Raw genomic sequence first — 144,179 nt, 5'->3', positions numbered from 1 at the left:
CCCTTTCTATTCTCTCGTTACGTTACTATAATTTGTTTACAGAAAGTCCTTTTAACTAAGGCAATATTGAACTCATTTAGGAGTTTATTTATTTTCTATCTCCTATAATCGCCTGAAGTCAACATTCCTAAGAGACTATAAGTTGACAATTCACAATTGAACCATATATTTGGTTTCGGCATGCTCGCAACTCATCAATTTAAGATCGGCTCTAGCCAGCCAATTTTAGGGTTAACATTTTTGGCACGCCCGGTGTAATACCCCTAATTTTAAAAGGACAGCCCTGGAATTTAATTTAATTATTTATTGTATTTTTATTAAATTAATTGATTATTTGCTAGTTTTAATTAATTAATTATTTGCTTATTTTATTTATTTTATTTTTAATTCAATTAATTGTGTTTTTCTTTCATTAATGGTTTTGAATTGTGTTTTCTTTAATTAATTGCTTAAATTGTATTTTGGTTTGTTTCATTAATTTAAATGTATTTCTCAAGTTTAATTAATTACATGCTTATGTAAATTCACTGTTTTGGTAATTAGGGTTTCATGTTTTACATCGTGTCTAGGATTGGAGCCAACATATAATTGGTTTAGGATTTATTTTAGGGTTCGATTTAGGATTTAAATTAGGATTTCAATTAAAACCTATAAATACATAAGTATAGGTCTGCCAAGGGTTTTGTTAACCCTATTCACGTACATAGAATACAAAGAGAACCTTAAGAGATTAAATGAGGGATTCAAGGAGGAGTTCTGGATTTAACTAAGAACGGCAGAGGTTGATAGCAACAATTGACGTTGCCGGAGTTACTAGAGATGACAGTTTTAGATTTCCAATCATAAATCAGAGGCAAGTCTTTGTTCTTCTATTTCCCTTTAATTCGTGTTCTGTGCATGCCTAGTTAAACTCCAGGAATTTAGTAAAGGCTAAAACGGATTTAAATAAATGTAATATCATGTTTTCTATTCATATATGAATTAATTTGATCTCGTTGAATTGACTGGTGCATGAACCTGTGGTTTCTGTAAATTGTTCCTCTTGTTGTTTACATTAAGTTTTGATTAAGTTGAGATCATGAACAAGTATTGATGACTTGTAATTAATTTGGGACTAAAATTTAACCCTAGAACAAGTATTAAAAATAGAGTTTGAGTTCCCTGAATTAATCTGTTTTGAAATTGTTTAAAAATTTCTAACTGGACCTTCTGTTGTCGTTGTTTTAAACAATGTGTTCAATTCATGTCGTGGTTGTATACCAATGATTTAGGGATAATTTGGAACATTAATTTAACCTTAGAATAAGTATTAAAGGATTTACAGAGGCCTGAGTATCACCAGATGCGAGGAAAACGAAGTAGAAAACAGCATAATGCACCGGAAAGGAGGAGAGCAGGCTCTCAAAATGAGAGAGCCAGCTCTCTCATGCAAAGAGCCGGCTCCATGCTGCAAAGAGCAGGCTCCCTAAGTTAGGGAGCCAGCTCCAACATTAAAAGAGCAGGCTCTAAATTTGTATGGAGCCTGCTCTCACCCAAATGCACACAGGTTGGTATTTTGGCATTGTTTGGACTGTTTAGATGATTAACGCTTCATATAAACTATTTATTTGATATGTTGGGACTATAATAGGCTTAATATATTATGGGAAATATTAATCCATGATTGAGCATAGGAATGGAGCAAAATAAATCTAAGGAAAAACGGTAGATTGCAAACTAAATTTCTATTGTTGTTGGTTTCAAATATTGTGTTCAATACATGATATGGTTGGATGTTAGAGGTTTAAGATGTATCTAGGATTAAGATTAAACCTAGAACAAGGATTCAAAACATCATAGAGGGTCTGGGGAAAACACCGGAGTTAAAAAAGATGAAGCTGGAACGGACAACGGCATGCAAGAGAGCAAGAGCAGGCTCCAAAAATGGAAAGAGCCAGCTCTAATATTTTTAGAGCAAGCTCTTGGCTGTTTAGAGTAGGCTCTTAGATTCATAGAGCCAGCTCAATCCATAAAAGAGCAGGCTCAAATTTTTTAGAGCCTTCTCTTTCCCAGAAATTGCATACTGTATGATTTTTATGCGTTAATTGGACTGTACAATGCATTAGGACTTCATCTAACTCTTTTTAAATGTTGTATGGGCTGTTATAGACCTATAATAACATGGGAAAATAATAACTCAAAAATGGATTAAAGGATGGACTGTATAAGTTAAGAAAACTTAGGGGTTGCACATTGTTGAACAAGTTTTATTGGTACTGAAACTTAACAAGGACTGTGTATATAATTTAATTATAAAAATAAATCATATTTCCATAGTATTATAAGTATAGTGAATTAACTAAAACTTCCCTATGCTTACCTTGGGTTTAATTGATACTCAAATTTCTATTAACTGTATCAATTCGTGAACTTTATTGGAGGATTTGCTAGGTTTATATACCTGAGCTTGGCAAGGTTGTTGTGTATGATTTAAATATATATATAAATCATAATTCCATAGTATTTAAAGTATAGGGAATTAACTGAATTTTCCTATGCTTAACTTGGGTGTAATTGATACTTAAAATTCTATTAACGGTATCAATTCCTGGACTGTGTTGGTGAATGTGATTGCTTAAATTTATTGTAGCAGTTTACATTATTGGATTTAGATTTTGGGCTCTATAATGAATGCCTAATATTTATGTACATGCATTAAATTTATTTTATGCATATTCTGGAGTGTGGTTGATGACTTTTTTTAATATTGTTTTGTCAACTATGTTCACTGGAAGATTGTATGTACCGGTATGGGACGGTAACATACTAGGTATGGACTAGTTCAAATACTAAGTTCTACCTAATTTGGATTAAGGTATGGATTAATCATAAAAGTTAAGTCCATCACCTACATGTGTCATATCAATTGTAAATTGAAAGACTTACTACGGTTTCAGGATAGAGTGTTTACATATATCAGACCACTACATAGATGGCTGATATTTTGTATTAGGAGTACGGACTTTATATATTTATTTTATGTGCCATGGTATGAGCCTGAGTCTCAGGACCATGGTTAGGGTGCGTATATCGCCTAGGATGGATAACTGGACATATGTGTTGTTCCCTAGTAGGTCTAGGTACTCATGCCCACCTTAGGGTGCGTATTTGCATGTTGCCTTCTATTCAGGCTGAGACAGACCTACTGGACTAGCGAGCGTCCTATAGTGTGTATTTTATACATATATGGACTACTCTAGATATTGTTGAGTCTTCCTAGGATGTATCTACGTATCGGATTACTGTTTGGATTGTAGTAAATCAGGACTTGCATGTGGGTCAGGCCCACTCCTTTATTTTTCAGGTGTTCGTCAATTCCAGGGTTCGAGCTTGGACATGTAGAGCAGATACAGATATTCATTCCTCCGACTACGTAGGAATCTTCTCTATATTAGCTTTAGACTTTATTTCAGTCATTTTAGTTTTGGATTGAGAATATTAATAAGGGGTCCACTGGATGGATTCCCGAGTTGTAAACTTATGGAGTTTTGGATTATCAGATTTGAATAATTTTATTTCAAGGTTTATTAATTTAGTTTCTTCTAGCTATTTAATTTTATTTCTTATTTCACTTTGTATTCTGTGTTCGATTTAAAATACTTTAATTGTTTGATATCCCTCGGGTTTGCGCTCGGTCCTGATCAACCCGCGTCTCGGATCCGAGGGGTATCACACCCGGTGGGACCTCATCTTATAGTAAAGATGCCTCCAAAGCTAAAAGGTTCAAAAGGTGTGAATACAGGAGATAATACTGACGAAGAAAATCCACAGATTGGCGTAGGCGATGATGCCGACTCTTCTATTCCATCCGACGTTCCTTTGGGTCGGGTACTGGAATCGATTATACAAAAATTCGATGCCCAGCAAACACAGATCAATGAGGTGAGATCTCAAATGGGAGAATCAAATCAGCTTTTGGTTTCTCAAATTCATGAGATGAGATTGATGACAGGGGAGTTAAACCAAATGATGTACGCCCAGTTGGAGAAGATGAATCAAAAACTTGAAACCAATATATCGGCTAATCAAAGCCGACATGATCAAACCGAAGCATCTCATGTCAATGAGTCCATATTTCAACGTATGACGGTGCCATTGGTACATATATCCCAAGGACCACGAACAAGCACCGTACTGCCAAGTGTAGGACTTGGTGTTACGATCAGCAACGTGCCGAATCATAAACTTGGCATGCCAATGGGAAATCCACCAATCTTATCAAATCCGTTGGTGATGAATCCTGTGCCGGTGTTCCAGCCATTAATGAATGATCAGCCTGTGCAGCGTTCCAATGAGCAACCGATTCCACCAGTGAGAAATCAGCAAGAAGGTGTCGGCCATCTAAACCAAGGTAGGGTCAATCATTTGATACCTCCAGCGGCTACTGGGGGGCAAGTGAATGCCGATCCATAAAGGGAGTGGGTTAATCCATTCATTCAGCGGCACCCAAATGATCCTCCAGGAAGAATACAGGGAATGATAGGGCTCAGATTTTTGCTTTAATACAGGCCGAAGTAGCACAAGGTCGCAGACGTGCTCGGCCGGTATACAGAAAGCCCTATCCTGATCACGTTGATGCCCATGAGTTGCCTAGAAATTATCGGTATCCCAATTTTTCTATGTACAGTGGTAAAGAAAATTTCTCTACAGTATAACATATTGCAAGGTTCACTGCACAATGTGGAGAAGCTGGTCCTAGCCCTTGGTTAAGGATGAGGTTATTTTCTAGCTCTCTTGCGGGGGCAGCTTTTGAATGGTACAGCAACTTACCGGCTAATTCTATTCAGACTTGGGATGAGATGGAATAAGCGTTCCATACCTAATTCTACCGAACAGAGACAGAAGCTACACTGGCAGACATACCTCGATTATCTCAGTTGCCGAGTGAATCGGTTGAGACTTTTGTTACCAGGTTCAGAAAGGTTAAACTCAAATGCCGAGTAAGTTTGCCAGAACCATAATACATCAAGTTGGCATTAAATGGTTTAGACATTGAACATCGCAAGAGGTTTGATGGGGTTGAGTTTCAAGATCTCTTTGATTTGGCAGACAGGGCTTCTCGGTATGAGGAAATACTAAAAGAAGAGAAAGAAAAAATTCTTCTAAGGGTACTTAGTACAAGGACCCTAATTATGAAGTATTCTTGGCAGAAGTTGGAGATGAATTAGAAGTTGACGTCGCAGAGGTTAATATCAAAAAGCCATACGTTTATGAGGCGTTGGTTAAACCTAAACCGACCACGAGGGGCAATTCATCAACGTCAGCATCAGCAGCAAGGAAAAGTCCTGCCGATACCGGGAAAAGTTATTCTTTCGACTTGTCAAAACAGATCAAATTTTTGATCACTTGATGGCCGATAAAATGATATCTTTGCCTAAAGGGCATAGGATTCCATCTGCAAGTGACTTGAATGGAAAAGAGTATTGTAAGTATCATAACTCTTAGAACCATGCTACTAATGATTGTACTATTCTACGAGGTGTATTGCAGAAAGTTATTGACGAAGGCACTTTAAAGTTCCCGAAGAAAACTCCAGAGACCATGAAGGTGGATACTAATCCGTTTCCAACAATCACATCTACAAATGTAATAAGCTTAGCCAAGCGAGAAAATCGGCAAGAGGCAGAGAAGTTATCTGGTGAGTTCCTTTCATCAACTGTGACACCTGAAAAGATGGCAGAATTGTAGAAGCAATTAAGGGAGGCTCAATTAGCCTTGATTGATAATGGTTGTTGCCCAAATTGCAAAGGAAAGCAACAACCAAAGAAAAATGTGCCAATAGAGGTTCAACCAAAGAAGAAAGGAATTCTTGAGAGGCTTATTTTCCCGTTGAAGCTTGGAGAGGAGCTTCGGCAAGGTGATTCCAGCAACAGCCATTTGAAAGCAGGAAGGCCAACTCGGCAAGGTGATATATCTAGCCGATTTCATTCCCAAAATCAGCATCCCAGTTTTAAGAGGTAGGCACTGGTTCAATCAGAGATTTGGGTACAGAAAGAAGCTAATTCATATAGAGTACGAACTGTGAAACCAAGGACAGACTCGATTGAAGATAGATGGACTCGAGTTAATCATCCAAAGTTCCCTAAAGCTCAACAATCACAGAATGGGGGCCTAACTCGATCTCAGAAGCGTAAAGAACAAAGGAGAAAGGCTGAGGAAAAAAGAAAAGCTGAAGGAGGAAGTAAAGTAGTGCAAGCCGAGGTTATCGGCATTCCAGATAAAGATAACCCGGATGAAGAGCATCAGCCGACGTAGCCTAGACGTAACAATGAATTCAGAATTCAGTTTGGCAGTTTCCTAGACGAGATGTCATGTAACATGGCATTTGTATTACCAGCAATGTTCCAGGCTCTATTGGCATCAAATGCAAATACTGAGAAGAATGAGAAGGAAACTCAGCCGATTCAGAATTTATCAATTCTTTCCTCAGAATCGGCAGAGAATGTGGTTTTTGAAAAACCTCTATTAGCAATGACTCAACAGCTCAGGCCTTTATATGTTAAGGTGTGGGTAGAAGGTCAACCTATTAATCGAGTCGTGGTAGACAATGGCTCGGTTTTGAATGTTATTCCAGCAAACACATTGAAGAAACTCGGCAAGAGTATGGAAGATGTTATTCCTACTGATGTAGCAATTTGTGGTTTCAACGGAGGTTCTACCAGCACTAAAGGGATCCTTCCTTTAGAAGTAGAGGTTGGGGGTAGGACGTCTTATGCAGCATTTTTTATTATTGAATCCACGGCTTCCTATAATTTGTTATTAGGCTGTGATTGGATTCATCCCAATATGTGCATCCCATCATCATTACATCAGATGCTGATTTTTTGGGATGGAGATAAAGTGAAAATAGTAAATGCCGATGATAAGCCATTTGTGGCAAAAGTGTATTTGGCATATGCTGTTTTATATGACGAAAAATGTGTTGGAAAACCAACCTCGGCAACCATGAGAAGAAGTCTTGCCGATCGTGAAATAGGTGAATTGCAGCAGGAGAATTCTAGGTCGAAGGTAGAATTCCCTCGGCTTGCTATAATTGAAGAAGTTATTGATGAAAACGAAACTTGAAAGGGAAGCTGCTCGGCAGCGGGACTTTAGGGCCGCTTGCATCAGGCTTCAAGCGTACATAGCCGAAAAACGGCTAGAGAAAGAAGCAATAATAGAGTCAGGACCATCGGTCAATCTTACTGAGATCGATCGGTTCAGTAATGAAAAGTTGGATGCAATTCAGTTGGAAGACTTGGAGTTAGCACCAGCAAAGCTCGATGATCTTAAAGCAGACACTTAGGATCCTTTAAAGGAGGTGAATTTAGGCACTGACACAGAGCCTAGACCTACTTATATTAGTGTACTGTTAGAACCAGAATTACAAGCCGATAACTTCGGCATGTTGAAACAATACAGTGACTGTTTTGCTTGAAACTATAAAGAAATGCCGGGTTTATCCAGAGATTTGGTGGAACATCGGTTGCCCATTAAAGATGGCTACAAGCCATATAAACAGCCACCTCGTCGAATGTCTTAAGAAGTAGTAGACAAAGTTAAGATAGAAATCGAACGATTGTTGGACGCTGGCTTCATTCGAACTACAAGGTATGTTGAATGGTTATCAAATGTTGTCCATGTTATCAAGAAAAATGGAAAATTACGTATATGTGCTGATTTCTGAAACATAAATTTGGCAACTCCAAAAGATGAATATCCAATGCTGATAGCCGATCAGCTGATTGATGCGGCTGCAAAGCACCAAATTATGTCTTTTATGGATGGACACTTAGGCTATAATCAGATTTATATAGCCGAGGAGGACATCCCAAAGACAGCTTTTAGGTGTCCCGGATCGATCGGAACTTTTGAATGGGTGGTGATGCCTTTTGGGTTGAAGAATGCTGGGGCCACATATCAACGAGCCATGAATTCTATTTTTCATGGTATGCTCGGCAAGTTTATGGAGTTGTACATTAATGATGTGGTGGTGAAATCAGCAACAAGAAAAGAGCATCTAATCCACCTCAAAACATCTTTTGAGAAGATGAGGGCTCATAATGTAACGACCCACTCCACCACATGGTATGATATTGTCCGCTTTGGGCCTGAGCCCGCACGGTTTTGCTCTTGGGCTTCACCCCAAAAGGCCTCATACCAATTGGAGATGACACACTTACAAATAAGCACTTCACCTTTCCTCTACCCAGGCGATGTGGGACTGTGCACCGTACCCGTAGCTCGCCAGTGTGGTAGCCTGACAGTGTCTCTCGCACCCGCCCACGGCACACCCGCCCACAAGGTCATCACAATCCACCCCCCTTGGAGGCCCGACGTCCCCGTCGGCACACTTCCGGCTGGGTCAGGCTCTGATACCATTTGTAACGACCCACTCCACCACGTGGTATGATATTGTCCGCTTTGGGCCTGAGTCCGCACGGTTTTGCTCTTGGGCTTCACCCCAAAAGGCCTCATACCAATTAGAGGTGACACACTTACATATAAGCACTTCACCTTTCCTCTACCCAGGCGATGTGGGACTGTGCACCGCACCCGTAGCTCGCCAGTGTGGTAGCCTGACAGTGTCTCTCGCACCAGCCCACGGCACACCCGCCCACAAGGTCATCACACATAAGGTAAAAATGAATCCAATAAAGTGTGCCTTTAGAGTATCGGCAGGAAACTTTTTGGGTTTCTTGGTTCATCAAAGGGGTATAAAGATAGATAGGAATAAAGCTAAGGTGATTATTGATGCTAGTGCACCGAGAAACAAGAAACAGTTGCAGAGGTTACTTGGACAAGTGAATTATCTTAGGAGATTTATTGCTAATACAGTTAGGAAGTTACATGTGTTTTCCCCGCTACTTAAGTTGAAGCCGATGGAAGAATTCAGATGGGATGATATTCATCAAATGGCATTTGACCAGATTAAGCAATACTTATCGAGTCCTCATGTCATGATGCCACCAAGAAAGAAATGGCCGATGAAATTATACTTATCGGCTGCTGAAGAATCCATTGGAGCTATGTTAGCACAAAAGAATGAAGCAGGAAGTGAACAAGCAGTATATTACCTTAGTTGAGTTTTAACTCCAGTCGAGTGTAGATATACACCGATTGAGAAATTATGTTTGGCCTTGTACTTTGTAGTAATGAAATTAAAAGTCTATATGTTGCCTGTTTTGGTTTATATTATTTGCCAAACCGATCTTATAAAGTATATGCTATCAAGGCCATTAATCACAGGCCGGATTGGCAAGTGGGCTTTGGCACTAATGGAATTCAACTTTGCATATGTTCCACAAAAGGCAATTAAGGGAAGAGCATTGGCAGATTTTCTTGCTGATCATCCCTCGCCTGAAATTGAGTCACAAGTATTTAATGAGCTTGACTCAACATCTATATTCATGACTCCATGGACTTTAATGTTCGATGGGTCAAGTACCAATGAAGGCTCGGGTGCTGGTATAGTGATAATATCCCCAACAGGGAATCAAATCTCGTTTTCTTTTTTTTTGGATTTCACGTGTTCAAATAATCAAGCCGAGTATGAAGCATTAATTATCGGCTTGGAAATTCTGTTGGAAATGGCAGTCAAAGATGTCCACATTGTGGGAGATTCAAGTTTAGTGATTAATCAAATCTCAGAAGACTTTAGATGTTTAAATTGGCAATTAAGACATTCCATTCATTGGCAACCCAATTGGTTAACCAATTTCACAACGTGACTTTGGAATATAGACCAAAGGCCATAAATAAACTAGCTAATGATTTAGCACAGACAGCTTCAGGAGTAAGGGTGCCGAGTGGAATGAAGGAAAGAGTAATAAAGATTACACGTCGATCTCTTCCATCAGCTGAAACAAGAAATCAAATTATGGAAGAAGTCTTTGCCACTGATCTTGCCGAATTGGATGATGATGATTGGCGAATTCCTTACATCTTGTTCTTGCAACATCCAACTCTTGAAGCCGATCGAAGAATTAGAAAGAGTGCAGTCGATTGTGTGCTTCTGGATGGAGATCTTTATAGAAGATCGGCTGATGATGGTTTGTTATTTCAGTGCATTAGCAAGTTTGAAGGTTTGAAGATCATGGCTGAGGTACATGAAGGGATATGTGGAGCTCACCAAGCTGGTATAAAAATGAGGTGCTTGATACGCCGATATGGATATTATTGGCCAGGAATGAGAAAATATTGTATGATTTATGCAAAAGGCTGTATAGACTATCAAAAACATGGTCCAATGCAGTGGGTCCTAGCAATAGAAATGCAATTACTAGTTAAACCATGGCCTTTCGGAGGTTGGGTTATGAATCTAATCGGCAAGATTAATCCTCTTTCATCAAAGGGTCATCATTGGATTATTCTCGCTACTGATTATTTTACTAAACGGGTAGAAGCCGAGGAATATGTATCGGTGACTCATAATACTGTTATACAGTTTTTGGAGCGACATATCTTTCATCGATTTGGATTACCGAAAACAATTGTTGCCGATAATGGGTCTGTTTTCCGAGCGAATGAAGTGTTACAGCTCGGCATTGATATGCAAGTAAAAATGGTTACCTCAACACCCTATTATGCTCAAGGGAATGGCTAGGCAGAAGCATCAAATAAAGTTGTGATTGAAATTATTGAAAAGATGATAAAAAAAACAAGCCGATGCGTTAGCATGAAGCCCTTTCAGAAGCCTTATGGGCCTATAGAAACTCAAAAAGGACAAGTACCAGGACAATTCCATATCGGCTAACGTTTGGTCATGATGCAGTGTTGCTGATGGAGTTAAACGTAAAATGGGCAAGGGTTGCCTTGCAACATAATCTCATTACTGCCGATTATAACGAAGCTAAGCTTGCCGAGTTGGAAGACTTAGATGAAGTCTAGAAACTTGTTTTGGATCACCTTATGATGCATAAAGCAAAAGTCATGAGGGCTTACATGAAGTTCAAGTCATTTGCAGAGGGCGATATGGTTTGGCAGACAGTTCTTCCACCTGGAAAGATGGATAGGGTCTATGGCAAGTGGTCACCTACTTGGAAGGGTCCGTACTTAATTCACCAAGTATTGCATGGAGGAGCTTATAAGTTAAAAAATCTAGATGGTGAAGTGCATGAAAGGCCAATAAATGGAAGGTACCTTAAAAAATATAAGCCAACTATTTTTGAGCTTATGGAAGAAAAGAAGTTTCCAGTTAAGTCAAAATAGTTTGGATTGTATTTTTGTCTTTTTGTTTGAATGAATAGTGACTAAGTATGGTTATGTAGTAAATAGAAGCTTAGTATATTTTAAAAGCAAAAATATCATAATGAGACCATTCAACACATCACAAAATGCAAATTGTTCAAAACATATTACAGACCCATGAATGTTCAAATTCTGGTGAAATTATAGTGAAATTCTTCAAATTTGGCTTTAAAGTCTGCCCACAAAGCTCGAGATTGATTAAGGGATGTTTCTGCCACCTTCTTGTTTTGTTCCAACTTCAGCATCTGTGCTTGCAAAGATTTGAATTTGAGAGCTGCGGTCTCCGCTTGAACCTTTAGATTAGCCACCTTACTACCAAGCTTTGTCTTGTCCAACTGAAGTTGAGCAAGTTCGGCTTGAAGCTTTTTCTCCTTAGCAGCCAGCTCGGCAGCCTCTTTCTTTAAGGATAGATGCAGTTCTTTTCTTTTCTTTAAAGTTTGAGAAAGTTTTTCTTTCTCATGATACTGGGAAGAGTAATGATCAATAGTATGGATTGATTCAGCATAAGCAGTTGTCAAAGAAGGCACTCGAAGCTGGAAATTTTTGAAGAAGGTTTGATCATTCAGGGAGAATCCAGGATAACTACCGAGGAAAGAAAGTGTCTCGGCCAGTTCATTTTTGAATAAAGGAGTAAGAGACAAATCCTGTTGTACTATTTGGGACAATATCTGGATGGCTTTTATTACTTCTGGGGCTATGTCAGATGATGGTTCAGTTGGAATTTCAGGAGGATTAAGATCAGGTGAGTCAAAGACAGAATCAAATAAAGAGTCAAGGGTGTCAAAGGGAGAGCTTGGGTTGGTACTGACAGGATTGGTTGGATTAGCTGAGCCATGTTGTACCTGAAACATGCCATAGCCATAATAAGTTTACAAGAACAGGACATAAAAGAAATGTATATATATAGAAATATGTCGTTACTCACTTCATCAGGATCTCCAATTTGTTCACCAATTGAAGTTGTAGCCAGGTTTAGGGAAGATACTGGAGACCTTGATTTTTGTCATACTGACACTTCAATTTTGTCTTCATCTTCGACATGATCAGTAGAGATTTCCTGAATTGATTTTTGATCTGAGGAGACTTGAGTTTTCTACAAATAATGCCGATTTAATTATATTCAAGGAGTAATATATATATAAAAGATCAAGCAGAAAGAAATTACATTAGGAGATTCGGTAGCAGACTTCTTCTTCTTGGAGATGACTTCATCATCATCAATCAAATCAAAATGTCTCTTGGCTCTTGATTTTTTGGGTTTCTTTCCTATGGTCTTCTTTCTTGTAGCTTTCTGGAGAAGAAGTTTAAGTAAGGGAATGGTATGTATCAAAAATGATATATATGATTCGGTTAGGAGTATTACCTGAGTAGCCGAGGATGGGGGAATACTTTGCAAAGGAACATAGAAATCAATGTAAGTTTCTTCAGATTTGGTACCAGATTTCTCTGGTGCATTGGAATATGTGCCTGGAATTACATTATCCATTGATAAGTATCATATAAACCAAATAGAAGTATTAATGGAAAGAAGATGATAGAAAACTTACTTTGCCAAGAGCGTGATCTGGTCCTATCTGCACGAGCTGCTGGAGGAGGACGAGTTGGTGCAATATTTGTTATATTCTCCGGCTCAAGAGCGGTAGTAAGATCAACGAGTTCGAGGGAATCAACACCTTGAAAATTGAGGGATATGAATTTGTAGGAGCCAAGGAAGGTGGACACAAGTTGACTAGAATCTACAGTCCTGGTAAAATTAATAGATGACACCCACCAGGTTTCGAAGCTTGGATCTGTATGCGGTTCTTATAGAAAGGATTTGTACTGATATTCTTGAAAACGTTGGGTAAACCGATTGGTAACATCTTGAATCTATTCACTGTTTGAAAGCTTAACCCACTTGTGATAGTTCTTGTTGTAAGAAAAATGGGGAGGCACTGGGATCATTTGCGTCAATCCAAATTGCCGAGCTAATTGCGTTGGGTTGTAAAACTCAACCACAGTTCGGCTCTTGGGCAAATTGGGAGCAACGGTATTGCAAGGTATGTCTCTTGCGATCAAGAAGTGGCCCCATGAAGTGATATAACGGTCAATCTGTTCAGGAGAAGACTCGGCAGTACGGGGAAACAACCAAGATGGAGCTAGTTGACATTTGGAAAAGGGAAGGAATTGGGATTGGGTTCTGATTTTGCACTGATGATAGAATAATTGAAAACAGTCATTAAAGGAATGGTCTTTGGGTTTGACTCTAGCATACTCGAATGACAGCAAAGGATCGTTTGGAGCAAGCCAAATAGGAAGAGCAAGTTCAGGAAAATATGCATGCAACCAGAATTGGTAAAGCCAAAATGGTCCTTCAGACCTTGAAAAGTTGGACGTAATGAGGTCAGACAAGCCTCTGTATAAAGAGGCTAAGAGAAACGGAGCTAATGCCATAGGTTTTCCTTTCAATAGGGCAATGGCCAGTTGAGTAAGGTCCTTGGTGATCTGAATGGCAGGGGCACACAACAAATATCTGCACAACCACAATAGTAAAAACCCTATATGCTCTTGTTCATCTACATTGGTCCCTTCTTCCCCTAACATTTCTTTTAAGAAAGGACCATGTGATTGCACAAAGGGTTTAGCCCTTTTTTGTTCTGGAAAATAAAAAGAGATCTCTTCATCTTGAAGGAGATAATTGATTTCGTCTCCCCCAGGCTTTAATCCTGTTAAAAAACAGACATCCCTCAAGGTAGGAGCCATCATACCACAGTGCAAGTGTAGAGAATTGGTTGTGGGGGACCAAAAGTGTAAAGAAGCAAAAAACAAGGCTCGGTTAAAAATAAAAGGGATCTTACTGAGTTGAATGAGGTCGTAAATTCCCATCATTTTCCATTGCTCTCCTTTTGCTGCTGATACACGATCCACCCAATCGTTCCATTGGAGCATTAGTGGATGCCAATTTCTGACAGAGAGGGTGGGTCTATCCCCTTCCGCTGTCAGATAAAGAGGTTTTGAGAAAGGAAGTTGTTGCTCAGCCTGGGGATAAATTGAGGATAATGAAGGAAGGAATCGATTAAGAAACGCTGGGCCAAGTCCCTTAGCGTTCTCTGTGATATCGATCAAGATAGTAGTATTCAAGTCGGCCGGAACTAGGGTTTTGATTACCGATTTCGTCATTTGGGTGTGCGATGTTGCTTCGGGAGAAGGATTCTCTAAAGTCAAATCACTTTGCTTCTATGATTTTGAAGCCATAGTTGCAAGAAGAATTTGATTGCAGCAAGAGTTTAGGAAGAGAAGAAGGGTTTGCAGAGAGTTTTGTTCAAATGAGAGAAGAGACGTGTTTTTTGTGGAAAAAGAGAGGATTATCACAATGTCATTAATGATAAGATGGATTAGTGTGATCGGCATTTTTGGGAAATCTACTCCTGATATAACTCAAGAGATTATATGATATGTATGCTAAGTCCCAATGCAATGGGTGTATTCAAATTTTGGAAGCCGAAGGATTAAAACGGCTACCAAAATTAGGGGGCATTGTTGACACCCATTTTGGTAATTGGGTTTAGGTTTTAATTGGACTTGATGATCAATGATATAGTAATATGGGCCAAGAACATAAAGCCTGGTCTGTGATGATGTGCTAAGAGTTTGGGCCGAGAAGGATATCTGGGTTATGGAAGGTGATTGGATTGAAGGTGGTTTGAAATAGCATCTTAGTTAGAATAAAATCCATTAGTGATATGCATGAACAGTGACATGGCAGTTCTCATACAAAATAACACTATATGCAAGGATATTACAGGGATATAATGTTTTTGAACTTTATGTTAGATAGGATTTATGTGTTTACTTAATTTTTGAATTAGTATTTAGTTAGGATTAGTTTAATTTGAATAATTATGTGGTTGTATTAGAATATAACTAGGATGCTTGTATTTAGGAATTTGTTTTACCATTTATTCTATAAATAAACAGAGAGCATCCTTGCTATTTCTTCTTCATCTCTATCTCTCTATCTCAATCTCTCTCTCTCTCTCTCTTTTTCTCTCCTCATTCTTTCCTTTTCTTTTCTTGCTATATCCATTATCTCCTCCTTTCTATTCTCTCGTTACGTTACTATAATTTGTTTACAGAAAGTCCTTATAACTAAGGCAATATTGAACTCATTTAGGAGTTTATTTGTTCTCTATCTCCTGTAATCGCCTGAAGTCAACATTCCCTAAGAGACTATAAGTTGACAATTCACAATTGAACCATATATTTGGTTCTGGCACGCCCGCAACTCATCAATTTAAGATTGGCTCTAGCCAACCGATTTTAGGATCAACACAAACATAAAGTTGAGTAAGGATGTGCCTGAACAAACCTTGATTTTAGGTAAGAGAACCCCATAAGATTTATATTGGAAACCTATTCAACAATGAAAAAACAGAGAATAATAAGAGCATAAAAGTGGAAGTAATAATAAACAGAGAGATGGTATAGAAGATTGATATCAATAAAGCTATCTGATTGATGTGAGTATGTTAATCAAGACACATCTGCTTCTACAACAGCCAAATCCAGGAAGAGGGCAAAAGAGAATGAAAGAAGTTTTTTTTTTTTTTTTTTTTTAAATCAGATTTTTGAAACTCAAATTCAATGTGGAGAGAGAGAGACAGACGATGTAGTACTGTAAGAAAAAGCTAATTTTGCAGAGAAAAAAATAAAAAGTTGATGTTGGGTGAGTTTGGCTCCTACTGCCACTGCCGAAGTGTAATCTTCCCTGACATGGTTTTTTATGACTGGTTCGAATCATACATGTGGTGGCCTTGGACCACCTAATAATTTCTCATGAACAAAAAAAACTCTGGAAGCCGCCACGTCATTAATAACTAGGCCCTTTATGGAATTTCAAGACCCGAACCTCTCCGGACCTTTTCTATATCTCGTGCATCATCTCTCTCCGTATCTGAACCATAACCCGACCGATTTTGCCGTCACCAAGCCGAGACAGGCCTCTCTGCCGCCGCCGAGCGCGAGAACTTCGACTATGAGGTTGTCACCGTTGTCTGTGGGATTCATTCACCGGAATACCACCAAGTCACCGTCTCCTATGGGGTTTTGGTGGCGGTGGTTTTGGGGGTGGGAATGGTGGTGGTGGCCCCACAAGTTGTGGTGGTGGTGGTGGCGGTGGCGCCACAAGTTATGGCTGTGGTTCATTCGCCAGAATAATGTTAGGAAACCAATTAGCGGACGATCGTGGTGGTTGTACATGGGCCTGACATTATAAATTGACTAAAATAACCCTTAATGGGGGGAACAAGCTTATTAACTAAAAATTAAAAATAACATCACATCTGTGTTTCGTGGGTATATGTTCATATATGTTTTGTGTGGTCTGGTCTATTGAAAAGAATAGTAATAGTTTACATGAAAATTTATTGAAAAAGGAAAAAAGATTAGCTGATATTTAAATTTACTTCAAAATAAAATGAAAAGATATATGTGATCAGTCTAATGGGGTAACTCTTAGATTCTAGACACAGACGAAATCATATGATAAAAAATAGAGACACACCATTCTTCAAACTGGCAAAAAATAAATAAAAATAAAAAAGTATGACTGTGATGATGGACAAATTTCTCAATGTCTCCCCTAGTATTATATAAGGAGAATACAAATCTATTTTTTTCTAGTATTTTCCTCAAAATGTTCATTTCCCCAACAAAACTTCAGGATTTCTTCCTTTCAGTGCCAAATTAATATTCAGTGAACTCTGAACATGGAATAAATTAAAGATCCACTTCTGAAAATATCAAACAAGATTAGCATTAGTGCACTTCAATATTTGGGAACTTAAAAAGAGTTTTCACTAATTACACAGGAGACTAATCAAGTTTAGCAGTTGATCCAAGTGGTGCAAAGGTTTTTTTGTGAAAATTAAGCATACATATAATAGATCCAAATTAATTTCTACAACATAGGTGTGATGTGAATGCATCACCAGCATTATCCCCCAACTCACTGATACAAACCTCCGACTGGTCCCCAACCCACGCAGACCTGACAAGATACAATGGCTTCCATTTTCATCAGGTGAGAGCATTTGCCCTGCTGCTTTTTTTTCGTTTTTTTTTTTATGCAACATTTGCAAAATACCATATAGTTCGACTTTAATGCCATTATATTTATAATGTACAGTAGTTGCAAATGATTTTTTTTATGTCACGTTTTGCAATCTAGTTGGATGCTTTGATGATATATGAATATTGTTCAAGTCACGTGTGATGTGAATGCATTGAATTGTCGGCTGTTAGATTAGCTAGCCAGTTATATCGTCAAATGACCATGATTTAATCCCACATAAAGTTGACTAAATGTGAGTTACATATAGACGCGGGTGTAATAGTCAATCTATCATGACCCCACCACCTCTCGCCAGATTGGTGAGTTGACAAAGTAGATGAAGAATTGCACCTTAAGATTGAAACGGTTCCAAAAATTGGCAACCCCAGCTATTCTTAGTTATTCTATTATCATATTATAGTAGTATGAAAGCATCATGTATAAACTGTCCGTAAAATTTATTTGATGTGGCAGTAGCCACTTCTACTTTGACAATTACAACACCCTAGTTATATATTATTAAACTTGTTTATATCACATAAATTTTTCTTAAATGTAATGCTCTCTCCATTTTGTCTTTCATTCTTGCATCTTACAAGTTGCAAAGTATAAAGGGAAAGCAAGATCAGTAGGAAGAGGGTGGGGGGGTTGAGCTTATGTCTTTTTCTTAAATGGTTAGGGAATATCACAGATTATTATTTAGTAAATAAATCCGGAATTATAATCTGTGTGTGTATTCTTGAATTAGCAAGTCATATGCAGCAAAATTTGGTCATGGCAAAGGAACATATGTAGAATGTGTGTGATTAAACACAGTGACAAGCTTTAAAAATAATTATAATATATATATATATATACTGGCCAAAAAAATGCATCAACAAGGACTATAAATATATGACATGTACGGAAAGGTAAGGAATATTAAATGATGATCACTTGGAATACACTTATGTTCTATTCATTTTATCAGAAAAGGAGATACACGAAATTAATACTATGAAAGCATTTGCATTTACTGTCCTGTTCCCAAAAGATTTGCTTAACGATAGGTGTACTAATTGAACCACGTAAAGTACAAAATGATAGCAGATGAAACTATACATAGTACATATATATTAACGCACCATGCCCAACCTGATTAAAAACACTAGAACATAAGAATGATGTACAATTAATTCGATCACTAAAAACGTGCTATGTGAAGGATTTCAACAACTACAATCGAATAGATCGCACCCATACATCTGAATCCAAATTTATGTTACAACATTCCCACCGTAACTTCCCAATTCAATCCTTCCATATATCCTGGATTTCTCTGTATTATAAATTTCCCTTTCAAATCCCATCAAATTCCATTCCCTTTTGTCGTTTTTGGAACAAATAACAACATTAAAATGGATATGCTAGTTAAACAATACAGCTCTGCCTCTAGCTAAATTTAACCTAAGAATGTTGGGCATTTATGTAATTTCGATGACTTAACCACAATTGGGCATTTATGTAATGTTTCCTCCGCGCTCTATCCTAAATCCGAACCATAAGCAGGCCGCCAACCCAAGTTGCCGTGGGAAAGCAGTGGTGGTGGTGATGCGTCGCCGCCAATTTTGCTGCTGCTGATTTCTGTTGTAGAGATTGTGGTGGTGCCACCACCGGTTGTGGTATCGTGCGTGGTGTGGCCGTGAAGCCTGTGATAGTGAAAAGAAACACATTGGCCTGACTCACACATTGGTGGATGGACTAAAATAACCCTTTGTATCAAGGTCGGACATTATAAATTGACTAAAATACCCCCAATATAAGAGGATTATAACTAATGCATTAAGGCCATATTTATCTCTAAAAAAATTGGGACAAGCTTGCTTCGCCTCTCCCACACAAACGACAATAAAAGAAATTCACTGGCTTATCAAAACTCGATCGATCAGGATTCAGGAGAATTTCACAGCGTTGGGACAACATGATAAGCTAGTACACCGCAAAATATTGATAACTTGTTACACATTTATCAGAAACATTACACCACTTTGTCGACAAGCACAACTATATTAGCTTCATGTTGTTGGCATTGACAATCATTCTGAGTCCTGGTTTATATAAAGAAAATTGAACACAGAAAAACACTTCATTCTGGAATCACCAAAAACTAGTATCCAAATACTTACAAGAAAAACAAATTAGTTCATATAATGGTGCCCTATCAACCATGTATTTCACGATCAGGCCAACACCATGTGGATTCCAGTTTCCCCCTTATATAACCAGGTCCTCAATGGCTCAAACTTTCCTCTATCTGACCAGTACTTCATAGCGAAAACAATCTCAAGATCACATTGGCCACAGAGAGGGAGAGAGAGAGAGAGAGAGCCAATCAGTGAGAGACGCTGATAAATTCGTCCGAGATGGTGGTGGCATCACTACTACTGCTAGTAGTACTTTTTTCAATTTTTATTGTTGGTTGAGGACTCTCTGGGATTGAGATGGAGAGGTTGGTGTTCAAGTTCATATGATTATCTGCTTTTTTGGGTATACCAAGAGGACAGGGTGGTTGCGCACTGCCAGTGATAGGAGCAGCAGCTACAGACACTTGGTGATGATCTACAACAAGCTTTTTTGTACCTCTATTTACGTGCCTCCCACAATACTTATGATCAGGAACAACATCCCTGTTACACCGCCATTTCTTACCATCCGTTCTTCTGCATCTCTGTGGTTCAGGTTCTTCGGCCTTTCTATGATTGAAACATGGGTTGCTGCAACCTGCAACTGAAACAGCAGGGAAAAGCAAAAAAAACCCACAGTTCACCTTTCTTAAGATAATCAACAAAACGAAGTAAAATCAATCAAACAAAATGTACCAACAAGCACCAACTCCTATTCAAAAGACCCTCATTTCTAAAAGGTTAAGGAAACGAAAAAGAAGTAAATTTGACTAGTACAACACTTCCAAGACCAAATAGTCAAAAGATTCTACCATATTTCCTCCTCCTCCAATAAATTAAAGGAATGGAACTGGAATATGGATGGAAATTGACAAATCTCAAAAGAAGCATATTATCACTCATTGTATCAAATAAATTTATAATATTGGAATGGGTAAAACCAATGTCATTGATATATTTCCTCTTCTTCATCAACCCTATATAACAAAGCAACAGGAAATTTAGTAGTCTACTGACACTACTTAGAACGCAATACTGGATGAAATAATGCGCTGCGCAATTGGTTAAACAAAAAAATTTGGACCAGTGGTCCCCGACCAAAGAAATACATAACAAATCGACCGAAGCACAATGTTGCACACATGCATGTAGTGTCACAACATTCATGAGGATATATTAGAAGTGCGCAAAGTTGGAAGCAAAGATTTTCTTCTGTAAGTTGGAAGCAAGCTTTACCATGCATACTGCTGCGCACATATGTTACAAAGCCTAATGTCGTACACATGCACAAGTGTCAGAAAATGTATGAGAATATATTAGAAGTGCACAAAGTTGGGAAAAGGTTTGCCAGATATTGGTGATAAAAAAGAAAAAATGACATTGGTCACCAAGTCATACTGGTTGGTATTAGTAAAGAATCAAATCAAGTCTTCAAAAAACATATAGATGTGAGAGACGAAGAAAAAGAAATCAAGAAGTCCCCATTAATAGCAATATTCAAAGCCACTAACCAACAGCAACGAACACATATAATAAGTAGTGTGAAATACCCTGACTATGGGGGAACATCATTTGACACACACACAAAATATAGACAGTATTTAGGGTTTTGAGAAAATATATAAAATTTTCCCACACATACTCAAAGTTTAAGATGACAGAATGGCATCCATGCCAACCCAAAGTTGTTCTTGATCACTGTTAAATGGTGGTGGTATTGAGTTTCAACTTCAACCCAGTCCACTTACAGAACAAGTCGACTAAACCTTGATTTAAATACACTATTCTCAATCATCAAGGCGACTTGATTAAGCCCCCACACTACGAGCTATCCCCTCAATCAAAACTCAACCAATATAGGGGGCTAAATTGGTCGCCTAAAAGCAAAGAAACCAAACTAAACTCTTGCATTTCCCAATATTTTCCTATTTTCTTATGCTATGAAAGATACAGTCTGATCTTTTTATCTTCTGCAAATATAAATATGTCAGTATCTGTGTAGCAATAAGTATAATATGCCTCTAAACAAACAATTAAACCTGATAATTTCAATTAGTTATAAAATGCCAATACGGAGAAGCTTTTTAGTTAAAAGAGATCAAACCTAAACCTGTTACATCTTGCATAGACCCTAAACAAACTGTAACGATAACCAAACATCATCATCAAACAGAGATCAGCAAATATAAACAATCACAAATTTTAAAAGCTTCTGGCCTGCAGCAAATCATCAATCACAAAAACCTTCCCAATGGTAACTATGTGACCAACAACAAACTCAATTTAATTTTCCATATTACGCCACAACATAAGAACGACTATTCTTACAAAAGCAATGGTTTTAGAGAGACAACTCCACTGAAGATCCAGACACAGGTAAGTATGCTTTAGTGAATTCACAATATTGGACATTCATGTTCAACATAACTGATCTCTTGAGTATGTTTTCGCAACATAGTAAGTAATTAGTATAACAAGGGATGGAAAGACAAGTGCCCAGCCAAGATCCTATTAAAATTTAAACCTCTGTACTAAAAGTTTGTAACAAGTCAAGACAAATCCAGTTTACTCAAACAGGCCGTAAACCATAGGCAGAAACCCTGACAGTTTTGAGAGGTCAGATCAAAAATATCAGTAGACCTGCTGGTAACATACCTTCATGGCTCGTAGTTTGGTCTCAGCCCCAAAAAAGAACTGTTATATCTAAGGTCCAATTGCTACTTGAACTCCAAACAGGGGGTTTAGCACCCCAATTTAGATGTAAATTGACTAAAAAAACACATAGTTATAAATTTAGTGGACTGCTGGGGTCCCCACTTCCCAATGACAATTTCTTACAAAATTGTAATTGTGGTTGAGCAGTTGGGAAGAGATTTTTGTCTTTTTTGAGGAAATAGTTGTTAAAAGTTAGGTGCACCATATCCCTTTCGTCCTATCTTTAGTTGGCTTTTATGCATTTTATCTGCAATCCATTTTGTCATTACTCCTGAAACACACGTCATTGCTCATAGGATCAGTTTGACTAATAGGACAAGCAAATCAGCATTTGTCCCAAACTCCAAATTCAGGATAACACAGGCAAAACAATAAAAATAAATGAACCAGTACCTAAAAATGTTGGAAAATGAACTTCAACAGTGAACTATTAGAACATAATTGGCACAGATTTCAGTTTATATAATTTTATATGAGAAATCATCACTCTTACTAAATGAAAGAAAATAAAAGAAACCAGAATAAAGGACTAAATTAGTAAAATAGTAGAGCTCATTACTTTAATCCAACAAACCAAAGACACAAAGAACAGTCCTAAAAGCAACTCAAAACTTCAACTACTGTTCTGATCAAACATAATGATAGAAGATAGAACATGAATTCAAATCAGATAAAAGGGGTTTCAGTCATATTCGTACCACCTTGAAGAACACTCCTTGGGGAGAAGCCAAATCCAATAGACTTGCTGCCGTAAATGCCACCATTGCTTCCGAAGTTGCTACTTCTGTGGATGTTGTTGTCATTGATGTGGTCACAGAAGCCACCCTTAATACTAATGCAGTCATTACTATTCCCATTGTTGTTGCTGCCAAAAGTAGCATTGATGGTAGTTGTGGTGGTGGTGATGGGCTCTTTTTTCACACCAACATTGCTTTTGCTTCCATTGCTAACAGTGCAGGTGGTGATAGCGGTGGGTGGGGGAGTTGAACCTTTATTAACATCAAAAGTGTAGTTGTTTCTGCTGAAGCTACTGATAGAGCTAGTGGTGGCAATAACAGTGGTCGGCGCGCTGCGGCTGATATCAGAAGAGGGGGTCTTTAATTGAAGGTTTAAAGGGACTGTGGTGGAGTGTTTGGCATTTGTTTTATAAGTGCTACTAGAACCGAGAGTTGAGACGGTTGTACTAAAATTGATGGCTGTGCTTGCATCTGATTCTGAAGCAATCTCAGAAGCTTCCACAAGCTTTCTTGAACGATTACGACCTCTGTGCATATGCCGCTCGCAGTATTTCTGATCCGGAACCACATCCTTACTGCACCTCCATTTCTTTCCATCAGTTCTTCTACACCTTCCAGGTTCAGGATCCATCACGCTCCTGTAATCCAATCCCTGATAACTGAATCCTATGACTGGAACCAATCACAGAAACAGAAACCAGATCAAAATTTCTCACTGAAACCCAATAAACAAAGCAAATTCAATCCAACTTCTATAAATTTAGTTCAAATTTCAAGTCTGAGAAACACAAAACCCATTCTCGAAAAACCTAAAGTCAAATCAGTGAAAGCAATTAGAAAAACAAAAACCCATCTCCAATTCACTTAAGAATTATTATAAATGCACTTCAATGAGAAAAACCCATATGGGCCATATCCAAATTCCCTATCAGAACCAGAGATATTATGTTAATTTCTTCTGGGTATAACCGTATAATACACCCATATCATATTTCAGGTCCAATAAGCATAAACTTAGATCAGAAAACAACACTGGGGTCAGAATTTACCAAATAAATTCACAGAAACATAAAGAAATCTTCACATCTCAAATTCAAGTATGACAAAAAGAAAGCCGTCTGTACTCGAACAACCCCCAACCCCAACCCTAACCCAACGAAACACTGAACAAAAAACAAAAATAAGGAAAAAATAAAATCAAATAAATCCCTGAGAACAATTGTGCTAAAAGAAGCTATTCCGAATTTCAAATATAATACATAGAAATCCATCTCTAACACTGGAATCACAGTTGAAATTTCTCAAGCAAACAAAATCTTAAACTCTAAGCCTGATATACCTTAACCCACCTCAAGAAGCAAAACTCAGATCAAAATTTCCAACATAAATCAACAGTACCAAAACAAACAAACAAACAAAACAGTCTAATCAACATAACCCATCTCAAACTTTAAATATAAAACCCCAACACAAGAGAAACCCAATTTTATAAAGAAACCAATTTAAAATGAAAATAAAATTCACTTACAGCTTGGAAACTGGTTATAGATTCCACCATTAGCAGAGCCAAAATGGGCTTCAACACTCTTCCGGATGGGAAGCAGAAGGTGGAAAGGTACAGGAAGACCAGCTACTATGTACTTGAATATGAGGGCTTGTAGGTTGAGCTCATGCAATTGAACAGGCGTGAACCCAGATTGGATCAAATGGCTCGGTCCTCCAGAGCATACACCAATCCCTAGACCAAACTTGATCGACGGTGATCCTTCTCTCACTAGACCCTCCCCTTTACTACTCATCACCGGCCATGCCTTGTCCCAGTGATTCCTGCCTCCAACACCACCTTTTCCTTCATCACATAAATATTCATAATTAATCGTACGTTTATACACAAACAATATATATATTATATATATAGTGAGAGAAGGGTAGAGAGAGTGAACCAGAGTTAGCAGGAAGGATGCTACGAAGTGTTTGGTGCTCCATTTTTGCATTTGCTGCGAGTGGGGAAGTTTGAAAAGAGAGGACAGAGAGTCCGAACTGCAGAGACCGCAACAACAGTAGAGTATTCAGTGATAAAAGATCCGCGTGTCTCTGCGTTTCTCAGTGAGACTGTGTGTGAGAGAGAGTACTAAATAAGGGTTGTTTTTACTTTAGAGGCGATGTATACAAAACCAAAACTGCCTATATTTAACATCACGCCACATAACGACTCACTGGCATGCAGCTAACCCATTCACCATTTTAGAGAGAGAAAGTTGGAGAGAGAGAGGGCGGGGAAAAGAAAGAGCGAGAAAGAGATGAGAGATTAAAAGTAGTGTCAGACTTGATTCTGACAGTATTCAGTTCAGCCTTATACAGACTGCAGGTAAATTTCAAAAGATATTCCAATTAATGTGTTGCACAGAGACCCTTTGAAATATAGAATTTACATATTGCTTTTGTATTATTTTATTTAAGAAACTAGAGATACTAAAAAATCTGCTTAGAACCCCATCTGCAAGAGCAAAAATAAATGTGTAAATTTATTATCTAGATAACAAAAAATAATAATAATAAATCGTTAAAAATAAAACTTGTATTGCAATTTCTTTAAATTACTCTCTTAATTCAATGAATTCTAAAAATTCTAAAACGGAAATAAATAACATAAATTTAATTCAATTGTAATCGAAGTAACTTGACATGACTCAAACATGTTACAAAAATAAGTAAATTTGAGTTTAGTTTAATCATACTTTTATAAATTTTAACTGAATTCTAAAACGTAAATAAATAAACATATATTTAGTCCAATGATAATGCGAAGTGGCAATACCTGAAGTGATTCAAACATGATTCCAAATAAATAAATTTGAGTTTAGTTTAATCATCCACTCAGAAATTTTACTTAATTTCTAAAACCTAAATAAATATAGATTTAGTCCAATAGTAATGGGAGATGGCAAAACCTGATATATGTGTTAACATGACTCAGGCATGATACAGAATAAGTAGGTTTAAGTTTAGTTTAATTATACATTCATAAATTTTACCTAAAACTAAAATAAATATAAATTTAAAGTGACAATACGTGACATGACATACATATTAACATGACTTAAACATGATACAAATTAAATAAGTTGATTTAAGTTTAGTTTAATCGTTTTTTAATTGTATTATCAACATAAATTAATAGGTTAATTAAATATATCATGATCATGTTTGAATTGTCAAATCTTATTTAATTAAACATCTTGACACATTCATGTTATAAAACTAGTCAATTAATTGAATGTGCCAAATAAACTTATTGTGTTTGTGATAAAAAATTATCTTAATATTTTGAAATTTAATTAAGAACTAACACGACATTATATATAAATTAAGGTAAGCCTTGTCGTGTTACATAATATGATAATCATGTCTGTCAAGACATAAACATCAATTATCACTCCAAGGATAAGGTTACAAATTTCTCTTGCTTACAATTTTTTGTGCCCTATATTAATTTTAATGATTTACTCCTTCAGTGTAAAACACAGGTATCAACCTTTTTACTTTTATTCGTTCCAAAGTAAGTGTCTTATTTAAAAGTTAATGTGCTATTTTTTTTGTAATATTATCAATTTAATCTTCTTACATTGTCGCACTGAATTCCTAAAATTACATGTTAATTAATTAAATGTCTTGAGACATTTAAAATATAAATTTATAAGACAAAAATGTTCTTTTAACACTTTTTTTCCCTCCCATCTGTCTATATATATATATAAACACCTACTTTCTTTCTTTCTTTCTTTCTTTCTTTTCTCCTCTCACAACATAAATTTATAGGACAAAAGTACATTTTTAACACTTTTCTCTCCCCTCGATTTATATATATATAAACATCTACTCTCTTTTTTTCTCCTGTCACAAGTATCTATATATACAAACATGTCCTCCCATCATTTAATCTTTGCTATTATTATTAAAAAAAATTAAAGACAAGCAGGGTTAGGGATGACAACAGGGGTAGGTGTACCCTCTCCCACTCCGTAACCGTCTAAAAACCCGGCTCTCGTCCCTGCCCAAAATAGCAAAAACAGAGGGACTTTTCATCTCATTCCCACAACCGTTTAACATTTTTATCCCGCGGGTACCCGTTCCGCCCCGCCTCATTTAGGACCATAATTTATTTATTGTTGAAATAGATTTTTTTTTTTTTTTTTTTTTCTTTTCCCCTCTCATCTTCAGTTCTTTACCATTGCAACTTTCTTCTAATCAAATTCGTTTGTTACTTTAATATTGTTATATCTATATTGGGAAATATATATACTCATGAAATAAGAATACTTAAGTAATTTGTCTATCTAAATGGGCATAGGGTAACCTCCCCCCGCCCTTGCACCATACCCGCATGAGTTTTTATTACATCAAACCATCTCAGCCCAAATAAGCTAAATAATTTCCCAAAATCGTTAGAAACGGGGCGAGGTGGGGCAGGTAACCGCGGGGCCGGGTCAAATTGCCATCCCTAAGCAAGGTTAAAAATTAAATTAATAGATGAAGATGAAACCTTACCAACACACTAAGCTATCGAGGCATCTACAAACATTTTATATCTCTATTATGAATTCATATATATATATATATATATATATATATATATATATATATATGCACTCCGACTGAAGGGAGAGAAAAATGTTACAAGGGCACTTTTGTCCTAGAAATTTATATTTTAAACCCTTTTTTTGTGATTTTTAATTATCTTTCTATATATATATATATATTTATCATCTAATATTTGCTAATCAAACCGTCTTATCTCTCTATTATGAATTCATACACACTATATAAAATTATATATACACTATATATATAGAAAGGTAATTAAAAGAAGAATCCATCCCCAACAGACAATTTTTTTTAAAAGAAAAAAAGAAAATAATCATAATTCATTATGGTAATGTTATTGATATATATATACACATTAGTGTTTATATATATATATAAATCAATTTATGAAAGAATAAATAATTAAAAGGGCACTTTTGTCCTATAATTTATATTTTAATTGTCCCATAATAGCAGAAGACGTTAAATTAATTAGTCTGTAATTTTAAGATAACCAATTATGCGACTGTACAAAGACAATCGTTTGGACAACTCTAATTACAACTTTTCAAAAAATAAACTATCACATCACTTGGCACTTATGAATAAATTTGATCATTCATTCACAATTAATATAATAAAAAAATAATAAAAATCGTTCTCTTAAAAGTTTCAATACAAAAAAATAAAAAAATAAATGGTGATTACGTGCAAATTTGTTTTGGTTGGTCTTTTGCAATTAATTCACATTTATGTATACACAAATTGCATGCAATAATTATAAGTCCCAATCCATTGCACGACGCGTGAACAACATTACACAGGTCAATGAAATTATAAATAAATGCCCTACAACTGGATTAAGATGCTGAGTCAGCGTGAAATTGAAATACACTCAACACGCGCCTTTGTCAGAGTTTCTGTGGGCCCACACTGTGTATCGGCAAGTAGTCTCACTCAAATGCTGCTTGCCAGGGACCAGTGGGGTTTTTGCAGTGTAGTTTTGTGAGGGCTGTCCTTTTTCCTTGGGCTGGGCTTTATAGATGGTCCAAGCCCTACTCCTTGCCAAATCCAATTCACATCAAATTAGTAGGCTTGTCCAACTCACATTTCTACGACATGGTCAACCACAGGCTTGACCCAATAATGTGGGTGTAATTTTTGTTTTTGTTTTTTTGTCAATGTGCTCATTGTCTCTTTTTTGTTACCCCATAATTTCTCTCTTTTTGCTTTTGTGACAGGCGTAAACATCACATTTTGTTTATGCCGTTAAAGCATAAAAGACCTCATAAGTTTTATGCTGCAAAACCAAAGAAGAAAGAACCTTTTTTTTTCCTAATAGAAAAAAAGGGGAAGAAGAACCTTGTGATTAAATTTTTTTGAGTGACAATTTTTATTCAGTAAATAATGATACACAAAATACAATGTATACTCCAAACATAGTTATTAAGTTAATTAGAATTACTAGTTTCCATGTATAAGGTGTCCTTGGGCCAAACTCAAATTCCAAACGCAAGCTATATAACATGTAATTGGTTTCACTTTATTTTTAATATGAGACACCCACTTATCATATTTTACATATCTTTAAAAATATCTTACTTTGGAGCTAATTTATCTTTCACACAAAAATAAATTTGAAAAAGTAAATATACCACGTTCATTTCCTTATGGAGAGGAACGCGTTCAACTATAAATTTATAAGAAATTCTTAGTGGGACCTATTCAAAATTTTGCCCAAAGCTTATGTTTTCCATGCTATGTTTCCAACAATTAAAAAAAAAAAAAGAGTCTGCCGGATTTGCATGGTATGAAAAAAAATAAAAAAACAAACATGGTGCTTTCTCTTTCTCCCCACAAAAAGGAAACTAAAAACTTTCCAAAATTGGATATATACAACACTTTTTCTCAAGGTCACCTTTTGTAAAATTACTCTCGACCTCTCATTTTTCTCTGCAAGACAAATATATTTTGTAGAACTTTAACATGATGAATAAATTATAGATTAAAAATTCTTTAAAAATTTTAAAACAATAAATATTTAGTTTGTACAGAGTATAGATAATACTATATTTGTATAGTTTTATAAATTTTTACTTTATAAATTTAAATTTATAGAACTTGGAACAGGAATAAGTAATTTCTGACCCGGCCCATCAATTGCACAAAACAATTTATGTAATTCAATTCCTTTTCACTCGAGCAATATGTAGGATAAAAAATATTGCAAATTTTATTAATTGGGTTGTTTCAATTCTTGAAAGTCTGAAATTTTCATACATTTAACACTAAAAATTGTGACCAAGTTATACTTCTTATCTTTCAAACTAAAAAGTGGAACATTTAAGTCTCTACAAGATAATATTGATGTATGAATTTTTTTGCTAACATAAAAAAACAAGGAAAATAAGATCTACCTCATATATCTTATGCGCTTAAATACATCTAAAATGTAATATAATAACGTAAAATTTCCAATTTTGAGATCTAAAACTAGTAATTCACCATGTATTTACAATTACTTTTTTTTTGGGTTAGCGATCAATTCACAGAGAGTAGTTCTTTAGGCATGGTTTCTCTCCAGCTTATATCTTGTAAGAAAGTACCATAAAATTAATTATTATACCATATGTGATTTATAGTTAATATAAGTTAGTCTAAAGACTGAGTTTGACTATGTTAAGACTCGTACACGTAATTCAATTGCGGTCCCATGTCCCATATTAAGAACCGTTATGGATTAAGAACCGTTATGGATTAAGAACCGTTACGACCTGATTATTACAAGTAAGAAGGTGGTGGGGACATATCTGTCATTTCAGGAAAAAAGTTTCTATTATATAATGCCAACAATTTTAGATATCCAGCTGTGTGACCAAAAGATGAACAACACTCTTCTGTCTCACACATGGCATCCAATATGTTAACTATAGTTAAACCACACTCCCTTATCCCTGGTTAAAACTCCTTAACCCTAGTTAACTTCAAACCTCAACCTCCCTTCTCACAATTAATACCCTTCTCTCTCTCCCCTACTCTTACCTCTCTCTCTCTCTCTCTCTCTTCCAGTGCTGTCCTGTGCTAACATTCGCCATGGGTGCACTACACGTCCTTCTTCTCACCCTCTCACTCATTGCCATTTCCAGTACCAGAGCTCACAACATCACAGATATGCTCTTACCTTTCCCAGAATACAGCCTCTTCAACAGCTACCTCACCCAAACAAAGCTCGCTGACGAGATCAACAGTCGCGACACAATCACCGTCCTCGTTATCAACAACGGAGCCATGTCCGCCCTCGCAGCCAAACACCCCCTCTCCGTCATCAAGAACGAGCTCGCCCTCCACATCCTCTTGGACTACTTCGACAACCAAAAGCTCCACCAGATCCCTAAAGGCACAACTCTCTCCACTACATTGTACCAGACCACCGGAAATGCCCCTGGAAACCTAGGGTTTGTCAACATCACCGACCTCAAAGGTGGCAAGGTCGGCTTCGGCTCCGCTGTTCCCGGCTCGCCTATCGACTCCAGCTACACCAAGTCCGTCAAACAAGTGCCGTACAATATCTCGGTCATGGAAATCAGCCAGCCGATCATTGCGCAGGCGATTCTGACTGCTCCGGCGCCGTCGGCTTCCGATGCGAATATCACCGGTTTGCTGGAGAAGGCTGGGTGTAAGACGTTTGCGTCGTTGATTTTGTCGACCGGTGTGCTCAAAGTGTATCAGACGGCGGCTGAAAAAGGTTTGACTCTGTTTGCGCCGTCGGATAAGGCGTTTAAGGCTGCGGGAATGCCAGATCTGAGCAAGCTCACGAATGCTGAGGTGGTCTCGCTCCTACAGTATCACGCCTTGGCGAGTTACACGCCGATTGGGTCGTTGAAGACGACAAAAACTCCGATCAGTACGTTGGCGACTAACGGCGCCGGGAAGTTCGATTTGACCGTCGCGACTGCCGGGGACGAGGTCACTCTCCACTCGGGAGTTGACTCGTCGCGTATCGCCGGGACCGTCATTGACTCGACGCCGCTCTGCATTTTCACTGTCGACAGTGTTCTTCTTCCGACCGAGTTGTTCGGTACAGCTCCGTCTCCGGCACCGGCGATGGAGCCTGTGGCTTCGCCTGCCCCGGCCGTTAGTCCGGCCCCTGAATCTGCGGAGGTTCCGACACCCGCATTGTCGCCTCCGGCACCGCCGATGTCCACTCCGGAAGGAGCTCCCTCGGAAGGTCCAGCGGCTGAGTCGGAGAACAGCACGACAGATAATGCCGCCGGCGACGTGAAATCCCCGGCATTGTTGAAATCCCTAATCATACCGTCTGTGTCGGTAATTATCTCAATTTTCTTGTCTTAAGTCGTAGTTCCACCAGGTTTGTTAATTAATTTTTTGTTCTTAATTTCTACATTTTATTTTTGGAGTGTTTGTGTTGCTATCAGTTACCAAGAGAGGTTTTAGTTTATTTTTTTATATTTTGATTAATTGGAATTTGGAGGGTTCAATTAAACAGCTGCGCATTTTAGCAGTAGTGGTGGTCTGTGGTACCAAGAACACTCTGGTGGTGGTGGATTATGCTCTGTTTTTCAATTCTCTATTAGTGTTTTTTTTTTTTTTCTTTTCAATCTGTGATTTGTTTTGTGTTGGTGATGGTGGCGGAATCAGAGCGCATGGGATAATGGGATGGGGGGGTTTGTTTTCTAGGATGTGTGCGAGTGAGAGAGAGAGAGCGAGGAGATAAGGTTTGGGCCCACCTTTTAATGGTGGTTTTGCCTCTTGCCTCTTGGTTTTATACACAGATCTTTCCAGAATTTGGATATGTTTTCTGGTTGGCGAATGGTTTTGGTGAGACCATGAGAGCAACCCCTCTCTCTCTCTCTCTCTCTATAGTAGTATATAATATTATTATGATCATCACACACACACACGAGATGGTTCAGAAAGTGGTAGTCTAGCTGGTTTTTTTAGAGTAGTCTTATTTTGATGAGCAAAGGAATAGAATAAAGGTTGTCAATGGACAGCAATTTATACACCACATTCATCTTTCGGGGTAAGTGATATAAAGGAGGATTTGCTTGATATGGTTTTGGAACATTTATTATTATGTGCTTGTTCATTGACAATTTTAGATTCAGCTAATTATAGTGGGATTAATTTGGAATGGACCCTTTTCAAAATAGAATTAAATTAACATTGTAGGGTAACATGGAACTTTATATATTATATATATACACACACATTAATAATAGGTATTATATATATATATATTTTTTCCTAGTTGATATTCAATAACGTCTCAGGAGGCTTCAACCCTTAAGCTTCATATGACTAGGCCGCCCGTTGGTACATGTACTGTATAATGTACTCCTATGTAGTAACTATGTATTGCTTAATGCACACATTACAATAAAGTTTATACACCAATTATTGCGGTTAAGGGAAATTGAATCTTCACATCAACTTAGGTTTAGAAGCACAACCTCTTTTTACCCTTTTGTTGAGAAGTTATTTGTATGAATATTTCTCAATAACTTCTAATTCCTGAATTTTTCCTTTTCCTTTTTTAAATACTAGGTGTTCCGCATTCAACCCAAAAATTTTGAGTGTTCAAAATAATTTTGATATCGTAAAATTTTTTTATGTTTCTGCACTTGTGATGGGAGACAGGATATATGCATGTGGGTGGTGGTGTTAAATACCACTTGAGGAAGGGACTCTCAAAGTATGGAAATATTAAGAGTCGTCCAAACAGTTAATTCAGTTGGGAACATGAAATTGTAGTTGCAGGAATGGAAAGACATGTATGGAAAAACACATGGAACACCGTATATATACACACACAAGCTATTCCAGAGGGTGATTCTTATTAAAATTTTCTAATAATTGTCCGACGCATGTGAAATGGGATTATATGTGCCTCCTTGTGAATTATAGGGCGATTTAAGTGGCTCCAAAAATCTCAATAGTCAACAAAAAAAAATCCTTCTCTCTATTCATTTGGAAGCCACCAACAATATTTCCCATGAATTGTATGATACACGAATGATAAAATTGATACAAAGTGTTTATCCCGTATGTGCCTTTAATTGACGATATTAGGCCATTCGCAGTGGGTTAGCTAAAGCCCTTCTTTAGTGATTTGAGAGCCCAAGCAGTGGGCTAGCTTAATTGGGCGGGGTTCACTTCGGCTCATGGCCCGTCTAGCAGTATTTCGCGGGCTCGTGATTTGAGAGCCCAAGCAGTGGGCTAGCTTAATTGGGCGGGGTTCACTTTGGCTCATGGGCTGTCTAGCAGTATTTCGCAAGCCAGCCCGCGATCGCCTTTTATTTTTCAAACGGTTAAGGCACTGTAGAATTTTTTTTTTATTTTTTAAAAAAAAAACCCAAAAATAGGTTACTTTTAAATAAAAAAAAATTATTAAATAAAAAAAATATATTGTTTAGGCACTGTTTGTCCAAAAAACAAAATTATTTGGGCCAAAAATAAATTAAAAACCTTTTATTTTTTGTTTTTTTTTTCCCTTAAAATTTGTTTTTTTTTAAAAAAAAAAAATTTCTTTAAATTTTAAATGTGTACCACAAATAATGTATTTGGTCGTTAAGGCATTGTTTGGCTGATACAAACAGTGTCTTAATGGCTATAATTTTTTTTTTAAAAAAAAAAGGTTTAAAATTTCAAAAAATTCTAACTTTATTCAAAAAAAATTAATTAAAAATTTTAAAATCACTTTTCTTCTTTAAATACTGCAACTCCTACATTAATCCTTGGTCTATTTATTTTCTTATTCTAATTTAAGATATTGTATTGTTTAAGATTTTTTTAATTGTTTTTTTTTTTTTTAATCCATAATGGATAATGTATTGTTTCAAGTTATAATATCAATCCTAGTTTTTTTAATAATTTGCAAAAATATTTTTTTATTGAAAAATATTGCCGTTAAGAAAATATAGTCGTTACAAATATAACTATTAGGAATATTGCGATTAAAAAAATAGCCGTTAGGAAATTTTTTAAAAAAATAATAATTTTATGTATATATTTTTTTAGAGAGCGAAAATTCGGAGAGTCTGATGAAGTGCATGTTTCTAGAGAGCGAAAACTGTTAACATGACTCTTGGAATTGCTGATATGGCTCTTGGAAAAAGCTGAAGTAACATTTTTTTAGAGCCAAAATCCGAAGAGGCTGATGCTGATGACCTTAAGTGGGGTATATTGAATGTAGACTTAATTTTTGGCACTTTTTTTTTAATTTAATTTAATTATTATTATAAAGTGGCCCCTCTTAGGATTCAAACCTGTGTTAGAGCATCTCCAATGAGGCTGCCAGTTCAAAATATAGCAGGTGGGTTAAAATTGAGTTTTCCAATGGGCTGCTATATGGCCTGCCAAAATTTGTCTTTCCCATTTTTGATGCCAAATCTAACAAAACAAATAGCAATAACTATTTGACTTATTTTGTTGCTCTGTCTTCCCTCTCTCTCTCTCGCTCTCATCCATTTGTAACGACCGTCTCTCTCTCTATCATCCATCTGCAACGGCCGGCCATTATGGACGGCGACCGGCGCTTAAAGGCGACAAACACCACCTCCTGCTTCTGTTGTTTGATTTTTGTATTTTCTCTTCCCCTACAAACTTGGATTAGCAGTTGCAGAAAGGGAGGGGGGGCAAGCTTGAGGTTGAGAGACAGCGGCTAAAGCTTGCGAACGGCGAACCCGAACTGGAATAGCGGGTGATGGAAACTGAAAGATATGGATTTTGATTTTTTGAACAAGCTGAAGTGATACGCCGATATGGGTTTTGATATAGGTAATAGGTTTTGAACTTTTGATTCTTGCAGACAGATAGAAAAACTGAAATATATGGGTTTTAAACTTCTGATTCTTGTAAATTTTGTAGTTTGCAGTTGCAGAGAGAGAGAGAGAGAGAGAGGGCAAGTTCTCATAGTTGAGAACGAGAATAGAGATGGAGGTGAGAGGCTGAAATGATTTGCCCTATATATATATATATAATCAAATATATATAATATACATATATATATAATATATATAAATTTTCGAAAAAAAAAATTTATATACAAAAATTAATTCACAAATAGTGGTAAAAAAATTATAAAAAATTTGTTTTTTTTTTAGTCATTTTTTGACCAGATATTTTAGATTTTTGCTTCTTTTCAATTAGGTTTAATTTTAGTTTCCTTCTAATGTCTACAACTTCACTTAGAATGTGCCTAATATTAATATTACTGGTGCAAATATGAATGGTGGGAATGATAGTTGAAAAAGAATGGTGGTTGTGTCAAAAAATAACATTTTGTATGAAATGCACCATTAAAGCAGAATTGCTAAAATGTAACATTTTGACATGGTAGCACTTGTCAAAATATAGATTTGATATGCGAAAATAGCTTTTAGCATTGGAGATGGCCTTATGCATAGTATCAATTTTTTTCCCTAGCCATCCAAATGTTCCAAAAAGAAAAGTTCATATTGTCTTCTGATTGGCTCGAGAATCAAGATTAATCGATAGGAATATTACATTTAAAGCTGATAAATTCATATTTCACACACGGAAATGTCTTCGTAAGTAGTAATAATAGGGATTGCAGGAGATATTTTACATGGCATTTTCTATTTGGAAGTTTACATTTTGTGCATACATGTTAACAATAGCATTTTCAAGTTTTGCTTGTATTTTCAGTTTTCCAGTAATCCAAATATGTTGAGTTTGGGAGCAATTCGCATCTTTGAATTTAAAATTAGAAAAAATTTAATAATAGTTTTTATTTTATAAAATACATACAATTACTGATTTACGATGTAAGAAATATACCATTAATGTTGCATCTTTAACACGGAGGGAAATTAACAGTACTAAAAATGAATATCTGAATTGCCATTAATCTTTAACTAAAGCAATACCATCAACGAAAGATTGAACCTTTATGATGTGTAAGGGACTTTCTGGATTCGATCAACCATTTGATATGCAAGAATGGAATAGAATGAAATGTTCATTTCAACCATTTTTTTATTTGGTATACAATTTAAAGTGAAAATGACTATTCCATTGGAATAAAAATTCATTTCACAACTAAGCCTATGAAATGGTCATTTCATTCCCAAGTAAATTTCTTTTAAAAATCAACTTTCTAAAAAAATCTCATATTCCAAATCCAAAAACCACCACTGCCTTCCACCACAACCACCACCACCACCGACTTCCACTATAATCACTGCCGCCACCAAATTTCACCACTTCTCACAACTTTCCACCACCGCCTTCTTTTGCCACAATTACCACCGCGACTGCCTTTCACTATCGCCACAGCCTTTCACCACAGCCACCACCGCCACAGCCTTTCTCACCGCCACCATCTTCCGCCGCCACCATCTTCCACCGCCGCTGCCTTCCACAACCACCACTGCCACCGCCTTTCACTACTACCACCGCCACCGCCTTCTACCACCACCACCACTGCCACCGCCTTCTACCACCACCACCACCACTGCCATCGCCTTCTACAACCACCACCTTCCACCACCACCATCGTTTTCTACAACCACCACTGCCATCACCTTCTACAACCACCACCATTACTTTTCACCACCACTGCCGCCATCGTCTTCCACCACCACCACCGCCATCGCTTTCCGCCAACGTTTCCACCTTTCACCACCGTCACCATTGCCACCGCTTTTCATCACCACCATCGTTACCGCCTTTTACTATTGTTGTCACAGCCTTCCACCACCACCTCTAATGCCTTCCACCATCTCCACTGCCTTCCACCACAACAATCAACTCCATTAGATTCCACCACCGCCACTACACCGCTATCTCTTTCCATCACCACCACCACGCTACTGCCACTGCCTTCCACCAACACTATTGCCTCAATCGCCGCCTTCCCACCCTACCACCTACACCACTACCGTTTTTCACCTACACCACTACCGTTTTTCACCTCCACCACCATCATCATCACCATCCACCACCGCCACTGCCTTCATTTATTTTTAAAAATTTATAGAAGAATGTCATTTTATTAATTTAATTTATTTGTTACTAAGAGTGATATTTTGGAGAACTCAATTTGAAATTTATTACATTCTAAATTTTAAATTACTCCAACCAAACATTAGAATTGTTATTATCATTTCATTGCTACACATTTCATATTTACAACCAAACAATTCCATTCTCATTCTCACTTGCATTTCATTCCATTTCTGCACACCAAACACAACATTAAGTCTCTCATCATACCATGGTCTAATTGTGTTCTACTACTCTTACCATATAAAGTTATAAAATTTGAATATATATATTTAAAAAGATGTAACTAAGTTTTGAAGAAATTAGATGTTCAAAGAATAATCTATAAGAATAAAAATTCAAGATTTAAGTATAAAGAATTAGAAAAAGAAAAAGGTTTTTCTGTTTTTTTTCCTCCAAGCAGTAAACCTTAAGCAGAAGAGGAAATATCCTCATTAAGTACAGAAAGAAGCCATGACAGCCAAACTTGCCAATGCAAGTCTCCCTCCCCTTGATGAAGCGCCCACTTACCACTTTATGAGCAACTTTGTTACAAAATCTAGGACACCATAATAGCTCAAACCCCAGATTTTTAAGCAACAGAGACCCAATATCCTGAGTAATAGCTATACAAAGAGAGTTGGATGGCTGCAAAAGAAAGAGGTTGATAACGATTACAATTATATAAATATGTATAGATTCAGGTGGGCCGATCCTATCAGCCCAACTCGCTGAAAGTTTGGGTTGGGTTTGAATTAGTCACCTAGACTTCAATGTAAAGAATGACTCTGTGAAAGTTTGGGCTGGGTTAAAATTAGCCCGTCCAAGTTGCAATCGCTGGATCATCAAAGACACAGAAATCTGTGTCCTCCTCAATCCTCTATAATAATATATATATATATATAGTTAAATCAAACACACACAAAGATGATCATATGCAAGTTTCAAACACCCAATCCCAGTTTAAATGTAATAGTAGTTGCATCCAAAATAAAATCAAGCTAGATGCAACACTAGATGGGTATAGAGTATAAACTTTTTCTGGACACATTTGTGTGATTTATGTTCATGATCTGAAAATATATATTCATGATTTAACCTATCACCAGACCCCAATTTTGCTGACTTATAAAATTAAAAAATTTCTTCATTTTATTATTTATACTAATACTAATGTTATTGAGTCAAATGTATTCATGAATTGTTTTTTCATTTGACAATGAAAATATAAAACAAGAATGTCCAAACATATGTTCACTATATTTGGTAAGTTAGTCCTCCAAGTTAATGATGTACGTTAGAAAAATATTGTGATATTAGGCTTATATTTCAATATTTTCCCAACATGTATCATACCTGCTTTTGCTTTTTTTTTTTTTAGTAGTTGCAATCTTATCTTTTATATGTGTGTGTGTATCTCTCTCTCTCTCTCTCTCTCTCTATATATATATATATATATCGATCTAGTGTGCCTTGATAAATTTCATGACCTAAGAATCTTATTTTTGTATGACAAAATTTAAAAATTGGTTTGGAAAGAACTAAACCAGTCTTTTGAATGATCTGGTAAAAAGGTTTTAGTCTTTTAGATGCTTGAAATGTTGATCTATAGGTGATGAAAATATTAAAACATCATCAATATAAACTGTTGAAAAATTTGTATTGGAATTGAAAATTTCATTAAGCCCTTTATGCAATGAAAAATGCAGAAATAGAAAAATGAATGCCAAGGGTGGTAATAAATTACAAACCTCTTAATACAACTCTACGATAGATTAGATATCCTTTTCCGAATAAAATTAAAAAAAAATACTATATTAGCAAGGTTAATCAATGCAAAAGTACTATATATATATATATATATATATATATATATATATATATATATATATATATAATTTGCTCTTAATTAATGTTCCATGAGGTTGCGCGCCTACTTCATAAATTTTCCTTTCCATCAAGCTTATACAAAAGCCATGCAAATATTCGTATATGTTATGATGGTAGGATTCAGAAGTGTGATGATGATCATGCATGAGGGCGTGTACTAATCTTACAGGCAATCGATTGCCCTATATAATAAATATCATTGAGTAGCAGAAAACCCTAGATTTCTATTTTGAATTGCAGGTGATGGTGAAATGGACCGCATAGTTGACGGTGAGACGACCATGATTGATGACTTACTTTACCATGCCAATGCATGTGAAACTAATGCGTACCTCATCGATCATGTCATTAAACGAAAAATAATAATAATATCAAATATTCAAAATATCTTAAAAGTAAAATTATATTAGTAAGTCAAACCACAAATGTGACAGTTTAATTTAGAAAAAAAAAAAAAATTCAATTGACATCTGACAATTGAAATCTTTTACTAATCTTTTCCTTCCACTCCTTGGCATAATACACTTCTTATTTAAATGAATTGTTTGTATGGTTGACGTGTGAATACATCCTTCAAAGCTACAACTAAATTAGCAGATATTTAGGCACAATCCCAATTAAAATGTTTCATAATTTTTATACTCTCTCTATATATTTTCTTGTCCGACATTAAATAGCCTTTATACATACAGTAATATATGTTTGTATTACCCACTAAAATTATTTGGTAGGGTACAGTGTTATAAACACTGAAATATCCTAAGAATGTGTTTGGCAACATGAAATTAAAGTTTTGGAATTGAAATTGGTAAAATTAGAGAAAATTTTGGTTTAGTTTTCTTAGTTGTTTTTTATCAATTTCACCGATTTCAATTCCAAAGTTCCAATTTCATGCCTACCAAACATAACCTAATGACTTTTTATTTATTTATTTATAAAGGACTTGCAATTTCAGATGACTTTTTTGTTTTTTTTAAAAAGGACTTGCAATTTCAGATGATTTTTTTGTTTTTTATTTTATTTTTTAAAAGGACTTAGCAATTTCAGCACAAAACCATGATGTTAATACAGTTGGTAAATTGAAATAGTCAAATATGTGGGAGAGCACAAACAGAAATCCATCAACACAAAATTCAACAGGTATACATGTCCATACATAGGGCAATTAAAACATTTTTGAATATAGGGGGTATTTCATTTCTTTATTGACTACCCCTCATCTCTACTCTGGTTGCATTGTGAATATACAAGCAGTAAGTGAAGATTAATGGTCTCAGTCCTTATCAATTGGCTCCGCACAAAGTCCATAAGGGTATGATGAGGAAGTGAAGTCCCCCAACCCATGTATGCATTCATTCATATGCATACATGGGTTGGGGGACTTCACTTCCTCATCATACCCTTATGGACTTTGTGCGGAGCCAATTGATAAGGACTGAGACCATACATGGGTTGGGGGACTTCACTTCCTCATCATACCCTTATGGTTATATATATGTGATTGTGTATGCACTGAAGTCCCCCAACCCATGTATGCTTTCAAATATACATATCTATTATATATATATAAATATATATATATATAATATGTATGTGATTGTGTATGCACTGTGTACACACTTCCACGACTATATATATATATGTAATATTTTCTTTTTTTATATAAAATATATTCTTTTATTTTTATTTTTTGATGTTTAGTAAAAATCTAGATCAAGGTTAAAATCAAGTCCATCAGATGGAGCGTGTAAAATAAACTCTTAAAAATTGACGAATAAGTTCTTTTTTTAGGTTTAAAATTTTTTTTTTCGTAAATATTTTACGACAATCAAACACCAGAAAATACATAAAAATATATATATTTTACATCGGAGCCGAAATGAAGCCATTTTTTCCACACAAGTGTCATCTAATTGTATAAATAATAGTGGCATTTTTTAAAGAAATGATTGGGACAAGCATTTTCTCTACCATTTTCTACAGTACGCCCAGTGGCATTTCAATTACATAAAAAGCCCTGGTGCTAGATTCAATATAATACCATAGTCCCTGATGAGCATTGGATCCAAGACAACTGGCCAATTTAGAGACCATGTGAAGTGGCACAGATGAAGGTGGACAGATATATAAATATCACCATCTTACCTTCTTCATCACCATCATCATCCCATTTGTAGGATGTGTGTGTGTGTGTAATGATGATGATGATGGAGAAGAAGATGAAGCCAAAATAAGGGTTCAATTTCCAAATCAATGAGCAAAGCTTTGGTACTCAATTACATGTAGAACAGGGCGAAAGAAGGAACAGCTCGCATTAAATACACTTGTGTGGTGGCACCTGATTTGCACATGCAAACCGTGTGAAATTTTCTCTTGTTTTTTTTTAAGAAAATAAAAGGTTATGGGAAGTAATTTATAGTTTTGCTTAACTGAGTATGAAACATTAAATAAAGTCCATCCATGTTTGATATTGTGATGATCAGATTAGTTGCTCATTTGTCTCAATATAGATGCATGTTTAGGAGAAATTAGTAAAGATAATATCCCAGACATTTGGTCCTTTCTGTACCATAGTTACCAGTTTGGGAAGCATGTAGGGTTCTCAGTAAACCATACTTCCAAACATCACTGCAAATGAGAATCTACAGCAATCAAAGCAAGAGAACAAAAACATGAGACTCCTAACACAAAAATGAATTTGAGTAACATCAACTGGTATATATGAATTAAACCAAACTAGGAGATTGAAACATGAAACTATAAAAGAATACGATACAATGCATCCAAGGAATAGAAATTCGTTCTATTAGCATTCTAGCTTATGAGTTTTAGGTTTAAGAATCATTCTTCTTACCTTACCTTAGACCTGATGAGCCAACCCCCTGGGGTTATTAGCCTAGTTCAAAGATTACATCAAGTTGTTCTCTACATGATGATACCATTTATTTGATTACTACACGTGACAATAGTTCCATTTTAGCATAACAATGGTAACATTTAAGACCACAGACTGTCAAGAAAACAAAAGGAGAAGGTTCTAAGATTCAAAAAGCAACATCATAAAGTTGTGGGGCGCTTGGTCCTTTTCTGTGTGCCCACCCAAGAGTCTTAGACATAAATTTTGTAATAAAAAAAAGGCCAAAAAAGGACCTGAAAAAACTCTCCTCCTTCACCACCTTCTTTAGATGGGGTTGCTCCTTGCTGGCCAATGTAACAAGTCTTCATGCCATTATTGCTATCAAAAGCCTCTCTCTCTCTCTCTCTCTCTCTCTCTTGCAAACACAATACCCTGCTGTATATATAATTCATCCTTTTCTCACTTTCTACTCATTCAGCTCTTACCCATAACCTAAAAACTCTATTTCTCTTTCTATTATCCATCTCTCTCTCTCTATCTCCCCCCAACTGAGTTCTAGTTGAAAAAAATGTGTGTGAATACATCAGAATTGAATCCATATCATCTGCTAGATTTCACTGTCCACCAGCAACATCAATGGAAGAGACCTAAAGTTCGAATTCACCGGCTGAATAGGTCTATTGTCTGCAACCTCTCTCTCTCTCTCTCTCTCTCTCTTTCTCATAATATATAGTTTATAATGTAACAGGAGGAGGTGGTCGCCAAAAGAAGCAAAAGTAAAGGCAAGGGCGTGGAAAAGAGAGATGCAAATGAAGAACTTGAAGCTGTACATAAAGAACAAAAGCATTGTTGAGGAGAATGAGAAGCTGAGAAAGAAAGCTCTTTTTCTTCACCAAGAGAACAGAGCCTTGATATCCCAACTCCAAAAGGTCTCTGGCTCCTACAACCACTTGCCTCACAACAACAAGCACTAACATCAGTGCATATTAGTATAATCTAGAACAAGAAGAAGAAGATATGAATATATAAGGATTATGTTCTTTATCTTCTTGATAACAAAGTCTTGGTTTTTTTTAACCTTTTGTTTTAAATAAGTATGTCTTAATAATATGGTAGAGAACAAATAAAGAGAAATGAGTTTTATGCTCATTTTGATTAGAAGTTGAGTGAGAGATAGTATTTGGTGGGGTTAAATATACCAGAATCATGTATTTGCTCCTGATTTTTATGCTTAGTTGAGCTGAAGCTGCTGAAGTGCTTGGTTGGAAAATGCCTTGAGCATGATGAGTGTGAATCCGAAAACTACGATGTACGGAGAAAAAATAGGACTGGTGGAACAGAATTGATTAGAAAAAAAAAAAAAAAAAAATTGCTTGTACATAAATTTAGAGAAATTTATTATCATTCCCCATGGTATGACACAGTCAAAATTGAACAATTCAATCATATTTCGTGAAGCACTCGATCTAATTAGAAACAAAAGGAAGCTTTTAAGATCCTGCCTATTCTTTTATGAAACTTGAAAATGTTAGTGCTGTTTTTAAAAAGTTATTAAACTATAAAGGAGAACTCTAGGCCTGTCTTTTTTCTTTTTCTTTTTTTTTTCTCTCTCAATTCTCCAGAAAACAATTTTCAACAACTTACAAAGCAGAAAACAGTTTTAAGAGAAATTTACAAGTGTTATATTAACTAAGTTTTGAAATAACTTTTAAATAAACTCATTTTACCTTCAGAATTTCATCAGTGAACCAAATGGCCCTACCTATCCAGGCCCCAAGTCATATATAGCTGTAACAGGCACAGTTGAGTGAAGGGTCTGTTCTTTGGGAGTCCTACATAAAACACAATCTAAAACTGAGGAAGTTAATCCAGAAAGACAATTATAAGTAATTATAATAACTTGCACAAGACCAAAAAACAGCTATGCTGAAAGGAACCCACTAGAAATGCTACAAAACTCATTGTAAACACTACTGCCAGCTCAAATAGGCAATTATATGTATGTGCCGATTCCACATGCACAAGGGATTTACAAGACTGAAATTTTTTAATGAGGACAATTCAGTGTGTGAAATCACTTTATCATACTTATCAATCTATATTCTTGTTTAATTACCTTGAGACTTGCCTGAAAACCTACAGGTATTCTTTCTTGTATACCACATGCATCAAGCACAGAATCTCCAACTCATAGAAACTTCCTTTTACACATTATTTTCCACTTCACTAAGCTCTCCTTTGCATACCCTTTTCATAATTCTACATTTTTATTATTGTACTCGTTTTTATATTATATACAATAATATTCACGCATCAACATTAAAGACCAAAGCTACATTATTTTCTCGTTCATAAAGGCAACGGTCACTGCCCACCAAAACTTACATTTCAGAACCAAGGAGAAGGATTTAACACTAATTGTCCAACTGCTTTATTAGAAGAACACAAGCCGAGTCGGCTTGTATATCATTTTTCTTACAAGAGTAGTTATAAACTTTAACCACAATAACCATAAAAAATAAAAATAAAAATAAAAACATTACAATGAAGATCATATTTTACACACACACACACACAAAAAATAAAAATAAATAAATAAATAAAAATTACGACTATAAAAAAATAAAGAAAGCTGTGGAAAGAAAATTTATGATCACATGTTGTACAACAGCATGCAGAAATGATAAATTCATGGACTTCATACATGATACAATCAAAAACCTTTCAATTATTCGGCTAGGGAGCGACTATGATTGGAGCTTCAACCTGCATTTTCAGACAATTGAACTCCAAAGCTAGAATTGGCTTCGATAACATCACAGATATGCTGAGATTTCTTTCTTTTTCTCCGACCTCTCTGGTTGTAGGATCCATGAAATCAGAATTTTGCCATTCAGAAGACTGTTCTGCGTCATTTTTTGGTATTAGAGACGGCCCCAACACCTTTGCTGGATGCACTGGTCTCATCCTAAAGGAGAAATTAAGCACAAGATTAACAATTTGATGGCCGGCATTTGATGTCAAAACATTGAAGATGCTGAAACTTATTGTAGCAAGAACTAAGCTTAAAGTTCGATTTAGCTGGAAAAGGGAGCTCATTTAAGACTGAATATCCTTGATCTTCGTTTCAAGATTCAGTCGGTTTAACCATTCTATTTTTTCTCCTACCTCACCCCTCTAGGATGTATCAACAAAAAGGAAAAAAAAAAAAAAGAAAGAGAGAGAGAGAGAAATGCCATTTTATAACATAAATGTTTCCTATGTAACCGAATCATCCCAGAACACAAAAAATATAGATCATGGACAAGTACCTCGCTATAAATGCTCTATTAATTAGTAATGGATTTATTCCATTTTCGGCAGTGTTCATTTTTGCATGTAGTTTATTTCAAATAATCATAAATTAAGCACTGGCCAACTATGGTTGGAGTGGTTCCAAGTTCAACCTGTAAATCCCTTTCAGAAACAGCTAAGATATTGTATCAACATAGCATTGTGACACCTGTTAGTTCTCAGGGCACAAGCATCAATCACTGGGCTTTGCTTTTAACCCCAGGTGTACCTTAGCATTTCCTTTGGGGAGATCTAGCAGTTAATGTTTACAAAGTGTTAACAACCCATCTACTCTAACAGCTTATGTTGTTAGCGAGGGTGTAACTTTAATATTTATATCCTTCAACTCGCCTCACGTGTTGCCTTCTTTTGGTCCAACACATGTTTCAGTTTTTAATTATCAGGGTGATGGTGAGGTTTGAACTCTAGACCTTTGGCTCTGATACCAAGATAACAACCCATCTACTTTAAAAGCTTAAGTTGGTAGAGAGGGTGTAACTTTAATATTTATATCCTTCAACACAAAGATTGAGAACCATAAAGCAAAAATTTAGAGGAAGAAACCTGCATTCAATCTGGCAAGAGTACTTAAGAAGGTTTGAATTATACTCTGTTCGGCCGCTGAAGTTTCACAGAAGAAGAACAATTAGTCTTCTGGTACAACACATTCAGGGGGCAAAAAAAAAAATCTAAGTAGGATATGAGTATATGCAAATAATTGCATAGATTACCTAAAGCTTGGAAGTGACATCTTGATGACTGGCCCCAGGAACTTGTTGGGATTTTGCTCAGGCACTGCCATCACCAAGCACGAAGCAGAAAAATTATCACAAAAACCTTTTGAATGCATAAATAAGAAGTTATAATTCTTCTCTACTTTAGGCATCAAAATTATTCAACAGAAAGTATGACTATAGAGCTGAACTGAACTGAGTAATCGTGTTAGAGGGTTGGCTATTGTAATTGTAAAGTTTATGTTCTTAAGTGTGGTGACTTATCCATCATAAATGGAGGAACGTCAAAAAAAAAAAAAAAAAAAATTATGGAGTTATATACCAAAAGAAGATGTAGATCTAACTCAAATCTGCTGTGAAAAAGCATTTACCAGATCTTACTGTCTTAGATAGCATCTTTTAGGGCCTGTTTGCTAATGCTTACACTTTCTTATTTTTACTTTCTGTAAAAGTAAAATCATACTTTTCATTCCTTAAGTCGAAATAGAAAGTAAAATGATGTTTAATAAGAAGATTTTATTTTTAATATTTTAAAAGCAAAAAACAGAAAGTAAGTTTAATAATTTTGATTTTAATTTTATTTTCCCTGCTCTCTCTCTCTCTCTCTCTCTTTTTTCTTTTCTTTTTTTTTATCTGGGTTTGATTATGATGAGTGCAGATTTTAGCATAATGATAAATTAGAACATCAGAAAAATGGTTGTGAACCAACCAATTGGCAGATTCATTACTCTGGTTGATTCAGTGGGACTAGAGACCATGAAACTACCACCTCTGCATCAACTTTCACACCCATTTCGTCAAAGAGTTCCTCAAATCAAGATTCATTTACGGTCTCTTACCTCATAAATTCATGCGGGTTGTCTCCAGAAACTAGTATTTCTGCTTCTGAGAAAATACACTTTGAAACCCCAGAAAAACCGGACTCAGTCATTAGGCTACTCAGAAACCATGGATTCTCAAATACCCAGATGGCCCTTCTTGTGAGGAAACATCCACTGCTGCTTTTAGCCGATCCTGATAAAACCCTTTTGCCTAAACTTGAGTTTTTTCAGTCTATTGGGGTTTCAAGATCTGACCTCGCAAAACTTATTTGTGCAACCCCAAACCTCTTGGCAATAAGCTTAGAGAATCAGATTGTACCCAAGTATAATTTCCTCAAGAGTGTGCTTCAATTCAGACTAAATCCAAGGAAATATGTGAACAAAGGGAAGATAAAGAGAAATTGCTACTGGAGAGGAAAAACAAACAAAAGGAAAAAAAGAAAGGCCGCCTTAGCTTCTGAGATTGGCGCTTGCTCTTGTCCTGATTCGGATTGTTTTTAGCTTTTTTTCTTTGATTACCAATTCTTCTTGGGCTGTGACAGTGGTTGAACAACAGTGAGCTTCACGAATTCAATGGGAAAGGACGTGAAAACACAGCTTGTCGCCGATGATGGAGAGTCGACTTCGCCTTCTCCGATTCGTCTTTATGTGACTGGTTCAAGTTGATTTGGGTATATTATTGATGGGTATGAGAGAGGAGAGAGATGGTTGTGGCAGTGGCTATGGTGGGGAGGAGGTGGGTGGAGGTGATGGTGGCGGCGGTAGGCCGGTGGCCATGGTCGGGGGAGGCAATGTGGAGCGATTGGTGATAATAATTTTTGAGTTTTTTTTTTGATAAATAATGCTACAGTAGATGAAGTACTTCTTGTAAACAATGTAAGAAGTAGAGAAAGTAACAAATCCTCACTTTCTCTTTCCTTCATTAAATCTGAAAGTACTTTCTAAAAGGTAAAAAGTTAAATTATATTACTAAACATAATTTTCACTTTTACTTCACAATTTTAGGAATTGACAGTAAAATCAAAAAGTAAAAACGTTACTAAACAGGCCCTTAGTTAGTGCGTGAATGCATACACATGAAAACCAACTCATAGAAGGAAATAGTCCATCACAAGATTAGATAACAATATGAATGTAATATGTTAAACCAACTCACCAGCAATACCAAGGTTGATGGCACAGATATCTGTTGCAACAGGACCCTTGATTTCAGAAACTTGAACATTTTTACAATTCTTTGGACTAGAAACAGTAGAACCCAGACCAATCATGTTCAGGAGACCATTGATTTTACTATTTGATTGCCTTGGTATTTCTGTAATTCTCTGCCACAGAAAGAACCAAGTTACATAAAACATTTGAATTCTTGTTTTAAGATAGTGAACAAATTTGGCTGCTAATATGGATGACAGTGGCTTGTTCACAATTCTTTTATAGCAGAAAAAAGCATCTCTAACACACCTTAGGTAGCCCTATAATGGCACACCTGGATCCATGTGCCTAATTTGTGGAGATAGGATGAGCCTAGCCGATGTGATAGAAAAGAACCCTTGTTTGAGAAAAGATGACCATTTCAAAGAATCATGTATATCAAGCAATTAGGAAAACCACATGTTTGAACATTGATATATAATTCTAATTAAGAAAATCAGATGTTTAGATTTCAAAATATCATCACAACAACAACGTATTACTTAGCTTAAAACCTACCTTTGAAAACTTGGCCACTTGACTTGGAAGTCCTACGTCCTGCAAGTATGAATTCAAGCAAGATAATGTTGATAATGTAGAAATACTATGTTCTTATCAAATAACATCAAGCAAACACATTCCCAATTTGCAGTCAGCAATCCAAAAAATTTCCCTCTGATCACTTTTTCCTTTTAGAAAATGCCAGAAAATATGGGTAAAATTTTGCAAGTGTCAAAAAGTAAGGAGAAATCATCATTCACATTCTTCATCAAGTTTCTATTAGAGTGAAATATAGAAAATCAGAATTCACATTTAATGTTTTTTAGCTTTCCACCTTTCGCCCGTGGAAGCATGCCTCATCACTGTTTACAAGCACCCTAGCAGCCCATCTGTTGACAAAAATAACTGAGAATAATCATTGTAGAAAAGAAATACCTTTAAGTAATAGTTCCATGCCGTGCCGATTTGTTTTCTGACTCAAATGAATCGAACCAGCCTTGCAAGGCTGGGGCAAGCATGCATTAGGTTAAATGCTCTACTTGGTTCCTGTTTCTGATTATAAAAGATAGTACGCTCATATTGGGTTGTATAATGCTTTGTGTCTTATTAGTTATATTTTTACTTCTTAATTTAATCAAATAAGTTAACAAACAAAACCATATATCCTAGTTACAGAGTTGACTGATCAAACATGAGTTTCTAATAGTTGAATGAACTAATCTGGACTCTTGCAGTTGCCTCGATAGCTCACTGGATTAATGCCTCCCGTGGACCTTGGAGTGCCAGGTTTCGACTCTCTACATCTACTAATCTAACATCTAACACTTCTTGCCTTGAAAATAATAAATAAATAAATAAATAATCTTGACTCTTGAATGGTGGATCTCCACTTGATTTGCAGAACCAAATGCATTTTGGCATGTAGGCATCAAAATGATATGCCAATGAGCCCATACATACAGTCCCGACTTGTAAAATGTTGTAAAAGGTATGCCTGACTTATAAAGTTTTCAAACAGGCTACCTTTACTAGCACAGAAATCAATCGTACCTATCTCTTTAAGACAATCTTTTGCTATTCCATTAACATGAACCAGAAGAGAGTGGTGGAAACTTACCCACAAGATGTAGGTGGGTTCCATACAATTCCTGCCATCACCACAAGCTAAACAAATAAAATAAAATAACCGAGTTACTACACTGGCTGACAATTAAATAAGCTTAAAGCACTATGTTTTTCATTATCTGGTTCCCTGACAAAACAAATATATATATATATATATATATATATATACAAGAAGGCTCTCATGCAGTCCAAAAGAACGGATTTTTCAGCGGACCAATAGTCAAATGGTCAATTACACGTTATTACTTTATCAGACCTAACCATAGTTAATATTTATTACCTTAATAGTCAATTTACCATAGTTACCTTAATAGTCAATTTATCATAGTTTTCACGCATTACAATTTCTTTTAAATTTTATGCACAAATACAATTAAATATCCAATCTCATCATCCCAATTTTGGAAATATTTTATGGTATCAGAAAATCCACGTTCAAAATTTTAAAATATCTCAAAAACTATTTCTATTACTCAACTTCTTTTTTACTTTTTTCAGTCGTTGAAAATAATCATGCAGAAACATTTTGGCAAAGCCATGTCAAGTGCACATAACACACACACACCCCATTTACCACTTCACAGTTTCTCCAATTTAGATCGTTATTAACAAGAACTTTAATACCACATGTCTAGCAATTCATGGTATTACTTGCACAGGTATATCAAACTAAACCTTATTTATCAATTTGCAATGTAAATTGGAAACCCCTTCTCATGCCATTAATCTATCATATGCTTCCAATATAACAATTGGTTCCTGTACTCTAGATATATGTGGGACAATTCTTAAATTAGTTTCCGAATGATGCTCAATTTCTAATCGAAAATAACTAAGATCGCATTGCTGGGTTAAAAGAACAAATTGAGAACGCAGTGTGGAATAATTACTGAATAAGCTTTTTTCATGGGTTCAAAGGATACCAATTTTTTAGGGTTCGTGAATAAGCTTTTTTAATTTTTTTGCTCTTTTAATTTTTTTTCTTTTCAATTTAGGGGGATTTTTTCATAAGCAATGATTACAAATTTATAAACAAATTGACTGTTAGAGATTGTAAGGAAAATGGAAGAGATTAAGGGGAGAAATATTAAATAAAGGTATTGACTAAATATAGTAAATTGACTATTAAGGTAGCAAATATTAACTATGGTTAGGTCTGATAAAGTATCATGTGTAATTGACTATTTGACTATTGATCCACTAAAAATTCCGTTCTTTTGGACCGCATAAGAGCCTGCCTGTATATATATATATTTCAAAATATTGATAAATTAATACACTTGCAAATTCAGATGTTTCAACTTAATCAAATTTCTAACAATAGCAGCGCCTCATTTAGTGAACTCCTGGGAGCTAAGAAAGCACAACTCAATCCAAAGAAATCAATTTGAAATTAGGATATACAACCTCTTCAAAGCTTCCAGCAGGACTGTCATCATAACTGGCAAGAAAGAAGCCGCCAAGAGTATATCTGCCAAGTAAAAACTCACGTTAGTTAATGAGAAAATAAATTCTTTGAACTCTATAATCACCTGTAAACCCTTTGGCCATTATTATAATAACAGTAATAGAAACAGCAGTTATAACATGAATACCCAAAAGCTTCAACTAATCTGAACTCTTTCGGAATGAAAGCTCGAGCAGTTTCCGATTTCACAAGATGTAGCTGGTACAGGGCACTGAAAACAGAAAACAGATAGTTTTATAGAACTGAGGAAAAGAAACAGTTAACTAAAAGAATGAGAATCAAAAGCAATTAATCCAAGAATGAAAGAGCACTTGCCTTCCTTTAAATACCCATGGAGGTTTCTCATATCCTGAACAAGATTTTGTCTCCTTAACTTCCGTGGTTGTTTCCTTAACTTCCATGGATTTCAGTTAACACTAGAGAATTTAGATTCTCAAATGGCAAGGAACTGCAAAATAATGGAGAGTCCAAACTGAAAAGGTTTGAGCTCCATCAGTGCAATGCCTATATAATTAAAACAAACAAACAAACAATAAACAGAACAAAATCCATGCTTTTGTAGAAAGAAGAAGTTTATATAACACCAACATAACGTCGTCGTTGGACTAAAATCCCCATAATGTCATTGTTATCAATCACAAAAAGCTCAACAATAAAACCAATAGTCCAGACAAACAGAAATTGTACAATAATTCTAACATGCATCACAAGGAAGTGATGATAGGAAGAGTGGAGCTTGATAATACTATACACCTTAGCCCAACTTTGCGAATCAAACTTTTGGGGGATATTGTATTTTCACACCTGTAATGTAGCCATAATTGTATAGGAGTATAGTGGGGGGCGGTGGTTCATTCTAAACTTCGTAATTTTCGTTGCTCTTCATCATAGTGAAAGCCCTGCAACTCTATGAATGTAGCAAGGTTTTGGGTGAATCACATAAATATATATGTTCTTGTTTCTTTTTTTTCTTTTCTTTTTTCTTCTCTGTTAATTTTTGCAACAAGTGACTCAATGCCTTCATAGCACATAAATGGCAATTTCAAGCTGTAGTATCTACTACATATATGAAGGAACCATTGATAGGGTGTTCTCAGTCACTAGTTAAAATGCTTAGGGCCACTATTATCTACCCCCAGTACAAGAGTTTCAAATGAATTTAAAATTTGTGAGGAAAAAGAACAAATGGCCTGGGTTCAGCAAATTGAAACCCCTTCCCTTCATATTTACAATAAGGATATGACATCTAAGTTGACATTTCAAAGGCTCCGAGGGCTTAGCAAGAAAACCAAATGATTATTTCCATAATTATCAGATATTGGAAACACTATATACACCAAAGAAGTAAAAGAAAAAACAAAATTAATAAAACCCACTTGGGACAATATTGTATAATTCCCACTTCAGAGACAAGATTGGTTCTTTACTTGAATAGTTACTACAAAGACACAGTATGAGAGAGAGAGAAGAATAATGGTATTGAGATTTAAAGATGGAAGAAAAATAACTTACATAGATTGAAGCTACTGGCTGTAATTCCAGAAACTGTAGATGGGAAACCCAGAAAGCGTTGGTTAGTTACTTGTGAGGGTGTGAGTGAGTGGATCGAATATTGTTGAAGAGAATGAGAGAAGCTGAGAAACATACCTTTTTTTTCCCTTCTCCAAGAGAACAGAGAAGATCAGTCTATGCATATTTTATTATTCAGAACAAGAACAAGAAGATATGAAGATGTAAGAATATTTCTGATCTTTATCTTCTTTTTTCTTTTCTTTTCTTTCTTTATTTATTTTTTATTTATTTTTTTATTTTAGGTCTGTTCTTTATCTTCCTGATAAAAGAGTCCTCTGGTCATTTTATTATTATTTTTCTTTCTATTTTTCACTTGAACAAATAAGGATAAATAGATTTTATGCTTGGTGAGGGTACTGGATGTACTAGAATTAGATGACTACTAGAATCATTTACTCCATATGCTTTTATTCATATGCTTCGCTTAAAAGTGGTTGATTGGGAAATGAAAATTACGGGGAAATGGAAAAGGACTTGGAACAGAATTGATTGATTGAAACAAAAAAAAAGTTAGAATATGTTTCCTTTGAATCTTACTCTTGAGTGACATAGATTTGGGATTAGAAAAATATTCCTTCCATTCTACGTAGTAAATTTAAAACACGTGCTCAGTAATCTTAAGGGCACAGTAATTTTGTTGACATCTAATTGATTCGATAGTATTTTAAGTAGGTGACAAATCTAATTGATTCAATAATAAGAGGAATCATCATTTTTACACAAAAATAAATAAATAAATAATTAAATTAAATTAATTAAATAAATAAATAAAGGACAAGACCACCACGAAGAAGTACATTGAAAATAAAACACTAGAATGCTAGAAGCCATTTGTGCGACTTGCAAGAGAGAAAAAATTTCTCTGATCCTATTTTAGTTGATCTTAGTAGCAAACAGTAGCTCTAACATTGCTGCAATACTCAACCACAAAAGCCTGTATACATCAACTTGCAGGTAGATTAATTTATGGGAAGCTACATAGCCATAAATTTCAAATGTCCAAAAAACAACACAGTATATTATACAGAGGTTTTTGCCTCCAAAGTTTCAGTAATAAACAAAATTCATTATTAAGGAAAAGGGTAAAACCCAAACTGGCAATAAAAAACAAAGCTCTCTGGCATGAACTAGAACTACCACCTTAATATCGACCCACCAAAATGAACTCATCGTCATCCATGACCTTAACATCTTTTTCTCCTACAAAATTCTCCCGCCCAATTTGCTTCACTAAATTAACAAATTCTACTCTCTTTGCCCGAGGGAGTGGTACATAAGGTAGCCGGAAAACAGGCCTCACAACCCCGAGCTGTGCTAAAGCTGTGTTTACGGCAATGGGATTTGGCTCGTCAAAAAGCCACTCAACCAAAGGCACGAGCTTTGTGTTCAGAGAGGGGTTCTTCCCCCCAAACATGAGTTTTCGCATTAAACCTGGTACCAAATTGCTCGTCACTGATATCACTCCAGTGGCACCATGTCCCCACCTTGCATCGTGACACTGATCATCGTTCCCACTCCACACCACAATCCCACTGTTTGTGTACTGTTCGACCCGGTCATTTCCAACGCACTCCTTTACACCGGCCAAATTAGGGCTCTGTGCTATGGTGTGAATCACACGTGGAGGAATATCTTGACCGGTTCGTGTGGGCACATTATAGATTATAGTAGGGCCCATTGGAAGTACACTTTCAAAGTGAAAAACAAGGCCCTCCAAAGAGGTTTTGCCATAGTAAGGATTGATGTGAAGGGCAGCATGCATTCCAACAGCAAAGCCTTGTTCAGTGGCATGAATTGCTTCCCTTGTTGAGTTACTTCCGGTGTTCCCAATTACCTTGATTGATCCACCAAAACAGTTAACCGTGTGACCAATAAGCATTATGTGTTCATCCCAGCTCATCAATTGGCCTTCACCAGTTGTTCCGCCTACAATCACACCTTCAGCCCCATCATCAATCTGCATGTTCACCAAGGCATCATATGCTTCAAGGTCAAATCTGCCATCTGGTAGATATGGTGTTTTAATGGCAGTAATCAATCTAAGACATTTTATATCCTCTGCCGATGTCCTGCATCCAAAACACACTAATCTATTTCACCAACACTTGTAAAGAGAAAAATTATATCAAAGCACTTCTTTTTCTTTTCTTTTCTTTTTTATACTTGCACCAACTCTTCTCAAATGGAAATTAAACAAATTCAAATAAATCTCATCCTCTTTCTAATAAAGAAGTCAGATTTGAGACACTTCTGTGTATGCATAGACACAAAATGCATGAAAGCATGCATGCATAGACGCAAATTGTTTCTTACCAACCACTGTTATTGTAAAGTCTCAAAGCACGGTCATCAAAACTAATTCAAATAAATCTCATCCTCTTTCTAATAAAGAAGTCAGATTTGAGACACTTCTGTGCATGCATAGACACAAAATGCATGAATGCATGCATGCATAGACGCGAATTGTTTCTTACCAACCACTGTTATTGTAAAGTCTCAAAGCACGGTCATCAAAACTTGATCGGAATACACTGCTCAAACAACTGAATGACAAATTCAACAGCATTTAAAATAATTTTTTATGTAACAAAGCATCAGAAAAATGTTACTGCTTTTACATAAAGCATGAAAAAGGAGTAGTTTGATTATTTATGTTTCAAGTAGGTTGCTCTTAGGAGACATTTCAATGTCCTATATTTCAATGTAATGATTCCCCATGATATGCAGTCATAAGTACTGTATCTGACATGGAAATCATTGGACATGGAATTTCCATGACATTTATTCACCAGGCATGACTATTTTTTCGCCTGAAATTTTCATGTGGATATAGAAGAAGCACATAAAGTGGTCTTTGCGAATCCACTTTATGTGCTTCTTCTATATCCTTAAATAACTATTTGAACAGGAAAAAAACAGTATATTTGGACTTTTCTAGAGGTCCTTAAATAAAACAAACTTAAAGATGTCTTAATTGTTCAAATAGGTCACAGACACAGGTGGACACAAGCGTCATTACCACAAATGAATCACAAACACATGGTTGTGAGGCAGAATTTTTTTTAAACTATCTTAATGCAGCTTTTGATAGCATATGAGCACACAAATCAATCCCCTATAATTGTGCATATAACAAAAGGTTGTAAGCAACCACGTAATTTTATAAAAATGATTCTCCATACAAAGTGAATCGACATGGCCTTGAAATATGAAAATAAATTAGATACTTCTTGTTACACGCACCTATATTATGAACTGTATTGTGTTTGCAACTTTCTTCAGGTTCCTTGGAGAAACTTTATTATTTCTTTTATTAACAGTACAAAATTTTCAAATTAAACGCAGTCAGTATCCAGCTTCATTATCGATCTTAGAAAGCACGCCGTTAGTGACTCCAAAAGGCCACACACTCCTTTACTGACTCGTTAAATATTCTCAGAAAACAACAGTATGAAAACTCATTTGGTTGACATATTATAGAAAACTGTTTTATGAAAACTGAGTTAAGAAAAGGTTTGTTCTAATAGAGTTCTCTGAAGATTGCTTTCTGTTTCAAAGTTTCTTGAAAACTATTATCAGAGAATTGAACCAAACAGACCCTTAATCTCTCTCACCAAAGTAATATTTCAAAAATTGGAAGTCCTAAAACAAACATGAACAAGTATACCACAAAGGATTACCTGTTTTTAACTTCAAAACTACGCATTGGGAGGTGAAAGTTAGGAATTATGGCCGCTTGAGGGCACCTCAATTTTGCATTCCTCCTGCTTGTTAGCAATAGAAAGGGATATTAGTATAGCAAACAATAGCCAGCATATAGGTAGTTTTGACTTTTGAAGAGGTCTGAAATTCATTCAGAACATCCAAAATAATGCACAACAAATAAACGACTTGCAATCCAGAAAATAATAAGAAAAACAAGAACAGAGAAGGAAAAAAGGAAAAATAGTTTGCATCTGCTCAAGTGATCATATTTTAACTGAGATGAATTTGAATAGCTGTCCAGAACTGAGGACTAAAACTAGATTGTAAAATCCAGATTCTCATTCTATTTTAAGCATCATCAATACATCAAGACACAAATCATTGAAAATGGTGGAGATACAAATAATGTCAACGTACAATATACTACGTATTATCAAGCAACAAAACTGAACAGTTTGGTTAACAAGCAACAATGCTTTTGATTATTAAGCAATAAGATATCATGTCAAGACTATATTGTTTCGCAGCTGCAACATACAACTTTTGTCAGCGTGAGATTAAAAGGCAGATGTTACAAAATAATTGTGCCACATAGAATAATCAAGAGAAGCAAACACTGGGTAATGTCCCTCTGGTCCTCTGCATATCATTCACACAAAGAAAAGTTGAAACTTAACGAGATCACATAACATTGTCTGCATGTTCTGACATCCAATATTGTTATTGAAAAACAAAATCTTTTCAAAAAACACCCAACTTTCCTACAATTGTCATGTGACAGCATACACACATTGAGAAAATCAGCATTAAATATTCAATATCTTTTACTGAACCAACACACAAAATTCAAATGTGAAAATAATTCGCTAATTTTTTTGGTAACTACTAAAAAAAGTTTTTAGTAGCACGGACATAAAAAAAACTATACTAATCTGAGTACTTCTGCATCCAATACTCTAATGAAGGAATTAGAGCTGCAAAACAAACCAAACTACCGGAGCTCGACTTCTTAGTGGCTTGATTAGAAGCTTGTTTGAGATCCACTTGTGGAACAAATAAGCCAAGCTTGATAAAAACAAGTTATTTGAGCTCTGTTCTTGATCAACTGGACTAGAGTTGTGCTCAACCCCAGAAGGGATGCCTCTTAAAAACTTTATTTGTAATATTGTTCAGATTAGAGGCCCAAAGGGCTAGCTAACATGTAAAAATAGGCAGGATACGTAACAAGTGACAACAGTATCAGTATGCTACAAAAACAACAGAAATTCAGACAGTGAAGAATGCAGTTTTGCCTAATCACTAACAGGGAGTTTCGAACAATGACATGACAAAAATCTTGAACCAAAAGACTTGAAATGGGCACAGGGCAGAGAATGAGCGAGAGTATTAATCATGATATTCTTCAAATAGATCAAAATCAAAGCAGTCCTTGTAACACCAATCAAGTGACCAGCTCAACCGGGAGATGAAATAAAAGAGGGAAAGATATAATGGGAAAAATTATATAAGTCCCTTGTTCCTGTTAGCCACCTCCCCAGTAAGATGAATCTTATTTTGGTGAACTGAAGTTGGTCATAAGTGTAATAAGTCTCCCAGTTATTTAACGTTATAGTATGTGATAGTATGTAGGTATGCTGAGGTGCATAGCAACCTAGTCGAAACAAAATATAATTTTTGGATGACATCAATATTCTTCAAATGTTGGGACTTAATATACATTTTGGATTTAACAAAAAGAATTATGTATTCACATTTCAAATAAATTCCAGCCTAAAACAACTTCAATAAGGAGGAGGAAAGAAAATAAAACACAAATATTGACCACCTCTTCATGCAGAAACCTTCCCACTTCTCAATTTCTCATACACCAACCAATAAAATCCAACTTTCTAATCAACCCTTGCATTAACTTCCACAAAAATCAAACTTCACATCAGAAATTTCAGATTCTAAGTAAAACACATTTAACAATTAGAAAAGATGACCATTCTTGCAGTTTTTGTCTATCCACATTATATCTTCAATTACATGATTCATTATTGTCTTTATTAGTTCAAATAGGGTATATAAGGCGTGAAGATCATGATCTACTAAAGACGAAGATGGCGCAGCTGACTTAGCTCTGAGATGATAAATATAAGGACCAAATCAGGAGTTCTAAAAAATAACTACCAAGTTAGACTCAGAGTCTGATAAATCAAAAACCTTTTTGCTCTGAATCAGAAAAGCATGATGAGGCATGTGCTTAAAAATTCGCCCTTTGATAGAAAAGGAACATTTAAATGCATAAATGAGCCAATGCAATGAAATAACATTAAACGAAGGTAGTGTTTGTTTCCACTTTCCTCACCTTCTCTCAGCAACCAAACAGAGCAATTGAAAACAAAAACAATAAGTCAAAACTAAGATCAACGTCAGATTATATTAACTAATCAGTTAATCGAATATTATATTTGCATATATATATAATGGGACTAACCGCGTGCAATTATCGGTAGGGTTGGGACGCGGAAACTGGATGGCTGAGTCCCTCAAACACGCACTATAGCTCTTGAACGCCGACATTTGTTGAGACACAAGCGACATATTTATATCCAACACGCAGTGAAACTGATCCGAAACAAAGAATTGAGATAACGATATTATAGTTTCAAAAGTTTGAGGCTTTCAGAGAAAAGTACGGAGATAAACGTTGTTTCAGCAAATTGTGATAGTATTAATCGTTGGAATAGTGAGAGTCGTCGTGAAGGTCGTGGTCAGGTGGCGGAAGTGATCGACATAACGGGAGGCGTAGGCAGCGATGTAGCTCATGGTGTCAGATTCCGGCGAGGATGAGCAGGTGGTGGTGGTGGTGGTGCAAAAGGTAGAGGGATAGGGACGATAAAAAAGAGTAGGCGGTCCTTTAGGGTTTTGTGGCGATGATATGGTGACTTGAAGTTGTATACTTCCCCTATGCTGATTGTTTCATCTCGTGACAAGTGTTGTTTAAATTATAATTCCGAAGCCAAAAAAGAATTTAAAATGGGATTGAATTTTATGGGATTTAAAATTCTAAACTATATATCTTCCTCAAGTCTATGAAAAATGGTGGACTAGTTTTAGGTTTGTAATTTTATCAAATTGACCTTCTTTTCAGCTAAGCATGGGATTGAAATTCAAATTAATAAAAATAAAACAAATACACAAACATAATTTTATTTCAAATTGAATTCCATTCTTTTTCCTTTTTTAATTCCTAAAAGAATTTGGCTCTAAAGAAAGTGTCAGTCAACCGTTGCCGATTACTAGTTGAGTAACATCATACAACTATGTCGTGGGATCCATTGTGAGTGGTCTCACCAGATGACCTTTGAACTTTCCGCGAAAGTTTATTAATTGGACCTATACGTGTATTTCTACCGCCCGCATTTTTCTATTTCAACGGTGAGCTGTGCGGCAGCTTCGGCGCAAGAGCGCTCGATCATTAAGCACTCTTTTTAGGGGCGCGAATCTTCTTAAGTAAATTCACATGCGATCTCCTGTCGCGAGCTCTTAAGTGGTCTGGTTATGTCTTTCTTTATTTAACAGCTTTTGAGATCATATTTTGAAATTATACTATTATTTATAAATAACATTTTATTATTATTAATAAATAATATCATATGAGTCTAAAAAGTAACATCACTATTTGTATGAGGGTAAATTACTACTTAAAAAGTAAAAATTGTTGACAGCCAAATACTTCGTAATCCCTTTCAAAAAAATTTTTAAATTAACGTATGACTATTTTTTTAGATATTCTATTTTTATGAAAAAATTTAATTTAAAAAATATATAAATAATATGTTAAATTAAGTTAAATTTATGTGTGACTATTAATTTTTTAACATTATGTGGATATCATTTTTTTGTGTTGCAATTAATATTAAATTTTGCCAAATTTTTTCTTTTGATGGTAAAAGTGGAGATTGTAGCAATTAATATTAAACATTGCCAAATTTTTTTCAAAGATTTGTTAAATAATTTATACCTACGTGTATGTTTTTAATATTTGGAAGAAATTTAAAATAAATAAAAAATAAAAAAGATGTGACTCTTTTCATTATTTTTGAAAACATCAAGTGTTTTGTTTGTTGTCTAAAGTTAATCCAAGTGCCTTAATTTTGGTTTAAATTCTTTAAATTAACATGTTAAAGTATTTTTTAAATAGTTTAATTTCAAATAATAACATAAATGATATGTCGAATTGAGTTACGTTTATATGTGATATTACTTAGTCTATACTATGTGTATACTTTATTTTGAGGGTGAAGATGATTTTCACTTTTTTTTAATTGTTGCATCCAAACGTTGTCTCAGTGTCTGTTAAATGAAGAAAGACGTGGCCAAATATAGGCTACTTAAAACTTACTACAGGGGACCGTATGGAAATCTCACTTCAGAGGATTCGCGCCCCTTTTTTTTAGATGCGACTGTTTTTAGGCAAACCTCCGATGTCTTTGCACCCCTACCTCCTTTATCATTGAGCCGTTATTTAAAAAGCCTTAGCTGGTAATTGGAACTGAACTTATCCACTTCGAGGTATAAATGAGTGGGTTTTCAACACTACCCATACTTTTAAGTGAGAAGGCATGTGCCCGATGCGTTACAATTATCATCAAAGTCAAACTCAATCATTCATCTAGTGTCACGCCAAGCACCTAGTGTTCAAATCTATCACTTCAGGTAGACTGAATAGCCCGATCGCAACAAAGCGTTGCAAATTCAGCTGAAAGAGAATATTAAAAATGTCCCAAGTTATATCGAGACACATCAAATTTAAACTCTTTTTAACACGAGAGGAAGTGTTTAAATTTCCGTTCGAATAATGATACGGGTTGGACTTGAGCGAACTAAAGGGTTAGTCGACATTAAATCCAAATTTCTGTCACTTTAAGCTGAAGTTCTAATAAATATATACATTTAACGTCAAATAAAATCACCTATGTTGCTTGATAAGTAGTTTTTTTGTTTAATTTTAGATTTTGAGTGATTAAGACTTGTGGGACTTTATAATATTCATTCTTACTAGAATTTGAGAAGGAAAAAAAAAAAAAAAAAAAACACTCAATATCTTATATTTTTATTATTATATTTATTTAACTAAAATTAATTATTTTAAAATTTTAAAGCAACCACGTCAAAATTAGGTTAATATATATGATACTATAAAACATCTAATTTTTAATTTATTTTAAATAAACAATGCACAGGAAAAATATAAAGATTGTAGACTTTTCTTATAAATATTATAAAATTTTCTTATATTTTTGGGTTCTTTATTGTTAGAAATAAAGGAATTGGAAAATATTATATTGTAATATATTGAATTGAATACACGAAAATGAAGTTCCAATATAGGAGAAGATTTGGGGGTGGGTGAGTGATGATGAAGTTATTTATACATGGTAACTACATACGTGGAGGTATATATGGTAACTGGGTAGGTGGAGGTGTAGATGTGTAAACCCTAATTTGTAGGTAAGGAATATTAAAGTACTTATATAATTTAACAGTCCCTCAAACTCACGGTGAGTATGAAACCAGCTTAAGTTTGGAAACGAGATCATTGGAGATGAGATCATAAAAGTGGTGGTGGAGCGTGAAGACCACTTGAGGCGCTGTGGCATATGGGTGATGAATTTGTGAAGATTCACCACATTGATGGTGCTTTAGGAAGTGCATGATGACCATTGATGGCGTGGCGACACAGTGATGGAGTTATGAAGATTCAACACGCTGAGGCGCGTGTGAGCACGTGATGACCACTAATGGCATAGTGACGGAGCTAATCCGACATGTTGAGGTGCAGGTTTATTGCTGTTGCGTGTGAAAATGCATGGAGGATTGGGATTACCACTTGAGGTGCATGGTGCGCGATAACGGAGCTAATCCGATACGTTAAGCATCTCTGAATAAGATATCTTGTTGGGTTTCCCTAAGGAAGACCTAAACAACGAGGCTTCCCTACATAAGGCATCCCTAGGTAGGTTTCTCTAAACAAGGTATGTCGTTGGGTTTCTCGGAGGAATACTAAGGCAACGAGGCTTCTCTAAACGTGGCATATGAAAATCTTGGAGTGCAGAAGCGTGAGTTTGTTGGTTGACCGCCGCCAGGTGGGATGGTGCCATCCCGGCGATGACTACGATAAACTGTTTACCGCTCTGATATATGTTAGAAATAAATAAATTGGAAAATATTATATTGCATTATATTGAATTGAATACATGAAGATGAAGGTCCAATATAGGAGAATATTTGGGGTAAGTGAGTGATGATCAAGTCATCTATACATGGTAACTAGGTTAGTAGAGGTATATATAATGCATCATAACTGGGTAGGTGTAGGAGTAAATGTGTAAACCCTAATTTGTAGGTAAGAAATATTAAAATACTTATATAATATAACATTTACGTTACTTGTGTTAGGGAAAAGTTTGCCTTAAATCTCTCACCCAAAATAATTTGGGTCTCTAAAGTTTAAATATAGTTCCAGTCCCAGTTCCATAGTCCCATGAAATATATTGCCTATGACCCTAAAATTTTGGATGAAACTTGAGTTGCTCAGTTTAGGCACACTAAGGTGCTATTTTATAAAATTGAAAATTAAGCACGGAAAATTTCAAGTACTAAATTTTGAGCGTTGAAATTTGAAATACTGAATAAATTTTAAGTGCTGAAATTTGAAATGTTGAGTGTATTAATCTGAAAACTTGTTTGATACTCTATTAATTTTAAGTGTTGAATTCATTAAAATTGTTTGTTAAATGAAAAAGTTGAAAATATCAACGGGCTAGTGACCTAGCGGTATCAACCTCTTACCTCCCAAATGCAAGTCTCAAAAGAGACAAGTATATGTGAGTACCAACTAAAAAAAAAACAAAAAACTACTGAAATTTAAATGTTGTATATATTACATTTTTGTCTTGAACACCTTCTACACATAATATATAAAATAGTGAATTTTACCAAAGAAATATATCAATTTAACAATAGATATTAATGTCAAAACGGATCATTATAATTCCAAAATCAAAATACAAAATAAATAATTTATGAAAATAAAATATATATGAAATTAGGATTAATGCACAAATCATTCTATTTTTATTTATATAATAGTTTTGCAATATAACAATGATGAGAGGGGTTGCATTGCATGACTGTTGATTATAAACTTGATTGAACCACGTAATATATATATATATATTATAATTTATTGAATACTATTTATATTCACATTATTTGAGAAGAAAGTACCATGAAACTTTTGAAAAATTGATGTTAATGGATGTATAAATTAAATACCCGTGGATAAGGGAAGATTGTTAAATTAACGCGCTATCTCATAAGATTGAGATAGGCTCTACAAATTGCGATAAGGATTACAGATTACGAGAAGGATTAAACCTACAGATTATGATAAAGATGAAGACAACGGTAACTCTACGTGACATCTTAACCTAAGCCCTATAAATAAAGGGGGTTAATCGACGTTTGGAGGTACGCAATAAATCCTAACTCAATTTCTTAATTTCTCCAGAGAGATTACTTCACACACTGACTTGTTTAATGGAGCCTACTCCACCGATAACACACCGGTTTTTGTAGGATCACCCCTTTTCTTCTCTTTGTTCAGGAAGTCAGATCAAATTCGGATTGCGCAGAATCCATCATCAACAGTTGGCGCCGTATGTAGGAACATATTTTTATTCTCTAAACAAAGCATGGTTCGATTGCGATCTGGTCTGGCTGCTGGCGAGGACGAAACGTTGCAGGTTTCTGATGAAAGGGACTCGATAGGGCAACACCCCGTCGTCCCAAATGATCAGGAATGCGTCGCAGTGTTGGAACAACAGGTTCAAACCTTAGTCCAACAAAACGCGATGATTCTGCAACACTTAGCTGCCCCCAATGTGATACCCCTCGGATCCGAGACACGGGTTAATCAGGCTCAGGCCCAAACCCGAGGGAAATATCAAACAATTAATACTTTAATGAACACAGAATACAAATTGAAATAAGAAATAAAAAATAATAAGCTTGAAGAAACTAAAAATAAAATCCTTTATAATTAAATACTTAAAATCCCATAATCCAAAACTCCATAAGTTTAACAATTCGGGAATCCATCTCTAGTGGACCCCTAACAAACCCAAACTGAATGAAAGTAAAACTGAAGATAAAATCAAAATCTAGTATCTGGAAAGAAATCCTACGTCGTCAGTAGAATAGAAGATCGTCTCTGCTCAGCACGAACAAACTCTAGACTGGAAATGTACGATACCTGAAAAATGATGAGTGGGTCAGGCCCACATGCAAGTTCTATACTACTACTACCCAAGCAGAGACCCGATACGCATGTACATTCTACCCAATCCAACAATAGCTAATAGTCCGTAGATAACTATATATACATATAATCACACTACAGGACTCTCACTGGACTGCAGGCCCGTCTCAACCTGACTAGTAGGCACCATGCGAAAACGCATCCAAAGGTGGGCATGACTACCTAGTCCTAGCAGGGTACACATCAAACCATCATAACCAGCTATGCATACCAATGCATATACGTTCCCTAACCAACGACTCTGAGACTCAGGCTCATATCGTGGCATCATAAAAATATATTTAAATTCCATTCCAAACCAAAGTGCCACTCAATTATTTATTGATCCGACACAAAATATAGGTAGGACTTAACCTTTGTAGTTAATCCGTCCCTTAATCCAGAGTAGGTAGGACTTAGCATTTTTGAGCTAATCCCTCTAGTATGACACCGTCCCATACCGGTGCATACAAACCATCCATCAAGTATTGATAATATATATATGATAACATAACATATCAATATCAACATATCCAATCATAAATATATCAAGAATGTTTAATTAGCATGCTTGTTCAATACAACCAGTACCTGATTCTCTGACAAATTTTTAAATACAGAGAAGAAATATAACCATCCTGTAACTCACAATAAGCATAATAATAATAATAATAGTATATACATGCTTACTTGTAATTACTCCACAACATCCCTCAAGTTGACATAAACAAATTCTTGGTAACATCAACTAGTTTCATATTGAGTATTAACTGAATTTATATTAGTTAATAGACTTAATCCCATACCACTAATATATGATTTACATATCAAACTCCTAATTCAATTGCTAATTTAAAATTTATCAACTTGAATCGTCTACAAAATTTCAACCATGTAAACTTCCTTAAAAGTGTCTTACTGTCACTTATAAATATATAATCATTCTGTAATCTAATAAACTTAAATTAAATTACAGAAACATGATTTAATAGTATTACCATTCCCAGATAAATTGCAACTCATAGGGTTATGCACTTAAAATCCTCTGCCTCCAAAAACAGTCCACAAGTTCACCTGAAACTATAACGGTTTAAATCTACCGATTTCTTTGTAATTTATTATGTATCATCACACCCTCAGGATTTCTAATAGGACTTAGATGCTACTGAAACATCCCTGCATAGCCCCTAATAGCATCTGAAAACACCAAATTCTGAAACCCGTAGCCAAAACCATTACTAAAAAGGCGAAAATTGAAACCTGTTGAAGGAGCCGGCTCCACACAAAGTGGAGCCGCCTCTATTCTATGATAGAGTCGGCTCCATCATGATGGAGCCGCCTCTAACTTCCTAAAGAGCCGGTTCCATTAAAAGATTGAGCCTGCTCAATCTTTTAATGGAGCCTGCTCTATTCCTCCTTCCCCTGTGCGTCTTCTTCTCCAGTTCCGGCGGTGTCCGGCATCTGTATTCCTCCAACTAAGTTCATTACTGATTAAAACTAAGTCTTAGGAAGTTTCAAAGTTAATTAAATTCATAACTTATTAACCAAATCATATGGAACAAGAATTACACAAAACAGCTTCTAAGTGGATTAAAATCCATACAAGAACACATACTGTTTAAGGTATCTAGCCCTGCGACCCAGATTAATTTTAAGATTTCCCACTATGTTTTAGAACTATTAAAATTCTTAATCCATCAATTGACATCATTAAAATCATGAATTAAGTAAAACAAAACAGTAAAATAAACAACACTGTAAAACGAACAATTTAACAGTTTAATAAACATATGTTTATTAAACAATGCAAGCATGCTAACTAAATTTATTTTAATCCTTATTTCATCCTGAGATTGTGTTAGGGATGCAAAGAACACAGGTCAAAGAGGTAGAGCTAGTTATAAAACTTGCTTGTGAGACTCGGTTCAGAAATCTCAGCGTCTTTCTTCTAAGTTTTCCCGGCGCCCCTTTGGTTTTCGTTCGCTCTGTTTCTTCTGTCTCCACAACGTGGTTAGGGTTCTAAACCCTTGACAGCCTTATACAGATATATTTATAGGTTTATAAGTTTACACAAAACCCTAGTTTAATACAAACCCTACACTAAATCCTTAGTCGGCCCATATGAAACCTAATTAATGCTTAATTATGACGGCTACATACGAAACGTCTAAAACCAAAACCCTTAATTAATCCTACTAACATAAAACTCTATTTAGAGAAAATCCATTTGTACTAAATTAAATCATTTAACAATTAATTTAATTTCAAGAAAAATAATTAATTCTATTTAAAAAAAAACAATTACATCCAATAATTAAAACCCAAATAAATAAACAACTAAATAAAACAATCAAACAAAACAAGTCATTTAAATAATTCACAATTAAATCAACAAATTCACAACTAAATCAATAAAACACAATTTAAATCAACAAATTCACAACTAAATCAATAAAACACAGTTTAAATAATTAAATAAATTACAGAATTATCCTTGTTAAATAGGGGTATTACACTCAACGAGGAGAGAAACAGTGAAGTACCCAACAATGACTCTCGTAGAGTTAACAACGATGTTGAGCTTAGTCAAATAGGAGGTCAACAGAGGAGCCATCACCATCGATCCCCTGAACGGAATACCACCAGGCTCCGTGGAAATACTTCTAGTTATATTGGTGATAAGACTGAGGACGACACTCATTTCGATCTAGAGATGAAGGATCTGAAAGCTAAAGTTAACGATGTCATGCAAGCGATGAAAAGGAAGGGCCAGACTGCAGTGAACGATATGGTACAGAAGACCAACCTAACTTTTAGCTCAGCTGTTATGAATTGTCCTCTACTTAGCAAATTCAAGATGCCAACTCTTGAGAGTTTCGATGGGACGCGGGAACCTCTCGACCATTTGGAGACCTACAAAGCTCTTATGTATTTACAAGCCGTACTGAACGAGATTAGGTACAAGGTTTTCACTACCAGATTAAAGGGTTAGGCTCGTCTCTGGTTCAATAAATTAAAATCAAGCTCCATTGAAAACTTTGAAGAGTTGAGTAAACAATTCATCAGACACCTCATCGTTGGGCAGAGGTATAGGAGACCGGCAACACATTTATGAATGTGAAACAGTAGAAGGGAGAGCCTTTTCGTAATTACATAAGTCGTTTTAACACTGAGATGCTGCAGGTAGAAGAGGTGGACGACAAGGTTGCCCTCACAACCTTTATGGAAGGACTACAGACCTCTAAGTTCCTATTTTCTTTGTCAAATGAAGCCCCTACGAGCATGATAGAGTTAATGGTTAGAGCGCGGAAGCACATAAACGCTGAGGATGCTATGAATGCATGAAAAAACAAAGATGGTGAAGATAAAAGGTCGGATAAAAAAAGGCCAGCACCTAGTACTAGGAAGGAAAGGGAATCAAAGTACAAGAAATTCTCAAACAGCCAGGCTGACAGATCGTCTCGCCATCCAGTGAGCCCAGGCAGGTATAATAACTACACCCCCCTAAATACATCTGTAAAGCAGGTCTTTCTACAGATTCAAGATGACGCATCATTGAAATGGCCGCCAAAACTAAAAGCTGATCCAACAGAAAGGTCTCGAGATAAATACTGTAGGTTCCACCGGGACCATGGACATAACACAGAAGATTGTTTCAACTTAAAAAACCAGATCGAGAACCTTGTTCATAAGGGTCATTTACGCAAATTTACGACTGGGAATGGAAAATGAGGTTCGAACCCAGCCCGAGAGGGCCGAGATGATCGCCCTCCTCAACACTAACCAATGGGTGAGATCAGAGTTATATCAGGTGGCTTCATTGGTGGTGGGGAGACGAGTTCGGCTCGGAGGGCTCATGCCAGGAGAATTCGAAGTTTTTCAAAGGTGAATGAAGTTGGAGTGACAAGTCCTCCAACAAAATTACCAGGAGTTGAGGAGCCGGTCATAACCTTTTATGAAGAAAATAACAAGGGAATTCACTAGCCCTGTGATGACCCTCTGGTAGTTTCTATGGTCGTTGCTAATTTCACTGTTCGACGAATACTGATAGACAATGGTAGCTCGGCTGACATACTATTTCTTGGGGTGTACGACAAATTAAAAATCGCCCAAGAGAAGCTCCGACCCATGAAGTCACCACTGGTGGGATTTTCAGGCGACAAAGTATATCCATTGGGGGCAGTTACCCTTCCAGTCACTACATGAGCCAATCCAAAGCAGGTCACTATATTGGTGGACTTTGTAGTAGTGGACTGCCCATCATCATATAACATTATCGTGGGGAGGACAACATTGAATGCCATGAAAGCAATCACTTCCACTTACCATCTCCTGATGCGTTTCCCAACTGAATATGGTATCAGAGAGCTAAGAGGGGACCAAACAATGGCTCGAGAATGTTATGTCGCCTTTATCAGAAAAATAAAATCGCAAGAGCACTTACGATTGAAGGGCTGGAAGGGAGAGATAGGCCAAACTTTCATAGAGCGGAACCTACAGATGAGCTAGAAGAAGTCATCCTTGGTGATAGTGAGCCCGAGAAGAAAATGAGTATAGGGTCTTTACTCCCCCCAGGTATCATAGATGAACTTACTCAATTCCTCAGGAAGAATCGAGACGTATTTGCATCGGCGCATGAAGACATGCCAGGTATAGACCCCACTATCATAGAGCACCGCTTAACTGTAAATCTTAACTTCAAACCTGTCAGACAAAAGATAAGGACTTTCGCTCTAGAGAGGAATCAGGCTATATCAGAAGATGTGGAAAAGTTCTTAAAAACTGACTTTATTCAAGAGGTGTACTACCCCAACTGGCTGGCAAATGTGGTCCTAGTGAAGAAGGCAAATGGAAAGTAGAGGCTATGATACTCCTAGATTTCCGGATGCGGGTTGGCCAGGCCCACGCCCGATTACCCGAGGATATCAAACCAATTAGCTAAACGAACACAGAATACAATTAAGATAAACAGGAATAAATAAAATTGCTGAAAAGAAACTAAAATGATAATCCAGAAACTAAAACCTCATAATAAAATTCCATTAATAAATAAACTCTTCTGATACAACTGATCCTCCATGAATACAATTCGGGAATCCATCTAGTGGACCCCTATTCAAAACCCAACTGAAGTTAAACTAAACTAAACAAGGAAATTCCAAAACTAAATATAAATAGCAGTCCTATGCAGTCGGAAGAGTGAGTGACCGTCTCAGCTCAGCGCGAATAAGTTCTAAAACTGGAACCGTCCGATACCTGAAAAATAATAATGGGTCAGGCCCACGAACAAGTTTTATTCTAACTACAATCTAAACAAAGACCCGATACGCAGATACATCATAGATATCTCAACCATAGCTATATAGTCCGTAAAAAAAAAAACATATATATATATATATATATATATATATATATATTTATTTATCCACACTACAGGACTCTCACTGGACTACAATAGGGTTTCAACCTGAATAGAAGGCAACATACAAAAACGCACCCAAAGGTGAGCATGAGTACCTAGACCTAATAGGGTATACCTCAACCATCATAACCAGTTACGCATCCTAACGCATATACGTTCCCTAACCAACGATCCTGAGACTCAAGGTCATATCGCAGTATCATAAATTATATATATATAAATTCCTATCCAAATCAATGTAGTGCCGCTCAACTGTTCGTTACCAAGACACGACATAAAATTAAGATTTAAACGTATTAATTAAACCCATTTCCTTCATAATACAGAAATATAAATAAACATCCAATATGTCGTTGAACAGTTTTAGTTGACAGGACATGCAACCATGTAGGATTTAACTATTTTAGTTAATCCATTCCGTATGTATGAATAGGTAGGAATTAGTGTTTTGATCTAATCCGTCCCCAATATGCCACCGTCCCATACCGGTGCATATAATGCACATGATCCGTAAATGATGCAACACTTTAGATAGTACATCAAATTAAATCCACATAATCCATATAGTTGATAAAAACAGAATTTAAATAGTTCATCAACTAAAATCTAAAATAACATCCCTGTAATTGCTAGACCATTATTTAATAGTTCAGCAATTAGAATCCAAAGCATTTAATCCATGTAATTGCAGACAGAGTTTTAATATTTCAGCAATTAAAATCCAAAGTAAGCATAAAACAAGTTTGATAATTAAATGACCCCATTATGCATTCAAAACAAGTTTTATAAATCAAACTACAGTCCGTTAAATTACTAGACACAGTTTAATCAATTAAATCCCCTCTATCCGTTATATTCGTTAACAGCATGCAACTTGTTTTACGCTTTCATACTGTTTATTCCAATTGTATAAAAAAATCAATTCTGCAGTTTGGGTTCTAATACAAAATAATAAAATATTTAGAGTCCATGCTACAGCCCATTAGATTATTAAAACAAAATTTAACAATCTAATCCTTCCTATCTGTTAACCGTATGCAAAATTGTTTAATCTTTGATACTGTTCAAATTATTAGCATACAACTAAAGATTATGCATCAAAGGGTTTTAATACACTTTGAATTAATATATAGAACCCTCATTAATATTCCAACACAGTTCCAGAAACCCACCTCGTCCAAACAGTGCCCTAAATAACTGAATATGCGTTTCTGGGCGAGAGCAGGCTCTCACAAATTGAGAGTCTGTTCCATTAACATGGGAGCCTTCTCCATACACTTGGGAGCCTTCTCCATTCATTTGGGAGCCTTCTCCATTCACTTGGGAGCCTTCTCCATATACTTGGGAGCATTCTTCATACACTTGGGAGCCTTCTCCATACACTTGGGAGCCTTCTCCATACACTTGGGAGCCTTATTCTTCAAAACTGCTCATCTTCTTCGCCTCTGTATTGCTTTATTTAACTATCTAGGGTTCAATGTATGTCCCAGAATTAATTATATGCGGGTGTCATACATCATCGACATGAATAAAAACCAGTTTAAAAATTAACTAAATCATGATTAAAACAAGAACATGTATAAACCATTAAACCTTTTAATTCAATACATTTAAATTCACTACAACCATACTTATAAGATCAATTTTAACGTTAATTAAAATCCTGGGACTACCTAGGCATGCACAGACACAAGCCCACGGGAGAGAGAAAGAAAAGAACTTGCCTGTGTGGTTTTGAATGAAAACCCCGTCGCCGTCTTCCTAAGCTTTTCGACGACGTCTGTTCATTGTTAACCTCCTACTGCTCAACCTTCCCTCCTCCTAGGTCCGTCCTTTAATCCATAGCCGAAACCCTCATTGTAATCTCTCTGTTTTCCTCACAACTCTCTGTTATGACTTTCTGCCTCCACTGTGCCGTGAATAGGGTTCTAAAACCCTAGGCAGACATACTATAAATATTTATAGGCAAATATAATTTGTAACATGAATCTATTTACCTAAGGAAACCAAAGGAAAAATTATATACCAACTATATGTATGCAAGTTGGCAACCTAGAATCCCGTGATATTATAAGTATAAATAAAACTCTAGAATTATTTTATAGCTTAAATGATGACTTAAATTACAAATTCAATTATTAATAATTAATAATAACTAAATTAATCCACATATACACATATACCTATATATACATGTATATACATCCATGGGTAAAACTATACACATTTACACGATCCAAAAAGTCCATTGATCCTATCCAAGTTCAAACTCCGTTTAAAACTAAAAAGAATACATTTAATTACCACATAAGCATATACTTCAATTAAAATAAATAAATCAATTAAATAATTAATCACTAGCCAAGTAAACAAATACAGAATTTAAAACATATACATGAAACCACATAAGTACACACTTTAAAATTAAACAAAATTAGACAATTAATTCATTTAAACAATTAACACGAAACCACATAACCACATAGCCACGAAAACAACTAAAACTGACAAGAAAATAAATTTAAATTCCCATTTATACCCTTTTGAACACTAGGGGTATTACAGAGGCTATGTGTGGATTTCACCGACCTTAACAAAGCTTTCCCAAATGACAGCTTTCCTCTCCCAATAATCGATATGGTCGTTGAGGGAACGGCTGGACATGAACTACTAAGTTTCATGGATGCATATTCTGGATACAACCAGATATCTATGTACACCTCAGATAGAGAAAAAACGGCCTTTATCACTGATAGAGGTTTGTACTGTTACAAAGTAATGCCTTTTGGGCTCAAGAACGCTGGTGCAACATACTAGAGGCTAGTGAATGTAATGTTTAAGCACCAAATTGGTAGAAATATGGAGGTATATGTTGATGACATGTTAGTGAAAAGCTTAAAAGCTGAAAACCATTTGACCGACCTGCAGGAGACCTTCAAAGTACTTAGGAGGCATAAGATGAAACTCAACCCCAGCAAGTGTGCCTTTGGGGTTTCCTCGGGAAAGTTCTTAGGATATATGGTAAGAAGAAGAGGAATTTAGGTCAATCCAGAGAAGATCCGAGCAGTCATTGACATGAGATCGCCAAGATCAACCAATGATCTACAATGACTAACAGGGAAGATTGCTGCCTTGAGTAGGCTAATCTCTCGGTCAACTGACAGGTGTCTACCTTTCTTTCGTGTACTAAGGAAGACTTTTGAATGAACCCCAGAGTGTGAGCAGGCATTCAAAGAACTAAAGTAATTCCTTAGTTTTCCCCCACTACTATCTCGAACCATACCGGGAAAGGAACTATACATATACCTTGCGGTCTCCACAACAATTCTTAGTTCAACTCTGATACGAGAAGAATAAGGGGTCAAAACGCCAGTGTACTTCATGAGCGGAGCACTTAGGGGTGCGAAGGAAAGATATCCAAAGATGGAACAGTTGGCCTTTGCTTTAATTGTGTCCGCCAGGAAACTGAAACCATACTTTCAAGCGCATACGATAATGGTGCTAACAAATCAACCCCTTCGACAAGTCCTACACAAGCCAGAAAGCTCTGGTCGACTGATGAAGTGGTCAGTAGAGTTAGGAGAGTTCGACATTCAGTACAAGCCAAGAACAGCAGTAAAGGCTTAGGTGTTAGTTGATTTCTTAGCTGAGTTTACCCCTCCAGAAGTGGAGAAACAACCCCCAATTTTTTACAGAACCAGGTTCAAGTGAGCAGATGGGCCCAGAAGTAGTCTGGAACTTGTTTGTGGGTGGGTCATCTAATGTTCAGGCTAGCGGAGCCGGGTTTGTTCTTGTCTCTCCAGAGGGAGAAAGTATACAATACGCACTTCGGTTTGGTTTCAAAGCAACCAACAACGAGGCAGAGTACAAAGCCTTGATAGTAGGATTAACTATGGCAAATTCCCTAAGGGTTGAACAATTAAAGGTGTACACCGACTCCCAGCTGGTCGCTAGACAAGTTCGAGCGAAATATGAGTCACGGGATGAGAAGATGAAGAGTTACCTACAGAAGGTGGAGGAATTAAAGAATCACTTCCAAAGATTCTCAATTCATCAAATACCACGAGAAGAGAATGGGAAAAGAGACGCCTTAGCCCGGCTAGCTATTGCATTAGAACCTGAGATCAATAAGACTATACCACTGGAATATTTGGACGAACCATCTATATCTCAGGAGAGACAAACTGAAGTGCAATAAGCGATATTGAGAATGAAATGGGCAGATCCTATCATCAGATATATCAAGGATGGGGTGCTACCAACAGACTGAGCAGAAGCTCGAAAGGTCAAGATGCAGGCAGCTAGGTATACGCTTATCAAATGGGTGTTCTACAAGAGAAACTTCTTCATGCCGTATTTACAATGCATTTCTAGCGAGGAAGCTGACTACAATTTGAGGGAGATCCACCTAGGAGTTTGTGGAAACCATACTGGGGGTAGGTCACTTGCGAACAAGGCCATCTGACAAGGATACTATTGGCCCACCATGCAGAAAAATACACTTGACTTCGTTAAAAAGCGTAACAAGTGTCAACAATTTGCCAACATCCTGAGACAACCGTCAGAGAAAATGACTCCCATGTCAGGACCATAGCTATTTGCTCAATGGGGAATGGACTTGATTGGCCCTCTCATCAAGGGCAAAGGGCAAACTAAGTATGCCATTGTTATGGTTGATTACTTCACTAAATGGGTAGAAGCTAAGCCTCTGGCCAAGATCATAGAAAACAATATAAGGAATTTCGTGTGAAAATCAATAGTTTGCAGATTTGGGATTCCTAGAGTGATTGTCACAGACAATGAAAAACAGTTCGACAACTCTGACTTCAAAAATTTTTGTTCCGAGCTCGGGATTCAAATTCATTTCTCATCGCCAGGACATCACCAGGCAAATGGACAGGCCGAAGTCACTAATAGAACAATCCTTTAAATGATCAAGACTCGACTTGACGCTGCAAAGGGACTGTGGCCTGAGTAGCTGCCGAGTGTACTATGGGCTTACCGTACTACTGCAAGAACTCCCACAGGGGAAACCCCTTTTCTTTTAGTGTTTTGAAGTGAGGCAATAGTACCTGTAGAGATTAGCCTAACAAGCTTTACGACGGAGCACTAGGAGCCCAAGCAGAACGAAAGGGAGTTGGAAGCAAGCTTGGACCTTATTGAAGAAATGAGAGACCAAGCCCAGATTATGATGGTTGCCTATCAACAGAAGGTTTCCAAGTATTACAATACTTGGGTCAAGCCTAGGAGGTTCTCAGTAGGAGATTTAGTACTCCGAAAAGTTACTCAAGCAACTAAGGATTCAACCATAGGGAAACTGGGTCCCAAATGGGAAGGGCCTTACAAAGTTACGAGATGTCAGTGACCAGGAACATACTGGTTGGAGGACTTAGAGGGAAAGCTACTGCCTCACCCATGGAATGTTGAGCATCTAAAGAAATATTATCAGTAAACCATTTCAGTTTAATCTCAATTTATTATTTGTTTTTGCTAATACTTCTGTTTCAATAATTATTTCATTCTCTACGAATGAATGTCTTCAATAGCCTTGTTATCAACTTTAGTTTTAATAAAGTATTCCTTACTTGGATCAGTTGTTTCAAATAATTCATTATCATTTTTATATGTTAAGATATTCATGTTAAATGGGTGAGCTGGGTGAAGCTCGTAGTAATCTACTTCCCTTGTTATAGGGTGAGCTGGGCGAAGCTCGTAGTAATCTACTTCCCTTGTTAAAGGGTGAGCTGGGCGAAACTCATTGTAATCTACTTCCCTTGTTAAAGGGTGAACTGGGTGAAACTCATAGTAATTTACTTTCTTTGTTAAAGGGTGAGTTGGGTGAAGCTCATAGTAATCTACTTCCTTTGTTAAAAGATGAATTGGGTGAAGCTCATAGTAATCTACTTCCCCTGTTAAAGGGTGAGCTGAGTGAAGCTCGTATTCATCTACTTACCTTATTACATAGACGAGCTGAGTAAAATTTGTCTTAATCTACTTTCCTTATTAAAGGGACAAGCCGACTAAAGATGTCAATAGAATAACATAATGCGACAATCGCAATGGCAAAACATAACTGTCCATCCTACTCATCAACCCTACAAATATAAATGGAAACTGATTGCAAAGAAAGAGATGACTTGAGCCTTCTTTGAATTGAGCTAGAAGCCTCTTATTAAGTTTTCGGGATATAGTTATAGAGGACTTGCCAACAGGCTGAGGACCAATCCCATGGGTAAACAAAATTTGAGGTGTCATAAGTGAAGATCAGTCCCTCATTGAGTGGTTAAAGGCTTCCTTTATTCGCTGGAGATCATTATATGAAATAACAATCTCTTTAAAGGCTGAGAGGACGACAACTCTGTTAATAACTCAAACCAAAATTTTTTGAGTTTTAAAACAAAAGAGGGTATCATTATGGGTAACTCACCAGTGGAATTCTAACTACACCACGCACGAGGAATAGAAGTCCCTATTCGCAGGAAAGCACTTTCATCGGGAAAGAATTCCTAATCATCACCAGAAACGAAAAAGAAATGGCTTTTCCATGGTTTGTGCTTAAGGGGATTTCCAGAGATAAGAATTCTATCCCGTGGGGAGAAGTACAACCAGTCACCTCTTTTGGGAATGTAGCAATAAAGAAACTCCTGGATAGTAAGCGAGGGATTACAATAAGCTCGCCACAGAACTAAACAACCCATCATTGTTCTTTAGGCATTCAGGGAAAGTTGAATCGGAGCAAGATTAAGGTGACGCAACAGTTCCCTAATAAAAAGAGGGATTGGAAAACACAATCCGGCAATAAAAGCAGACTCATAGAAACAAATCTTAATTGGGTAAAAGGAGGACGCTCTATCCTCAAGTGAAGGAAGTCTGAGAGTAACACTGTCTGTGTGATACCCCCGGATTTTCGGATGCAGGTTGGCCAGGCCCACGCCCGATAACCCAAGGATATCAAATCAATTAGCAATTTAACGAACACAGAATACAATATAGGAAACAGGAATAAATAAAATTATGCTAAAAAGAACTAAAATGAAAATCCTTTAATGGAAAAAACCTCCGAATAAACTTTATATGCAAGAACTAGTTTGAATACACCAACTTCTCCTTTACTTCTAATACAACTCGGGAATCCATCTCGTGGACCCCTACTAAAAATATTCCAATACTGAACATGAATAACTGCAAAGAAAACCAATGATCATAATGAGAAGAAAATACTCTTACGTCGTCGGTGGAGTGAATAACTATATCTACTCAGCACGATCAAGCTCTAAGCCTGGAACTGACGAACACCTGTAAAAATAAGAGTGGGTCAGGCCCACATGTAAGTTCTATCCTAACTGCAATCCAAACAGTGACCCGATACGCAGATACACCATAGATATCTCAGCAATAGCTATCTAGTCCATACATATATAAATATCCACACTAAGGGACATTCACTGGACTATGTAGGGGGTCTCAACCTGAATAGAAGGCAACATGCAAAAACGCACCCAAAGGTGGGCATAAGTACCTAGACCTAACAGGGTACACCTCAACCTACTATAACCAGCTATACATCCACTGCATATACGCACCTTAACCAACGAGTCTGAGAATCAAGCTCATCTCGCGGTACCATAATCATATGTTTAAAATCCGTCCAAACCAGAGTATGTCATTCAATTTCTTTGTTGATCTGACATAAGACGTATAATCAGTTAACCACTCAACTTATTCAGTTAATATGAGTTAACTCCAAACAACAGTAAATCCAAATGGTCACTCAACTTACTCAGTTGATCTGACTTAAACAAAATTAGGATTCAATATTTTACAATCATTTCCTTTAATCCAATAGGTTAGGTTTATGCGTTTTGAGCTAAACCATCCCTAGTATGACACCGTCCCATACCGGTGTATATAATCCTCCATATCCATGTAATTGACAGAATATATATTAATCCAGCAATTAAAATCCAAAACCATGTAAAAATTACAGACTATGATAAATAGTACAGCAATTTAATATCCAAAACCAAAAGCCAGGTAATTGCAGAATAGTTCATATAATACTTCAGCAATTTCAATTCAAAACCATCATCCAGTTAATTGTAGAATAATATATACGATTTCACAATTAACATCTAAAACCATGTAAATTACAACATATAAATTAAAGTTTAGCAATTCACAGTCCAAACTAATATTCAAATAATTGCAGAACTGTGTTTAACATTCAGCAATTCAAATCCAAGCTTATAACCATATAGTTGCAGGAACTGATTTAATAATTCAACAAATAGCATCCCGAGCATGCATAGATCAGAACTAATAATTAAATGACCTTCTCATGCATTTTAAACAAGTTTTATAATCATGCTAAATCCGATCAAATTGCTAAAATTTAATTAAGCAATTAGTCCGTCTTCCATCCGTTAACAGCATAGAAAGTTCATTAATTTTATATTGTTTGTCCCATTGATTTAGAAATCAACTTTAATCAGTTCAAGGTTTTAATCACACCCAAAATTAAATATTTAACCCCTCTGTGAAGTCCCATTAAATTTCTGAAATTTAAACAAGCCACTCAGTTCCTTTCTTCTGTTAATAACATGTACAGTTGCATGTTTTTACACTGCTTCATCCTTTAACATAGAAACTTAAACCATGCAATAATAAGTTTAATAACACTTAGAATTAACCATTTAGACCCTCTGTAAAACCTCAGAGTCAACAGAACAGTTCCCATGCTCCAACAGTAAATAAACTGTTCGTAAAAAAAAAAAAAATTCAGAGAACACTATTGAAAAGAGCCTTCTCAAAAAACTGGAGAAGGCTCTAAACCACCTAGAGCCTTCTCTAAAAAACTAGAGAAGGCTCTAAATCACTTAGAGCAGGTTCCACATTTTAGAGCCTTCTCTTTCTCCCTTTGAGCCTTCTCCTTTGATTCCTGTTCCACCTGCATAATTGCATCTTTTATGCACTGAAGCTTATAGCAATACCTAGATTGCATGTTAATCATCTTAGTCTACTTCCCACACAGTTCCAGACTCAAGAATCGTCCACACAGTACACCCAAAAACCCACAATCGAGCCAAACAATGCACAAAACTACTTCTGTAAATAAGTAAGATCACAGAGCCTTCTCTAAAATAGTGGAGAAGGCTCAATCTGCCTAGAGCCGGCTCTCCCACAAGGGGGAGCTGGCTCTCCTTGCCTAGAGGCGGCTCTCTCTATGGGAGAGCCGGCTCTCTCCCTTTTGAGAGCCTCGACTTTGTTCCCTCTTCGTTTCCGACCATCTGCCTCGTCTCCGGCCCTTTCCTACCCCTCTGTTCTTCCTTAAAACTTGTCCTCACTGTCTAATATATATACAATGTTAATCCCCAGTCCTTAATTTACCACAGTACAAGTTAATATAGTGATATAAAACAACGACCAATTTAATACTTTGAAACAAACAACGAAGAACAGAGTTGCAAGAATTGTTTTCAGACAATATGCACATATACAGATGATCTAATTAACATATTCCAAGCATGTAAGATTCAATTAAAATTCAAATACAATCCTAGAGATCATCAAAGGATGCACAGAACACAGGCAAAGGGAGAGAGACAGAATAGAACTTGCCTTTCGGTTTCAGTTTGAAACCTTTCAACATCGTCTTCTTTCTAGGTTTTCCGGCGACCTTAGTTGCCGTTGAATCTCCTCTACTGCTCTTAGTTTAACCCCACCAGCAACTCAGTCCTTTCTCCTTGGTCCAACCTTTAATCCATAACGGAAATCCTAACGAAACTCTCTCTCTCTCTCTTCCTCACAATACCCTCTCTGTTTCTCTATGTTTCTATATACGAATAGGGTTTTAAAAACCCCTTGCAAAATTATCACAGTATATTCATAGGCATATATAAAACCTACGTCTACTTATATTTAGAGATGGAATCCCAACTAAACCCTAGTCGGCCAATTTTGTTATACGATTTAAAACCCTAGAATTTATAATACACCTTAAATGACGGTAATATTATAATTCAATTAATAATAATTACTAATTATTAACCTAATCCACACACACATATATATATACCCATATATACATGTATATACTTCCATGGGTAAATACTGTACCCATTTACACTATCCAAAAGTCCGTGAATCCTAACCAAGCCCAACCTTGTTTTAAAAATAAACAAATAAAACAATGCATTTAATTAAACATTTCAAAGGCTTCTTAAGTATATAATTCAATTAGAACAAAGAATTCAATTAACCAATTAAACATTCCAACATAACAACTAATCATTTAAATCAAATAAAAAAAATAATTAAACACAAAATCAAATAAACACACAAAAAAATGCCCTAAAAATAATTTAAATTCCAATTTTATCCTTTTGAAAAACTAGGGGTATTACAGTCTGGAATTGAATAAGTTTGCCTGATCTGATCTAGATCATATGGGGTAAGGGAGCCTGCTATATCCTGTACCAGATGTGTCTCTGACGGAGCCGAATCAGGTTAGCGGTGTTCCTTGTCTGATATAGTGTTGGATTCTGGGTGAAACATGCTAAGAGTAACACATTGCTGTATGCAAGAGCTTAGCTTCAGAGTGACCTATAAAATTTTCTAACATTGGTCTTGGTATATTGAGTTTGAGGAAGAAGCAACAGCTAATTAAATAGAAGAAGGAATAAAACAAGGGCATTGAACTTACCACATTACTATGACTGGTACTACTTGGCTTTCTGAAAAATGGAAGTAATTTGAATAAATTATACTCAAACCATCTCGATTTATAGAAGAAGAATGTAAACAGATAAGAAAGATATTTATGGTGGAATTCTAATAGAAATCTGCTTCGTGAGGGACAATTAACTCATAGCGGGTTATTTTGCATAGGAGTTTACTTTTACAAGGTAGAATAGGATTATGAGTCAATCCTCGAATAGGACAACCACACTGGCAGCCCCACATGAGTTACTTATGTGCCGAGAGGTAGATTGCCAGCATGGCAGCTTGCCACATATACGAGTTGCTAGCTCGACCCCCGACTGTATTCACGAAGTGGCAATACGAGTTAGGCTAATGGACAAGGCTCTACTACAATTCTAACTATCTATTATTATGTAATATTTGGGAATTAACGTTCCGGTGGTTTGACAAGCAATCCTCCGAAACAGGGGGCAACTGATGGATGTATAAATTAAATACCCGTGGATAAGGGAAGGTTGTTAAATTAGCGCGCTATCTAATAAGATTGAGATAGGCTCTACAGATTGCAATAAGGATTACAGATTACGATAAGGATTAAACTTACAGATTACGATAAAGATTAAGCCTACAGATTATGATAAGGATGAAGACAGCGGTAACTCTACGTGACATCCTGATCAACAGATATAAACTAACAAAACCATTGGAAACATAAGGAGGGAATAGAAATGCAAAAGGGAAATAGAAACCAAACAATTCGTTTAATTTCAAGGGTACAATGTTGGAGAATCTAAAATATAATATTTGAAGGTAAATTTGTCATTAACAAAATATTTTGAAACCTAAAATAAGTTTACCATCTTCTGCTATAAGCATGTAAGGTGTCGAAGGTGCGTTATTTTAAGTGATAGCCTAAATGGTTATCAAACACGCTAATTTATATTTTAAGAGGTGCGTTATTTTAAGTGATAACCTAAATGGTTATCAAACACGCTAATTTTGAAAAATGACTTACGTATGTATTTAGTGTTAATAACATTGTCAAACAGACCTCAAGTCCCATCCGAGCAATGGTAGGACCATAGGTGTGTGAGAAAGTTATACTACTTGAATGACTTGAGTTGCTCGGGTAAAGCCCATCTGTCCAGCCCTACTTACATGATATGAAAGAAAAATGAGAAAAAGATAAATTGTTGTGGATCGATCCCATCAAAAGTTCATAACAATATCCAGCTGAGTTATTTTATTTCAGTTTTGAATCTTTTGATGTTCCCCTTAATTTTTGGTTTTGATAACATTTAAAAAAAAAAAAAAAATGTAGAAATTCATTAATGACCAGAACTACTTTAAGAATTATCATCTTTCCTAGTGTGTTCATAAATACTGTAATAAATTATAGTATAAACAGAAGTAATGCAGAATCAATTGAGCAGTTGAGCCCAGTAAGGCCCACTCCCATCGAAGTCCAGGTCCACGTTCGAACACCGCACTTTTTTATCGCACTCTAGATCGTGATTCGTTGGGGGTAAATATGTCATTTCATATCGCCGCAGTAGTTCCATACGACCGGTCGGCGCAATTAAAGTCACCCACGAGGTCGGTCCTCCCTCTTTCTGAACCAAATGTAAAAAGAGCCAAACTGGTCACCCCCAATTATATAAATTCAGCCAGACCCACAATCTCTCCCTCTTTCTCTCTCTACTTTTTGTTTGAACTCGAAACATCTATTTCGCAGACACACCACTCACCATATCACAGCTCTTTCTCTCTCTACTTTGTTTGAACTTTAACCGGCAAACCACAATTCTTGTGACAGTCTCTCTCTCTCTATATCTGGAGATTCATCATTTCAATGGCGGGGAGTGTTTGAAGTTGGAGAGAGAAAGTGATTGATGGCTTCGGGGGGCGGTTATAGGAATGGCATTCAGAAAGGAACAGTGAAGCTGGATCGGCATCTCCCTGCTAATGGCAATAACCTCAGAACATCTTCTTCTTTCAAATCGAAGCTCTCTTCCTCGTCTAATGTCCGCCGGAGCAGCCCTTCCGCTCTTGGCGGAGCCGCCAAGGACGGCGATGCAGGTCAGTTCCGTAAAACTCTCTTTGAACTTGATCTCTGGTTCTTCTTGTTGTTGATTTTACATTGCGATCTAGATTCCTGTTGATTTTTTTGCAATGTAATCTGTAAAATCGTGGTTTAGCTATTGATCAAGTTTGATTTCACATTTCCGATATATGAATTTTTTCGGCAACATTTTGAGAGTTACTGTTGTAGTTCATTTTCAGTTTTATTCAACAATGAATCTACAATGCAATGCCATCTTGCATGAAGTATTAATGAATTGGTTAAGAAGATGTATAAGAGGCACTTGAATACTGAGCCTATGTTTCAAACTAGTGAATCATACTTGATACGGAATTCTTAAAAAATCAAGGATGATAATTCATTCAAGATTCATTTTAGTTAGGGAAGGTTTATGTGTGAACAAGGATAACTTTATTCGTTGGCCTCCGTTTTACTAGTTCAAACGCCACTTCGTAAAAATAATTAAGATACTATTTATGTGCTAAGAAGAAAAACGGCCATTTATGTGGTTAGGTTTGTGTACTTCATTAGTTTCATAATAATCATATTGCTCTTGCAACAGGCTTTTTAGCAATTAAGTTGTTTGAGTTCTTACGAATTGTTTCTTGTAAACTTAATTTTTACCACTAAACTAGCATCATTGAAGAGGAGTTTTAAGGTGAAATTTTCAGTACATCCAAGATAAATGGAGATGGATGAGCCAAAATACCAGGGAAATATAGGAGTTGTTCTGAATAGGTGATGGAATAAGATAGAACTTATTGAGGCTGAAATAGGCATATAGGGAAACTTTTAATCCTCATTCTTTAAAAGAAGAATTGGTTTTTGATGGAGAATGATGACAGAATGAGTATGTCCTAACACCAATTTATTTTTTTCTTTTTTAGGAAATTATCTATTATGATTGTTGTTGTTATCAGTATTTTAAATACAGCTCTGGGTGGCCACTCATTCAAGTATTTAATAATATTATGCTTTGGTGGTTACAAAGTAAGCCCCAAACTTGGAAAAAGGAATTACTCGCTTTTATTTGTCAGGTGGCAATCCAATGTTTTTCCAGCCTCCAAGCTGTATTTTAGGCTTTAGAAAATGTTCTGGGATCTGAACTTCTAATGATTTATTTCTATCATCATTTAAATTATGTTTTTATCGCACAAGGTCATCTAATTTCTGCTACTTTTCTTTTTTCCCTCTCAGCAATGAATGATAAATTGTTGGTTCTGTACAGTTTCTGGAAGAGTTAGAGTGGCTGTAAGATTGCGACCTCGAAATGCTGAGGAGTTGGTGACAGATGCAGATTTTGCTGATTGTGTGGAATTGCAGCCAGAGGTGCTCCATAAAATTCCTCCTACAATAAAAAACTCCAAATGCCAATTTCAAAAGTCAGCTATATATATTTAATTACTCAAAAGTTAGCTTTTTTTTTTTTTGTGTGTGTGTGTTTTGGTTAGAGATACTACTTGAGTTTTGTCACTTACAGTAGGTAGTTTGTTATGGTGCCATAATTCATTTTGATTTTTGCTCCATCTCAGCTTAAAAGGTTGAAACTCCGAAAGAACAATTGGGATTCAGACACCTACGAGTTCGATGAGGTGCTCACTGAATTTGCATCACAGAAGCGTGTCTATGAAGTTGTTGCAAAGCCAGTTGTGGAGGTCTGTTCCATTGATTTTTATTTATGAAGCCAATGTTTTATTTATTATTAATTTTCTGAATTTGGTGGAGGGGTTTAGCATTGAGCCTTCAAAATTATTTTTGCACGTCATTTTCTTTATGTGATTCCTTGGTAGCCTTGAAGGTAGGAGGGGAGATGCAAGGTCAGGAGCTTACAGATTTCGGGGGAGAAAAGTCAGAGGTAGGGGGTTCTTCTAAAGATAGGTTTTCTGAGTTGGCATCAATAGTGGACTCAATCAATGGCAGAACTTGCTTATAAAGGTTTCCTAGACATAAAAGGGATGTTGCTTGAAAGAGGACTGGTTTCCCCAGAGAAGGGGAAGGATTTAAGGGAGGACAAGGAGAGCTGTAGTTGGGTTTAATGGCGAATTGCATGCCTCCTGTACTTGTCAAAATATCTTGACAACACTTTAGAGGAGCTCTTTCAAGGTGCAAGGAGGACGGCTTTAGCTCGGGAGATGAATAGTAATGGGGGCTTCAGCAAATCTTTTGGAGTTCTTAGTGAGGGGTTTGAGAATGAACTATGAGGTTATTTTTGGAAAGATTGTGGGAATAAAGAAGAGTGAAGGGCTGAAGAACAGTGAATTGAAGAAACTGTATAGTTTAATTAATTATGAAGGAATAGGAGGAAAAAGGATAGGGAGCTCTTCCTGTCATTTTGGGAAAACGTCTTTGAGGGTTGATTTTGTACGTTTTCTTGTAGCCTTGATGCTTCAGGTTCTGAGGTGGAGTTTTTGAGGTATCTGCAGCATTGAGCTTTTCTGGTCCCTTTCCTTTTAGCTTTTTTCTATTTCTAGTTTTTAGCAATTGCTTTATGATTATTGGTTTAGCCATTAGGATAATTGTTTTATTTTTTATTTTATTTTTCTGTTGTTTTCCTTTTTTGTCCCTTATGTACGATCCTCCCGGCACCTCCTTTTGATTTGTTTATATGTTTCAACAAATAGTTTAACAAATGCTAAAGCTGAAATTAGTCAAAAACTTTAAAGTAGTGAATCTGTCTAACAGAAAGCAAGTGCCCCTCATTTGGTTGCCGTATATGGATGTTTGCACGCAGGGAGACAAGCTGGCTTGATGTTGTTGGAATTGCATGGCTACAAGATAAATAGGCAACTTATATTAGAACTAATTTTTATTTTTATTTTTATTTTCTTTTGAGTTTGCTGCACAAACTTTGCATTAAATATTAGAAGTTGTGTGGCATTCACAGAGGATGATATTTACATAATTGGATTAGTTATGATGGATTTATAATCACACCAAAAGAGAAACATCCAAGGGAATTGTGATTATAGTTTCTTTCATGGATTTAATATCCTGAAATTAGTATAAAGGGCCTTTTTACGTCAAATAACAAAACCAAATTTGAAAAGTTGAAGTGATTGCATTTGTGAATAGAGCTTAACAATAAGCTATGGCTTCTATCTTTAAGGGACCTGAAGTTGTGAAAATTATGATCATTTTAGGTTTTGAAAAAAGGTCTTGTCTTATTTATGTGGATTTGAAATCATATTCTTAGTTTTTGTTTGAAATCAGTTGAATTTGGAGAACTAGTGATTTTTTCGGTCACAGTTGAAGTTTATTGATTTTTAAGTCGTTCCTGGAAACTGTGACGTTGTTTAATATGATCTTGTTACACTTTTGCTTGGTGATGGAAAAAATTGATGTGCAGGTGCTATTTTTGTAACACAAATTTATTTGTATCTTCACACTTCAAAGTTTTTCTTGCTTCACCACTGTTATATTACTATGTAAGTTAGAAACTCTTTAGAAACTTCTTCTAATCTTCTTGCATTCATTCACATTCAATTCTCTGTGACAGTATGACTTCAACTTCAGCTCATATGTTCATCTTATGTTGTGTTTTGGGAACAATCATTGATGTGTATTTTGTTTCTGCAGAGTGTCTTGGATGGTTACAATGGGACAGTGATGGCTTATGGTCAGACCGGTACGGGAAAGACTTTTACTCTTGGACGGCTAGGCGATGAAGACACTTCTGCTCGTGGTATCATGGTTCGTTCAATGGAGGATATTCTAGCAGATCTCTCTCCAGAGACTGATACTATCTCTGTCTCCTATTTGCAGGTTGTTATTTCTTTGCCACTTAATTGCATTATTATACTAATTATAATAAATTTTATTCATCAAAATTTAAGCTTTTAGAATCCATCTTATTCAAGTTCATCTTGTTGAAACTCTCTATATAATGGAGGTACATCCTCTCAATTTGTCTAATATTCCTGTTCTCAAACAATATGCTCAGCTCTACATGGAGACAATCCAGGATCTCTTGAATCCTGCAAATGATAATATTCCCATTGTTGAAGATCCCAAAACTGGTGATGTATCTTTGCCAGGAGCAACCCATGTAGAAGTCCGGGATCAACACAGTTTTGTTGAGCTACTACGACTAGGGGAAGCTCATCGATTTGCTGCTAACACAAAGCTAAACACTGAATCTTCGCGTAGTCATGCCATTCTAATGGTGAATGAATTACCTATATATTTTATTATTTTTCACATGCCTATGCTTTGAGGTTTCATATTATTTTTTTGTTAATTGTTTAGTTATATATTACTTAGATGGGATAGATTGATTTGACTTGACTCAGGTACAAATTAAGAGGTCTGTCTTGGGTAGAGAAACTTCTTTCCAAAGTGAGAATGGTAATTTCTCTCACTCGGTCAATACTGCTAAACCACCTGTTATTCGGAAAGGCAAGCTTGTTGTTGTAGATCTTGCTGGTTCTGAGCGTATTCACAAGTCAGGTGCGCACCACATCTTTTGGAATCTTGCTAGTCATAATCTACTAATATGTGTATTACTTTCTTAATATAGTATTATTTTATTTTATTTTTATTTTTATTTTGCTGTTGATTTTCTAGAAAAGGCATGTTGTGGGTATATGCACCTGCACCTGCATGTGGTTTACATGAGGAACATATTTTAGTATTTAGTTTTGGAAGTGAATGTTTGTCACTCATTCCTAAAATGATCATAATGTCTCATAACTCATTTATTTTGTGCCAATATGAGATGAATTTCTTTGATAAATTTTCACGAAGTGGAGAAAAAACCATAAAATAAAGCATAAATTTTATCTACCAACAATACAAAGAAAGCATAAATTTTGTTTAAATGTTTAATTATTGTGATGAACTTTTGAGTAGGTGATATCAGAGGAAGAGAAGGGGCCCTACAAGGGGATGGGGTGAGGATTTGGAATTTTGAAGCCGTTGAAGACCTATTAGTGTAACCCTATATGTGGGCAATTGACGAACTTGAGTTGGACATGTTAATCATCGACTTTTGATGTATAGAAGAAGAACAGGCTCTTTTGATAGTATAGGAATGTTTCCTACTTCTCACATGGAGAGACAGAAACAAAACCATTTTTTTTCCCCACCACATCGCTTTTAATTTAAATTCTAACAAATATCTTTATACACCAACAAAATCAGATGCTGCATTATTACATAACATATAACTCATTTAAAAAGGTAGGACAGGGACGTGTCTATGTAACCGTACTATTTTATTGGACACATTTTAAGTCATGTGACCCATGTCCACATCCTTTGAGATTTGAGGTTCAGGAAGGTCCGACACCTAGACACACACTTACACCTAATTCAGGTATTTGAGTCCATTTAACATAAGTTATAACCTAAAAAGTAAGGCTATTTATAAAAGAGGGTCTTCTGTGTTTTATTTCGAAGTGTTCTAGAGGATTCTCTTTCTCCCATCCAATAAATTCCAATCTAGACTTCTAACCACTCTAGTGCAGAAGTTTCTTCTAACCTTTGCTGAAAGGTTTTTACTAATTTCGATTATTTCATTATTGGAGTCCTGCTTTGTCAGTTTTACACTCGTTTTGGAGGGAATGTGCCAACTGGAAAGCTATAATATACAGGTCTTCCCTTGCTCTTAGGGATGGGATCATAAAACACTTGTCCACCTGAACCTTTGTCAATCCTTATTAAAAAATGTTTGGACACTTATTAGATATTTCAACTTTATTTGCCCTTAAATGTATAGAAGTGCATTTATTTCAGAAACTCATATTCATCAAATTTTCCACATGAACACTCATATTCAAACATTAAAAAAACATTTTTTTTTTGAAAAAAACATTCGGGATTATCTATTTATATATTTATGATCGTCATGCTGTGTCTAGATTTTTGCAAGTTACCGTGTCAAACATCTGGTCTATGTTAGAACTTGAGAAAGTGTATGTCTGTGTAGTGTATATGCTAGATGTTTACATTTACTTTCTTAATTTTATATAAAATTTTGTTATACAATCACCTAGGTAGCAATTATAGGACAAGGGAAACAGTACCATGATTTCAAATCTGACAAGACATGAGCAGTATATGTAATTGGTAACTCTATTTTTTTTTTTGGGTACTAAATATATCTGCATTCTGCTAATTGATGAACCAAAGAATAGTTTTCTTTACTGTACAATCAAAAGAAAGTTGTGGCTGTGATTGCGAATCCTAAAAATGTTTCAGCTGAAATATTCAATCATCTTAATTTTTCAGTTAGTGGTGCAAAAGGCATTATGTGGTTTTTGATTACTATGTATTATCATAGTTTTTCTCCTTGTGTTTTAAAATTTAAATCCATCAGCAATATGAAAAGTTTATTTCTTCCTTTTCTGCAGGAAGTGAGGGACATATGTTAGAGGAAGCCAAGTCTATCAATCTCTCATTAAGTGCCTTAGGGAAGTGCATAAATGCTCTGGCAGAAAATAGTGCTCATGTGCCCGTTCGAGATTCCAAGCTCACGAGGTTGCTTAAGGATTCATTTGGAGGTGAGTATTTTTAAGTCCTGTCCCATATGGGTGTCTAGTTTTTCATTTTAATTTGTCTAAAACACGTGTCCGCTATCTAAAAGTCAAAAGAAAATTTTTCCATTCCCTGAATAACTGGTGGTATGTGTGTGTATTACCTATCAAAGAAAATATGTAATTGTCAAAAATAAAATTGACTGCTTTTTGACAATTTTTTTGAAAAAAAGTGCTTAACAAAAGTGCAAAACAAAATTCGACTATCCCTCAATGCAAAATAAATTACTTTTGCAGAAAATTTCCATTCTTCACTTACGACAGGGGAACTTCTGAAGGGGAATACCATAAAGTGATGTGTGAATGCTTTAGTTGTCTTTTCTTAAAACTTGAGCTTTTTCATAGGAAGTCACTCATTTTCGGATGGATTAAATAGTTAATTTATGCTTAGGCTTTGACTTGATGAAAGCAATTAATGAGTGACAGTATGTATAATCGATATATAGATTTAATAATTTGGCTTACCTTCTTCTATAAATAGCTTAATATACTCTATGTTCTCTTACATGGATGCCAGTCTTTTTATTTTTTATTTTTCCAAATAAATTTTCTTTGGCATATTTTTGACACTGGAGATGGATGGTGTCATTATTGTTTGACATTTTTATTTATTTTTGGCTGTACTTGTTATTGTTTTGCAGGTACAGCGAGAACTTCATTAATTGTGACTATTGGCCCATCTCCACGACATCGAGCAGAGACTGCAAGTACCATATTGTTTGGTCAACGGGTGAGTTATCAGCTTTAGGACGTCTTAGATTCAAAGCAAAAAGTATTGACTCTGTATGCAACACACGCATCCTGTACATTTCTCCCTATAAGGCCCTGTACTTTTTCAGACACAGTAGTATCTGTACATACTTTCAGATAGTCCTCAATGCAGCTTAAGTCTATTTCACACTATTTTATGCAATCTCTATTGTTATTACATTTTTTATTTGTATATACTCAGAATGGTTCAGATATATCCATAGGAAACTATATTGATTATCATTTCCTATCTTTCACAGGCAATGAAGGTGGAAAATATGTTGAAAATTAAGGAGGAATTTGATTACAAGAGTTTGTCTAGAAGGCTTGAGATACAGCTTGACAAACTCATTGCGGAAAATGAAAGGCAGCAGAAAGCTTTTGAGGATGAAGTTGAAAGAATAGCTTTAGAAGCACAGAATCGTATCTTTGAGGCTGAAAGAAACTATGCAAATGCATTGGAGGTCAGTTCAAGTGGTTATTTCTTGCCTTTATGGCAATAAACAAATGTACTTTTTCCACATTAATTTTTAAATGCTATGATTTTTCATCACCAACTCGTTATAGTAGTTGATCTTCATACATAGTTGGACCTGAGGATGTTCTTGTGGTGATCACACTCTTCTATATTTTCATTTGCTCTATTATTTTATCCAAGAATTATCATGCTTGGTTTAGTGTTTCTTGTCAACTTCTTTTGCTTATTTCACTTTTAAATTTCATTTTTCTTTGTAGAGGGAAAGAATGCAATGTCAGATGGATTACATGGAATCAATTAAGAAGCTTGAGGAAAAGTGGGTATGCAGCAATCAACAAAAGCATGGCAATAATGGCTTCATTGATGGGAAATGTAATGGAGAGGTACCCAATTGTGGAACTCTATCTTCTCTTACGTGCCGAGTGTCTTAAAATGATCAGCGCGTTTCAAATTGACAACACTATGTTGACATGTCTTAGCCTCTGTTGTGAAACATGTCTACACATAATATTAATTCTAATTTGAGCAAAGGAATCTGTATATGATGTAGTCCTATTTGGCGCCCCACATTTTCATTGTCATGTGATTTATGATGATGCTTCATGATAGGCATTATACTCTGTAATGTACTTTTATTTTTTTCGAGTACTGATAACTTTTATCTGCATCTATAGATATATTCAGAGAAACACTAATAAATGCATGAATATGCATGTCCAAGAATGCACATAAGAATTTTAAAGCATCGACTTCTGTCTAGATTTTTCTGGAGTTTGCAATCTGGAGTTTGCTCTTCCTAGATGTATGCCCAAGAATGTCTTTTAAATTTGTCTGATAAGGGTTTGAAGAGCTTTTGTCATTCAAGTAAAAGGAAAGTCGACACCCATACTAGAAACTTGAACCTTCTTTTTTCTTTTTCCTTTTTTTTCACCAGTAAGTACTTGAACACTGTTTTCCGAATTAGGACAGCTGAAATTAGATTCTTAGTATAAATAGGAAATTCGATAAACATTACTCATAAATCTGGAAATTAAGTGAGCTGTTGAAAGGGCTGCTCAACATTAAGAAATAATGAACAAATTACTGCCAGGGCTACCAAAGGTAAACAAATGCAACATAATAAGACATTGTTCCGTCTCTGCAGGTTTTCTAACTAATTCTGCAGGTTTTCTAGTTTTCATTCTTCATCTTGCCATATGAATTGATTGCAAGTTATGATAGAAGAGCATCTGAGTCAACCTTGTCTCGTAATAATTACGAGCAAATTGCACAACTTTTGAAACAAATAACTAAATTAGATGGCCCATTGCACGACAATGAATACTATGTAGTCATGATGGCCTGATGGGGTTATGCTGAATGTTTTGGCATCAATAGTTCTTCTAGTTGCTATATTACACTCATCATATTTGATTTCTAAAATTACCCATAAGAACATTAAATCCACCCAAACTATTACTTGTTTGTTTGTTTGTTTCTTTGTTCTAAAATGATCACGGCCTTTTCTTTTAATGCAGGGGCTTGTGGCCTCTACTAGTGAGGAAGTTTCTGAGATCAAAAAGTTGCTTCAGAATGAAATGCATATGAGAAAGGCGGCTGAAGAGGAGATGAATAGTCTTAAGAATCAACTAGTTCAATTTACAAAGTCGGAGGTATGGTTTCACTTGAGGTACAGAATATGTATCAGCATTATGCGTTTTCTTTAAAATTTTGAAGTATAGGATTTGTGATATATAACAGATTATCATGATACATAGGCAGGTGGAAATGGAGATATTTCAAAGCTTGGTAGAATGCTCGAAGATGAGATTCATCAAAAAAAGAAACTTGAAGAGGAAATAATGATATTACGAAATCAGCTATTGCAATTGACTTTTGAAGCTGATCAGGTACTGTCTTTTGTAGAAGCAAAACTTTCTCATTATTCTTAGGTAAAAATTGTCTATATTATTTATATATTTGATGTCGTGGAGTACTCAGCTTCTAGTCGTCTGGATTTCTAATTGTTGGCAAATCATAGTAGTAGTTGTATTATAGCTGGCAGCTTTCACAACAGTCTTGTTCATGGGAAAATCAATGTACCACATGATGATTACCAGTAAGTCATATGGGTTAACTTAAAGTGTAACTGGGTAGAAACTTTAGGAAAATAGAGGAAAGAGCTCCTTATGACTTCCCAGATTTTGTTTCCTTATTTATAAACCTCATCAACCAAAGAAGCATGGGCACTTCTACAATAGTGACTTATATGGATACATGATGGACATAGACACTTTGGGGACACACTTATATACTTATTTCACATCACGTGGATGTCTCCATAATCCAAAAACGAAGTTTCATTTCTATAGCCCACACATATGAGATACTGCCCGATACATGACTTGCACAATACAAACATGTTGATAAATGTTTGACACTCTTGAAACAAGATACCTTTTAGTTTATATAATATAATTTTCAAGTTTCTTACTCCCTATTACTCGATCCATAGTATTAAATTGAGAAATTTATTAAAATTATGTATATATTTTACAAAAAATTTCATTTCTTGCCAAGTCCTTAGACTTTAGTCCTCATGTGTATCTGTCTCCACTTTTTAAAGATTTCCCATGTTGTGTAGCTGTGTTATCCGTGTTTATGCCATTTAGTTGTAAACGGACTGGGGGGAGGACATCCATCTCCACGTTTCTTTAGCACAAGTTAAAATCTTAGTTACTATTTATCAGTCAATGGACATGAATTGAAGCATTTGCATCCATGCTTAGTCCCCCAGACACATGCACACACATGAATGTGTATTTTAAACCCTGACTTCTGTTTTATGTTCATAGACTAGAAGGTATCTTGACAGAGGAGGGGCTGGGAATGTCTCTGCTGCTTTAGATTCTCTTTCTCAAGCTAGACATTTACAGATCAAAGATGTCGGTAATGGTCAGAGAACATCAATTGCCAATCTCCACGAACAAGGTACCTTTGAAGCTTGCACTACACTGGCTCATTTGAACCCCTGTTTGAACTGTATGTTCTTATAGCTTTTTTTGCATCTATTCTATTTACAGTTGGATTGCAAAAGATATTGTCATTGCTAGAGTCAGAAGATGCTAATGTAAGGATTCATGCTGTAAAAGTGGTGGCGAACCTCGCAGCTGAAGGTGCTGAATTTATTTCTTCTTTCTTGAGACGTTGTTATCAGATATCTTCTATGCCGTTTGTCTGCTTCATGGTGCACGGAAAACAAACTGCAGATCATCTTGATATGCTTTTGATTATGTTATTTTAGGAATTATTTTTGAGAGAATCACTTGACCTACAACTTATTATCATTTTTGTTGCTGAAGTACTCCACTTAAGCACTTAAGGTGTCCAAAGATAATGATACCATAGGGTAGCAGCTCTTTTTTTTTTTTTTTTTTTCCTTTCTTCTTCTTCTTCTTCTAGTGATAGAATTTTACCAGGATAGACATAATTTCAAGTAAGAAGTTCTTTTGAGACAAAGAAGGTTCTGTTTCCTTTTTTATCACTATAACGGTTGCTTTATCAAGCAAAGGCTCCATCCTTTAATGGGGTGGTCAAAACAATATTTTTCATCTTTTATCGAAATCAGAGTTGTGCTTATATGATTTAGAATTTATTTAAGTTAGTACAATACGTCTATATTAAAATTATATATTTTAATGAATTTAATGCATTTAACATCTACTGTGCAGAAGCAAATCAGGAGAGGATTGTTGAAGCTGGGGGTCTCACTTCCTTGCTGATGCTTCTTAGAAGCTTTGAGGATGAAACCATTCGCAGAGTAGCAGCTGGTGCAATTGCCAATCTTGCAATGAATGGTAAGTGTTTATACTCTTCTTCTTTTTATTTTTTTCATTCTTGTAGAGCACAGGTTCTATAAAGATCTGGTGCTTCCAATATATCATTTTTTCATGATAACTGCTTTCTTGGTCCATGCAGAAGCCAATCAGGAACTTATAATGGTTGAAGGAGGAATTGGTCTGTTGGCGGTGACAGCAGCCGATGCTGATGATCCTCAGACTTTACGGATGGTTGCTGGAGCTATTGCTAACCTTTGTGGCAATGGTATACTGCATGATGCCTTTTAGCATCATCTCTTTTTGTAAATGTACTTTATTTTATTTTTAATCTTTTTGTGATTATGTTATTAGCTTATGAGAAGGTTCCCCTTACTGAATTAAAGAGATGCACAGGTTCTTGTACAGAACAAAATGGGAAAAAGTTGCTAACTGAACACCTTGATAACAATTCTCAATTATTAACAAGTTTTCATAAAAGAAATTGCTCATTTGGTTACTTTTCACAGAATCTCCGTACTGGTTAAGATCTACGTTTACACTCTGATTATATTTTCCGTGTGCAATATGATAGATTCGCCTTTTTAAAACTGATCTTACTGGTACATCCACCCATCTGTAAGCTTATTTATGATTTATATCACATGAGACTCATAAATTCTAGCTGACCAAAAATAATTTAGCTGTAGTATTGTAAACGAGATTTTATTGAATGCTTAATTTTATTAAGATGAGGATCAATGCATAAAAGCACAAGACAATTTGTTGGGATATGTTCGGATGGCCCATTTGATATCTTTGGCCCAGTTTATCCAGCTTTAGTGGAACACCAATCGTAGGACTTGAGCCAAGTTGAGTTTTAGTCTTTGTAGTACTCAATTTGAAGTTGTTTCAATCTAAATCCTGATTTATTCTCGCATTTGTATTATTTACAGATAAGCTACAGACGAGGCTTAGGTCTGAAGGTGGTATTAAGGCATTGCTAGGAATGGTGAGATGTAGGCATCCAGATGTTCTTTCCCAAGTTGCACGAGGAATTGCAAATTTTGCAAAATGTGAGTCCCGATCAGCTTCACAAGGTAAGTGCCTTAGATAGAGTCTCATAGAATGCTTGTCAATATTGTTGTATTGATTCAACTCTTGAAATAACAATTATGTATTATATGTCTTAACACATCATATCATCTGGCAAAATGAATTATGCAGTTATTAAGCCTAGCATAATAGTAGAAAAAGGAAAATTAAGTTAGAAGTTCTCCTTGCACATTGGTGTAATGAAATACTTGTGTGCTGCAGGAAACAAAACAGGAAGATCTCTCTTGATAGAAGATGGTGCACTTCCGTGGATCGTACAAAATGCTAACAATGAGGCATCACTAATTAGGCGCCACATTGAGCTAGCACTCTGCCACTTGGCACAGCATGGTAAATGGGCGTATTTATGCATATTAAGAAGCCTAATTCTCCCAAACACATTAGATTTAGAAATCTTCTGTTTTTTTTTTTTTTTTTGTTTTTTTTATTTTATTTTATTTCTTTATGTTTATGATTTTCAGAAGTGAATGCAAAAGACATGATTAGTGGAGGAGCCCTTTGGGAACTAGTTCGTATCTCACGTGACTGTTCTCGAGACGACATAAGGACTCTTGCACAACGTACTCTTACTTCAAGTTCGACCTTCCAAGCAGAAATGCGGCGGTTAAGAATAGAACTATAACTACTGCTGCAATGGGACGGTCACCTGCAGGCCAAGGTAATGAGAGGGTACTCTACATGGCCCTTGGACAAGGTCAGTTCTTTGATATATCTTATAGTTCTGAAAAATACAGTTCTAATTTAAATAGACGGGGCTTGGCCTTTGTCCTCGTTTTCTAGCTAAGCATCAGTCGACCACTTGTATTTTCATTTTCATGGCGACCCATTCCGGTAGAGCTGCTTCAGTATTGTAGTTTTTGTATAAATTGATTTGTTCAATCAATGAAATGGTCATATTCCTCTTTTGTGGAATAAACTACGACTCCGAGAATGATTCGATCTATATATATATATTCATAAAAACATGTCCTAGTATTGAGCTGTTTTTCTCAAGGGGGTGAATTGACAAGCCATTGATTTGAAGGAAAAAAATGCCACGTGTCAATATTAATTAAATAAATTCATCTTTCGAAGATTTAATTGATGTATGATTGAATGGGAAGGCATGGCTTAATTAATTGTCAGTTGGCTTGAATTGATGGTGGCAACGACTTTCAGATGACATTTGATTCATCAAAACAATGAAAACAAATGATGAAGCCATATTTGTTTTCATGTATATCTTCCGACTTGTTCCATTGGCACTTTGTCTCCGTCCAAGAGTTTTAGGACCCTAACAACTTTTGTTTTGGTTTTTTGATTTCCAAACATAGTACCAATACATCGGACAAAAGATAGGGGACCCATGCCCTTACCAGTGTTTCACGAGAGAGAGAGAGAGAGACTTATGTATGTTTATGGTCCTACGGATGCATGTAATATAGATACTTGTTGTGTAAGAAGTTTCATGCCAAAGAATGGAAATGCAAGAGAAGGAAACAAGTGTAAACTAGTGACGTGGGGTTTACGGGAAAAAGGATACTGACGTGGAGTTTACGGGAAAAAGGATACTGACGTGGAGTTTACGGAAAAAAGGATACACATGTGGAGGTAAAGTTGTATACATCTAACCCTAACTCCCCCGCAATTGTTATTTATATGCATATTCATGCATCAATAAGAACTTTGGAGACCTTAGATCTGTGATTAGCTCGAAATCAGCGCATATATACACACGCATGAGAGATGCTGAGAAAACTCCCGCAATTGTTATTTATATACACATTCATGCATCAATAAGAACTTTGGAGACCTTAGATCTGTGATTAGCTCGAAATCAGCGCATGTATATACACACACATGAGAGATGCTGAGAATGATTGAACCTATATAGATATAATTGAAACTTAATTCCGCTAATTGTCATTTAGATGCTGATGGTGATTTATACAAACTATAGTTACATTAAACACTTCTCACCAAATATATTTTTAGCTTCATAACCAAGGACTCGAGAACTTCAACTCGCTAAACCTGTCATCATTGATCTAAATTCTTCAAAATCCACAAACCCATCGCCATTTTTATCAACCCCACCTATCATCTTGCGACACTCTCCAAGGTCACAATTATCACATCCAAGGCGAATCAGAACTTGCTGCAACTCTTCAGCTGATATGAATCCATTCTTGTCCGAATCAAAAATGAGAAAAGCATCCATGAGATGATGATCACCACCAGGCCCAGACCCTTCTTCGCTACCCTTGTTCAAGACAACATTCATGAATTCATCAATGTCCACGAACCCATCTCCGTTACAATCCATCTCTCTCACCATTCCTTCCGCTTCCTTGGTGGCGGTGGACCTCTCATGGCCGAGGCTCAAGAGCACTTCACTGAGCTCTAAGGGAGACAACTTTCCATCCCCATTTGCATCGATGAATTTGAACACTTGTTTCAACTGGTTAGAGACCTCCATGGCTGCAAAAGACGATGATAACCAATTCAAATCAGAAAACATGCTCTTGGGTTTTCTTTTTTCGCACCTCTCATCTCCTTTCAAGACATTGAATTGTTGTTGAAGAAACTTCCTAGTGAACTTATGCATTGACCTAAAGCAAGTTTTACAAGAATCAAGCATGGTTTGATGAGAGAGAGAGAGGCACAGGAAGAAGTGGCAATGGAGATGATAGCTATAATGAAGAGATGGATATATGATTAGGTCAATTTCTTCGTCAAATGAAAAAGTAGTAGTCTTTTGTGATAATTTCAAGGGCTGTGATTTGAAACAAACTTTGTCATCTTTTAATAATTCCACGGCTACAAGGGCCTACAGAGACCGAGCACTCTCTTGGATTCTTTTCAACCCTTCTATATCCAGAATTCCTCATTTTACAGTACTTTGTTAAATATAATAATACATATGTGCGTGTATGTGAGTGTGAGTGTGTGTGTGCATATATTAATATATATATAGAGAGAGTGGTACTCGGTTTAGACAGTCATCCAAGGTGGTGAGGTATTGTGTTGCTGTTGTTCTTTTTGTGTTGTTTGTTTTCTTTGGGTTGCTGTTGTAAAAATAAAAAATAAAATAAAATAAAATCCAAGGTGGTGCTGATCAAGTCTTGTAAATTGGATGCCGGAAGAGTTAAATTAGAACTGCCGGCATTTCATTTTCAACTCCAATTTTATTTTTTATTTTTCCTTTTTTCTAAATATATATATATATATATATATATATATGCATGTTGTCAATAGCGGACCCAGAAATATAATCTGGGGCCTAATATATTCTGGGGTGGTATGAATTCCAATTCAAATAAACTCCTTGGATAAATTTTATGAAACTGGGGTGCTGATCCAAACAGTTTATTCATGAATTCTAAAATTTATCCAAACAGTTTATTTGAAATTTATCCAAACAATTTATCCCAAAAAATAGTAATACCAGTGTTTTTTTTTTTTTTTTTTTTTTTTTTTTTTGGGACTGGGTTAAAATTAACTATAATAATTTTTTTGGGGGCGCCCAAGCCCCCGCCCTTGCTGATGTTGTGGTCTCCGCAAGTGAAGGAGTCATTGTTTGACTGAGTTATATATATATATATATATTCGTAGATTTGGTGTTCTTTCACTTATAATTATTTTTTTTAACAATGGAGAAGCACTGGGAAAAACCTATATCTCCCCTACTTACAAATAATACTATTTAACTGCAATGATGGGAAATTTGTTCCTTTAGGTCTAAAGCAAAGAAAATTTTGATCTGTAGATGCAGCAAGAGCATATGTGATGATCTAAGTGAGATCTCTTTCAATAACAATAAACATAAATTTACACACTGGTTATGTGAAATTGGATTGAAATTGTACTGGGATTGCAATTTCATAATATTACAATTTTACCAATCCAATTTCAAATAAACTGTTTGGATAAATTTTAGAATTAAAATGTAATTGAATTCCAATTCCAATTTTATTGTTTGGATAACAACATTGATTTGAAATTGAATTAAACAAAATAATTAAAATTAAATTTTGATGATCACCTTCATCCAATTTTATCAACTATATTAGAATTTTTATTCAGCAAATAAGATTGAATAGTCACACTCTAAAATATGCATTTAAAATTATCACAGCATGTAGTTATAAATATATATTTTTTGTATATTGCCTCCAAAATTTTAATAACTTTTTTTTTCATTTTTTTTCTTTTTTTGTACAAATTAAGTAATTAAGTAAATTGGTGTATGAATGATTGAAGCAGAATGAAAAAAATGTTGCCCTATATGTTTTCAAATTAACATCATCTATTATTCAGCGTGAAAAAAAAATTCAAATGTTCCGGAAAACATTTTCTATTATTCAGTGAGAAAAAAAATAAAATAAAAAATCAGCGTCTAACAGACAAAAAAAAAAAAAAAAAAGAAATAGATAGGCTGCCAGGACCACATGACCCACATTACCTTTTCTATTATTCAGTGAGAAAAAAATAAAAATAAAACAAAGCTCCAAAAAAAATAAAAAATCAGCGTTTAAACAAAATTAAAAACGGCTGCCTGGACCACATTACCCATATTACCTTTCTTCTTGTACATACATACGTCCCACTCAGAACACTTACGCCATTACCCTTCTTTTATTTATTTTTTTCGTACATGCGAAAACGAGATGGACCTAATTCTTTCTTCAAACTTATCTATAAGTTTATCTCTTTTCTCATATTTTTTAATGTAAAATAATCATGTACATATATATATACACAAATATATAAACACCGGTGGCAACGTAACAATTCCCAAACTCACATGCCGCATATTACCACAAAGTTAACGGCTATTTAATAGTGTATTAGGGAATAAAGACAGGATACAAAAATGCCATTTTATCATAAATAAAATAAAAGGATAAAACGGGTGGGTCAAAAATCACTTCAACCGAGATAGGCAAATATAACCAACAAAACATAAACAATGATAAAAAAATGGAGCACTTTATCAAACCCTAGAACAGCAACGAACAGTGAGTGATGTCCAAGTTTATACATATAATAATCCATTTACCAAGTATAAATGTTTTTCTAGAAGACAGTAATACATAAATCATATTCACCCAATAAAGTAGCCATTAATAAGAGTGGGACATGATATAAAGCTTATCCCTTCATCAATCATTAAACTATTGGGACCGTCTTATCATCAACACTAATTACGTGAAAAAACATCATCCTTGTTTGGAGACCATAGTCCAAGACATGGAAATTGAATTTTGACATTCTGATAGCCCACCACCTGCAAAAGTGTACTGCACAACCCACAGAGAGTTCAAAAAAAAAAAAAAAAAAAAAAAAAAAAACTGATTTTAATGCTTAAATGATCTGTTCTCTGTACATAAAGTTATTGTTTTGAAACTCACTCACGAAAACAAACACCAAATTGACATACAACATCAAAATTCCTACCACCATCTATGGATTTTTCTAAAAAAATTAAAAGAAAAACAAGGCTAACTTGTTATACATTATCAGACTATATTATTCTATAAAAGTGAAGAAGAAAATGGAAAATGCAAAACCTGGATAAAAATATCGTACATCTAAAACTGTGAGGTCAGCGATTGCCAAGATCAACACGATCGAAGTAAAATGGGACCAACGGATGAGCTGAGCATCTCACTGAGTGCCACCTGAACCTCACTTGACCCGTGCTCACAACTTACCAAGCTCGATAGTAGGGGGAAGAAGCGAGCCAAGTTCCTTTTGAGTGACAGACCTTCTAAAGCACATAAAGCCTCGAGAGTTGTCACAATAAGAGGTGCACGTGCAGCCAACTCTCTTCGTTTCCCAGAACCTAAAGGAATTAGCCAATGGGCCTGCCCACCAAGAGATGACTCGGAAGTGTGTCCGTGTCCGGCGCATGAAATTTCAATATAGAATTGTAGCACCTCCTGACAAAGGTCAACAAGGTAAGACTCCACTTTGGTCTCTTCATAACTTGGAGGCCTATCCAGTGTGAGATTCTGTAAAAATGTGAGGCAAATTTGATAAGACTCGTTCTCAAGGCGTAACAATGGAGGGTCCTGCATTTGAGTCATGGTGCCAAGCTCTTGTAGCTTTACGCGAAGAGTAGAATTACTATTTATCTCATGAGCATGAAATGCCACAGCATGAACAGCATCAAAGAGGACTAAGGTGTTTTTCACTGAAAGTTGAGCTCTGTACATGTTGTAGATATCCATCACCGCCTGCCAAATTTAATAAGAAAAAGCTCATTTCCAATCTTTTGAAAAGCTGAAGTGGTAGCATAAATCACACTGGAGTATGCATTAAAACTAAGATTTAATGTCGTAAATTTTCTCTAATTTTCCTGACAAGATGTTTGCTTCTAATAACTTTTATTTTTTCCATTACTCCTTTTTTATAGGTTCTGTGTTTCACATGCACACATTTTAGAGGCAAAGAACACAATACAAATATGTTTCAGCAAGATGATTATCCTTTAATAATTAAAAGTGTATCCCACTCTCCATTAAGAAGTTATTTGGACAATAATACACCCTACATTTACATACTAAGAACGATTATTATAAGCAATATTGCATTATTCTAAAGCCAATGTAAAACATGATCTGAAAGCTAGGTTAAAAAAAAAAAAGACAAGAAAAGCCTCAACTTTTTCCATATACTAAGTTCCTGAAAAATGTTCACAGATAAACTGAACCAGACAGGTATTTTTTCTGCCCATTTGTGTCCTATTTTTGGTTGAATACGCGGATGAAGATTGTTTTTGAAGTTCAAGAGTGACTCAATCATCACTTGGGAAAACGTAAATTGAGTAGATTTTGAAAAATAGTTTCAAAAGTTGTTAAAATGTTTTTGAAATGGTGGGACGGAAAAAAGTTAATCAAGTTTTGAGTGCTTTCTACTGAAACAGCATGTTTAACACCAGTATACAAAATTGAACATTGGTATTCAACTTTAAAAGGGAGTTGAGCATCAGTAGTCATATATAAACACTAACATGCAGGCAGAAAATGAAGTTGAGCATAGTAATCTACGACAGCATATCAAAAGAAATAAGAATTCTAGTTTCCGAAGTCTGTCACAATTGGTTTCTAACTTATCTCAAACTTCTATCATCTTTCCTGATTAGAATTAAGGTGTGACACTCTTATATAAACATCTCACATAATAAACATCTATGTATTGTTAAGAAATTCATGCACCCACTTTGCCCCTATAGGGAATTGAACCCTCGACCTTCTACTTTAAAAGGTGAGGAAGTGCCACTAGGCTAGAGGCGTTGGTGTTACTGTCCCATGACTTCTCCCATTTGTTTTTTAACGTCAAAATGATCTCTATACTTGTTTATTTAAATTTGATTATGTGTTTGATTTGCTTTAGAATTGGAACTCCACCTCACCACACCCCCCCCACCCCCGCGCCGATGTTTGTTTCACAAAAGAGAATCAAGTTGGTCATTCTGCTGCAGAACTCTCAAAATCCATGACTTCAAAAGCCTCAAAATGAAGAGGTGTCCTCACACCCCCATAGCTATCTGAGAACACTGCAGCTCCAATACACCATGGTTGTGCCCATCCGCCCGACACCAACTAATCCTCCCGTAACGCCTTCCCACTAGATCCTGCACTAAAACATGCTCCAAAATCCGACTGCAAACCATCCTCAACATTATAGGACAGGGAAGAGACCGAGGGAAACACTATTGTGATATCAATCCTACAAACCACTTGTTTTTCCCACATCAGAAGGATACTTCCCCCTCCAGTCAAATCTATTTAAGTGATCAACTGCTTCCGCAGAAGATCCTTTCTCAAGAAGAATAGTTAATCTGTAGTTACTTTCAAGCCTCTCAATATGATAAGAGTTCTCTTACTAAACTTGACATTATAGACTTACTTCCATAAATGAATGGCTTTATTATACATACACAGTGACTTTGTGAGTGGAAATCTAAAAGCATATAATTTAATAATGCCGACACAAACCATGTCAACCTTATCATTGAACAAATTCCTATATATGGTTGCACATCAAGATACTTCAGAATATCTAAAACCAAAGATATAAAAGTGTCTACCTGAATCAATAAAAGTTGAACAGCAGCTCGGCACTTAGCATCAGAAATAGCAGCATAGAGATTGTGTCCCCTTAAACTCTCTGAATCATCATCGTCCATCCCAGATGCAGAAACCTCTCCATCATTCTCGCTAGTTAAAGTCTCCTCATGGCTTCTAACCATATTATCTCCATTTAAAATATAGGAGAAATCAGGAAGTGTCGTGTTAGCTGCTTCTTTGAGGGATATAACTACTTCCAGCCACTTACTATCAGAAAAAAATTCTCCAGCATTGCTCATCATTCGGACAAATGCAGCAATACCAATACCAGCGAGGCTTTGGTGAGGACGCTTGATAAAACTTACCAATAGCATCAAGACTTTCCCCAACAGAGGATTTACAGTACTGTAAAACTTAACAAAAAGATCTACAACTAGTTGGAGGGCTAATGTGCATGTTTCATAGAGCCATGAGTCTTGATCAAGTTCACCCATATCACTACCAGTTCCCTGCCCAGGCGACTCTCCACCCGAAGGATCAATAGCATGCCGGACATAGTCAAATAATGGAAATAGGACAGATTCAAAGACTCTCTCCCACAAAGGTAGAGAGAAAAGATGGCCATGGTTGCGTAAAGTATCAAAGAGCACTTGCAGGGCACTCTTTCTGATTTCAGGCCTTGGGTCAAAGCTAAGTTCAGATAGTCCTGGACAAGGAAAAGACAAGGCATTATAAAATAACATAAAAAGTATATCCGAGTTTAAAAAAGAAGCCATACATAACATTCCGAAAATATAAACAAGCTTGAATTCTTCTTACCAGCCAACAACGGAAACCAAAAATAGAGATGATCTTCCTTCTCTGCCAACTCCAGGTTGTCATGCTTTTTATCTTTTGCTTCTTGAGGTGAAGACGTAGAGATCTTTCCAGAAGCTTCTTTGTCCTTATTCCTTGAGGAGAAGCCTAAATCACCTTCAGCAAGCTTCACAGCACAGAATCGAAGGAAAGCAATTGCATTGAGACTAGTGTCTTTGTTGAATCTAGTATTAGTGAATGCGATCAGACAATTCACGAAATCAGTGAAGGTGGTGGTTTCAGTCTCTGTAATATATGGGAAATAATCTCGAACAATTTTTTCAATTATTTCAAAGGCCAAGAGTACAATGTTTTTGTGGTCATCATAAGCTGCAGTTGTGAAGACCTGGAAAATGTTTGCAGACAAAAACATCAACAATGTGCTTAGCATGAAGATCAACTGAATTTAATTGATAAATGATATGATACACTAAAACCATGAACATGGTTTCAATCCATCATATTGACATGAGAAGGAAAAAAAAAAAAAAAAAAATATAGAGATTAGACAGATTTTAGTACCATGAACATGCTCTTCCATCCTGACTTGACATTATTAACACGAGATAAGACCATTTGAGCGACACATCTGACGATTAGTTCTCTGATCTCAACGGCATTACTCTTACGCATAACAATTACAAAAGGCTTCATAAACTCATTCTGGAAATTATAATTAGCCAATTCTTCCCTCTCTAAGAATTTCATTGATAATTGGCGCAAAGAATCCATTGCGAAAATTGCAATTGAAAGGTTTTCAGAACATCCAATTGTCACAAAAAAGTCAGAGAGTACATGCCATATGCTTGACCACACAAGCCTGATACGGTTCATGTTATAGTGCCTGTTCAAAAGAGAGAAATCAAATATAAATTTTTGCAATTGTTTGAAAGCAGCATCTGCATACCAACAACAACATGAAATAATCGGTAAGGAATGCTCAAAGGAGTAACAAGATAAAGTAAGGATGATTTGTACGCAATCTCAACTATCTTCATGAGGCTGAAAACCCGTGGATCAGATGTAGACCGCAGCTCTTCCATAGAGACCTTGCAGAGAGCCTTGACAAAGTCGATTATTGCCTCACTGTTTAATTTTTGACTCCATGTGAATATGCGACTCATTTCTGAGCTTCCAACTTGTTCCAACATATTCAAGTTAGAGACTAAGTTGTTCATCTGTTCAGATGTAAGTACCCCAGAAGCATTGACACCAATACCAGCACTATCATATGAACCCCTTCTCACAGCAGCAGCTGCATACTGAATCTTCCCTTGTCCCTTCTTTTTCAGAACAGGAAGGACATTTGACTTGGTTTGTTTCGATTTTTCTAAATCATTCTGAGGAGATGCAAAGAAAGTAGCATCTGGAGGAGCGCCCTCTCCCAGGAGATGCAAATGCTCAAACCGAGATACACATGTCAAAATATGCTCCCAAGCTTCCTGTAAGTAATTTCCATCTTCATCTGCAATTGTAACTATTGCCTGTTGAATAAAGAATGCCAGGTCATAATGCCAGATCCACAAGCAAATGGTCAATTGCTTAGATTGAAGACTTTATAGAAATTATACATTGTAGTCCATTTAAATACCAAAGGTAGTATTTACGTTGTTAATACCGATTACACAGTTTATAGTGACCTATAGATGCACCCGTGAGGAGAGGAAGATTGATTTGCATAGAAGGAAGAGACAAAGAAGCCAACCTAAATTAACATGGAATGACATGATAAGAAATGATTATAAAAAATTACATCTAATAGGAGATATGGCCTATGATAGAAAAGAGTGGAAAAGAGAATCCAGGCTGCTGACCCCATTTGTATGGGATAAAGGCAAGGATGATGATGATACACAGTCTATAGTGAGCAGACCATATGGAAGTGATCCTTTCTTGGTTCTTAATGTCTGGGCACATTATTCCACTTACCATATTTTTTTTTTGATAAGTAAGAATTTATTAAAAACGCTCAAAAAGGGGAGCGGAAACCAAAGATACAAAACATAAGGCTAAAGGGCACCTTAGACCTTAAGAGAGGCCAAAAAAACAATAATTTCCTCCGTAAATCTATAATCTCTCCCTGAAACCCAGGAAAAAAAGAGTACAAATAACAGAAAACTTAAGCATAGAAACAGGCATTATTCCACTTACCATATTAATTATTCGCACATTAAATTACCCCTGTACATTCCACAAGCACACAAACTACGAAAATATTGTCCTGTATTTGTGATTACCAAAAAAAAATTCATAATCAAGCTATTGATTCAAGTAACATCATTGATTATAGAGCAAGCATGGTCTATTATCTAATGTCTTTTACCTGTTACTTTTCTGCATTGGTTTTAAAGTTATGTAGATATAGAATTAGGCTCCGTTTGTTTCGATGTAAAATATTTTCTTCAAAAAATATTTTCCTTTTTCAGGTAAAATATTTTCTTTATTTTTACTTTTTTGGTGTTTGGTAAAGGTCTATGCGTCAGCCATGTTAAACTGTAAATAATCCAAACCTGATAAAGGTTAATCCACACCCTCTACTTTCAAGTTGGATTCAAGTTGTGTCAAGAATTGCCAACACTTATTATAAGTTACTTGGTTTTAGTGTATGTAATGTCTAAATGGGTTGCAACCTTTCTAACATTTTCAATGAGATGCTTATTTATTAATAAATAAATTTATTTGCTCTAAACCCATTGCTATGCCTTGTCAAAGGATTTTGCTAACTACAGAAAAGAGGACCTTCTGCAAGTTCTTTGCCAACCAAAGTTTTAAGATGAATCATTAAATGATCATTGATTCTAACAGCCAACACAACAACTGTCCATTTACTTCAGCAAAGAGTAGAACACGGGGAAACAAACCATTTTCTTTGCTCTCTTTGTGGTAACTTTGCGTTAGCTTTGAAATCATTATGAATCATTGAGAGCGATCATAAATTGGAAAAGCCGCTCATTTTCTTTTGGTAATAGTATTGATTCAAGAATTTAATATTTCTTAAAAATTGATAACTTTTTTAATAAATTAAAACACTTAAATTTAGTATCTAGCTAGTTTAGGATTGCTTTTTGATAACCTGAAGAAACAAGCAACGTTTTTATGCTGTGGTCCAAGCAAACATATGTTTATTAAACGTAAGCTTACTGCATCCTTTTTTAGGCTATCAAACTGAGACTTTAGCTCTTTTAGAAGACCATCAAGAAAGCCATTCTATGAAGTTGAAAAGTATGCATGTCAGAGGGATTATGGACTGAAGGCAGTAAATTAGGTCCATGGCTTCATGGTCATACGAGGTAACTTTTGTCTTTCTCTAGAGTGATAGTTTAGAGAATCCTTCACCAAATGCAGAGGCTGACTTCTTGGTCAATAAAAGCCCAGAACTATTGAACGTTTTAATAGACAACATCAACTAAAAAGTTTGTCTAGGGGTTTTCTTAATGTTTCTTGCTTCCTTGTTCCATCAAGGATGCCCCATGCTTATCGTGCATACTTTTGCTCTCCACAATATAATTGTTTTCTTAATATATTACAGAGATCAACTAAAAAAAAAAAGCAGGCACTAATGGAGCATTTTTCTTCTGAACATTAAATAAATATGAAAAAAAAAATATATATTAGTAACCTACTACCATCAAATGCAAGAGATCTTATCCCCAAAAAAATAATCAACATAAAACATAATTTGTTCATTAACACCACAGAAGCACCAGTAATATCTCTCTCACTAACCAAAACATTTAAGCTCCTTGTTGCCAAGATTACAGATGAGGAGGAAATAAAAAACGAACCTTGATGGCATCTACATTTTTCTGTTTGATATCGGCAGGTGAGTGGAGGGAAGTGAACTTTGCTAGTGAAGTCACAAAAGCATCTCTATGAGTCTTCATAGACATTACTGCAGTAACATGAATAGCATAACGGAAGCCTTCAAGGCACTGGGCTATTACTACTTCATCATCACTTTGATCAAGAGGAACACTGAAGGCAGCCAACATAGGAGCCCAGCATACTTCAATCATGAATCTAAGGATCATGACATCTGTTGCTGCATAATAAACTGACCTAGAAATTGCCAAAGCAAGTAGACATCAACAATAAGATCTAAATGATTATCAGTTTTAGATGATGAAATACCAAATCAACAATGAATGAGAAAGAAGAGGGAAAAGAAAGAAAAACTCAACACCCACCCTCCTACTCGGTTCAGCTATATGAACCCTATTTCACAATCCATCCCTATTTAGAGTGATATCTTCCACTAAATCTTTGGCAATCATATCTACTTTTACAGCCTCATCTCATTGTCTTTTTGGCCTTTCTCTTATGGTCTTACCCTAAAGTGTCCTCAACTTGAACCAAATCCCTCTTGTTTTCAAGAAAGAACCATAGGGAAAAAAATTGATATGATTATCCAAAATCATGAAATAACTATCCTTTTGTAATGCATAAGAAATTGAAATGATAATAGTAGTAAGAATTGATATGGCTCAGCTGAAGACAAAGGAGAGATTAAATAACTAGAGGTTAAGTGATATGGCTCTGGTGAAGACATAGGGGAGAGAAAATAACAAGAGGTTAATGACTTGGCATAAAACAGCTATTATTATTATTAATTTTGATGAGTTGACTTAGCATAAAACATTATATGGCTCCAAATTTTGATGGAGTATAAGATTCGTAACCTTGAGTATTTGGGATAAGCTTAGTTCAATTATATGCCTTGCAAAGCATACAAGTTTTTAACGGCAACCAACGGCAGGTATCACAATCATTCATTTAGAACAAGGAAACAAATATGATCTTACTCAGTTTTGCGAGCTTTTTCTTTAAATTGTTCTTGCATGTGTCTGATGAGATCATCGCTGCTTTCCATATGCTTTTCTTCCCATCGTTTACGGACCACAATGTTTAATATACTGTCCAAGCCTAAAATTTTGTTTGAGTTTACAGACTGCTTCTGTTGAAGATCCAAATCACCTCCTTTCATTTTAATCTCATTTCTTGATATTCGTTCAAACAATGATCTCAAATACTCCTCAGGTAAATCTTTTCCATCATCTATACCACGATTATTTCTTATAAAATCATCAGCCGACATCTGCATAATTTGACGACAAAAGCAGAATAAACATAACTTCATCAAAATTCTCTGTTAAACAATTTAAATCCATTATGAACATACCTTGTTCTTAACCATAGGATTATGAGCATCAGTGTTGAGTAATATAACGGAGTAAGCAAGGACGTAGGCAGTGTCTGCACTAGTGAATGCCTTGGGATTACATTTGCAGTAACGTTCAGCAAACTTTTCCATGACACGGTCAATCTTTTGCGCCTCACCAGGCAACCTAAAACCCTGTAGAAAGGCTCTGATTGCCTCATCAAACTCCATACTGCGAAAGTCGAAGGAATCCACATATGCATGCATCACTTTCAGTGGCAACTCCTCCCTTTCCCCTAAATAGTCACCAATCAGAGTCTTGTTCAAACCAGATGCATTTTTGAGGAAAGCAGCAATCTCTTCCGGTGAGCTCCCCACCTTATTTGCATTTATCAAGAATTCAATACCTTTTTTGGGTTTCCGGTTAAAAAGAGATATACCTTCCTGCCATGAATTTTACATTAGATCCAAGTGGAAATTGCCAGATGAAATATATTGAAAAGAGAACTGCTTCCATTGAAGCATGTTATGGTTATTTACCTGAAGTTCAAGCTTGTAGGCCCGGCGCTGCTCAATTGCCAAAACACCAGAAACTTCACTGGAGGCTTCAGAATGAGAGTCTGATCCTTCAACAGGCTCATCCCCATTCCCGTTAGCCATTGGAAGATTTCCAGGTTCAGGGTTTTCAGCTGCTTCAGATTTCTTGGTAGAATGAGGATCTGGAATGCGCAACTGTTTGTTCATCCAGTCCCCCATTGATTTCAAAACAGCCACTAAACACTTCATGGCTTCAAGTTTCATGGTTGCATCCTGCTGTGGCAGCAATGAAGTGATAGCACCAGGAGGTACACCTTGAGCAGTTTTAAGAAGTCCATTGACCATTCTGGTAAGGATATAGATGAAAGGATAGGAGCACACACTTATCAATTGTCCAAAACAAACTCAGTCTAAGATGCTCTATCTTTTAAACAAAGAAAACGTGTCAATGTTCAATGACCTGTTCTACGAAATTGGAAAATTCTTCTATTGTCAATGTTTTCGCATAATTGAATCAAAAACAGAATTTAAACATGAAGCATTGAACAAATACCTCTCAAATATGTTTGATGAATTGACATCACAATCATAGTTAATAAATATATCTACCAATATCTGTGAATCAACGCAGAGTTTCTCAAGAAAACGAAGCACTATCAACTTCTGCTGAAAATTAGGTTGAGCAACATTTTCCAAAACCCTGAGAACAATCATAGGAAAAAATACACCAATCTCTGCCTTCAATCCAGCTCTAAATCTTGACACCAGGCTAATAAAAATGGAGCAAGAAAGCTGGAAAACAATCATAAGGGTCGATGCACTGTTCTTCAACAATGAGAGACACAAATACTGCTTAATGGCACCTAAAAATCTGTTTCAACACCGCAAAAATATATATACATCAGGAGACCATGAGTGAAAAATCTTGATACTTAATTACTAGAAATTTAAGTAGTAGCACATAAGCTTCATTACAGATTATATGTGGGAAGCAAGAATATTGCAAATAAAAGAATGAAATACTTTGAAGTAAGAACTTAACCAAAAGAGAGTATGCAACACACTGCAGGCAAGCGAAATGGTGAGAGCTGTTTGCTCATAAACCAAGAAGAAAATAACTAGTCAGAGTATGCATGACTGCTGAACCACACATGTTTCTTCGGAGACTTGAACCCCTGACCTCCCTTTAGGAAGTAAAAGGCCGATACCGCTAAGCCACTGACCCATTGGTATGTTTAAGCTCCCATAAGGGGGGAAAATGAAAAAGGCATTGCCTCAGGTCATGTTAGACAATATCAAGTTCAGTTATTCAACTAGGGCATTCTTTAGTAGAAAATCTACTGCAGGTAAACTTTCACGGAGCAGATGCATCAAATGAACAGGACTCATCGCAATCCGAGCTAAGGGTTTCAAATATAGAATATAGTGGCTTGCGCTGAAAGAAATGTCCATAAAAGTCCAATGATCAATTGATTACCAACAACAAAATCATTATCATCATCCTTGCCTTAATCCATATGAATAAGGTTGGCCCCATGAATTTTCTTTTTCCATTCTATTCTATTACAAAAAAATCTCACTAATATCCAACTCTTCACCATATTTGGCTCCATATATTCAGTTTTAGTTCTACAAAATAGTGAAACGAAATATAACTTAAGACATCATTTAGTTTAATAACCCAACTCACTGAAGAAGATAAGGGAACTAATGTGCACCTGAGTAATGAACTGAACACAATGCAGTAATATGAAGCACAATAACAGAGAAACATGAGTACCTTTCACTAGTCCTAAATATAGCCCCTGCATTTTCCAACAAAATCTTGAGCAACTCCAAGGCCACAATCTTCCCCCGCATCAACTGTGGGTCCGCCAATGCCTCCTTCGGTGGTGTCTTCATCGAGAGCTTACAAAGAGCTCGAAACACCAAAAACGCATCCCTGCGCAACTTGTTCCCAATCTGAACTTCCAAATCATCATCCCTCTCCAGCTCACCGTCTGCCAATTCGCCTTTTCGATCCTCCAATGCCGTCTTATACATACTAATCTCCCAATACTTCGCATCCAACATATCCTTATCTGTAGAATCCAACAAATCTGCCGGATTCGTCGACTCCACCGTCGGAGTGGTCTCAAACGCCCCATCATGCACTCCCGCCGAGGTTGAACCCTTCGGCGTTCCCGGATTCAACACCCCATCAATGTCCTGCATAATCCTCGTAATAAACCCCTGAACGAACATCGTCCCGTCGGCGTCCGCCTTCTCCGCCGGCTCCATCAGCTCCGCCACCACAATCGGCTGCACCGGCACAGTGGACGAGTCCGCCTCCATCCTCCTAAACACAATCACCAGCATCTGAATCAGCGACGCCTTGGCCGTCGTCTGATTCACCGCGTTCTTGCTCTCCAGATACACATCATAACAAGTCCTCACGATCTGCAACAAACAATCGCCGTGTATCCGCAGCGACACCGACGTCACCGCCGATAACAGCGTCCTGAGAACCAACAATTCAACCCCCTCGTCGCCCAAATCTTTACACTTACACACCGATTCGATCAGTTTCGCCAGCAGCTTCGCCTCGGGGCCACCGGTGGGGTCCGATTCGCCGTGGAGGAGGCCATGAGCGATCAATTTCTGAACACAATCAAGACCAGGTTCGGCGATCTTGAGATTTCCGGAACCACAGGCGTTGATGATGGGACTGAGAATGAGCTCTGATTCGGCGAGGGAGAATTCGGTGGCACCGCCGTCGTGGAGGACGCCGGGGAGGGATGAGGTGTCGGGCTCTGATTGGTCCGGTGAAGTGGGAGTGAGAGGTGGCTTTTCTGGGGAAGTGATTCGCTCGATAACGGCTTTGCACTGGTGAACAAGCTTGGAGTGTTTGCGCCACGAACCGTTCTTGATTATCTTTTCTAGGGTTGGGATTAGGATCTGATTGAGACGGGAATGGGCTTCCGGAGAAGCCATTCCCGGTGGGAGTTGAAAATTGGGTTCAGATCTGGAAATGGATTGGTTTTCGGTGAAGTCAGATGTTGATTAGAGAGTGAGAGAGTAGAAAGAGAGAAGCTCCAGATCGCGTTTTGCGTTGGATTTGCTCTTGTTTGGAAGTCCAAAGTTTAGACATACAAAATTTGCAGAGTATTATTTATTCATATTAAAATCTTTGAATTGCAGAGCACAGCAAATAGAATAAGGATGTACCAGTAATATACACAATTGCACACACATGTAAATGTAGCTTTGTTCATATTAAAATCTTCTTTGTTGTAACGCAACCTTCAGTACATTAGCTGATGGTAGGGATTGATTTGACTTAATTGACCTTCAAGTTTTCAATTTCCTTGTGTTAAGAAAATGAAAAAATTTGTTGTTTAAACTAACTATTCAAGTTAGGTTTTTGATATTTAAGATGCAATTGACTGGAGCTGAGTTTTCATGTGTCTTAAATTTAAAATAATTAAATATAAGTGGTTCGAAATCAATTTGAAAAGCTCGTCCAGTTTGCTAATTAAATTTGAACTCAAGCTTGGAGTAAACCAAAAAAAAATGGTGATTATTGTAGCTGTTTGCATTCTAGAGTCTAAACAAAGATTAATACAAAGTATTTGTTTACTAGTGGTGTTATTAAAGAGACCAAGAGTTGAGTAGAATTATTTGACATATATTATTGATTAGTCATTCATGTAAAATACAAAAAAATATAAAGCACCTCACTACTTTATATTTTGCATACATTACTAATTAAGATAAGGAATTATTTACAATTTTTTTTTTACTTTAAAAGCATTTTTCTTTCATTTTATTAAAAAATAGTAGTAATTTAAGAACCGACCAATATTATTGATTGGTCTTTATATTTTGCATACATTCTAATTAAAAATTCTTTACAATTTTTTTACTTTAAAAAGCATTTTTCTTTATTTTATTAAAAAATAGTAGCAATTTAAGAACCGAAATCAATTGTAACCAAATTCAATGTGGAAGCCCACCACCAAGGGGTAGAGCCAGCAATTAAATTTAGGAGGGTACATTGTAAAAAAATAATAATAATTAATAAACATGATAATAAATATAAATTCTTAAAATCAAGTCGCAAAGGAGAAAAACTGCTCAAGATAATATATCAATTAATGAGTCGTTTAAGATATATAAATAATTAACAAAAATTTTAAAAATGAAATAAAAATGAGAGAAAAAAAAAAATAGACTTTGATTAAAAAAAGGAAATTTTGACTTTTTTCTTAAGGAAATTAAACGAATTTAAAGAGTAACAAAAAGAATAAATATAAAATTTAAGAGATAATTTTAAAAAATAATAATTTTAGGGGGGCATTATATGAATTTTTTCATATATACCTATAAAAATACATAAATTTAGTATATGCACGTTCCGTTGCAGACACTTGTTCCGCTCCTGCCACCACCCCACTAACTAGGGGTAACAATTCATATTTGTGGATCATAATCGTGTCATGTCGATGTAAATGTGTTCTACTAAATAGGTAAACTCAAACTCTATCCATTTAATAATCGTATCAGGAACCCTCAACACTAACCTAACATGTTTATTAAATGGGTTAACTTGACCTGTTTCTCAAAACAAGAAGTTTAATATCCAATCAACTAATAAATACTAGAAAAAATTTGTCACAATTAACCCAAATATTCAAAATAAGAAGAAAAATCATAAAGCATAGTAAAGTTAATGTTGAAATGACTTAACTGTCCATAATAATTGGGTTTAAATAGGTAATATAATACATAGATCATATTCATGATTATGATATGTTAAATTAAACGGGTATAAACGAGTTACATGGGTTGAACCTCTTGACCCTAACCCAACACGATTAAGTAAACGGGTTAATCGTATCAACCCGTTTATAACCCAAACCCATTTAAGATCAATCTAAACCCGTTTATCCCGTGTCATGATGGTAAATTGTGTCGTAATTTGTCATCCTTACCATTAACATAAATTGATTTGATGACTGTCAAATTTGGTCCTTAAATCACTCTAATTCTAAAATCATATTTGCATCTCGTCAAGCCAGGCCCCCGACTATAACCCAACTCTTTTATGCAGGCTCAAATTTCGGCACTAGCCCAACCCATGCAATTTTTAAACTTGGGTCTACACATACCTACCTATGTCTGATGGTGGTGGTATATTTTATTTGTTTAGTGGGGGGTCCATACGTTTCACCAGGTTTTATCTTCTCTACTCCTCTGTCCACATAGTTCTCTGCTGCTGCTACTCCCTCTAAAATTTACAATTACAACCCTCATCTCTCTCCCCTCTCTCTCACAGACACCCCCAGAATTCGAACCGTTTAAATCTCAAGATAATAGGATTTCACCGCTTAAAGCTCAGGATAGTAAGATTTCTTCTGTACTCATCTAGAATTCCTTTGTATTTTGGTGTTGTAAAATTATTTGCATTGTTATTTTTGGTAACTGTAGCTTTCTTGTTATTGTTTCTTATATTCACAACTTGGCAAATTATTCCAATTCCTCCCTAAACCCAATAAGCACTTGCATTCCTTCTTCAAAAGTCCTTTATGCGAGAAGTGCGACACAAGTATATATTTACTTGTTGGGTTTTACTCAATTTCTGCATTTGTTTCTGCAATTAAAGTCCACTAACTCTTTATTTCTTCACAAATTTCCAATGCCCTTTATCTGTGTCGTTCCAATTATCTTATTGGTTCTATTTTATTTGTAAGGGATTGTCTCATTTATGTTGCGAGAACAATTTTTGGAGATAGTTTTTCTTAAATAATTTTAGTTATAAAGAAATTAATCAACATTTTTTTGTTCTTTGCCAGGGAAAAAAAATTCCATCAAACATAAACTGCCTTAATTATAGGTACAATGGTCTTTGTTTGATGCATTTTTGCTCTGTTTCATGGGTTTATTAACTTGTAATGTGCTATATATTTCAAACCCAAATTTTGCATTAAGCTGTGAAATTTCAAGAACCCGTCACTGCCATTTATGGGGAAAATCTTTGTTGCAAAATTCTACAACCTCTGGGTTTCCTAAATCCCGTTTTCGACCGGTGGTAGTTATTACCAATGTACAGGAGATAGAAAAAATTGAAAACAAAGAAGAAGAGAAACCAAGGTTTAAGTGGGTTAACATTGGTCCTGACATATCAGAAGCCCAGAAAGTGGCCATATCTCAACTCCCACCAAAGATGATCAAACGATGCAAGGCCCTCATGAAACAGATTATTTGTTTCTCTCCGGAAAAAACCAGTCTGTCCCATTTGTTGGCTGTGTGGGTGAAGATCATGAAGCCCACGAGAGCTGACTGGCTTTCGGTTCTCAAAGAATTGAGCAATTTGAATCATCCGTTGCTCTTTGAGGTATTAATTTTGTTAGTTGCAATTGCAATTTCCTAGTCGATTCCTTTTTCTGGATGTTGATAATTAGAAACTATGTTTCTGTTATAGGTAAATGACACACCCACTTTACTTTGTCCCAATTGGGACTTGAAACCTCATCCATTTCATTGGAAGGTGGAGCAGATAATGCTCAAGCTAAACCTCAATAGTGATAGTTGGAAGATATTATATTATTTCAAACAAGATATTTTATGAATTTCTTGCTAAGCTGGAAAGCTGGTCCAGTTGTAAAATGATTGATTTTCTGTGTTCATGCTATAGATCTAAATCAATATGCTTTGAATTTTATGCCTCTACATTGTATGCTAAATTGTGTGACTTAAATTTTAAAACTTCAAGCTTCAGAACCTTAGTTATGCAATTTGTAAGAAGAATTTTGCTTCCAGTCTTTGTGATTTGAGGGTTCTAGCTGCAACACAGCAAATTTCCCAATATATACCATAAAACATTGCACCTCATATGTTGGGGTGCTATTAATCTGCAATTGGCACATCTGAAACCTTCATAATCATCTGAAATTCCAAAAGAATGTACTTGTTTCTACTAAAAAAAATTGTTGAGGAATTCTTTGTATTACAATGTTTAGCTTCTACATTACAATGTTTCTAGCTCCTGAAATATTTATGGTTTGTGACAGTGCATCATTATTCTGCTAATATAGTCCTTCTCAACAACATATGAACCTAAACATTGAGATCTTCATATTCTCCATCCTTATTTTCATATGTGGAAGCACATATACAGTAACACCTGTAAGCGTCTTCATATTAAGATTCAAGAGTTCAATGTTAGAAACTCTATATATGACCTTTCAGAAGGATAAGCTGCCACAGAGAGAATGCATATGAATGTGCATTGCATGTTTCACCGTGCCCTAGTTGAAATGAGGTGAACCATCATCTTTTCACTTTGACTTGATGTCTCTTTGTCTATACTACTACTTTTCCCGAGTATACGTCTTTCTCTCCTGATAAATGAACAAAAATGCTCCATTTCGGTGTCAAGGGAAATTGTGGTAATCTGGAATAACGAATTCCTCTAATTTCCATGTGTAAGTGATTAAAATGTAAATCCAATGAGCAGTTAGCTTTCATCTTCATTTGTAGTATGCCTTAAATATTTCTCCTAAGCAAACAGCAAACCCAACCCCCCCCCCCTTCTCCCTTCTGTTCCCATCCTTACGAGCACTTCATTGGGTACTTATCAAAAAAAAAAACGAGCACTTCATTGGGTACATAGATACAATTTGTCAAGTATCGAATTTAATGCCCTGATCATCAGCTTTTTTAATTTTTCCTTCAACTGGGAATGAATTATTACTGTTATATTATTTCAGCTATTATAGATGGAAATTTGGGCTTGTCAACTATTCTTTTCAAGTTCATCTGAGCATTTGTGTTTTTCTTTTATTCGAACTTCTATTTTGCTTTTAAATTCTGTCAAAGTCACGTTAATTTTCAAGATCTTATGCCACTTTACCATCTGGTGTTTGGTTGTGGCGTCAAAAACAGTTTTTAACTGCTTTTCTTTTGGTGCCAACTTTTCATTTGACGTTTTCCCCCACCCAACCAAATAAATGGTGTTAAGTTGCGTCGTAGGAAATAACACTTAACGGTCCAAAGTTACTTACCCAAAAAGAACACTTAATGGTCCAAAGTTAGGAGAGACATAATTTACCAAATGGTGTAAATATTTGTCCTCGATAAAATGAGAAACTTCCAGGAAGATAGCATATTACTATTGAACTGGTTTCCTAGAGCCCGTATCTTTTTGTACAAGAGCATTATAGAGTGTTGTCCCATCAATTACAGTGTTTGGAGGAATGGACTTGGTGTAGGCCTAATCATCATCTTTACTCCCCTAAACTGGCTGTCCCTAGATTTAACTTTGTGATTTCATAGTTGAGAGGCCAAGCTTTTATAATTATATTAAGCAATGACTCTTGCAACAGATTTCTTTAGAAGCCTTTCTTTAGGGTACATATTTCAATTAAGCTCTGCAAACAAAGGGGGGCATTGCCGCATTAGTCATCCCCGATGTTTCAAAATCTAATTGAATGTCAACATTATGAATCTGGATTCTTTTTGTAGCTTATTTATTTTAACATCATTATGTGCATGCAGATGGAGTGTCTCAAATTGTTAGCCTCAGCTTCATGTCTGAATTATATTGCCCACTTAATTTATTTTAGGTGGCAGAACTTGCACTCCTGGAAGACTCATTTGAAGCTAATGTTCGTGACTATACCAAGATAATTCATGGTTACGGGAAGCAAAATCGATTGCAAGATGCTGAAAGTATCTTCTTGGCCATGAAGAAAAGAGGCTTCGTATTTGATCAGGTGACCCTAACTGCTCTAATTCACATGTACAGTAAGGCTGGGAATCTTAAGCTTGCTGAAGAAACATTTGAAGAGATGAAGCTGCTTGGCCCAACATTGGATAAAAGATCATATGGCTCAATGATCATGGCGTACATTAGAGCTGAAATGCCAGACAAAGGAGAGAGTTTACTTAGAGAAATGGAAGCCCAAGAAATATATGCTGGAAGAGAAGTTTACAAAGCATTGCTGAGAGCATACTCCATGATTGGTGATAGTGAAGGAGCTCAAAGGGTATTCGATTCAATTCAATTTGCAGGCATCATTCCTGACGTCAAGCTGTGTGGACTGCTCATAAATGCCTATGTAGTGGCAGGTCAAAGTCACAACGGTTATATTGCATTCGAAAATATGATGAGGGCCGGTCTTGAACCTAATGATAAATGTGTTTCTCTAATTATGGCTGCTTATGAAAAGGAGGATAAGCTGAACAAGGCACTGGACTTCTTGATATATTTGGAGAAAAATGGAATTATGCCTGGGAAAGAAGCGTCAGAAATACTGGCTAGGTGGTTTCGAAGGTTGGGGGTGGTAAAAGAAGTTGAGCTTGTGATAAGAGAATATGCTTCCAAGGTAGCTCCTGCTTTTTAGTTCACCAGCAACCTCTGTTACATTTTCATGTCTGCCTTGTAAACGGCCCGAGTCTCCTCTTCTGAATTATACTCCGATCAGTTGCCAAGAAGATGTAAGAATATCGTCAGATCTTAACTTTTGGGTCTTTCCACCTGGAACTCTTGGCTGTAAAGGCCCCTTGAATGTTTCAACCGTTTTTTTTTCGGTTGGATTGATGAGGGAATAAAACCAATACACTGACAGTTGCGCTTCTGATTGGGTATGTTTTTCGATTCACATCTCTTGTGGAACTCATTTTTGACACCAGACCAAGGGAAGAGTGTCAACTGTCGTTTTTGTGTTCTCTCAAACTCCGGCAAGTGAGGCTCAATCTGCAGCTAAAGTAGCAGAGGTGTACTAAATTATCAATATTACCTGAAAATGGAAGTCAGTCCTGAGTATGTGGTGTATTAATGAACCTGGAACCTGTGCTTTTAATTCTAACCCACTTTCTAATTAATCTGAAGTCTGAACCATTGATACTATATGCATTCTCTATTCACTTTTTGTTAGTTGTGTTACTTGTGCATGGAGATGCGCACGCACATGATGATACATAGGAGGGAAAATCACATCTAGTGGACCCTTTTTACAGTCACATCACGTGAGGTCAAAATTTTCAAATGTTTGAATAGGTGAATTCTTCAAAATTGTTTAGGTGGACTTAACAAACACGGTGTATTATTTTGAATTACCTATAATACTCCGTATGTCGTTTTTACAATCACACTGTATATATATGCGCAGTTTTCTCTACCATGTTTCAAATGACTGAACTATTTTGAACTTTTTCAAAAAAAAAGAAAAGAAAAACTGATTTCTCAGAAGAACTGAAAATTCAGATAAGGAGATCCATCTACTGTTAAAAGAAACTAACAAACTTAATGTTCAAACTTTCTTCCAAATTTAAACAGAACACAGCATAATGAAACACACATACATAAACCACTACTTGATTCTAATCCTACAACAAGCACAACAAGCCTTACTACTTGCATTACCACACACTAAAATTAAGTAAAACAGAACTTTTAAACCAGGCTCCAACCATCATGGATCTCCGGACAAGTACCTAGTACATTGGGTCAGTTTCTTCATCTCCTAGAAGCTCTCTCGCAATTGCTTCTAAAACCGAGGAAGTTGGTGGCCTAATTGGATCATCTTCTGGTGGAATTGTCCCAGAACTTTGCCCAATTGGTTCGAAAAAGGACGAGGGGTCATAGGAAGTGAACATCGAGGACCCTAATGGTATGTCCTCTGATAGGGAAGGCGGCGTTTGAGGTGGCGGTGGTGGAAGAGGGGGTGACCCTAATGGTATGCCCTCCGATAGGGAAAGCGGTGTTTGAGGTGGTGGTGGAGGCTGCATATATGAAAGTTCCAGCCGGGCTTGTAAGTTTAAAATTTCCATTTTCAAATTCGACACCTGCATGTAATGTCAATACACAAATAATAAGAAAATCATATTTTTGGGTATAAAAATAGTATTAACATTGTCTTTGGAAGCACTGAATTGATGGTAAATAAAAAATAAAAAAATTAAGCAACGATTCAATACTCAAGCATAATACAAAAGGGCAAGTATATTAGATATGCATCCACACACAATCTTCAAAGACAATTTGGAGACGACCTTCCATCCATGCAATTAATGTTAATTTATACTGTAGTTAGAAAAAGCACCAACCTCCGCTTCTGATCTGTCCTGTAATCAACTTAATTGTGTGTGCGCGCACCGTGCACGTATTGCGTAAGGCTATGTATAACTTTATCACAACCTCTTGTCTGGTTGTGTAGAAAAATTAATAAAATGTTCTCAACAGTGTCTGGTTGTATAGAATACATTTAAATTATTTAAAATTGATGACTTGTGCAACAACCATTCCTTGTTAATCTCGAGCACTCATATTTAGCTTTTAAGTATTTGTAGTTATGTAGATAATTATTAAGAAAAAACTTACTTATAGTGATTCCAAAGAAATTCGACCTCTCAACCTTCAAATTTGTGTGAAATGAAACTCACAGTGTTTTTTTTAAAAAAAGGTATCCTGTTGTCAATCCAAAAACTTTAGGTATGCTATACAAATTAAATTGAAAGTTTAAATTGATTAAACATTTTGATTAATAGATGATAAGGTACTAACCCGTATCTTCCTGTCGGATTTAGGGATTTTTTAATGGCTAAGAATTAAAAATTCCTGTCTATGACACCTCAAAAATAGTAATTTTATAAATAAACATAACTTATATGCCTCCAAAACTCATAAAAATGATATACCAAAACAAAATATATTTAAAAATTAATTTTGTAAACAATATAAATAATTTCTTAAAAAAAATGATTCTGTAACAATTCTTAAATTTACCACTTATCTTTTCACTCGTGACTTATCATTTCAGTAAAAGATCTAACTGTTTCCCTCGGTGCAGCACATCTTAGTCCGCTAATATATTCATATATAATAATAATAACTAATACGGAGAAATAAAAATGATATTATATATAAAGAGAGGAGAGAACTCATTAATCGTTCAAGTTCACTCAAATGTGACCTTAAAAGGACCAGTTGATTCAAACAAACAAGACCTAGCTAGTGGATCTAGATCCGATCCGATATATGCACCCTTATATACCAATTTGGGTACTAATTAAATTGCATGGTTTAATCCATGTTCTATGTGCATGCATGTGGTACTAATATTGTTCACGCGTGTGTTTTTTTATTAGTATTCTTATAAATTTGTCACTCATATATATGTAGTCTCTCAAATCCAAGAGTCAAATTATAAGAGCACAAGAGCTCAGTAGTAGCATTATATATAAATATATATGTGTGTGAATGTGTAGTGGGGTGTATATAAATGTGTGTGTAATATTGTACCTCTCTTTGGAGAGAGAGCATTTTAGCTACAGCGCCATAGACAGGCTCCTGAAGCCTAGCCTCTGCCTCATAACACATGGTGACCACCACGATAAGCCGCCGTTGGACCGGTATTTTCTCAAGAAGCTTGGCAAAGTTGCTAGTTCCGAAAACCTTGTGCACCGCCCTGAAATGGGACACACCTACTTCCGCCGAGTCGAAGTAGGGCGCGAATAAACATTCTGGCGAGCACTTCTTCCTCAGGTACTTGCAGCCACCGCACGGTCCTGTACCACTGCCACCGCCATTGGCGCCGCTACTCATACCACTGTTTGCATTCATCATTTTCAGGGCTAGGGAGGGGTCTTGAAGGAGAGAGTCTAGAGAGAGTGAAGGGTGGGTATCGTTTGTTGAGTTTGGTTTGTTTGGTTTGGAGGACGATTTAAAGACGACATAGAAGAGTTTAGAAGCACGAGATGACGCAAACTTCATATACAGGTTGCGCGAAGCCATCCATGCGGGAAGACACCTGCTTCCTATTTAACTTCCTCTCAGCTCGTGCATGTGCGTTTTGGAAGCACTTCTTTTCTTCTCTTCGTCTTTATTTCTCTCTCTAGAGATTCAATTCATTCATTTTTTTTATTATTATATTTTTTTGGAAGCACTGCTTTTCCATCTTAATTTATGGACATGGCAACAGGAAAACGGTTCCGCGCTTCAAAGGCATAAAATTAATATATTGCCCACAAATTACTATATATTTAACGTGAAATGTTTATTTGACACCAGGATGTTAGAAATTATAGTAATAATTCATGATTTAAGAGTCCGATATATTTAACTAAATTTATGTGATTAATGAATGATGTCATGTTGATATCATTTTTTACTCACATAAAATAATTGGATATGTCGAGCAATGAAGAGTGGATCCTTCAGAGCCCCCTACCATACCCCTAACGGTGGGTAGAGATGGTTTATAAAAGAAATTAAAATATTTAGTGCACTCGGTGCATCATGCACGGGCTAATCGGAGTCATTCGTGATGTGTTCGTGCCCGCACGTGTTATGCATGTACAACTCATATTAGCTCAATGCATGGTGCACCGTAGCGAATATCTATTCTCCCTAACCCCCACTAACTTTTAACTCTCTATCCATTGCCCAATCAAAATATATATCTATATATATATATATAATAATTATTATTATAAAATAAAATTAATTAATTAAATTTTTTTTAAAAATGATAGAAGGATAGGATAGGTAACTAAAGAAAATCATAGGGGTAAAAATGAGAGATGGATGGGAAAGTAAAGAAAATCATAAGCCAAAAAAGTTATATTGGTACCTCACCCTAACAAGATAGGCCGGGCCACATGCTGTTGCCTTTTACTTTTTATTTATTTACTTATATTATTTTATTATAATATTGACAAAAAAATATAGTCATGTTATTGAACTACACAATTTTTGGTTTTCAAAAATAATAAAAATATATGTGTTTCCACTCACATGTTAAATAAATAAATAACAATATTGTAAAGGGACACTATCGTTGGAGAGAAATTATTTTGAAAGTTTTCCTGACAGTATTTTTTAAAATATAAATGGAGATGAAATGAGAAACAATAAGGTTGGTTTGGTTAGATGAAAATTGCATGAAAATAAAAGAAATAATTTTTTTTTATTTTATTTAACATTGTGAGAGTGTTGATGGTAGGAATAGAAAAAATTAGTTAGAAAGAAACTTTTCACAATCACTTAACTTTTTCATAAATTTTTTTTTAAAAAAAATATCATAGAAAATTTTAATATTTTTAAAATTTTTAAGTCTACGATGTCTTCTTTTTTGTTGAAAGTTTCATGCATTTCAAACTATAGAATAATTTTTAACTAAACAGAAAGAGATCATGCTAATTAAATATATATTAAAATCTTTTTTCATTCACTGTACTTTCTTTTACTTTCTAATTAGTATGATTTAGTTAAATAGATTTTTATTTTTATTATATTATTTATTATTATTATTTTTTGAGGGCAAGTGACGGATTCTAATAATTTGCATCAGTTCAATTCGTGTCCAATGCAAGCAGCCCGAAGACGTGTCAAATAACAAAGGAATGTAATATATTTTTCACTTATAAGTGATAACATAATATCATATTCAGTAATTATTAACCATTTTTTATGAATAAAAAATAATTACTCAATATTGAAGGAGATACTACATTATCGACCTCGCGCGTTAATTTGCTTGAAAATAAAAGTAGTCTTTTTGATCCCACGATTGGTCGACACGTATATTGACAACTTTATGGTTACCAGTTACTTATGTCATAAAATTTCTATTGCACCAAAACAAAATTTTAGTGTACATTTGATTATTTCGTGTTTAAACGGCATTTATTTAACAATTGTGACATTAGTTAAGTTCAGATGATGGAAAAAATAAGAAATGTTTTCTTTTCGGGGCCATTGATTTTATTTTCCTTTCGGGGCCATTGATTTTTATGCCTGTCAAACTTTATATATATATATATATATATATATATATATAAAATCAATGGCCCCGAAAAGAAAACATTTCTTATTTTTTTCATCATCCGAATTTAACTAATGATATGTATATATAAAGTTTGACAGGCATAAAAATCAATGGCCCCGAAAAGAAACATTTTTTTTATTTTTTTCATCATCTGAATTTAACTAATGTATATATATATATATATATATATATATATATATATATATATATTTCATTTTAGGACAACTTTTTGTGTAACTCATGCCAAAGATATTTTTCAAATTTATCCCCATAATTTAATCATGGGTTCTTTTAAATTTTTTCATGCATGCCCTTGTTTTCCCTTTAACCGTTTTTTTTTTTTCTTAAAAAAAAAAAAAAAATGTGTTTGTTGTACTTTGCAGTGAATTTACAAGATTAATTCCACTTTTTTTTTTTGGTAATTAGCCGACAAATAGCATTATCAATTGTACAGAAGTTCAATATTTTTAAACAATAAATTATAAATGTTGATAGCGCATTCAAAATTCAGAATCTCAGGAGTGATTGTTTTTAGATGATAAATAACAAATTTTACTAGTGAAAAGGTCTTTTTTTTTTTTTTTTTTGGAAGGGTCTAGTGAAAAGGTCTTGTTTGTTCTTTTTCAGCGATTTTTTAGGTTGTTGTTCTTCTCCGAACCTTTTAAATTTAGTTTGGAATAATACTAAATATTTAGTTATTAAATATATGATTACTATTTCAAAGCATTTGCATATGGAATGCATTTAAACCATTATGATTATAGAAAAATTAAGGTATCATCTTGCTTAAATTGGCTAAAAATACTTAATTAGCCTGTGAAAGTTCTTAATATTATATATGACTTTTCTTTTTTCTCCTGACAAATAACTCTCATAATTTTTACCTCACTTTGAAAGGAAAGGAAATACAAGGACAACTTTCTCACAAGTTTTTGTGGTATACTTTATAAACTAATTACAGAATTCCATCTAATTATGTTTTTCATTGTACAAAATTATTTTATTTTTTTTATCAAATAATGCTATATTAAGAGTGCACTCTTGTGATCAAAGGGCATGTAGCTTAATGGTATAACCTCTTTATCTTCACAGGAGAGAAGGGCAAGGGCTCGAGTCCGGGTGTGGGCAAAAAGTGTTTGTGAGTAACCCGTGTGTGTTTCTTACCCAAAAAACATAAGAAAGAAAAGGTTTGTGTCAAGAGGAATGACATATTATAACCATTTGATTGAAGGTTATTTTTGTTAGTGTAATGGAGGGGTTTTTTTGTTTTGTTTTTTTTTTTAAAAGGCTTTTCATCTATGGACTTGATTCATGTGTAAAGACAAGTTTCATACAAGAAAAAGATAATGTTCAACATATGTAGAATTAAAATACTCATGTCAAAAGCTTGAGTAAGTATTAAATCTCTCGTCTAAATTGAATTTTCTCACTTATTAAAAATCCCTTGAGCTACATTTTTCCTCCTTAGACCTCATCCTTGAAAATGATGGTTTTGTCTTTAAGTATCACCCATATGCCTCCGTGAATGATCTTAGTGGCTAGGCTTGTGGAATCACCTTAGATACGAGAATACTAAAATATATATTCTTCACACACAAATGGTACTAAAAAACTAACTAGCTTCGTGTATATATATAGTCACGGCTGAAAATAATAATTCTCAATCTTTACAATAAAAGGTGATATCTCTAATCTCATGGTCTTCCAAAATCAAGTTGAGTTATAAGTGAAAATCCTTTAGGCTTAATTTTTTTTTTTTGCTCCAATGAATTAACAATTGACTCGGTCCAACTACCATGGACCCAATTCAATTAATTCATAAATTAATTTCTACTCCTATAAGAAATTAATTGACCTCCAATCAAATAGTAAACAATCACTAAGTCAATGTTGGTGCTTTGAACCCTCTATGCATAATTAGTTATCGGATAATTAAAACCATCAATCCGACCGCATAATTAATATATTTATTTTAGTTCCATGATTATTTTCTGTCTTGATTACAATTGACATTTGTTTGACAAAAATAATAATCTAGTGTGTGTGTTTGTGTGTGTGTGTGTGTATTTGAGAAAAACACATAAAGCCTTCGAATTTACTTTGTGATCAACCATAATCAATACAAAATAAATATAAGTAGTACCGATATAAATATTAAGAATATAACTATTTAACTATTAGTTACATAATTACCTAAAATGCCAGTCAAATGATCTTGAAAGTTCTGTCGAACAAATCAAAGTAAATATTAATCAATAAAATAGTTTATATTTTTCTCATGCTTGAGAGTCAAACGCCATGACGTCATATGGAGCAATTGAATATGATGGCTCTTGCAATATATCTTAACATATCATGGATCAGGTTCAAGTCTTAGTTAATTAAGAGTCCATCCTTAATTACCAACTACGAACTATTTATAATTACTATTTATAATCTTTTATTGATCGCCATCACATACATATAAATATCTCTTGAAATCAAGTGGACACATTCAATTTCATAATGAATTGAAACATAATATATTTGCATTCATCAATTGTATAAAACATAAATATCATTTTAGATTATTAATGAATATAATATATTTCTAATCCAATTAAGAATTTGTTAAGTCAGGGCAAATAAATCCCAACAATTTTAAATGATTCATTTAACTTTTCACATATCTCAAAAAACCCTTCTTAATCCAATTACTAAATGTGGGGAGCTCATGTTTCTTGTCATGAGTGTGCTCTCTTGATAGCGTTACACTTTTCAACCTTTCTATTAAGTCTTTCAAGATCAAACCAGATTACCACATCAAAGATATGGTTACTATTTTGAGTTAAATTGACTTAATTTGATTCGCCGGATTATTCGATCAAATATTAATTATTTGTATCTAACAACTCCCTACTAGTCATTATGCTTCATTAGAAAATTATAATTTTATTATTTTTTAGTCTATTATAAAACAAAACTATTAAGCCTTGTCATTGAAAATATTACTTCAACCAATAATTTAAAATGTCATCCCACCACAGTGCCACAAACGAGTTGTATTTAACTATAATATTAATTTCATCCCAAAATTGATAAATAAAGTTCAAACAAACAAACATTTCAAATAAGGAAAATATGTAATTAAAGAAATCCAAAGGGGTGGTTTTGCCATTTAAAAAGGTTTAAAAAAAAATAAAAATTAAAGAAAATGAGTTCAACGCCGTTGTTTGGCGACATGTAGAGTCTATATCCAATGAAATTCAGCGACCTATGCTTCAAACTATTACAAATTATTATAGATGGAGTTGCGATACTCTCTTCGAAAGAAGATAGTACGAATGAGGATCCGAACATGACAGATGGAAAACCATGTTCAGTGAACTTGTATCTTATTCGTGCTAAGGGGTCTTGTGCGAGTCTAGTGGATAAAAATATGTGAATATGAATCAGAATTCTCTTCTGTGCGGAGGGTGTCCTGTCCACCGAAACGATGTTGTTTTGGTGTACAAGTATGTGGGCCTCATAATGAAGCTCCACGTTGCCTACATTCGGCCATGAGTTGTGCATCAAAACAATAACATTTCAGTGCATAAGATCCTTTGCGCAATGGGGATCCAGGTATACCAAACATGGCCTCCCATCTGCCATGTTCGACTCTCCATTCGTATTTTCTTCTTTCAAAGAGAGTATTACAACTCAATCTGTAATAGTTTGTAATGGTTACTTTCCGAAAAAAATGAAAGAAAAAATTAAAATTAAAATTAAAAACTGTTATAATATGTGGGTAGGCTCCACTTCATAATTGTAAATTAGAGGCATATAGATACTAAGGTGGTAAAAGATGATTGCTGAGGTGGAAGAATGAAATTGGCCCAATGATGTGTTTTGAAGCAATTGGAGCAGTGATGTATATGCTATGTATTAGGCGGTGGGCGCCGAAATCAAGAAGCAATTCTAAGCGGTGCAATTCTTCTATATATATATATATATGGTAGTATGCTGTAGAGATATATTATTTCCAAGTAATAAAACTTCCTTTTGGGTAGTTCTCTATATATGTTATATTACACTTCTTTCTTTGATAGGTCTCTTGTGATACTCCCGAATTTCCGAATGCGGGTTGGCCAGGCCCACGCCCGAATACCCGAGGATATCAAAACAAATTAATAATAAACGAACACAGAGTACAAAAGAATAAAAAAGAATAAATAAAATGCTGACAAGAAATTAAAATGATAATCTAATAATAAACCTCATAATATATTTCCATTAATTAATAAACTCTTCTGATACAACTGATCATCCAAAATACAACTCGGGAATCCATACTGTGTGGACCCCTAGAAAATCCAAACTAAACAAATGACAGTAATCTAAAACAGGAAACTGAATCATAAAGGAACTCCTATGTAGCATCGGCAGAATGAAATAGACCGATCCCCGCTCAGCACGAACGACCTCTACTCGTGATGAACATCTGAAAAATAATGGTGGGTCAGGCCCACAAACAAGTTTTACTCTACTACAGTCCAAGTAGAAACCCGATACACGTATACATCCTAGTCAATCCAACAGTAACTAGTAGTCCGTATATATATATATACACACTAAAGGAACCTCACTAGACTATAGGGTTGTCTCAACCTGAATAGTAGGTAACATGCAAAACGCACATATAGTGGGCATGAGTACCTAGACCTACCAGGGTACACAACTACACTATATCTAGCTACACATCCCTGTCGATATACGCGCCCTAACCATTGATCCTGAGACTCAAGCTCATATCATAGCACCATACTTATATATATAAAATCTAGTAACCATCCTATCCAGTATAAATTAATCCTCCATAAGTCATTCAACTTATTCAGCTGACCTGACTTGAATATAAGTAGGACTTAACATTTTAGTTAATCCATTCCCTTATATAATAAATTAATCGTCCATAAGTCATTCAACTTGTTCAGCTGACCTGACTTAAACATAAGCAGGACTTAACATTTTAGTTAATCCATTCCCTTATAAAATAGGTAGGACTTAACTGATAAGTTAATCCATCCCTAGAATGTCACCGTCCCATACCGGTGCATTAAACCACACAATCCAACAATTGATGTAACAATTAAGGAAATACAGCAAACATTCCATAAATAACTATGATAAATATGATATCAAGTTATCACATAATAGGAATGACTTATTATTTCTTTAAACTTCCTATATCATATGTCCTACACAAACTGAATCTTATACATGATGATATTTTATTATACCGTTAAATAAGGATTATCTATATCCAATTAATCCTACACATTTAATCTCAATTGCTAAAATATTTTAAAAGATTAAATCCATTTGTTTGTTTAAAACATTCAAATAGTAAGCATCATTATGATTGAGTCTATTTAAATTTATTAAAACCCAAACCTAGTCCCTATTTAATGTTCAGGAATCCTAGGCATGTTTTTACGTTCCATCATTCCACAGATATGAAAAATACATAATTTAAATATGTAAAAATTCACATAAGAAATCAAATCAAAATCATGCATTTTATCAATTCATAACACAAGAACAGATATGAACCAATTTCATAAAACATATGTTCTAACCCAATTAAACATGCATAATTATTTAATTTTATGTGTTTAATAAATCCTGAAATTTCCTAGGCATGTACAGAAACACGAATCAAATGGAAAGAGATAGAAGAAGAACTTGCCTTAAACTTTCGGATTGAAAATTAAACTTCTTCTTCCTTGATCTTCTCTCTAAAGGGTTTTCTCCTCATTCCTTCATCTTTCTCCTTCTCTCTCTAACTCTCTCTCTCTTTAGAATATATTACGTGATATATTTTCACTCATTTTTCAACCTATAGTTATATATTTATAGGCTAAATAATAACCCTATTCCTTTTCCCAATCCAAGTCAACTTAATAAAGAAAAATAAAAAAATGAAAATATTAAAAAGGTAACTTAAAATATGTTAAGTATATAATCTATATATATCCTTATTAATTAAATAAAATATATACATTAGATTATTTATTAATACTAAAGTTACCATAATATTAAAAGATAACTTAAAACATGTTACGTATATAATCTATCTATATCCTCATTAAATAAATAAAATAAAGTTACCACAATATTAAAAAGTAACTTAAAACATGTTACGTATATAATCTATCTGTATCATCATTAAATAAATAAAATATATACATCAGATTATTTATTTATACTAAAGTTACCATAATATTAAAAAGGTAACTTAAAACATCTTACGTATAAAATATATATATATATCCTTATTATATAAATATATAAAATATATACATCAGATTATTTATTAATACTAAAGTTAATATGATATTAATAAATTACTTTCCTTTTTATATATATGTATATACATATATATCTATATATATACATATACAACTATCCATGGGTAATTATCCATACCCATCCAACCTCCTATCCAAGTAGTCCATGGGACCCAATTAGTTAGCCCATTACCACTAACCATAACCATAAAATAAAATAAAATAAAACATTTAATCATTTAATTTATAATTAATTACAATTAATCAAATATATCATTTAAGCGCACAATCTAATTAAACAAATAATACAAATAACACCTAGACAAAATACAAATAACACATAGATAAGTAGCCAATTAATCAAGTAACACTTAATTCAATTAAACACATAAACAATTAGTCAAATAATCAATTAAACAATGAAAAAAAATACAATAAAAATAAATAAATAAATACTGAGACTATCCTTTTAAAATTAGGAGTATTACATTCTTCCCCCCTAACAAAAGGAATTCCGTCCTCGGAATTCGCCCTTACTTCCTTCCATTATTCTTCCATTATGCTTGAAAACTGTGAGCGAAAAACATCCTCCTATTCCCAAGTAGACGCAAGCTCACTATAAGGGCTCCACTTAACTCCAATATACCAAGTGGTATATAGAGTTCCTATATTTTAAGAAACACAATAATCATACAATGCGTAGGTTGTATCAAATAACAACGTAATCCTCCTATATCGACAAGGGAATGATCTACATACCTCCAAGTGCCATAGAATATATGCACAAACTCCTATGCACCCAGCGCTAATAATTTGGTAAAGCTAATTCAGAGGCGACTGCCTAATTGCGAAACACAATCTTCTAAAAGTCAATGTAATAAGTAAAATTGACCTTTCTCCAAAAATCGTCTTTCTTCCTACATAGAAAACAGAACGAGCAAACTACTCCATGATAGAAAAACTCTAGTATACGAGTTCAACTATTTACAACATCCTACTGTTGCCTCCCAACCGCGCGCAGTTCAATATAAAGGGAAGTATCTATTTCCGACATATTTTTAAATGAAATCGAGGTCTGATTGTACAACCTTTACTTCCATTTCCAACCAACAAATGAGAGGTATGCATTGTGAAAGATACAAAACCTCCAAAGTTGTCACACTAACCTCCTTGTGCCAACAATATCACAGACAAAATTCAGACAAGTGAAGTAAACACTTCCAACAGTCCATGAAAATCTAGGATATACGCCTCAAACATATCCTTTATGGTCTAATTTAATCTCTCGATTAATTCCTCCGTCTATATATATGAAGTAGCGCTGCTGCTCCAAAATCTTCATAAAGCTCCTTCAAAATAGCACTTTGCATCCACTAATATGGACATCAACATGCTATAACACCACTATCACTGAACTATATAACTACTATGAAGTTCTAAAATAAGCATCACTCAAATTTATGTCCTCAAGCGATCTTTCTCAATCCACCACTCAGATTCCATATGAAAAATTGAAATTCCAAATCAATGTCGATCCTTCCCATCGACCGTCACTCCTATTTAATTCAACTTCCATATTTGTTATAGGAAGTGGCTAAAGATTCCTACGATATCCGATGATCAACTTTCCACCTTTGTAGCAGGTTTTACACTTAGGGCAATTGTATATGCATCCTTATCTGTATCTGTTCACAAAAATTGACATTTGATGTCATGATGTACCTTCTAACCGTTTGATCACACCAAGAAAAATTATAAATTTTCTAGCTCAGTCGCCCGACCGTCATATCATTATTTACAAAAACTACGAAATCCTTCTCGAGTACCTTAAACTCCATCTGAGTAAGGTAACACCGTCTCCAAGATCAGCTCCAATATTCAAAGTTGACCTTCTCAACTACCGTAGTAATAACAAGTGTTATTATTACACCTGCTATAAATGCATCTAATAACTCAACAACTAATCGAAAGATTTAAATATTCTATCATTTGTTGAGAGCATCCATTTACATCATTGCTTCCACCAGACGGAACTTGATATAAAGTGTGAATCACCACTGTAATCCATCTAAACCGTCTCGTGATCCATTTTATTCGTATGAACTAAAGTCCTACCAGTTCGAAATAGACAAGAATCAAGTTGACCTAATGTATCGGTCAACCAATATCCCATCCAGAATCCTGACCCTTGTGTAAAATCAGAAATCCCGCAACTAAATCTGTAAAATGCTCTCTCATTTCCACTTTAGTATAGGAAATGGCTGCAAAGGATCTAGTGATCTTTGATGGTCCATCTCTATTATCTAATAAATATTAGAAGAACTAAAAGTTGTGAAACTCAGTCCGTGCATCCTCCATCCAATTTTTCTATAGAAAGTACCGTTAGTCCAGTACCACCAGCTTTTGTTTGTACCCAACGTTTAAATTGGAGCGTCTTCAAAAGCAAATTCTGTAACTAAATCTATCCACCACTAATCCGTGATAAATTTGCCGATATTGAAAATCAATCAGTAATTCTATTTATCAATAGTCAACTATGACTTTAATTCAACAAAAGTCAACAAACTACAACCTTTCCATGTATACCATGCACCTCATCTTTATAAAGGTGTTTGGTCTCACCATCTTGTCTCTGACACACCATGCTTCTTTAAAACAAGTTAATGACAATCCGACTTCTTTGTCTAACTTCAAAATAATATGAAATCCTTCCATCCTCTACATAAGTTATCGATTTCCTAGCAACAGCTAATTGTTGCAAATTGTGACCTAAAAAAAAAAATTCCATATTATTTATGCAAGTGAATAAGACTTAGTTTCATCCTCTATATGAAACACCGGCAACTCCTCTTAATGACACGCCCCCACGAATAAAATTCTTGATTAAGAATAGACTGATGAATATTTATTCAGTCTACTATCCTCAATCGGTGTCATTCTAATAAGTACCTAAACCCGTACTAAATCCTCCTTTCGACTTAGCAACAACTTTCGGAATTTTTCAAGAAGATGTTCAGCAAATCTGGCACCTCAGATAAATCATCGTGGTGTTACAGTGATCTTTATTTACCACCATCTCACGCATTCCAAAATATTAACAACCACCATTATCATGGCGTTGTAATATGACACAAATCCATACCTAGAGTAAAGTAAATCAAACTAATCATACTAGATTATTTGACTCACAGTGATGGTTTAACTATCCCATCTCAAACAATATACTAGAATGACGCATGTCCAGGTCTAATAGATTGGCTAGAATTATGTGTATCTACCATATCCTACGACCGCATGCTCACAAATCTAGCGTAAATAGCGCTATTACTCCATATTATTAAAAACAATAGTTGGCTGATCACATATTTGTGTCCCCAATTAAACCATATACCATTAACCGAAATAATCAACGAAAATAAAACACGTATGACAAACACACTAGCACAAAATATACTCCTACTTAGGACATCGTTCTTTCTAGAAAAGAAATTCTCATTTGAAATCAACACTACCGAATTGTTTCACAATTTCCTTTTATAGTTTCATAGGTAATCATCCAACCGCGAAACATATCTTTTAAACAGAGCTTACAAGCAACATATGTTTGCCTAAGCAAATACTAAGGGCTTAACCCTCATCCTCCCTACACGCTGAATGTAAACTATTTAACTTGGCTTTATAAAGCGAATTAGAACGTCACAACATAATACCAATACCTTCCTGAATGTGATACAAAATCATACGTTTCGTTCTGATAAGAACTCCATGAAATCCCCGATCTTCTGAAGAGTACTTCTTATATATCTCTTTTAGAGATGATAAGACAGTTTAATTATAGTAGATTAATCAATACCAATTCTACAACTAACATTAGCTATATAACCAGCAAATAAGATCACCCTCGCGCGATCATCCATTTTCCAGATGTAGTACTCTCTCTCTTGGATACGCTAAAATCTCCTCTATTAGGATCCTCTTTGGACTCTTAATCCCCGCTTGTCTCCTTTTTGAGATCAACTGAAGCCGTGTCGGCCCCGATATGTGGTGACCTATCATGCATATCTAAATCTTTCCTTGGCTTATACTTTAAAGTAGCTCCAAACGAACTTAAACCTTCGATCCCTAATTCTGCCTTCGGGCAATGAAATCAATAACGTACTCCTTTACTCCTTTGGATCTTTATCGCTGTCGCCTTGGACCTCATCCTTTTCCTAGTGCCAACCATTCTGTAACTACATAATACAATTGACATCAGTTCCTCTTAACGAATCGTAAATAGAGTACAATGAATCCTAATACGGGCTCTAAGTTTTAAGAAACGCAACGCGGATTTCACATAATGAAAGACACTCTTAAGGACACTTAAACCTGGAGTGCTCTGATACCAACTGTGATACCCCCGAATTTCCGAATGCGAGTTGGCCAGGCCCACGCCCGAATACCCGAGGATATCAAAACAAATTGATAATAAACGAACACAGAGTACAAAAGAATAAAGAAGAATAAATAAAATGCTGACAAGAAACTAAAATGATAATCTAATAATAAACCTCATAATATATTTCCATTAATTAATAAACTCTTCTGATACACCTGATCCTCCAAAATACAACTCGGGAATCCATACTGTGTGGACCCCTAGAAAATCCAAACTAAACAAATGACAGTAATCTAAAACAGGAAACTGAATCATAAAGGAACTCCTATGTAGCATCGGAAGAATGAAATAGACTGATCCCCGCTCAGTACGAACGACCTCTACTCGTGACGAACACCTGAAAAATAATGGTGGGTCAGGCCCACAAACAAGTTCTACTCTACTACAGTCCAAGTAGAAATCCGATACACGTATACATCCTAGTCAATTAAACAGTAACTAGTAGTCCGTATATATATATATACACACTAAAGGAACCTCACTAGACTATAGGGTTGTCTCAACCTGAATAGTAGGTAACATGCAAAACGCACATATAGTGGGCATGAGTACCTAGACCTACCAGAGTACACAACTACACTATATCTAGCTACACGTCCCTGGCGCGTATAACCATTGATCCTGAGACTCAAGCTCATATCATGGCACCATACTTATATATATATAATCTAGTAACCATCCTATCCAGTATAAATTAATCCTCCATAAGTCATTCAACTTGTTCAGCTGACCTGACTTGAATATAAGTAGGACTTAACATTTTAGTTAATCCATTCCCTTATATAATAAATTAATCCTCCATAAGTCATTCAACTTGTTCAGCTGACCTGACTTAAACATAAGTAGGACTTAACATTTTAGTTAATCCATTCCCTTGTAAAATAGGTAGGACTTAACTGATAAGTTAATTTATCCCTAGAATGCCACCGTCCCATACCGGTGCATTAAACTACACAATCCAACAATTGATGTAACAATTAAGGAAATACAGCAAACATTCCATAAATAACTATGATAAATATGATATCAAGTTATCACATAATAGGAATGACTTATTATTTCTTTAAACTTCCTATATCATATGTCCTACACAAACTGAATCTTATACATGATGATATTTTATTATACCGTTAAATAAGGATTATCTATATCCAATTCATCCTACACATTTAATCTCAATTGCTAAAATATTTTAAAAGATTAAATCCATTCGTTTGTTTAAAACATTCAAATAGCAAGCATCATTATGATTGAGTCTATTTAAATTTATTAAAACCTAAACCTAGTCCCTATTTAATATTCAGGAATCCTAGGCATGTTTCTACGTTCCATCATTCCACAAATATGAAAAATATATAATTTAAACATGTAAAAATTCACATAAGAAATCAAATCAAAATCATGCATTTTATCAATCGTAACACAAGAACAGATATGAACCAATTTCATAAAACATACGTTCTAACCCAATTAAACATGCATAATTATTTAATTTTATGTGTTTAATAAATCCTGAAATTTCCTAGGCATGTACAGAAACACGAATCAAAGGGAAAGAGATAGAAGAAGAACTTGCCTTAAACTTTCGGATTGAAAATTAAACTTCTTCTTCCTTGATCTTTTCTCTAAAGGGTTTTCTCCTCATTCCTTCATCTTTCTCCTTCTCTCTCTAACTCTCTCTCTCTTTAGAATATATTACGTGATATATTTTCACTCATTTTTTAACCTATAGTTATGTATTTATAAGCTAAATAATAACCCTATTCCTTTTCCCAATCCAAGTCAACTTAATAAAGAAAAATAAAAAAAAATGAAAATATTAAAAAGGTAACTTAAAATATGTTAAGTATATAATCTATATATATCCTTATTAATTAAATAAAATATATACATTAGATTATTTATTAATACTAAAGTTACCATAATATTAAAAGGTAACTTAAAACATGTTACGTATATAATCTATCTATATTCTCATTAAATAAATAAAATATATACATCAGATTATTTATTTATACTAAAGTTACCACAATACTAAAAAGTAACTTAAAACATGTTACGTATATAATCTATCTGTATCCTCATTAAATAAATAAAATATATACATCAGATTATTTATTTATACTAAAGTTACCATAATATTAAAAATGTAACTTAAAACATGTTACGTATAAAATATATGTATATCTTTATTATATAAATATATAAAATATATACATCAGATTATTTATTAATACTAAAGTTACTATAATTTTAATAAATTACTTTCCTTTTTATATATATGTATATACATATATATCTATATATACAACTATTCATGGGTAATTATCCATACCCATCCAACCTCCTATCCAAGTAGTCCATGGGACCCAATTAGTTAGCCCATTACCACTAACCATAACCATAAAATAAAATAAAATGAAACATTTAATCATTTAATTTATAATTAATTACAATTAATCAAATACATCATTTAAGCGCACAATCTAATTAAACAAATAATACAAATAACACCTAAACAAAATACAAATAACACATAGATAAGTAGCCAATTAATCAAGTAACACTTAATTCAATTAAACACATAAACAATTAGTTAAATAATCAATTAAATAATTAAAAAAATACAATAAAAATAAATAAATAAATACCGAGACTATCCTTTTAAAATTAGGGGTATTACATCTCTTAATATATTTATTTATATATTTCTTTATTTATATATATTCATAACACGTTATCAGCACAACGCTTTAACCAAGTGAGAAGAAAACTTTATTTTTCTTTCTTACACCAAAGAGTAAGAAAATAAATTATATTTCAGAGTGAGAAGAAAATTATATTTTTCTTTTTCACACCAAATGGTAAGAAAATAAATTATATTTCAGTAATTTAAATATTTTAATTATTATTATTATTATTGCTATATACATGAACATAGAAATGCAATATTGTTTTGTCTATTTCTCTTTCAGCATTCTCTTTAATAATATACCATTTTTTCATGTTATAATCATTTTAAGATTGGAACATATATTATTTTTCTAACTATGTTATTTTATCATTTACAGTATCCCCAGTATGTTGAATCTGATAAAGCTTGAATTTGTTGCCTTTGATATTTCGGGCAAGAATTATTTATCGTGGATCCTTGATGCTGAGATCCACTTGGATGCAATGAATCTCGAAAATACAATTACAGAAGGAAATGAAGCATCTTTGTAAGATCGGACAAAATCAATGATTTTCCTTCGGCGTTATATTCATGAGGAATTGAAAAGTGAGTACCTCACGGTTAAAGACCCACTCACACTCTGGAAAAATTTGAAGGAATGGTGTGAGTATTAAAGGATCATAATCCTTCCAAAGGCTAGATATGACTGGATACACCCGCGTCTGTAAGATTTCAAAAGTGTGAGCGAAAATATTACTGATGAGGATATGCCGGAAAAAACTTACTCCACATTCCATGCCTCGAACGTGTTCCTCCAGTAACAATATTGAGAGCGTCAGTTCACTAAGTATTCAGAGTTGATTTCATTCTTATTGCTGGCCGAACAAAATAATGAACTTTTATTAAAAAACCACTAGTCTGGTCCGACCAGATCGGATCCATTACCTGAGATAAATACATCCTCATTTCACGGTCGTGGACATGGTCGTGGACGTAGTCGTGGTCGCAATAGAAATAATTACCATAGCTGTGGTGGTTATCATTCCTCAATGTCTCCTAGAAGGAGTTACTCATCGTACCACTGGGAGGGAAATACAAGTGATAACAAGTAAGAAAAAATAAAAGGTTTACAAGATAAACATTCTAAGAAGTATAAAGATACTTGTTATAGGTGTGGCATGAATGAACACTGGTCACAAGTCTATCGAACACCCAAGCATTTAGTCGATCTTTACCATGTCTCAATAAAAGGAAAAGGGAAAGAAATTGAAACAAATGTTGCAGAAATATGTGAGCCATTGGATATTGCTCATTTTGACGTTTCAGATTTCTTTGAAGATCTAAGTGGCAAAATTGATCATTTGATTGGTGATAGAGATGTCCACATGTAATACCCCTAGTTTTCAAAATGATAAAATTGGAATTTAAATTATTTTTAGGGCATTTTTGTGTGTTTATTTGATTTTGTGTTTAATTATTATTTTTATTTGATTTAAATGATTAGTTGTTGTGTTGGAATGTTTAATTAGTTAATTGAATTCTTTGTTCTAATTGAATTATATACTTAAGAGGCTTTTGAAATGTTTAATTAAATGCATTGTTTTATTTATTTATTTTTAAAACAAGGTTGGGCTTAGTTAGGATTCACGGACTTTTGGATAGTGTAAATGGGTACAGTATTTACCCATGGAAGTATATACATGTATAGATGGGTATATATGTATATGTGAATTAGGTTAATAATTAGTAATTATTATTAATTAAATTATAATATTACCGTCACTTAAGGTGTATTATAAATTCTAGGGTTTTAAATCGTATAACAAAATTGGCCGACTAGGGTTTAGTTGGGATTCCATCTTTAAATATAAGTAGACGTAGGTTTTATATATGCCTATAAATATACTGTGATAATTTTGCAAGGGGTTTTTTAAAACCCTATTCGTATATAGAGACATGGAGAAACAAAGAGAGTATTGTGTGGAAGTGAGAGAGAGAGAGTTTCGTTAGGATTTCCGTTATGGATTATGTGATACCCCTCGGATCCGAGACACGGGTTGATCAGGCCCAGGCCCAAACCCGAGGGAATATCAAACAATTAAAGTATTTTAAAACGAACACAGATGACAAAAAGAACAATAAAGATAGAATAAAACTGAAAGAAAACATTAATTATAAAATCCTCCATGGACAACTGAAAAAATGAAACTCCAATCCTCCAAAACTTCAAGGTTACAACTTGGGAATCCACTGATGGACCCCTAACCAAAAGTTCAACTGAAACTGAAAACTGAAAATAGATAATGCTAGAAACATCAAGAGAAGTCCTACGTATTCAGATGAAAGTGAGACTGTCCTCGACAAGCACGATCAAGCTCTAAGGCTGGAACCGTCCTGTACCTGAAAAGAATAATAAAGGAGTGGGTCAGACCCACGAGCAAGTTCTAATCTAACTGCAATCCATACAGTGACCCGATACGCAGATATACCGTAGACACCTCACAATATCTATCTAGTCCATACGTATAAATATATCCACACTAAGGGACATTCACTAGTCTATAATAGGGGTCTCAACCTGAATAGAAGGAAACATGCGAATACGCACCCAAAGGTGGGCATGAGTACCTAGACCTAACAGGGTACACCTCAACCTATTATAACCAGCTACGCATCCACTGCATATACGCACCCTAACCAACGAGTCTGAGACTCAAGCTCAACTCGTGGTACCATAACCATATATATAAAGTCCGTCCAAATCCAGGGTATGCAGTTCAACTATTTATTAAACTGTCATACAATAAACAACTAGTTAGTCATTCAACTTATTCAGTTGATATGACTTAACTACCATCCGTTAATCCAGGAAGTCATCCAACTTGTTTACAGCTGATCTGACTTAGTCACAATTAGGATTCGATATCTTTCAATCCATTCCATTAATCCATTAGGTTAGGTTTATGCGTTTTGAGCTAAACCGTCCCTAGTATGTCACCGTCCCATACCGGTACATACCATCCTCCATATCCATGTAAATTACAACATATATAACAGTTCAATAATTTATAGACCAAAAACTACCATCCAAACAATTGCAAAAAACTATTTAAAACTTCAGCAATTTAAATCCAAGCATTTAACCATATAGTTGCAGGAGACGATTTAACAAATCAACAACTAACATCCAGAGCATGCATAGACCAAATTTAATATGTCAGGGACTCCATCATGCATGTGAATAGGTTAAATAATCCTATTATTAACCAATAAATTGCTGAAACAATTCAGAAGATTGTTTAAATATTTCAGCAGTTTAAATCCAAGCATTAACCATATAGTTGCAGTAAACAAATTAATAATTCAGCAACTAGCCTCCTAAGTATGCATAGATCAAAATTAATAATTAAATGACCTTATCATGCACTTGAATGCATTCTAAAACAAGTTTGATAAACACATTATGTTCCATCAAATTGCTGAATTTTAATTCAATAATTAATTCAACTTCCATTTGTTAAGTGCCTTAATTTTTACACTGTTTGTCCCGACAACTTAAAATTAAACTTTACTTAATTTAGGGTCTTAATAACACTCCTTGATCCCTCTGTAAAGTTCCAAATTCATTCCAACAATCTCCATGCTCCAACAGTGAACATAGTATGTAGAAAATTAAAAAAATCGTAAAATAAACCAAAAATACCAAGGGAGCCTGCTCCAGAATTTGGAGCAGGCTCTTTTCCAACCTAGAGCCGGCTCTAGGACTTCCTAGAGCCGGCTCCACTTTGTTGTGGGAGCCGGCTCCCACTTCCATGGAGCCGGCTCTCACCTCCTGTGTGAGCCTTCATCCCCGGTGCGTGTTTCAGCTCTTGTGCTCCTTCTCCGGCTTATTCCTAACCCTCTATTAGTTTTTAAAACCAAACTTTGGACTCGTAATTTAGTCTAGAAGCATTCCCCAAGATTGTTTACAATAGTTTTGAAAGCAATTACAGAGTTTAATCAGGCCATTTAAACTAGCGTTGTTGAAGAACGGCACTGAAACTAAATTGCAAGATCAGTTTTATCCCAACCCCTCTGTTCTTTCTCCAATTTAAATTTGAAGTCTTAACTTACGTCTAGTATCCAGTCAGACCTTGGTTGATTTCAGTAAGATTCAAAATAAAAATTAAATCAGTGAGACGTTACGCCAAAACAGAGTCAAGAAAACATATGTGCTATAATTGTTTTGTAAATAAATTTCACAGACAAAACGATCAAGTAAAACATATATAAAACATGCATGGTTCAGTTTAAGGCCAATTAATCTCCTAGAGATGTCCAGGTGCACAGAACACAAATCAAAGGGAAGGAGGAAGATAAGAACTTGCCTGTGATTTCAATTATGAAATCCCTGTGTCGTCTCTAAGTTTTCCTGCAATTCTGAATGCCGCCAAGCTTCCTATAACTCTGTCTCTAATCCTTACTCAACCTCCTTGGTCCTCTCTGTACCAATCCCCTTAAGCCTCACTCTGTTTTCCCACAACTGCTCTTTGTTTCTCTCTCTCTGTATCTCACGGTCTCTGTTGTTTTTACAGAAATTCCGGTTAATTATTCTCAAACCCTAAACCACCGTGACACACATACATATAGGCTTAGTGATTAAACCCTAATCCATGTAACCTTAAGCCAGAGCCCATCTCGGCCCATAAACCGACCTAAGATGAATACCTACGTCGGCCACCTATGTAATTGCAACCCTAAATTTAACTGTAACTTAAAACAGAATTAAATGAAAAACAAAAATAATTAAATAATTAAATCCACTTAACTAATTAATTCCAATTAAATAACCCAATTAAATAACTAAAAACACTTAAACAATAAACGCTAATTAAAGAGTAAAAAATAACTTAATCAATTTAAAACACATGACACATAGGTAACCAATTACAGTAACCAATTACATCAAAACAATAAATAAAAATAATTAATCCAAAAATACAATAAAAATAATAAATAAATGCCGAGACTATCCTTTTAAAATTAGGGGTATTACAGATTAAAAGTTGGACCAAGGAGAAAGGACTGAGTTGCTCGTGGGGTTAAACCAAGAGCGGTAGAGGAGATTCAACGGCAACTAAGGTCGTCGGAAAACCTAGAAAGAAGACGATGTTGAAAGGTTTCAAACCGAAACCGAAAGACAAGTTCTATTCTGTCTCTCTCCCTTTACCTGTGTTCTATGCATCCTTTGATGATCTCTAGGATTGTATTTGAATTTTAATTGAATCTTACATGCTTGGAATATGTTAATTAGATCATCTGTATATGTGCATATTGTCTTAAAACA

At 35.4% G+C, this 144,179-nt stretch overlaps 10 protein-coding genes across 16 annotated transcripts; 3 read left to right on the top strand and 7 right to left on the bottom strand.

Annotated features, from left to right (window-relative positions):
- Nucleotides 1-11,393: 11,393 nt before the first annotated feature.
- LOC132278285 (uncharacterized) lies at nucleotides 11,394-14,427 on the bottom strand. The gene is made up of 6 exons (XM_059780086.1): nucleotides 13,166-14,427; nucleotides 12,816-13,012; nucleotides 12,632-12,735; nucleotides 12,434-12,559; nucleotides 12,278-12,361; nucleotides 11,394-12,110 (listed from the first exon to the last, which is right to left on the bottom strand). The coding sequence occupies exons 1-6, from the start codon at nucleotides 14,425-14,427 to the stop codon at nucleotides 11,394-11,396; spliced, it is 2,490 nt and encodes an 829-aa protein (XP_059636069.1).
- Nucleotides 14,428-19,385: 4,958 nt separating this feature from the next.
- LOC132276562 (growth-regulating factor 3-like) lies at nucleotides 19,386-25,298 on the bottom strand. 2 transcript variants are annotated; one of them, XM_059778031.1, is made up of 4 exons: nucleotides 24,917-25,298; nucleotides 24,502-24,822; nucleotides 22,935-23,645; nucleotides 19,386-20,125 (listed from the first exon to the last, which is right to left on the bottom strand). In XM_059778031.1, exons 1-4 carry the CDS (start codon nucleotides 24,957-24,959, stop codon nucleotides 19,731-19,733), a joined length of 1,470 nt encoding a protein of 489 aa, XP_059634014.1. In that variant the 5' UTR covers nucleotides 24,960-25,298; the 3' UTR covers nucleotides 19,386-19,730. The 2 variants fall into 2 exon arrangements, with proteins under 2 accessions (XP_059634014.1, XP_059634015.1); XM_059778032.1 differs by having other exon boundaries at nucleotides 22,938-23,645.
- A 5,150-nt stretch (nucleotides 25,299-30,448) lies between these two features.
- Nucleotides 30,449-32,082, top strand: LOC132276561 (fasciclin-like arabinogalactan protein 8). The gene has a single exon (XM_059778030.1). The coding sequence runs from the start codon at nucleotides 30,651-30,653 to the stop codon at nucleotides 31,908-31,910; it is 1,260 nt and encodes a 419-aa protein (XP_059634013.1). The 5' UTR covers nucleotides 30,449-30,650; the 3' UTR covers nucleotides 31,911-32,082.
- Nucleotides 32,083-41,912: 9,830 nt separating this feature from the next.
- Nucleotides 41,913-53,393, bottom strand: LOC132276559 (protein NEOXANTHIN-DEFICIENT 1). 6 transcript variants are annotated; one of them, XR_009470897.1, is made up of 14 exons: nucleotides 53,154-53,385; nucleotides 53,019-53,051; nucleotides 51,822-51,978; nucleotides 51,634-51,717; nucleotides 51,446-51,509; nucleotides 50,031-50,077; nucleotides 49,248-49,302; nucleotides 48,932-48,970; nucleotides 48,378-48,546; nucleotides 46,398-46,461; nucleotides 46,231-46,287; nucleotides 45,100-45,301; nucleotides 44,061-44,165; nucleotides 41,913-42,118 (listed from the first exon to the last, which is right to left on the bottom strand). XR_009470897.1 is itself a non-coding variant. In XM_059778026.1 (14 exons), the coding sequence occupies exons 3-13, from the start codon at nucleotides 51,905-51,907 to the stop codon at nucleotides 44,092-44,094; spliced, it is 957 nt and encodes a 318-aa protein (XP_059634009.1). In that variant the 5' UTR covers nucleotides 51,908-51,978; nucleotides 53,019-53,051; nucleotides 53,154-53,392; the 3' UTR covers nucleotides 41,913-42,118; nucleotides 44,061-44,091. The 6 variants fall into 6 exon arrangements, 5 of the variants coding, with proteins under 5 accessions (XP_059634009.1, XP_059634010.1, XP_059634008.1 ...); XM_059778026.1 differs by having other exon boundaries at nucleotides 44,061-44,181; nucleotides 53,154-53,392; XM_059778027.1 differs by lacking the exon at nucleotides 41,913-42,118 and having other exon boundaries at nucleotides 43,912-44,181; nucleotides 51,822-51,954; nucleotides 53,154-53,393.
- Nucleotides 53,394-54,076: 683 nt separating this feature from the next.
- On the bottom strand, nucleotides 54,077-59,715 carry LOC132276558 (4-hydroxy-tetrahydrodipicolinate synthase, chloroplastic-like). The gene is made up of 3 exons (XM_059778024.1): nucleotides 59,263-59,715; nucleotides 56,759-56,842; nucleotides 54,077-55,147 (listed from the first exon to the last, which is right to left on the bottom strand). The coding sequence occupies exons 1-3, from the start codon at nucleotides 59,367-59,369 to the stop codon at nucleotides 54,220-54,222; spliced, it is 1,119 nt and encodes a 372-aa protein (XP_059634007.1). The 5' UTR covers nucleotides 59,370-59,715; the 3' UTR covers nucleotides 54,077-54,219.
- A 23,160-nt stretch (nucleotides 59,716-82,875) lies between these two features.
- On the top strand, nucleotides 82,876-96,926 carry LOC132276555 (kinesin-like protein KIN-UB). Its single transcript, XM_059778018.1, has 19 exons — nucleotides 82,876-83,335; nucleotides 84,568-84,668; nucleotides 84,872-84,994; nucleotides 86,916-87,101; nucleotides 87,280-87,501; nucleotides 87,629-87,785; nucleotides 89,690-89,839; nucleotides 90,514-90,602; nucleotides 90,883-91,086; nucleotides 91,358-91,483; nucleotides 92,618-92,752; nucleotides 92,858-92,989; nucleotides 93,935-94,070; nucleotides 94,163-94,255; nucleotides 94,811-94,936; nucleotides 95,058-95,183; nucleotides 95,851-95,994; nucleotides 96,212-96,340; nucleotides 96,472-96,926. Exons 1-19 carry the CDS (start codon nucleotides 83,149-83,151, stop codon nucleotides 96,630-96,632), a joined length of 2,727 nt encoding a protein of 908 aa, XP_059634001.1. The 5' UTR covers nucleotides 82,876-83,148; the 3' UTR covers nucleotides 96,633-96,926.
- An 834-nt stretch (nucleotides 96,927-97,760) lies between these two features.
- LOC132279589 (calmodulin-like) lies at nucleotides 97,761-98,737 on the bottom strand. Its single transcript, XM_059781609.1, has one exon. It carries the CDS (start codon nucleotides 98,628-98,630, stop codon nucleotides 98,010-98,012), a length of 621 nt encoding a protein of 206 aa, XP_059637592.1. The 5' UTR covers nucleotides 98,631-98,737; the 3' UTR covers nucleotides 97,761-98,009.
- A 2,593-nt stretch (nucleotides 98,738-101,330) lies between these two features.
- On the bottom strand, nucleotides 101,331-113,855 carry LOC132276552 (brefeldin A-inhibited guanine nucleotide-exchange protein 2-like). Its single transcript, XM_059778015.1, has 11 exons — nucleotides 112,398-113,855; nucleotides 111,171-111,488; nucleotides 110,621-110,963; nucleotides 110,102-110,524; nucleotides 109,725-110,017; nucleotides 108,708-108,981; nucleotides 105,901-106,406; nucleotides 105,445-105,766; nucleotides 104,887-105,268; nucleotides 104,088-104,773; nucleotides 101,331-102,231 (listed from the first exon to the last, which is right to left on the bottom strand). Exons 1-11 carry the CDS (start codon nucleotides 113,588-113,590, stop codon nucleotides 101,614-101,616), a joined length of 5,358 nt encoding a protein of 1,785 aa, XP_059633998.1. The 5' UTR covers nucleotides 113,591-113,855; the 3' UTR covers nucleotides 101,331-101,613.
- Nucleotides 113,856-115,817: 1,962 nt separating this feature from the next.
- LOC132276551 (pentatricopeptide repeat-containing protein At1g01970) lies at nucleotides 115,818-120,509 on the top strand. Its single transcript, XM_059778014.1, has 3 exons — nucleotides 115,818-116,001; nucleotides 116,452-116,993; nucleotides 119,224-120,509. Exons 2-3 carry the CDS (start codon nucleotides 116,532-116,534, stop codon nucleotides 120,001-120,003), a joined length of 1,242 nt encoding a protein of 413 aa, XP_059633997.1. The 5' UTR covers nucleotides 115,818-116,001; nucleotides 116,452-116,531; the 3' UTR covers nucleotides 120,004-120,509.
- Nucleotides 120,510-121,060: 551 nt separating this feature from the next.
- Nucleotides 121,061-123,395, bottom strand: LOC132278284 (LOB domain-containing protein 30-like). The gene is made up of 2 exons (XM_059780084.1): nucleotides 122,904-123,395; nucleotides 121,061-121,447 (listed from the first exon to the last, which is right to left on the bottom strand). The coding sequence occupies exons 1-2, from the start codon at nucleotides 123,393-123,395 to the stop codon at nucleotides 121,097-121,099; spliced, it is 843 nt and encodes a 280-aa protein (XP_059636067.1). The 3' UTR covers nucleotides 121,061-121,096.
- Nucleotides 123,396-144,179: the final 20,784 nt, after the last annotated feature.

The sequence above is a fragment of the Cornus florida genome, unplaced genomic scaffold (genome assembly GCF_030987335.1).
Source record: "Cornus florida cultivar Cherokee Brave unplaced genomic scaffold, ASM3098733v1 CherokeeBrave_3.0.0_Hap2_Chr10, whole genome shotgun sequence".
Taxonomy (NCBI): domain Eukaryota; kingdom Viridiplantae; phylum Streptophyta; class Magnoliopsida; order Cornales; family Cornaceae; genus Cornus; species Cornus florida.
The sequence above is the reverse complement of the archived record's forward strand: the minus strand, read 5'-3'. Positions and strand labels throughout refer to the sequence as shown.

Coding starts and splice junctions, on each gene's coding strand:
- LOC132276558 (XM_059778024.1), bottom strand. CDS start 59,369: ATGTCGCTTGTGTCTCAACAAATGTCGGCGTTCAAGAGCTATAGTGCG. Junction 56,843..59,262: donor CCTACCGATAATTGCACGCG/GTTAGTCCCATT, acceptor GCTAACAAGCAG/GAGGAATGCAAAATTGAGGT. Junction 55,148..56,758: donor AGTTTTGAAGTTAAAAACAG/GTAATCCTTTGT, acceptor TTTTGGATGCAG/GACATCGGCAGAGGATATAA.
- LOC132276561 (XM_059778030.1), top strand. CDS start 30,651: ATGGGTGCACTACACGTCCTTCTTCTCACCCTCTCACTCATTGCCATT.
- LOC132279589 (XM_059781609.1), bottom strand. CDS start 98,630: ATGCTTGATTCTTGTAAAACTTGCTTTAGGTCAATGCATAAGTTCACT.
- LOC132278285 (XM_059780086.1), bottom strand. CDS start 14,427: ATGACGAAATCGGTAATCAAAACCCTAGTTCCGGCCGACTTGAATACT. Junction 12,560..12,631: donor CCCCATCCTCGGCTACTCAG/GTAATACTCCTA, acceptor CTTCTTCTCCAG/AAAGCTACAAGAAAGAAGAC. Junction 12,111..12,277: donor AAGACAAAATTGAAGTGTCA/GTATGACAAAAA, acceptor GGCATGTTTCAG/GTACAACATGGCTCAGCTAA.
- LOC132276562 (XM_059778031.1), bottom strand. CDS start 24,959: ATGGAGCACCAAACACTTCGTAGCATCCTTCCTGCTAACTCTG. Junction 24,823..24,916: donor CATCCTTCCTGCTAACTCTG/GTTCACTCTCTC, acceptor TATGTGATGAAG/GAAAAGGTGGTGTTGGAGGC. Junction 23,646..24,501: donor CTATAACCAGTTTCCAAGCT/GTAAGTGAATTT, acceptor GATTGGTTCCAG/TCATAGGATTCAGTTATCAG.
- LOC132276559 (XM_059778027.1), bottom strand. CDS start 51,907: ATGGAAGTTAAGGAAACAACCACGGAAGTTAAGGAGACAAAATCTTGT. Junction 48,971..49,247: donor CATGCTTCCACGGGCGAAAG/GTGGAAAGCTAA, acceptor TCATACTTGCAG/GACGTAGGACTTCCAAGTCA. Junction 48,547..48,931: donor AAGTGGCCAAGTTTTCAAAG/GTAGGTTTTAAG, acceptor TTTCTGTGGCAG/AGAATTACAGAAATACCAAG.
- LOC132276551 (XM_059778014.1), top strand. CDS start 116,532: ATGGGTTTATTAACTTGTAATGTGCTATATATTTCAAACCCAAATTTT. Junction 116,994..119,223: donor ATCATCCGTTGCTCTTTGAG/GTATTAATTTTG, acceptor AATTTATTTTAG/GTGGCAGAACTTGCACTCCT.
- LOC132276555 (XM_059778018.1), top strand. CDS start 83,149: ATGGCTTCGGGGGGCGGTTATAGGAATGGCATTCAGAAAGGAACAGTG. Junction 84,995..86,915: donor TTGCAAAGCCAGTTGTGGAG/GTCTGTTCCATT, acceptor TTGTTTCTGCAG/AGTGTCTTGGATGGTTACAA. Junction 87,502..87,628: donor GTAGTCATGCCATTCTAATG/GTGAATGAATTA, acceptor GACTTGACTCAG/GTACAAATTAAGAGGTCTGT.
- LOC132278284 (XM_059780084.1), bottom strand. CDS start 123,395: ATGGCTTCGCGCAACCTGTATATGAAGTTTGCGTCATCTCGTGCTTCT. Junction 121,448..122,903: donor TGCTCTCTCTCCAAAGAGAG/GTACAATATTAC, acceptor CATTACATGCAG/GTGTCGAATTTGAAAATGGA.
- LOC132276552 (XM_059778015.1), bottom strand. CDS start 113,590: ATGGCTTCTCCGGAAGCCCATTCCCGTCTCAATCAGATCCTAATCCCA. Junction 110,525..110,620: donor CCTACAAGCTTGAACTTCAG/GTAAATAACCAT, acceptor AATTCATGGCAG/GAAGGTATATCTCTTTTTAA. Junction 104,774..104,886: donor TTGGTTTCCGTTGTTGGCTG/GTAAGAAGAATT, acceptor TTCCTTGTCCAG/GACTATCTGAACTTAGCTTT.